The sequence below is a fragment of the Petromyzon marinus genome, chromosome 1 (assembly GCF_048934315.1).
Source record: "Petromyzon marinus isolate PM22_M1 ecotype Great Lakes invasive population chromosome 1, UKy_Petmar_22M1.pri1.0, whole genome shotgun sequence".
In the NCBI taxonomy this organism is placed as follows: Eukaryota; Metazoa; Chordata; class Hyperoartia; order Petromyzontiformes; family Petromyzontidae; genus Petromyzon; species Petromyzon marinus.
The window spans coordinates 13445629-13556440 of NC_133667.1; the positions used below are offsets into that span (position 1 = coordinate 13445629).

Below are 110812 nucleotides of genomic sequence, written 5' to 3' on the forward strand. Positions count from 1 at the left end.
TCGCACAACGAGCCATCGAAAGCACAATATGTATTCAACTACCTCGAACAACAAAGATCCCCTGTGTAGCCTTAACAGACTGTTGGGGCGAGTGCTGTTAGCACCTATAAAGGTCGGCCCTCCCCTAGGCCGAGCCGGCCTAGGGGAGGGCCGGCCTAGGGGAGGCCCAGGACCCGGTTCAGATATAATCGTCACTGGTGCTGGCCGGACGTGGGAATCGAACTCGGGACGCCGAGTTCATAGCGCAGCGCGCTCACCGCTACACCACCGCTCCACTTACACACACACTCCACACTCGCAGCCTACGTAAATTTTTCGTCTCCCCCCTCCTCTTTTCCGAACATAGATGGACTCGTCCATCTAAACAAACTGTCAAATCGCTATCCGTGGTGCTAACGTTTAAAAATAAATAAATACAAACCGCCACTTCTTTCAAATGTTCTTGCCGTTGTTTTTCACACCTGATGATGACTGCTTGTGTTGCAGTCGAAACGTCGTGAGAATTTTATTGTTTTATATATATTTTATTATTTTATTGTTTCCCTTCTACGTGACTTTACCGAAAGAACCAAGAATATGAATCCCTGCTGTCACGAAAGCTTTAAATCAAAACATAACTCCATTGTTTCCACGTTAAAATATTCTTTATTTTATATTTTTAAAAGGCCTTAAAACCGAGCTCCATGACACACCAGACAAACATTTTAATGGCCCTGATGTGAAAGAAAGAGGGGTTCATGAAGGGTCAGCATTAGTTAGTCCAAGGAAGGAAAAACACCACTGGTTGGTAACTGAAAGTTGGCTTCTATGAAAGAAGACAACAAGAGAACGTTTAATTCGGCGAGGGGTGGGGGGAAAGGGCAAACGAGCATGGGTGCGGGTGGAAGCACCACGGGTAAATCGTTGTACCAACTAATTCTAGCAGAAAAAACAGTAATGAATTCTGTCCATTGTAACAGAGGTGTCCATAGAATTTTCTAAGCACATCCCACCATTGGGACCACCAGCCGAATAGAGCCGTTTTGCAAAACCTTGAACGGTTTGGAAAGTGAAACCTCAACAGAGGATGCGCATTAGGGAAGCTGCAAATTATGAATTTTCAGCACAACCAGTGCGATTTATTCACGCCAGTTAAACAAAAATATGGGTCTCCATTGTGTGCCACTGCCTGTAACCCACCAAGAAAAGTTGTGGTTACTTATGACAAATTTGCAGTGCATTTACTTAGCTCAAAATTATTATTCAAAAAAACATGAATTCATCAAATGTACTTCAGACCAAAAAAAATACATATTGCTGCCACAGATGACAAAAGTCAGTCCTATTGAACAATATTTTCTTAAACACATGTACAGTTTTGCTGTTGCAGCAGCAGAAGATTAGATGCTAGTGACATGAGACCACTGTTAGGAGGGGGGGGGGGCATGCTGACAACACACAAACGGACAACGATCACAAACTATGTACAATCCTTTCCACCGCTGGGATTCCCAACGGACTATGTAGTGTCACGGGCCTGAGCCTATGGGGGGAAATGCAGAAGTTGCATTTCCCAGGAAACAACGTCAGGTTTTCTCGCAGACCCAATTAGGGGTGGGTTTGAACACCTTCGGCATAAATAACAAGATGATGCTTTTACATATATACGTGATTTTTTTTTAATGCTGGTAAATGCAGAATGATGCTTAAATGTGTTCCTTTGGTTTAAAACAACTTGGCGAATTCACTGGTCGAGAATTTGGAAACCGGCTCGGCAGAACCTGGAAATTGATCGATGGAAGTGAGAAACGTTGAATCCAAAATCAGCTCAAGATGAGAACGATGCTGTGATCATCATGGTTGACACTTTTGGGGGGAATGGCCCTTTTACATCGCCGAGATAAAGATGGGATGGACATTGCCCAAAACAGACATTTTTTTTAGGGCAGTGTTAATGACGATTCGTGTTGAGCTTTTGTTATTTGCACATCACTGCCAATGCAATAGTAAACATAAAAGATAGAAATTAAGATGCAGAAAATGTAAGTATATATTTTTTAAATTGAAATAAAAATGCCGTCCCTGTTTTCCCTTCAGATATAACAATATGCAAGTTGTAAATGAATAATCTGAGTCTCCTTGCACCACATAATTAATGCAACCCGTGATTCAGAAATTCAGCTACAAAATCAACATTTAAGGCATGTAAAAAATACCATTTCGGGAGAAATAATGGTGCCAAAGTAATGAAAATCTTTGAATGCAGAAGTCAGAATTCCTCACATTCACACATCCTAAATGGAAAAGACAGGTTACATAGAGAAACTATTCTTAAACTTAGAACAAAAATTGACGAGAGAAGAAATGAAATTATTAAATGCTGCAAAAACAAGGACGAAAAACCGTGCACATACGTGGACTCTCTCACACTTTTCCAAAAGCGTTTGTCTCGAGAAAAATTTAGTTTTTCTCACAGAAAGCACGGGCAGGGTTAAGGAAACATCACATAAACTGTTCAGGTCAGCGGGCTTTTTGACCAGGCAATTTCCCTTGGAGAGGAGACACTTTGCTCGATATTCGGGCGTACATAGGCAAGAATAATGAGAGGATGGCAGTGAGGGCAGAGAAAGCACCGGGGAGAGTCTGTACGGAACGGAGACAGGGCGATGAAATCAGCCCCGTTCGCAGGCGCTCAGTCGATCGGTCGCTGCATTTGCAGAACCGGGAGAGATTACAGCAATTTAGATCTGAAGTTTTCGTGAATGCAGGGGATCCATAGTCTTTGGTTCTTTGGGTAAAGTCACGTGGGTTGAAAATAAAATAGATTAAATCACGACGTTTAGGGCACAGCACAAGCGGCCCGTCATCAGGTGGGACAACCAACAGGAAGAAACAAACTGCTGAAGTGGGCGAATCGGAGTTGCAGAGAGTTCCGCTTCAGCAATTTGTTTCTTGCTGTGGTTGTCCCAACACGATGACGGACCGCTTGCGTTGCGCCCGAAACGTCGTGATTTAATTCGTTTTATACCTACGTGACTTTACCGAAAGATTACAGCAACTTGGGAAGGCCTTCGTTGCAGCAGTGGACAGATCAGGGCTGAAGACACACACACACAAAACACATACAACGCACAAATTAGTAAATATAATGTAGTACACAATAAATGCACGCGCGCAAACGTCACGCGAGTAATTAAATAAATACAGTAAAACCTTGGATTGCGAGTAACTTGGTCTGCGAGTGTTTTGCAAGACGAGCACATTTTTTAAATAAATATTAATTTGATAAACGAGCGAGGTCTTGCAATACGAGCAGTACGTACACGCTTTGTAATGCCGAGCGTCACGTGATCACAACTGATGTACGAGTGCTTTGATATACGAGTGCTTTGGATTACAAAACACGTTTCCGGAACGAATTATGCTCGCAATCCAAGGTTTTACTGTGTACAGTACATGCATACACATACCTATACAAACGCAAATCAATATACAAAAACAAATGTATACGTACGCAATAGAGTATGCAATAATTAATAAATATATACACAGTATAATATGCACACAAGAGCAGGGGGGAACATAAACACGTAGGGTTTCATGGACGTACATAAAGCAGTGTTTTAGTACTCGATGTTCAACCTTGTTTTCATGCTTGGTCACCAACACTCTCCAATTCATCGCAATTGTATATACGTTTAACTTCTTTTGCATCATACGGAGCCAACCGTGCTAATCGGACGTGCAGAGGATTCCATCCGGTGCCGGGACCCAAAACCGAAACATTAAATTAATTTACTATAGATATAGGGTGGCCCGATCTGTATAACCAAGCGATTTATGGACAGTTACTACATGGCAACATGTGCGATTGCGAGTGACATCAAACAAGCTACAATGACCAACAATGGCAACTCGCACAACGAGCCATCGAAAGCACAATATGTATTCAACTACCTCGAACAACAAAGATCCCCTGTGTAGCCTTAACAGACTGTTGGGGCGAGTGCTGTTAGCACCTATAAAGGTCGGCCCTCCCCTAGGCCGAGCCGGCCTAGGGGAGGCCCAGGACCCGGTTCAGATATAATCGTCACTGGTGTTGGCCGTACGTGGGAATCGAACTCGGGACGCCGAGTTCATAGCGCAGCGCGCTCACCGCTACACCACCGCTCCACTTACACACACACTCCACACTCGCAGCCTACGTTAATTTTTCGTCTCCCCCCTCCTCTTTTCCGAACATAGATGGACTCGTCCATCTAAACAAACTGTCAAATCGCTATCCGTGGTGCTAACGTTTAAAAATAAATAAATACAAACCGCCACTTCTTTCAAATGTTCTTGCCGTTGTTTTTCACACCTGATGATGACTGCTTGTGTTGCAGTCGAAACGTCGTGAGAATTTTATTGTTTTATACATATTTTATTATTTTATTGTTTCCCTTCAACGTGACTTTACCGAAAGAACCAAGAATATGAATCACTGCAGTCACGAAAGCTTTACATGAAAATTTAAGGTGTAAACCGTTTTTGTGGGGTGCGAAGCGTGTCAGTGACCAACTAAGCTTCGGTGGTGGTGGTGGTGAAGGAGTGGATGGTGTTGGTCGTCGCGTGGTGGAGTCATGGATGACGCCGGTCCGGCAGTGCAGCGCTCAGGATTTAGTGCGGAGGGAGTTGGGGGGGGTAAGGGCTGGATGGGGCTGTCCCCTCGCACAGCCCCGGGTTGCCTGCCCGTTCATCACCTTTGCGTTGGTGTTCTCCATCTCAACTTACAGCTGTTTTTATTGTCATGATCAGGGATAATTTTAGATGCGCGATGTGTTGATGATGCACCCAAGGCCACACTCGTCATTCTTCCACTCGCACTATCTGTCTCAGGAAAACAGTATTATTGCATTCCAACACTCCCTGCCCTTTCCAACTTACCCCCCTTGAGTGCTCGTGTATCTGGGTGCACCATCATATTCTATCCGGATTCTCCCGGAGGTGGTCTCGCGTCTAACTCACCCATGTTTTACCACAGGGTCCGGGAGTCAACATCTCACACCGAACTTTGCCAATTCTCTCTCACATGGGAAACCCATGGCCAGGTCACTCGCTCGGTTTGCCGGGATGAAAACCCAGGTGGAGAGGTTCGATTTGTGTGTTCTAGTTGACCTAAGCGCTAGTCGGGGTACGTGCATGGGGTGAATGCATGGTGTGTGTGCATGGAGTGTGTATGTGTGGGCTGTATGTGTGGTGTGTGCATATGGTGTGTGTGTGGGGTGTAGGTGTGCGTGGGGTGTGTGTGTAGTTTGTGCATGGTGTGTGTGTGTGGGGTGTGAGCATGGTGTGTGAGCATGGTGTGTGTATGTGTGGGGTGTATGTGTGCGTGGGGTGTGTGTGTGTGGTGTATGCATGGGGTGTGTGTGTGGGGTGTATGTGTGCGTGGTGTGTGTGTGTGTGGTGTGTGTATATGTGTGGGGTGCATGTGTGCGTGGGGTGCAAGCATGGTTTGTGTGTGTGCGTGGGGTGTGCACGGTGTGTGAATAGTGTGTGTATGCGTGGGGTGTATGTGTGTGTGGTGCAAGCAAGTAAAACAATATTAATAAACGTTCCAACAAAACCATAAATGCCAAGAAACATTGCTACAAATGAACAATTTGTATTTACAAAATACTGAACACGAGTCACGTAGAATGAGAATAAAATAATAAATTGATAAAATAAAATAACACAATAATATTCTCACGACGTTTCGGCCACAACACAAGCGGCCTTCATCAGGTGAAGGGAGCGAGACTGTCTGGTAGGACAGCGCTGGAGTGAGAGAGCCATGTTCAGATCACGGCTTTTAAGCTGTGTGAGAGGAACAAAGAGCCTTGACGAAGGAATTAGCATAAAATTTAGCATTGAAAAGGCTGAATGATTAGCTTGTGACTGGTCACAGAAATAGCTATGTTAAAAGTTAAAGCATACACATCCGCAGAGGCACCCATTGTTAAAAGGAATTAGCATAGAATTTAGCATTGAAATAGCTAAATTAAGGCATTCGTTTGTAACTGCTACAGAAATAGTTACGTTGAAGTCAAAGCATACACATTCACCGAGGCACTTAGTACAAATCAAAACAGGAGAATTTAGCATTGAAATAACTAGGCGAATTTAGCATTGAAATAACTGGGTGGTTTGCTGGTGACTGGTCACAGAAATGACTACAAATCTGAGCTATTCACAGTACTATATAGGGAACCAATAAAAACTAAAATATAAATTACCTTCATGTTATCAATAAACTCTATATTCTCCAATCAGCTAAGCTACCAACCATAAGTCGTTATATATCACAATGCTATATGGCGAAAAAATGGGTGGATTCTTACCCTCAAATTTCCGTACCACGGATAGCTACGGGCCCCGTTCAGACGGACGAGTTCGTCCATGGTCGGAACAGAGGAGGGGGAGAGAGACAGCTGCGAAGCCCTAGTATACTCCATGTTGTAAACCATACCATTAACCGTGGTGTGAGAGGTATTAAGAGGCAATGCTGGCGAAAGAGCTGCGGTCTGAAGGTCATCGTAAAATTACAATTAATTAAGAACAGAAATGATTTAACACATCTTTCCAGTGGTTACTAAGCCTGAATCCATCTTCTCGGTTGAAATTGTCTCTGTGCTTGTATATGTGAATGGCCTCATGAACGAATCTCTCATGGTAGCCAGTTGGTTTGCAAAGAACCTCCGTCTTGGAGAAGTCAATGTCATGTGAGCCCACTGAATTGTAACAGTGATCTGCCACGGCAGAGGAGTTCGTCTTACCGTGTTTCAAGTCTGCTTTATGTTCGCGGATGCGGTCCGAGATATGTCTTTTGGTTTCTCCAATGTAGCTACTACCACAGAGGCACTTTAGTTTGTAAACGCCCGGGTACTGTATGTCTGGAAGAGCATCTTTTACAGATGGAACTAAATCACGGATTTTGTGTACTGTGTTGAATCGGACCTGGATCTTGTGTTTATTCAGGATTTTGGAGATCTTTTTAGTGACCCCTGCAATGTAGGGTAAGGTGATGGTTTTGAGTGGCTCCACAAGAGGATCCTTCTTCATGACTGGAGTGATGGCTTTGCGGATTGTGTAGTCGGAGTAGCCATTAGCCCTGAGAGCCTGGTGTACGTGCTTGAGTTCACTGGTAATGTGTTCCTGGTCGGAAATGCATTGGGCTCTATGGTATAGAGTCTTGATGAGGCAGTTCTTCTGGGATGGATGGTGGTGGGAATCCGGTTTCAAGTAAGCATCTGTATGGGTAGCTTTCCTGTAGACAGAGTGGCTCATTGAACCATCATGTCTCCTTTTAATTAAGACATCCAGAAAGGGTAGTTTGCCATCTTTTTCGACCTCCATGGTAAATCTGATGGCTGGGTGTATGGAATTGATGTGGTCGCGGAATTGGTCTAGAGCAGGCTGGCCATGTGGCCAGATGACAAAGGTGTCATCAACGTACCTCTTCCATAAGGTCGGGCGTAGAGTGGCAGTCTGGATGGCGTCAGTTTCAAATTTTTCCATGAATACGTTGGCTACAACCGGAGATAGGGGGGAGCCCATTGGGGTGCCCTCAGTTTGTTTGTAGAAAGTTCCATTCCAGGTGAAGTATGTGTTGGTTAAGCAATGTCTCACCAGGGGGGGTACCTCAGTATGCAGTCCTTGATGAACCAGGTCTTCAATGATAGCGATGGTGTCAGGTACCGGGACTTTGGTGAACAAGGACACCACATCAAAACTGACAAGCAGGTCGTTTGGGGACAGGGAAATGTCTTTGATTGTCGATACCAGGTGAGTAGAATTTAGTACCGCAGAGGTGGTTTTTCCAGTGAAAGGTCGCAGTATATCAGCCAGAAAACGTGCCAGTTTGTAGGTGGGGGAGCTGATAGTAGAGACGATGGGACTAAGTTGCCACCTAGCAACATCAGCAAAGACGAACGTTTTGAATTATCTCAATTAAAAAAGAGGGATGATATTGTCGTTCTCTCAGCCGACAAAGGCAATGCCACTGTCATCATGGACAAAACAGAATATAACAACAAAATTCAAGAACTACTCAACGATGGCAGCTATACAAAAATAAAAAGAGATCCCACCAACAGCCTGGTCACCAAAACGAACAAAATTATCTCTGATTCAACAGCATTAATTGATGAGAACAAACAGTTCTTGTTGAAACCCTCTGCTGCCAGACCACCAAGATTATATGGCCTTCCAAAGATACACAAAGAAGATACACCCCTTCGTCCCAGAGAGATCCCACCAGGCTGTTGGTGGGATCTCTTTTTATTTTTGTATAGCTGCCATCGTTGAGTAGTTCTTGAATTTTGTTGTTATATTCTGTTTTGTCCATGATGACAGTGGCATTGCCTTTGTCGGCTGAGAGAACGACAATATCATCCCTCTTTTTTAATTGAGATAATTCAAAACGTTCGTCTTTGCTGATGTTGCTAGGTGGCAACTTAGTCCCATCGTCTCTACTATCAGCTCCCCCACCTACAAACTGGCACGTTTTCTGGCTGATATACTGCGACCTTTCACTGGAAAAACCACCTCTGCGGTACTAAATTCTACTCACCTGGTATCGACAATCAAAGACATTTCCCTGTCCCCAAACGACCTGCTTGTCAGTTTTGATGTGGTGTCCTTGTTCACCAAAGTCCCGGTACCTGACACCATCGCTATCATTGAAGACCTGGTTCATCAAGGACTGCATACTGAGGTACCCCCCCTGGTGAGACATTGCTTAACCAACACATACTTCACCTGGAATGGAACTTTCTACAAACAAACTGAGGGCACCCCAATGGGCTCCCCCCTATCTCCGGTTGTAGCCAACGTATTCATGGAAAAATTTGAAACTGACGCCATCCAGACTGCCACTCTACGCCCGACCTTATGGAAGAGGTACGTTGATGACACCTTTGTCATCTGGCCACATGGCCAGCCTGCTCTAGACCAATTCCGCGACCACATCAATTCCATACACCCAGCCATCAGATTTACCATGGAGGTCGAAAAAGATGGCAAACTACCCTTTCTGGATGTCTTAATTAAAAGGAGACATGATGGTTCAATGAGCCACTCTGTCTACAGGAAAGCTACCCATACAGATGCTTACTTGAAACCGGATTCCCACCACCATCCATCCCAGAAGAACTGCCTCATCAAGACTCTATACCATAGAGCCCAATGCATTTCCGACCAGGAACACATTACCAGTGAACTCAAGCACGTACACCAGGCTCTCAGGGCTAATGGCTACTCCGACTACACAATCCGCAAAGCCATCACTCCAGTCATGAAGAAGGATCCTCTTGTGGAGCCACTCAAAACCATCACCTTACCCTACATTGCAGGGGTCACTAAAAAGATCTCCAAAATCCTGAATAAACACAAGATCCAGGTCCGATTCAACACAGTACACAAAATCCGTGATTTAGTTCCATCTGTAAAAGATGCTCTTCCAGACATACAGTACCCGGGCGTTTACAAACTAAAGTGCCTCTGTGGTAGTAGCTACATTGGAGAAACCAAAAGACATATCTCGGACCGCATCCGCGAACATAAAGCAGACTTGAAACACGGTAAGACGAACTCCTCTGCCGTGGCAGATCACTGTTACAATTCAGTGGGCTCACATGACATTGACTTCTCCAAGACGGAGGTTCTTTGCAAACCAACTGGCTACCATGAGAGATTCGTTCATGAGGCCATTCACATATACAAGCACAGAGACAATTTCAACCGAGAAGATGGATTCAGGCTTAGTAACCACTGGAAAGATGTGTTAAATCATTTCTGTTCTTAATTAATTGTAATTTTACGATGACCTTCAGACCGCAGCTCTTTCGCCAGCATTGCCTCTTAATACCTCTCACACCACGGTTAATGGTATGGTTTACAACATGGAGTATACTAGGGCTTCGCAGCTGTCTCTCTCCCCCTCCTCTGTTCCGACCATGGACGAACTCGTCCGTCTGAACGGGGCCCGTAGCTATCCGTGGTACGGAAATTTGAGGGTAAGAATCCACCCATTTTTTCGCCATATAGCATTGTGATATATAACGACTTATGGTTGGTAGCTTAGCTGATTGGAGAATATAGAGTTTATTGATAACATGAAGGTAATTTATATTTTAGTTTTTATTGGTTCCCTATATAGTACTGTGAATAGCTCAGATTTGTAGTCATTTCTGTGACCAGTCACCAGCAAACCACCCAGTTATTTCAATGCTAAATTCGCCTAGTTATTTCAATGCTAAATTCTCCTGTTTTGATTTGTACTAAGTGCCTCGGTGAATGTGTATGCTCTGACTTCAACGTAACTATTTCTGTAGCAGTTACAAACGAATGCCTTAATTTAGCTATTTCAATGCTAAATTCTATGCTAATTCCTTTTAACAATGGGTGCCTCTGCGGATGTGTATGCTTTAACTTTTAACATAGCTATTTCTGTGACCAGTCACAAGCTAATCATTCAGCCTTTTCAATGCTAAATTTTATGCTAATTCCTTCGTCAAGGCTCTTTGTTCCTCTCACACAGCTTAAAAGCCGTGATCTGAACATGGCTCTCTCACTCCAGCGCTGTCCTACCAGACAGTCTCGCTCCCTTCACCTGATGAAGGCCGCTTGTGTTGTGGCCGAAACGTCGTGAGAATATTATTGTGTTATTTTATTTTATCAATTTATTATTTTATTCTCATTCTACGTGACTTTACCGAAAGAACCAAAGAAGATGAATCATTGCAGTCACGAAAGCTTTAAATCGAAACTGAACACGAGGCTTGTTTGCAAACTTGCATGAAAGTAAAACGTATTGGACATTTAAATCTTCTGCATTAATACGTTCACGGTGAGACGGCCTTCCTCTAAATTCAATACACGATGAAACTAAACTAATATATATTTACAGTTATTATTATATACGAGTTAAAAACAAACTTGCATGAAAGTACAACGTATTGCACATTTAAATCTTCTGCATTAATACTTTCACGGTGAGACGGCCTTCCTCTAAATTCAATACACGATGAAACTAAACTAATATATTTACAGTTATTATTATATACGAGTTAAAAACAAACTTGCATGAAAGTAAAACGTATTGCACATTTAAATCTTCTGCATTAATACTTTCACGGTGAGACGGCCTTCCTCTAAATTCAATACACAGTAAAACTAAACTAATATATTTACAGTTATTATTATATACGAGTTAAAAAAACATCCTTAGCTATTTCATTAACAGTGAGTCAAGAGAAAGGAGGGGGGGGGGTGTTTGTGTGTGTGGTGTGTTCTTGGTGGGTGATGGCTGGGTGGTGTGTGTGTGCATAGGTGGTGGGTGCGTGATGTGTGTAGGTGGATGGTGTGTGGGTGGGGTGTGTTCATGCGTTGGGTGTGTGTATGTGTGCGGTGTATGTGTGTGAGGTGTGTGTGGTGTGTGTTGTGGGTGGGTGGTGGGTGGGTGGGTTGTGTGGATGGGGTGTGTTCATGCGTTGGGTGTGTTTATGCGTGGGGTGTATGTGTGTGTGGTGTGTGTTGTGGGTGGGTAGTGGGTGGGTGGTCTGTGTGTGGGTGTGTGGGGTATGTCTGTGTGAGGTGTGTGGTGTGGATGGGGTGTGTGTGGGTGGGTGGGGTGTGTGTGTGGGGTGTGTGCAGGTGGGGTGGTGGGGGGTTGCAGGATGTCTTGGGGTCTGGTGTCTCTGCCTCTTCCATTCCAGGTGTCGACATCCCCCGGTGACGTTACCTGTTCCGGGCACAAACCCAGGGGAAGCATTGGGGTCATCAAGGGACAGAGCACTCAAGACACACAGCAGCAGGTCTCCAGTCGTGTCTCAAGATGCTGCATGACATCGTGCGACAAGGGAGTGGAACACCAACGAGAGAAGCAGCCAGCTGGATGCAGTGCAATACAAATTTGGATTTATCTTCTCCATGTAAAATTGGTGGGAAAGATATTTTGCGGTGACGTAATGTTCACATACATTTCCTCGGGATGATCATGTATTTTTAAGCTATGTTAATGAAAGATTCTGATTATTATGAAATAAATAGCTTACACCAAAACAGAACTCTTAGACAAAATAATCCTTTTCTTTTCCAATACAGATCTTTGGTCTTTTCTGAAATTGAACATTTATCTTGTTGATTGTACTTTAGCTGAAAGATTTGCATGCATTACGCGAGAGCTGAGCTTCTGTTAAAGATCTCAAAATAAGAGCTGAGTTATTGTTAACACTTATTATTGAATGTAATCTCTTACATAACATTATTTAATGCTTGCTTTTCAACATTCCGGTTTCCTGGAAAACAAATAAATTGGCATTTTTGCCACGTGACAACATCGTTTGATTGGCTGTCAGTAGAGGGAAAAGCTGAAAATTGTCAGATACCTCGACGATCTGACCCAAAAGTAACAAATAATGAATCTAACATTGGTCGTGAAAGCCGAGATATAATACTTTTTTTACCTTTTAACGTGCACAGTGCTCGCTCACTCTCACAACGCGAGAAACCACAGAACCACAATTATCCAAGCTCTGAGGTCCTCTATACGTCAAGGTGTTATCAGGACAAATAATGAGTGGCTTTAAATGTCGGAGGAAACTGGGGATCCGGAAAATAAAATCCCCATGCATGCGAGGCGAAAACCACTCAATCCCATCCAGACGGAACAGGTGGAGTCCACATTTTTGTTGTGCTGCCTTCTCCTGGCAAGCCAGGATACGGGTGCCCACGGAAAGGGAGCGACCCACCAAACCCTTACCTCCACTGTACTGGAGTGGTGGGGTGCGCCAACGATGGGGCCTTTATTCTTCCGCATTGCAGCAGCAATGCTTCCGGACAAATCTAAGAAATGTCCGGAGTCGCTGCCGCACACGGGCAAATCTCCGCCCAGGCCCCCTCGATGCCTTCGCTCCGGTGTTGGCGACAGCTTCACTGGTCGCTTGATGGCTGCGTTGGTATTCCAGGGCAGTGTAGAAACTGGCGTTCGAGCTGAAAGAGAGTTGCACGGGCCACTGTTATGCCTCTGTCTGCCTTTCTTTATTTGTGCAGAAACTTTCCTACTGCAATACAATTCCATTATTTATCCTACTGCTACTCCCTGGCCCTGCCCCCAGCCACAACCAGGTCTACCCCTATCAGAATATGTTCAGAATCAGAATATTTATTTAGACTATAGGAATATTATGACCTATAAAGCTCTTTTTTTTTACAGATGTCAAGTAGATCACTGCCCCTACACCTATCACTACCCCAAACCCTTCTGAAGATAAGAAAAGCCAAAGCATTTTCACACTCAAACGAGCAAGCAGAGTGGTGGGAATTCCACATTCTCATGGCAGGGGCCAATCTATAAATGAAAACCAATGTTAGAATGATGTCCAGTACTGCTGGACATCATACTGGACATCCGTGAAAAAGAGCTTCATAGCTCATCAAATTCCTCCAGTATAAATAAATATTCTGATTCTTTTCTAGAGTTATAGGCAGAGGAGAAGAGGAAGATCTGGAGCCTAGAGTTGAACAAGAGCATGAAGTCGACAATGAAGATGGCTGGGGAAGGACAGTTCCAGACTGCAGAGGAGAAAGAGCAACGTCTCAAAGAGAGCTGCATGCAGAGAGAAAGCATTGAGCAGGGAGAAACATCAAAGTCACTTCATAAGAACCTAACCAACACAAATATTCTTCAAGATGCAACGTGCACGTGGAGACTCACGATTGGCTCTTGGCTGACACAAAATCTTCATCGAGATCTGACCCAGAATCATTCGTCCATCTCTGCTCGCATTGGCTCACACGATCCACCTCCACGATCTCGTCCATTTTAATCGATGCGTCCACAGCATCCTGTTCATTGTGACTAGCATGGCTTTCGTCCTTGGTGTCGTCCTGAAGCCACCTGTGGTTCAAAGCTTCCTCAGGCGTGAGCCGGCGAGCGGGATCCCACCTGCCAAGATATGAACGGTGAATCGTCAGGGTTCATTTACCGTCTACATTTCTTCTAATAATGGGGTGGAGGTGTGGCACATGCAATTATTTACCTTCATTATGCAAACGAATACAAGAAGGCACAAGACATGAAATATTGCCCTGTTATGACACAAAGCCACTCCCTGTCAGTAAAACATCACTCCTAGTAATGTGCACTCTGTTTACGAGAGTGCTGATGGTGAACACGAAAATAATGATGAATTAAGATCATATGTAGACAGTACAGGTATATCTTACTCAAGGCATCCTTGAACAAAATCGATTAACTCTCTGTTCGTAGTCCGAAGCTTTTCCTTAAGAGAGGTGGTGCTTGGAACGACCTTCCTGCCGTTCACCCTGTGGCACCCTGTCTTGTCTGTGTTGGAGAGAAAATGAGTGAAACGGGTTTCTGAGGATTACGAACAAAGTACATTACGGCAATGCTTGCCTGGATAATTGTGACAACAGAAGTAGCAACCTCCCCTCCACTCACCGGTGTAAATGTCCATGTCGGTCGCAGCATCAATCATGGACCTTGGTGGGAGACCAAAAATCTGTGCACAGGTCACAGTGAAATTAATATACATGGGTTAGGTCATTGGACTTTGTGTATCGTAAACATGCATACAGTAGACTTCCTCAAATGTAAATGTCTCTAAAACTGAAACGTTTATTCACAAGGACTGCACATGCTTTTACAACATTACCATATATTTTAATTATTGGGTACTTAATGAACAAATATTGCCCATTAAAGTTACTTCATGAACCTCAGGGATGAACAATGAACCCGAAGAATGGAAAGGGTAATAGTCTGTCGCTCTGAGTGATGATTATCAACAAGGCCAAATCACATCATACGTGTCCAACTAGTGTCTGGTCACATTAAAGATATGTCTATTCTCTATGTACATACTGGCAGCAGAGCAACATTTGTTCCCATGGAATGAGGCCAAAAGTATAATTGCTCCACAGATTGCAATCCACGGCAGTCTCCTATATGGTTGTTAGCGACTAATGGACCATCACTCGGCGTTAGCATTGTGAGCCGGCTCAGCTAAAACTAAGCCATGGGCTCTGCTGTTGGTTGCAATTCAAATTCATAAATAATGAGATTATATTTTGGCATATTTCAGGTACCGTGATCATTTGGGCAATATAATCTCCTGTGGTCTGTAAGAGAGGGTAGCCAGAAGAGAGCTCAGCAATTACGCAGCCCAGGGACCACATGTCCACTGCGCAGGTGAGTTGGAGGCCCAGGAACATCTCTGGAGCCATGTATTTCCACGTTCCGAAACATCCGAAAACTGCGCACCACACACACATGGACAGCACCGATTGAGCGAGAAGGTCATGCACGTTATTTGTCCACTTAGATTTTTGAGTGCACACAGATTAAAATATTTACATTTTGTAGGATGGTAAAATTGGTCATTCTATCCAGCAGATGAATGTGGACCTTTCTAAAACTGGCTCAGAAATGGAAAAGTGTGAGCGGCACTCCAAGAGACGCTTTGACATTTGGTAAAAACGTTGTTTGCAAACACCTATTAAGGCCTGTATGACCTGATAGGGTCTCTATGGCTGAGAATAATAACTGAGTCACTAAGATTGTAGTGCATTGTAAAGCTGCTCACCATGCCACGTTTCCAAACGCACACACATACGAATAACAGGCGCCATTCGCCACTAAGCAGCAGTGACGTCACCACGGGACCTGTGCCAGGCCAGGTGCACTTTGAGGCCACGTGAAATGTCGAAGCCTCACTGACATATCACGAAAGATATCTAGGTGTCATGGGTTGACGAACTGAGATGACTGGCATATGCACCAACTATGCCCCCTCTGTGCCAACACACATATAAGACAAAGATCCCCCGTATAGCCTTAACAGACTGTTGGGGCAAGTGCTGTTAGCGAGCACTTATGAAGGCCGGCACGGCACACGAGGTGGTGGGGGGCCAGCAGCACGCCAGGCTGTTTTTGTCTCCCTAGTGGCGATGTTTACACACCGCACGAGGCGCTCATTTGGGGCTGAGTCGACCTCGGGGAGTCCCAGGACCGGTTCAGATAATCGTCACTGGTGTCGGCCGTGAGCGGGAATCGAACTCGGGGCGGCCGGGTGCGTAGCGCTAACCGCTGCACCGCGCTAACCGCTGCACTAGCGCTCCCCACTCGTATATTCACAAAGATTCACAAAGACGCACAGACACACACACCCTCACACGAAAAAACACAAGCAAAACTACTCACTTGGTTTCGTCATTTTGATGCTCGCGCCAAAATCAATGATCCTGATGTTGCCGGTTGCGTGGTCTTTGACCATGATGTTTTCCTAGGAAAAATAACAGGGGATAAAAGTGGTTAAGGTTCAAAAGTGCTCATGGCATGGATGGCCGGCGTGAACTCACCTCTGATTAATCAACACGTATAATTGTGCACTCTGCTAATTGCTACGGAGAGACGGGTACATTTTCGTCATTATATGAGAAGGCAATGATGACTAGGGATAAAACCCCGAGCCCCACGTGCACTGTAGAGTTTACATTAGCTCCAATAATATGTAACTTTTTTTTTATTTAAAGCTTTCGTGACTGCAGTAATTCATATTCTTAGTTTTTTCGGTAAAGTCACGTTGAAGAGAAACAACAAAATAATAAAATATATATAAAATATAATTTTACACGTTGAAGAGAAACAACAAAATAATAAAATATATAATATATTTTTCGTATATTTTATTATTTTGTTGTTTCTCTTCAACGTGACTTTACCGAAAAAACTAAGAATATAATATGTAACTGTTACAATCATATTACTTTAATGTTAATCGAATGACAGGAACTCGGTAATGTTAATTGACGTTTGACTGACTTATTGGTGGTAATGAAGATATTCACAATTAAGATTATGATATCAAAGTTGATTTCTATATTCAAAATACTTGGGTCTAGAAAATTAATAACACTGGTGCTCAATCCCTATTAACAGAGATATTTAGCTGCGGTGTTGTGAGGTGGAGGGTGTGCCTCGTCACTATTGCAGGTGTGAAGATGTTCAATTATTTTTTCCAGTTGTTTTTGTTAATTTTCAGTTTTTGCGCGGGAAATCTAATAATAATAAGATGGCGGCGGCCTCGTGGTTAGTCATTTTATTAACTTGTTTATTTTGATCAATCCAACTCGAATCAATAGATATAACGAATTTAAAGCTTTCGTGACTGCAAGCATTTATCTTTTTTGGGTTCTTTTGGTAAAGTCACGTAGAATGAGAATAAAATAATAAATTGATAAAATAAAATAACACAATAAAATTATCACGACGTTTCAGCCACAACACAAGCGGCCTTCATCAGGTGAAGGGACGAGACTGTCTGGAGGACAGCGCTGGAGCGAACACAGCCAAGCGCAGACCGCGACCTTTAAGCTGTGTGAGAAGAAACAGAGTGCCTTCTATGACCAGTCACAAGCTAATCCCTCAGTTATTTCAATGCTAAATTCTCCTGTTTGATTTGTACTAGGTACCTCTGTGGATGTGTAGGCTTTGACTTTAACATAGCCATTTCTGTGACCAGTCACAAGCTAATCACTCAGCTATTGCAATGCTAAATTCTATGCTAATTCCTTTGTCAAGGCGCTCTGTTTCTTCTCACACAGCTTAAAGGTCGCGGTCTGAGCTTGGCTGTGTTCGCTCCAGCGCTGTCCTCCAGACAGTCTCGTCCCTTCACCTGATGAAGGCCGCTTGTGTTGTGGCCGAAACGTCGTGAGAATTTTATTGTGTTATTTTATTTTATCAATTTATTATTTTATTCTCATTCTACGTGACTTTACCGAAAGAACCAATGAAGATATAACGGAGTTGAAAGATGATTAGAGCGTTTTGGTGATGAAAATAGAAGTAGCTTTTTTGTGAAAGTTGATAACATTTTGGTGTTATTGTACTCGTTGGTTCTATTCAGTAAAGTCACGTAAAAGTATAAAACAACAAAAAATAAAAAAATAACGACGTTTTGGCCACAACACAAGTGGCCTTCATCAGGTGAAGGGACCAGACTGTCTCGAGGACAGCGCTGGTCCCTTCACCTGATGAAGGCCACTTGTGTTGTGGCCGAAACGTCGTGAATTTTTTATTGTTTTAATTATTTTTTGTTGTTTTATACTTTTACGTGACTTTACCGAATAGAACCAAAGAGTATGGATCCTTGCAGTCACGAAAGCTTCAAATCTAGAATTGGTGTTATTGTGTTACATTGTGCGGTTCATTGCGAATGCACAAAATGGCCACGTTGTAGCAGCCATTTAATATTCACTTAATTTGGTGAACAGAATCGGCGTTACTGCAGAGGTTATATTCCTGATTAATAGTTGTTTTTATATGTTTATTGTCAGTAAAATTTGATTTGCCTAATTTGCATGTCAATATAATTCCATATTAAATATGTATTTATTATTAATAACTATATAAGTACACATTGTTTCGTTTATGCAGTGTTATCAGGGACTGTGGGAAGTTTAGGAGGCATTAAAGATGTTTTGGGGCAGATGTTTCTTGTTAAATATTAAAGATGTTTTGGAGCAGATGCTTCTTGTTAAATGTTAAAGAACATAATGTTAAATGTTATTCGACATGATAAGTGGCTGCTACCATAATTGAGATTTGGGAAGACTCCATGCTGAGAGATTGAGCTGTGGTCTTGTGACGTCGAGTCGCTCACTTCTCAGGAGGACGGAACACAGCGCGGATTATCTGTTCGTGTTCTACAAACTGTACTACTTGAATCACTCTCTATTTAGCCGACCTGTCCCCCTCGTTAGGATAAGTTACAGGTGCTTATCTCCTTTTCCTCGTGTCAGAAACTTGTCTAACATTGCCAATTGTAATTATCGCTTTTGAGTGTTGTGATTGTGACCAATGTAAATTAGAATCTCTTCAAATGAACTGCAGAGTGTATTCTCGAGCAAGAAGAGATTAGACAATGTCCTAGATTGAAACAAGTGTCGATTACTTTTTATACATTTAGCAAAACAATAGCATTATTGTTGTGCAATGCGGTATGAGGTGCAGGCTGTTTGGTTTTCAATTTTTTGAGTTACGAGAGAGGTCTTATTTTAGATTTGAAGCTTTCGTGACTGCAAGGATCCATACTCTTTGGTTCTATTCGGTAAAGTCACGTGACTTTACCGACTAGAACCAAAGAGTATAGGTCTTATTTTTCCACAGTTGCCTCAAGGCAACACATATCCATGAATGACGGCAGTATGCTTTTGTATTTACTTACCATCTTCAGGTCGCCATAAATGATGGCCTCCTTCTTAAGTTTTGCAAGGGCCCTCAACATGGATCTTGCATAGAGCCTGATTCTTGACGGTGCAAAGATCGTGAAGTTGTCCTGGAATTGATCAAAGAGGTCGATGCTGCAAGACAAGATATCGTCAATGGTTAGTCCACCTTCGACTATCTTGGTCAATGCTTAGGATCGCTTCATGAACTGGAGGAATTATGCTTTACAATAGATTAGGAGTTTTATCATGTAAAACCAAATTCAAATTTCTCCCAGGGGAATGATGATGAAACATGACCTGCATATTGGGTTTGAGAAATATAATAACATCAACTTATAACATGCACAGTAATCACTTCACTGTAATATGAAGAGAACAATTCTCAGACGTACGAGGAACCACAAACAGCAAGTCAACCAAAGTCATGAGCAGGCGCCAACAGATGCCTAAGCTCTGCGGTCTTGTACATATTAAGGTATTTTATAAAAAAAAAAATTGAGCGTTTACATGTTGGAAGAAACCGGAGCACCCAGACAAAAACCCACACTTGCGAGGGGGCAATACTGTATCCCGTACAGGTGTAACAGGTAGTCTACACTTTTGTTGTACTGCTCTCTACCGACAAGCCAGGGTATGGGCACCTCGACGCCCACGGTAGGGAGTTTCGCAAAATGTGTGTGACCCACCAAACCCTCGCCTCAGCAGTGCTGGATTACAGGCGGGCACCACCATCGCCTAGCTCATAGGGCTCGTTATGAGAATTTGCTGTTGCATCTGGTTTCATGATAAAGGTAATGGATGAGACAGGACGTTGCGGTAGGTAACAATGTTGTTTACAGATAACGAGAAACATCGTTTACTGTATTTGTAATTATTATGAAGTGCTATGTTTTAATGTGCTGTACAATGTAAAATGGTGGTAACCACTCAGCTCATATGTATTAAGTAAGGTGGGAGAGCATCGTTGCATCATAAACAGTTACGTGCCACGTTAAGGAGACACCCGTGTCCCTTTCATATTTTAAAAACTATCAATAAAGCCTTAACATGAAAGGGCTGGTACAATCCGATGGGTGGTGACATGGCCTAATGGCAGCATGATCCCCGCCTTTCGTCGAGGTTCATGGTTCGAATCCAGCAGGCTCCCTGATTAATGCAGCTGTAATAATACCACACACCGCGTCTGTCTCACAGCCGATGTTAAAAATTCGAAAATTACCCGAAAAATTAATTTATTGCCGTTGTACAACTTAGGAATCATCGCCCCCCTACTGGCAATCTAATGCCCCAGGTCACTGTTGAAAATGAGACTCATCCTGGTCTCTTGAGTTCTCACCTGGTCAAACAACATTTTTTTAAATCTGAATTTCATCAAATGTTACCTGCACGTTTTAAAAAAAATGCTTGAGATAAACACGATGTTGGCGCACAGATGTGATTTTTTTTACTTACGTCATGAGCTCCATAACGAAGCCGGGATGCTTTCTGAACATAAGATGTCCGATAAATCTAATAATGTAGTTATTTTCATTGTCCTTGGACTGCAACGCATTCATGATATGCGCCTCCCTTCTGCATTTCTGAAGGTCGTTTCTGTGGAGGGAATGCATCGGTGAGTCTCACCCCACTCTTAAGCCTTGCATATTTTTATGCATTATCACGCACATGGGATGGCGCGGTCAACAGAGCTCCAGAGTCATGGCTGTGAGCGCTTCATCCCGGTCAACGTCAACGTCGTCCCTGCCCGGTCGACGTGATCAGCGGCCAACTGGGGAGGCTGCACCAATCGGTTGGGAAGTTGTCGATGGTCGTTACCCGAAAGGGGTTACCACATCCCATCTCAGTGCGGTGAAAATGTTGCACCACTGGATTGTGATCACTGTGGTTTTTGAGCTATGTTAAGCGAGTAAGGTATAAAGTGTCCTGCTCCTCCAACCGAAACTGTGGACGATGTTGTGAAGCACTGTGGTCTGTGCTCCTTTAATGCGGAATTGCAAAAGTTGAAAAAAAATCTCTCCTGAAGACCCCTCGTGGCTAGCAGACCTCCTTGGCATTGGTATTTAGTGCCTGAACATGTTGCCATATAGAAGAATATAATATAATGGGCAAAAGGGCAGCACTCATCCCCGTTGTTGGTCAGTGGTGTGAACTCCACGTTCACGTGGCAGTAACCTTAAAAAATACATATTGCCTCTTCATGACAAATCAAACATCATTTTGATGGTGTTTGAAGACATTTATGAAATTATAAACTCATACAGAAACAGCTTCTGATGGAGATGGATACATGACCTGGCAGTCGCACGTTCGCCACTCGTTGCAGAGGTTCAAGGTTCGAATCAAGCAGCCGCCCTGATTAATACTGCGGGTGTATAACCATAATAATGCATGCTGTCTGCTTCGATGGATGCTAAAGATACCTGACGTAATTTGCAAGAGTATGCCACTGTGTGCTTGGAACTGGGTACAATGTTTGCCAATATGGAAACCTATACCACAAATTCCTCAATTTGTATTGTGCAATCATTGTCCCCCTACTGGCAGACTAATGCTCCAGGTCACTCTTGCAAATGAGACTAATCCTGGTCTCTTCAGTTCTCACGAGGTTAAACAAAATCAACTTTTAAATTGATTTTTTTTAAAGTTATGGTTCTCTTCACAAATTCATATATATTTTTTTTAACGTGGTTCATGTCTTTGTTCAAACTTACCTAGAAGTGTGCTCTAGCACCTTGATGGCCACTTCTCTTTTCGTCTTGTGGTCCAGGCATCGGAGCACCTGCCCAAAGGACCCCTTCCCAAGTACATTCAGTACTTGGAACCGGTACACCAGGTGTTCACCCGTGATCTAGAACAAGATTACACAAGTGTTCAGTACTCAAGCAGGGCCGTCTCTGAGTGCTCAAACATTACTCAGTCTAAACACACGGCTCATTCAAGTTCTCATTTCTTAGTCACTGGTCTGACATTCCCACACTCATGAACATCTTCTTTGGTTCTTTCGGTAAAGTCACGTAGAATGAGAATAAAATAATAAAATAAAATAACACAATAAAATTCTCACGACGTTTTGGCCACAACACAAGTGGCCTTCTTCAGGTGAAAGGAACAAACCTGTCGGGACGACAGAGCTTCAATGAACGTTGTTAAGATTCGTAGCGTCTTTTAAGCTGGTTTGGAAAAGTGACACCTCACTTATTTTATTACTTTATTCTCATTCTACTTGACTTTACCGAAAGAACCAAAGAAGATGAATCCTTGCAGTCATGAAAGCTTTAAATCGAAACTCATGAACATGTCTGAGCTTTCCCTGATGTCTCTGCCAAATACATCTTTACCTCACACTGGAAACCACTAAATCATTCTATGAAAAGTGTGGGTTATAGAATGTCCTTTATCTGTATTTATGATGACAAAGATAGTCACCACATCTCGCGCTTTGAGTGCACTTCTGCGGCCGTCTGGAATGCTCTTCCTTCCGATATTAGGAAGCCACTGGAGCGATGCACTGTTAAATCTAGATTTAAAACTCAAGATCACAGGTGTCACTTTTACATAGCCATGTTCATTCAATTCCCACATTCCACCCACACAGTGAGTGGCCTCACTCTGTAGGCCCTGCATACTATACTCATAGGCCCATTCTAGGCTATGCCAACCCCACCCACTACTCAGGTAGCCCCACCTTTTGATCGTATCAATAGTTGAGCATTAGGCCAGAAGATTTTAATCGAGATAAAATCCACATTTCTTTTTGTAGTTGCTTTGTGGCACCAGGAGAACCTTTCTGAAAATGTCCAAAACTAGGACGTTGAGTAGCTTAACGTTTTAGTGTTCTTCACACATAAAATCATTAGCAACTTATTAGGTATACACGTGCGTGTAAGGGATGTTGTGGTTTATAGTTGAATGCATTATTTAGTTCCAATGAACATGGCCCATATTGGAGAGTCTTACCGGAATGTAGTGGCCGTCGACGTCATCGTAGCCATCATTGGAAGGGCCATTTCGTTCCGAACGAATCTTGAAATAAAAAACTTCATTGAAACACAATATTTCTTGACGTTCCTGCACTGTCATTCTGTCTTTGAATTTGTCCAAGACTTCTGCACACGCACACATGCCCAGAGACACACATGGTCATTCATGCACATATACATGTGTGCAACAAACGTTATTACGATCACAAATGAATCAAGCACATCATGTTACACTTAACAAAGAGACTCGATTTGGGCCTCTTGTATATGTGCTCTTAACGGATTTGTAAAGCCATTTAGGGATCGGTCTTCTAGATAGATATGATGTGTGTTTGTTATAGAGGAGTGTGGCAGTAATTCATGTGGTGAATGATGCTGAATTAAGTGGAGTAAAAACCTTGTGGTGTGCAGCTCATCCCTGCCACTGGGAAGACGACTTCATCCGATGGAGTTGCCTGTTTTTGTCACACAGATGCGCACAGAGAGGCACGCATGAACATGCCGGAAAGCACACAGACATGGACATGTATACAGACACAGTGGTACACACAGAAACACCCACTGAGAGACTGCTTGTGGAAGGGCCTAAATCGCAGAGAGCTCTCAGAGGATTACCCTAGAGGGTAATTTTTGGCCTGCACTTCCGCGAGAACATGAAACGGTGCCCATATTCCCAGAAGCTAATGGTCAGTTCCATTAAAGATTTAAAACTGCATTTTCCATTGATTTCTTATTTACAAAAATATGACTGAAGGGTCAATTGTTGAAGGTATTTTATTAAACTGGTTACAGGTCACGCACCTGACCGCATTCATGAAGTCCAAGTAGACCATTGTGTGCTGTGTAGTAAGCTTTTGTGTGTTTGTGTCCTGGTAGGTTCACGAGTACTAGACTCCCTTATTGCGAACTGAGCTGATAAGCATTGCCTTGACTGTGTCGTGAGTCTAACGGGTGTATGCGTGTCTGTACCATTAGTTCAAAGCAGCCAGTCATGGTCCTGATTACCGCACCCCCATTTCGAGTGCACCACCGTACTAGTTGTCACAGATGTTTACTAACAGCACTTGCCCCAGTCTATAGAGCTTACACGAGTTGGGGGGGGAAGGATCTTCTTGTGGAGCCACTCAAAACCATCACCTTACCCTACATTGCAGGGGTCACTAAAAAGATCTCCAAAATCCTGAATAAACACAAGATCCAGGTCTGATTCAACACAGTACATAAAATCCGTGATTTAGTTCCATCTGTAAAAGATGCTGTTCCAGACATACAGTACCCGGGCGTTTACAAACTAAAGTGCTTCTGTGGTAGTAGCTACATTGGAGAAACCAAAAGACATATCTCGGACCGCATCCGCGAACATAAAGCAGACTTGAAACACGGTAGGACGAACTCCTCTGCCGTGGCAGATCACTGTTATAATTCAGTGGGCTCACATGACATTGACTTCTCCAAGACGGAGGTTCTTTGCAAACCAACCGGCTACCATGAGAGATTCGTTCATGAGGCCATTCACATATACAAGCACAGAGACAATTTCAACCGAGAAGATGGATTCTGGCTTAGTAACCACTGGAAAGATGTTTTAAATCATTTCTGTTCTTAATTAATTGTATTTTTACGATGACCTTCAGACCGCAGCTCTTTCGCCAGCATTGACTCTTAATACCTCTCACACCACGGTTAATGGTATGGTTTTACAACATGGAGTATAATAGCGCCTCGCAGCTGTCTCTCTCCCCCTCCTTTGTTCCGACCATGGACGAACTCGTCCGTCTGAACGGGGCCCGTAGCTATCCGTGGTGCTAAAGTTGAGGGTAAGAATCCACCCATTTTTTCGCCATATAGCATTGTGATATATAACGACTTATTGTTGGTAGCTTAGCTGATTGGAGAATATAGAGTTTATTGATAACATTAAGGTAATTTATATTTTAGTTTTTTATTGGTTCACTATATAGTACTGTGAATAGCTCAGATGTGTAGGCCTTGACTTCAACATAGTCATTTCTGTGACCAGTCACTAGCTAATCACTCAGTTATTTCAATGCTAAATTCGCCTAGTTATTTCAATGCTAAATTCTCCTGTTTGATTTGTACTAAGTGCCTCGATGAATGTGTATGCTCTGACTTTAACGTAGCTATTTCTGTGAGCAGTTACAAGCTAATCACTCAGCTATTTCAATGCTAAATTCTATGCTAATTCCATTGTCAAGGGGTGTCTCTGCGGATGTGTATGCTTTAACTTAGCTATTTCAATGCTAAATTCTATGCTAATTCCATTGTCAACGGGTGCCTCTGCGGATGTGTATGCTTTAACTTTTAACATAACTATTTCTGTGACCAGTCACAAGCTAATCATTCAGCCATTTCAATGCTAAATTATATGCTAATTCCTTTGTCAAGGCGCTTTGTTCCTCTCACACAGCTTAAAGGCCGTGATCTGAACGTGGCTCTTTCACTCCAGCGCTGTCCTACCAGACAGTCTCGTCCCTTCACCTGATGAAGGCCGCTTGTGTTGTGGTCGAAACGTCGTGAGAATATTATTGTTATTTTATTTGATCAATTTATTCTTTTATTCTCATTCTACGTGACTTTACCGAAAGAACCAAAGAAGATACGTTATATTTTTATTGTTTTATATATATTTTATTATTTTATTGTTTCCCTTCTACGTGACTTTACCGAAAGAGCTAAGAATATGAATTACTGCAGTCACGAAAGCTTTAAATCAAAATTACATGATACGTTGTCTACAATACATGCTTGTATGTGTATGGGGCCGTCCATAAATGACGTCACGCGATTTTGGACGATTTTTGACCCCCCCCCCTCCTCGTCATACGGCGTCACAAAAAGTCAGACCCCCCCTCAAATATGACGTCACAAAGCTCTGCCCCCCCCCCAACCATGTTTCCATTTTGAAAAAAAACATGCTTCAAATCGCTTTAAACTATTGTTATTGTAGTGCGTATTGAATGTAGCGCTGCACTCTGATGTTGTAGGAGAAAACATTTATTAAAACGTCTATTTAATTAAGTAGAACTTGTCTAAATTTATTTAAAGTTGCGCATTTTGATGTGACGTCACAATTCTCACCCCCCCCCCCCTCGTCACATCGTCACAAATGTCTGACCCCCCCCCCCCCCACTAGGTGCGTGACGTCATTTATGGACGGCCCCTATATTATACGTATGCGAGTCCATATTATTATAAATCATATCCTTATATTTCATGCCATTATGAATCTCAATGTTCGTCCTATACAAAGTCCCATCAAAAGGGAGAAACACAGACAAAAAATATATTTGTTTTGCCCGTATTGATACGACTCTACACCGTATGGACCTGAACACTCAATTTCCCTGTACAAGAATACATGTAAGAAATATGGGTTGACAGGTATGATATATGGATACGTACACATTAAAATTGACCCCTCCGCCCCCGTGATGTCTGCGTGCCGAGTGAGTATTTGGCATCGCGTGACGGCTGTGGCACTGAGAGTGATGCCCACAAAGTTGTAACACCTCGTCCAGGTAGCACTCTTTGTGTTTAACTGTCGGCAATGTGGACGAACTGGCGCTGTAACGTGACATAATGAATCCGTGACAGATTGTATGAAAAATGATGTCAATGCAGAGGGAATTCACTATGACCCGCGATTATTCATTCATTCTGTCGCAGATTCATGATATCATGTTACATCGTTTCTGCGGCCGTCTGATCATTCATTCTGTCGCGGATTCATGATATCATGTTACATTGTTTCTGCGGCCGTCTGGAACGCTCTTCCTTCCGATATTAGGGAGCCGCTGGAACTGTGCACTTTTAAGTGATCTGGATTGAAAACTCATTTCTTTAGAACTGCTTTTTTGTGTTTAGTTTGTTGTCCTTCCCCCGCACCCCCCCCCCCCCACCCCGATTGGCATGGTTGGATACGTACAATGCGAAAGAAGTTCGACAAACATACGTGGTGATGTGCTGAAACTTTATTAAGGGGTTACATGTTATATGCAGAAGAGACTACACCGAGCCCTACAAGGCATCTACTGCAACACCACACATAAACATGGAGCCAAACATGCTGTCTCACACTGAGCTGTGAATAAAGTGACTAAAGCACAAATCCTAACTCACGGGAAAATTCGACAAGAATGGAACCTGCCCTCTGCTTACATACAATCGCAACATTATCTTAACCCATGAGACAAGAGGATTGGTCGATACCAACTGGGGTGGCAAATGCTGAAGGGATGATGGACAGAAACCTAAACACAGCGCCATTGTCAGGCTTTACTCTTTGGTTCTTTCGGTAAAGTCACGTGGGTATAAAATAAAAAAAATAAATCACGACGTTTCGGGCGCAACACAAGCGTCCATCGTCAGGTGGGAAAGCTTGGTTTGAGCTACACCCATTTCAAACCTTTTAAAACAGTCTGCCTCAGCAGCAGACTATCGCTTTCCCACCTGATGATGGACGCTTGCGTTGCACCCGAAACGTCGTGATTTATTTTATTTTATACCCACGTGACTTTACCGAAAGAACCAAACAGCATGGATTCCTGCAGTCACGAAAGCTTCAAATCAAGATTGTCAGTCTTAGTTTCATATGCTGTAGATGTTTCATATCAAGGTCAAGGCGCAGGCCTGAAATTGCTTGCTCACATCACTGGTGGAAGGAGGGCCTTGAATAGAGGGATCTTGGTTCTTTCGGTGAAGTCACGTAGAAGGGAAACAATAAAATAATAAAAACATAAAACAATAAAATGTTCTTGCTGTGGTTTTCACACCTGATGATGATTGCTTGTGTTGCAGTCGAAACGTCGTGATAATTTTATTGTTTTATATTTGTATTATTTATTTGTTTCCCTTCTACGTGACTTTACCGAAAGAACCAAGAATAAGAGGGATCTTAATTAAATAGATGAGCATCTTCGGCCTACTCTTCCACGCAGGTCAGACGTCTTAGAAGAGGTGGAAGTACTCACACTTCACCTCTACGTGAGTTTTTTTTTTATCTCCAAAATGATATTATCATATTCTACAATTTTTCAAACTGTTTTATTAAAAGTTATGTGGTGACCTTACTATTATACATAGTTGTGATCGAGAGATTAAGTAATTACAAAATAATTTTATTCTTGGTTCTTTCGGTAAAGTCACGTAAAAGAAAAATAATAAAAATAAAACAATACAATTCCCACGACGTTTCGATTGCAACACAAGCAATCATCATCAGGTGTGAAAACCACAGCAAGAACATTTGCAGAACAGACTACACCGAGTGGCGTTTTTTTCAAATTTAACATGCTTCAAATCGCTTTAAACTATTGTCATTGTAGTGCGTATTTATTGTGGCGCTGCACACTGATGTTGTAGGAGAAAACATTTATTAAAAGTCTATTTAATTAAGTAGAACGTGTTGTCTATATTTATTTAAAATTGCGCATTTTGATGTGATGTCACATTTCTCAACCCCCCCCCCCCCAGGTGCGTGACGTCATTTATGGACGGTCCCTATAACCTATTAACAGACTTGATTTGAAGCTTTCGTGACTGCAGGAATCCATACTCTTTGGTTCTTTCGGTAAAGTAACGTAGGTTACCGAAATAACCAAAGATTATGAACAGAACTGTTGGGGCAAGTGCTGTTCGCGAGCACCTATGAAGGCTGGCACGGCACACGAGGGGGTGGGTAGCCAGCAGCCACACCCGGTAGTGTTTGTCTCCTCAGTAGCGATGTTTACGCACCACACCAGGTACCCAGTAGATGAGTTGACCCAGGGGAGGCCCCGGGACAGATGTAGATAATCGTCATTGGTGTTGGGCGTGAGCAGGAATCAAAATTGGGTCGCTGGGTTCATAGCGCATTGATCGTAGCACTATTCCTCCCCACTCACGGACAAACAACCGCCACTAATTGGTGGTGGCGTCACCACGACGCTTGTGCCAGGCTACGTGCACGTTCAGGCCACGTGAAGTGTCGAACGCCCACTGGCAGGAGGTCACGGGGCAGACCCAGCAGGTGCCACGGGTCGACTGAGATGCCAAACACACGCACATAGACACCCGCTTTGGATCATCATCGTCATCTTCGTCGGCAAGTACAGTATTTATTCAGTATTTATACGATTTATTGTCTGCGAACGCTTTTGTATCGGGTTTTAATAATCTTATTTCAATTACTTGGTTTTTAGTGTACGAGGCATATAGCACAGTACTTTATTTAAATTGTGACATTGTCTATTATTTGGTTGCCGTGTACCTAACCTCATTATTTATGTAAGGATTAAATATTGACTTTTGCGGTTTTGGCTTGAGTGGCACTTTCCAAGAACGTAACCCCCCCCCCACCCCCGCGATATTCAAGGGTCACCTGTACTGCTATCCTGCACGCCCATTGCAATTTATTGTATGAGGCACACCGTAGTGCCGCCTCTCCACGATCCACGAAGCCCTTCTCCGTGTCACTGGGTTACAGGAACGCATCTTCTGCATCACAACCACTGCACTCAAATGTTCAACTGCGGCTCCTCAATGTTCCTCAAACATTGTCCACACACGCTCACCTAGAAGGGGATTGTGGTGTACGAAGTGGTAAACCAGGATAATAAAGTACCGTGGAGTGGGCATGGGGATCGCCCAGGACGGGAATAAATAGAGAGAGAGGCTAAGGAAGGCAGCCGCCACAATGAATGGGAACAATACCAGGAGGACAAAGTAGAGGGAACACACCTAATATGGGGGTGGCACACAACATTAAGTTCAATCTGCCGGAATGCAACCATGAGAGCAGAACTTGGCGAGGTCAGCCTGTCGATTGCTCAAGAGCTGCAGGATCCGGCCCGAAGTGAAAGGAGTGGCAGCGAGCTGTGGCATGGCTTACATGGCATTGTCCATGATGACCTCTTTGACTTGAACCGCAAGTGTCCTATGAGTGAAGGACACATCAGGGGTTACAACTGTTGTTAATCAGGATGGACACGAGAGTGCTTATTGGCCCCTAGATACGAATCATCACTGGTGCTGAGCCTGTCACTCTTGTTTCGGTGCATCTATGATCTATTGTAACAGCTGTGTGTTGCCTGGTCTGTCTTCCCGTAAAAAAAACACGCATTAATCCCTTCGTTTCTTCATCCATCGGTTCCTGGAGCCGAGGTGGCATTCGGTGGTCACTCCTTGCCATTGGTCAGTAACCGATTTGTTTCACCAAGTAAGAGCCCGTTGGGAAACGCAAGTGTCATTTGAAAGTGAGACCAGGTGTTCATCGAAGACACCGCAACGCCATGCGTTTTCCATAAGCGAAGCTCATCCGTCACCTGTCGGGTGCCGTATTCACAGCAATGCCTTGTTTGTCAACACTGGCCTTAATTAATTCATGATTGGAAACATAACAGTGTGGCCTGTGGCTCGGAGAGAGGCGGCTAGAGTTTAAAACTTGAGTTAGAATATTTGATTAGGGTTAGCATTAAAGGATTCCTTGGGTTAATGCTGGGGTAAGGAATGAGTTATGGCAAGGGCTTTGCTAAGCTAGGGCTCGTATTGTATTGCATTAGGACTAGGTTTTATTATGAAAGGGGTTAGGGATTTGGTTTTGACTTCTTCTTTCGCAAAGCAACAATTGCAATTTCACATTCAGGTGGTCAAGCCAGATATGTTTGAGACGGGGGGATACGTGAAGGATTAGCATTACTGTTACCACAAACGCTCGGTATATGTTTCAGTCAAGGCTTTCTGTTCAAGGTTATTACTTGAGCCAAGATAACGGTTTGAGCTTCGCGCATGGTGTCATATCCAACCCTCGACTCGCCGGCAATTTCCACGTGGCACAATTGTCCCAGCATCAGCGCCACCGCCCCTTACGAGAGCTTGTAGCGTCGGTGGACGTTGAGGTGGCTTTTGAGGCTGCTCAGGTCGAGGAACGCACGGTTGCACTCGGAGCACTGGAAGGGCTTCTCGCCCGTGTGCATGTATTGGTGACGCTTGAGACTGCAGTAGTATGAAAAGTTCTGCCCGCACACGCTGCAGCGGTACGGCCTCTCGCCCGTGTGCGTGCGCTGGTGCGCCTTCAGGTTGCCGCTGTGCGAGAAGCTCTGGCCGCACACCTTGCAGCGGAAGGGCTTCTCGCCCGTGTGCGTGCGCTGGTGCGACTTGAGGTGGGCGCTCTGCGAGAACGCCTGCCCGCACGTCGCGCAGCGGTACGGCCGCTCGCCCGTGTGCGTGCGCAGGTGCGTCTTGAGGTTGCCGCGCTGCGAGAAGCGCTGGGCGCACACGCCGCACCGGAACGGCTTGCCGTCTTCGCCGTCCGCAATCGCCGGCGCAGGAACCGGCGGCACGCGATGCCGCCGCGCCAACTCAAAGGTCGGCACGTGGTTCACGGCGGCGGCAGGAGGTAGAGTGTCGCTCCTGGACGGTGGCTCGTCCTGCCTGCGAATGTGGTCTTCAGCGAGCGGCTTGGGCAGGTACGCGGCACACAGGGGCGGGACTGTGCAGCCAGTGTCGATTTGTATTTTGTCGACCGGCAGCTGTTGTTGTTGTTGCTGCTGCTGTTGAAGCCAGGGATAGGAGTCAACATTGGCAGCATTCGTTAGGTCCAGTCCCATCTCCTGAAGCGAGGTCACTTGTTGGATGACGAAGCCCGAATTACCTTGGGAAAGATAATCAGAGAAGTCACTTTAGACGTCATGTTGTGGATATGTTTTATTTTGTGGCCACGACAGGTGAGTAGGGAAAAATCAATTACTGTGACGATGATCAGACATGTATGTTCTCTAGATTTTGGTGCTTTCGTGACTGCAGGAGATACTCTTTGGTTTTTTCGGTAAAGTCACGTAGAAATAAGACGTAATAAAATAACATACTATACTAATACTATAACATAGTATTATGTTATTTTATTATGTCTTATTTCTACGTGACTTTACTGAAAAAAAACAAAGAGTATGTATGTTCTCTGCCTTCACCAACCCGCACTGACTAGAACAATGAAGTATGGTCAAATAACTCCCATGACCTGACCAACGTGGGGTTGTCTTCATTCAGCAGCGGATTGAAAAAAGGGCAGTACTTGTCCATTAGGCATGCACGGCTGTCTTTGTCTTGAGGGGGAGCAGTGGCGTAGTGGTTAGCGCACTGCAATACCAATCTGGCGACATGGATTTGATTGCCAGCCATGGCGAAAATAAGTATCTAAGGATTCTTGAAATGGTCCTGGGACCCTTCACCCAGGTTGACTTGGCCTTATACGAGTACCTGTTGCAGTGTGATGACGGCACTGGACTGGAGAAACAAAGGCGTGAATATAATTGGAGACAATTTTAACCACGGCAGATTTCGCCGTATACGAATAGCAAAAAGATACATTCCCACACAAACAATTGAGTGCACGTATCTGCGTGAGAATCAACATTAACCGAGTAATGCTTGCATCGTCGCACCTCCACGCGGTAAGACATTTGTTTATTTTCAACTCATCTTTACCTCCGCACGCGTCTCTTTCCATCCTGGGCGGCGTCTGGCTGGGACTGGAGTCTCTCGTGTCCGACGTGGGACTCTGATGATCACCGTCTGAATGGCAGAAGGCAACGGCCGTGTGGATTAACGCAGGCATTTAAATGGCACTGCTGCATCTCAGGATGAGCCAGGGGAAGTTCTTTCTCACAGGTGCCCAGCCCGAAGCTTGGATAATTACAGAAGACTTTACGTAGATCAAGTGAACGATCGTTGTGTAAACGTGAACAAAATAACAGAAGATGGAAATAGCAATCATGGAAAATATAAATATACTGCGCCCCCCCCGCCACCCCCACTTTTTTCCTTTCGTCAGTTGAGATAAGACAGACCCAGAAGAGGAGAGGTTGTCACCCCAACACATAAAGCCGCATGTATGTTATATGATTTATTAGCATGGGTCCATTTCCAAAGCCCCCCCCCATACTCCCCCTAGAATGTTGGTTACTTCCTCCCGGCCCATCTTCCCCCCCCCCCCCCATAAACATAAGCTTCCATTCACCCCCCCACCCCCCCCCCCCGTCAGAAAATCCCCTCAGGGTGTGTAGCGTGCATTCCTTCCCAACACCTATACATGTTCAAGCGCCACAAGTCCCCCCCCCACCCCGCCACCCTCGGTTTTTCTGTACCCCTCCGCAGAAACCATCGACACGTTGTATCGGGCTTGTGCGCTTACCATAATAATAATTTTAAAAAATGCATAAAATGTAAATGGAAAAAAAATGAAAAACAGCAATCGTTCAATATTATTGAGGATGAATTACACTTGCATGTACACGTGGTCCTCCGCACGTGTGTGTTTCTATCCTGGGGAGGCACATGACCACATGTTTACACATGAACAGCCATTTTTGTCAAGCCATTGCTGGACGAGGGCCTCCACATGCTGTGTCCGTCACCATACTTCACCGAGCTGATCAGTGCACGCCGCTGAAGGTTTTGTAATGCGTTCTACCACAGGAGTCTGCAATCAACAATCATTTCCAAAACTGCTTGTTCCATCTTCAAGATTTTTCCTCGTCTTAGTTTGCTATGCATAATCACATCATATTACTCATATCCTCGTCTCCTCAAATCAGCCAATCACAGGGTGCGACGGATAGGACGGGACATTGGACACTTTTATTCATCTTAAAGGACTCACCAGCGCAGTTCACCTCGGTTTTGATCATGTGCGGCGACGGGTTTGGGTGCAGTCTCCTGCCTCTGATGAGGCCCGGGTGTGCCCATCATTTTCTGTGTAGGCCAAAGAGCAAGGCACACAAACATTTGGGGAGGGGGAGAAATGCACAACGGTCAGTGAAGTGAACGTATCCGGCCATGTGGTTCAGCAGTAGAGCAAGCGGATCGCCATCGGGAGTTGGGGAATTTTATATCCTGGTCGGTGGAATTACCTGGCCATCATCCCTCCGGGATCAATCAAATGAGCACGACTTTGTAGGGAAGTTAACAATTGTTGTCCTATAATAGCCTGGCCCCCGCCATAAGAATATGGAATATTCACAAAATTGGATCAGTGCTGTAAAAAGAGATGGAGCACTGCCTCAATGCTTGCTTTGGAAAATATTTGGCAGAAATACGACCACGTAACTAGTTTTTTTAATCAGTTTCAAATGATTCTGCCAAAAGAGCAGGTAAATAGTTGAATCTGGCTCAAAAACTTTTTTATAGACTTGACAAATGAGGTTGAAAAGCGTGGGGGCCACCACGGTGACGACACGTTAAATACCCCGCCTGGTATGCAGGTCGTGGGTTCGATCCCCGACCTCAACGCCTGTACATTTGGACGTTGCGTGTTCTCCCCGTGGTCGAGTGGATTTTTCTCCGGGTCCCTCTGGTTTTTCTCTCAACATTAAGAATCAACGTGCGTTCGGAGTATTTGACTGCATTGCAATTGCACGTGATGATAAGGCCACTTCGTCGAGGTATCACTTGTGGCCAGGTCGCTTCTGAAATGAGAGCTATCTAGCTCAGTGGGCCTTACCTGGTAAAATAAGAATAGTTTAGTTTAGCGTGAATGCATTTTCTCTATCGTCCGTCAATAGCAGAAGGCCACGATAGCTCCTGTGAAGACGATCCAATGTGAGCAAAATTCTAGCACAAATGTCGTGTTGCTACGATTAACTTATCTGTAATAAAATCGACTAAATTTATACAAGGGTAGGTGACAACCAGCACTGAAATTATTCGACCTTGCCTGCTAAGGCGATGTCATTACATTAGACGTCATTTCGCGACGTCACGTGTCATACTCCGCGTGAACACATCTCATTGTACAACTTTAAACGCAAACATATTATTGCTTTGCGAGCCAAATGCGCTTTCACCATCAACATCTTGATCATCCGCATCATCCATTGCTTCTTCCTCAAAAGTTATTTCCTTGCTGTCCGAAATGGAGCGTCCGGCACTGGCCCCAGCACCATCAAAGTCTCCCAGCCTCTGTGCGCAAACCAGCAGCTCTCGGCTCAAGCCGCTGAAAAGCGTGAGCAGCACGTCCACCAGGCCTCCCAGCGTGACGTCGCCCAGAGATGGCGCAGCGTCCCAGCGCGGCGTCCCAGCGTCGTGGGGCTCGCCACCCTGCAGGGCCTTCACCACCTGCCGCAGCACGGCGTAAAAACCGAAGGGCAGGCGGTCGCGCGCCGTGGACAGCAGCTCGGCCCGCACGAGGCCGTCCCCGACGCAGGCGCGCAGGACCCCGTAGTCCCGGATGCCCAGCTCCGAGTCCATGGCCCGGGCCACCTCCGCGTTCACGCCCTGCGCCTCCAGCCACGCCGGGAAGTCCCCGCTAGGCTCAAGCACCGGGGTGGCCACCGCGCACGCCATTCTGGTGGGACGTGCAAACATATCGCGTTAGTTGTGTCATTGATTTGGTTAGCTGTTTGAAAGAGTAACTGAGCAGGTTCTCACCTGATGTAAAATCTCCTCTTTATGGGTATCGTGCAAGAAGATAGGCGTGGAGTCTGTGTTGAGGTCACGGTTGTTGCAGGGCTGGGATCAGGGCTGCGGTCAGACACAACCACAGGCAAGAAGATAAATGTGCGAGTCACAACACTGCCAAACGATGCTATTTTGCAATGCTGAAAGCTGGCCATTAACAAAAAGGGCAGCGTGAAATCCCAAAAGCAACCACACAGTTAGCTTTGCGTTGTGTACATCCCTTTTTTGGTCATCCACTGTTGGATTAGCACTTCCCCACGCTGTGCAAGTCGTGTGGTCGATCAGACCATACTTCACCAGGCCGGTGTGGGTTGAAGGCGGGGAGCATAGATGCTAGTTGTTATTACCAGCGAAATGACGTACTCGAATTGTAAATGTGGGTTTACTCTCCAACACACCGGTGTGCTGAACTAGTAACGAATTGGCACGTTTTACTTACGTGACAAACCTTGCTAATTGGCTGTGTCGGGTGGTAGTGGTGGTGGTGGATTTAACGACACATTCATATTTATGCGACCTAACCCAAAAAAAACCTCTATTAGGGATAGAAGTATAGTGCCACCGTTGGTTGTTAAAGCACTGCACTCTAGTGCCCACCACGCAGTCTCGCAATCTGCGACACTCACCCATCCAAGCGTTAGCCACGTTCAAACCTTGCTCAACAATCGAGATCCGGCGCAATTTCAGGTCATTTCAGGTCACCAGCAGGCTAGAGATGAAATGCAATTGTTTTTAAACCACGAGCAAATATTGTGCTACACACAACTTTACGATAGCACGGTCGTAATTGTAGACAACCAAATTCTTACTTCATACATCTGGGACGTCAAATACAGGAGAGAACCTCTCTGTCAAACCATTGCCGGATGAAAGTTTCCCACGCCGCGAGGGTCGTGGTGGTCGTTGACCACGCTTCACCAGGTTGGTGAAAGGGGATGACCAAGTTGTCATGAAGATAAAAAAAATCAACCGTCGGACGTTAGTCCCAGTGTGTATGGAGAGGCCCATTGGGGAGACTTCCGAAAGCATTGACGTGACGTCATCGTTTCTGACACAATGTAGTGCACTTGTTACTGCTGCAAGACTTCACAATTGAGCTCTCTTTAAAAAAAAAGTGGCATTTTCCAATAGACTCCCGATTATCCGCGCTAATGACGGGGAGGACAGCCGCGGGTAATTCAAAATCGTGGACAATCCAAAAATATAACCACTTTCCGCGAATATCTATGCCAAAAACCACTAATATTATCGGTACAAATTACCGATCGATGCCCGTTCTCAGTGCCTGCTCCCGCACAGAAGACTCTGCCCACTAGCAGAGCCACGCCAATCAAAATCAATCAAACTCCGCCCACCGTTGTAAAGATATGGCAATTACTGTACTGGAAAGGCAATCACGTGGATTTCGGACATATTTCTTCGGTTTAAGCGCGTGACGCGTAATAAACATTTCCAAGAATAACAATTCGTAACTATTTTTTTTATTTGGGCTTAAGTGAAAAATTCCATTAATTTGTCAAATAAGATAAACCTGTAAGTGGTAGGTTGGGGGAGGTTGGGGGGGGGGGGGGCAGGGTCGAATTAAAATCTATACAATCTTAATCACGCATCCTCCCCTACAAGCACCACCCATGGAAGAGACGGAGAGATAAAATGAGCTCGTGTGCAAGACTGATATGAATGTGTGGTATGGCGGGACAAATCAAGGATGGTGACGGCTTGTGGCCAGATGGGGTGGGGTGTGGGGGAATCCCCTCCATCCCAGCAGTGCCTTGCACATCAACTGGGACGGAGTTAGACAGGGTGGCTAAAAAAAATGTTAACACTTATATGGGACTATAGTTTTAAATGGGAAAAAGAACGGATAAGGGGCCGTCCATAAATGACGTCACGCGATTTTTGACGATTTTTGACCCCCCCCCCCTTCGTCACACGGCCTCACAAAAAGTCAGACCCCCCCCTCAAATATGACGTCACAAAGCTCTCCCCCCCCAAAAAATATAAATAAAACATGCGTCAAATCGCTTTAAACTATTGTCATTGTAGTGCGTATTTAATGTGGCGCTGCACTCTGATGTTGTAGGAGACATTTATTTTAAAAGTCTATTTAATTAAGTAGAACGTATTCTTAGTTTTTTCGGTAAAGTCACGTCATCACCTGATGATGACCGTTTGAGTTATGGTCGAAACGTCGTGAGAATTTTTTTATTGTTTTATATATTTTGTTATTTTGTTGTTTCTCTTCAACGTGACTTTACCGAAAAAACTAAGAATATGAATTACTGCAGTCACGAAAGCTTTAAATCAAAATTTAAGTAGAACGTGTTGTCTATATTTATTTAAAGTTGCGCATTTTGACGTGACGTCACATTTCTCAAACCCCCCACCCCCCTCGTCACAAATGTCTGACCCCTCCTCGCCCCCCCCCCTAGGTGCCTGACGTCATTTATGGACTGCCTCTAATACACCTGATGATGATTGCTTGTGTTGCAGTCGAAACGTCGCGATAAATTTCATTGTTTCATATTATTATTTTATTGCTTCCCTATCTACGTGGCGACTTCACCGAAAGAACCGAGAACACGAATCCCTGCAGTCACGAAAGCTTTAAATAAAAAAAATAATTTTTAAAAATGATAACAAAACGTACGTTAAATTTTGCTTATAAAGAGTCTCCCACTTGTCAAAAAATCCCTGGAACCTTCTCCAGGTGGGTCTTCCAGAGTCCGGACGCACATTTCTCGTGGTCATTGTTGCAAACGCTTCAGAAGTGTTCACGTCTTTATTTTATTTATTTTTTCGAATGTAACAAAACGAGATCCCGACAATGCTCCTGCCGGGATCTCGGTGTTTGCCGAGCCAACATCAAATCCGCCCCCCCCCCCAAGACGTGCAACGTTCACAAGGGTTGGAGGTCGCAACACATTGTGTGGGCACGCCACAAATGAGAACACGCGGACACCCCCACCCCCCCCCCACGATACCTTTGCCGATCTCGTCACGTGAGCAGACACCGTCACGCCAACTCCGGGCTCGTCATTGGCTGAGCCATCACGCGCTTCTGCGGCCGTCTGGAACGCTCTCTTTTCCTTCCGACGGGTGGGAAGGCACCTGGGGAGAGCTGCGATGCACTTTTAAATCACCTGAATTGGGAAACTCATTCCCTAGGGAGTGCTTTGTGGGGTTGGTTTAGTTCTGCACCTCTCCCCCCCCGCCCCCGCAGCTGCGGATGGTGCGATGGAAATGGCCGTCTGGAACGCTCTCTCTTCCTTCCGACGGGTGGGAGCCACTTGGGAGCTGCGATGCACTTTTAAATCACCTGAATTGGAAAACTCATTCCCTAGGGAGTGCTTTGTGGGGTTCGTTTAGTTCTGCACCTACCCCGTCCCCCCCACGCCCCCGCAGCTGCGTACGGTGCGATGGAAATTTAACGTACGCACATGTAGCGGGACATCCGCGAAAGATACCGGACATGTGAAAAGAAAAAAAAGAGAGACTTTACAGCGCATCGGATTCCTCCAGTTGTACACGAAGAAGCTTTACAGCTCACGGTGGAGGTGACGGATACAAATAAAGCACTAAAGAGCTTCACAGCGCCTCGGCTTTCCTCCTGGCCGGGACGAAAGGTTCCGATTCTGTTGCGGGGACGCCGCTGGCGGGGAAGCCGGCGCTGGCTGTTTCACCGCCGCGTGCAGATTCATAACCGGCTTAGGGACCGCGGTAATTTGCTTCGGCCACGTACTTTTTTTCTCTCTCTCTCTCCCTATCATCGGTAGTGCTGGAAGTGGATGGGTTGGTGGGGGGGTGGTGAATGTTCGATTTCAGGGCAAACGCGTTTGGATATTGGCAAACGTCGGTGCGTCGTTCTCGTGCTGCGCTGCTTTTATTTAACTCACCGCTGCCTGTTGTTGTTGTCGTTGTATCCTCAAATCTTGTAACTCAATTTTCACCCACTTCCCAATGTGGTATCGACTGCAAACTTGGTATATTTATGTCATATTTACGCTGCTTTGGGCCTCCCAAGATTTTGATGACCCTGTTCATACCTGCCAACGCCCTTATCAGCGGTCGTTCATCCTACAAAGGCCCATCACAAGGTATCAACACAAATAGACAAAATGTGTTTTTATTGCCGGTATTGAAACGGCTGTACGCCGTATGGACCTGAAAAATAAATTTCCCTGTTCAAGAATACGGGGTAAACCATATGGGTTTACAGGTATGGTATAAGGTGGATTGTAGTGTATAGTAGTGTACAGTAGGGTAGCGTTTCGCCTACCTGTCAACCCCTTATCAGTGCCCTACCTGATTACAGACCAATTAAGACCTTGTTGGTCACCCCGTGCCCCTTATAAATCTCAAAGTTCATCCTACAAAATCCCATCACAAGGGAGAAACACAAATAGATACAAATTTTTTTATTGCCGGTATTGAAACGGCTGTACGCCGTATGGACCTGAAAACTCAAAATTTCCATGTACAAGAATATGGCTAAGGGGCCGTCCATAAATGACGTCACGCGATTTTGGACGATTTTTTTACCCCCCCCCCCCCCCCGTCGTCACACGGCGTCACAAAAAGTCAGACCCCCCCTCAAATATGACGACACAAAGCTCTGCCCCCCCAAAAATATATATATAAAACATGCTTCAAATCGCTTTAAACTATTGCCATTGTAGTGAGTATTTAATGTGGCACTGCACTGATGTTGTAGGCGAAAACATTTATATAAAAAAAAGTCTAATTAAGTAGAACGACGTGTTGTCTAAATTTATTTAAAGTTGCGCATTTTGATGTGACGTCACATTTCTCAACCCCCCCCCCCCTCGTCACACATCGTCACAAATGTCTGACCCCCCCCCCACCTAGGTGCGTGACGTCATTTATGGACGGCCCCCAAAAGCGTATGGGTTGACAGGTATGACTTTTACTGGTAGGAACGAAGTTGTAAACTGAGTGTACCAGCCTGCAATAGATTGTGTCCGTCCGTCCGTCTGTCCGTCCCCTTTCAATACTTTAACGAAGTGAAATCTCGTGCTGTTGTGTGGTGTAAAAAAAAATTCCAATGTTCCTACCAGCCCACCCTGCAGGGACCTGTTTGATGAGGTTGGGTAGTTTTACATAGTCCACAATAACGGCATAACCTCCGTCTACAAGTGGGTTCATCTTTGAGCATCTTTACTCGAGTTATAATGGCCCCTTTCGCCACCCCCTGTTGTAGAAAGATGGACAGAGCAAATGCACATACGCTTTGAAACTGTTGGAAAACTTAAAAAAAAAATCTGCTTATACAGTGAAAATGTCAGAATAATAATAAAACACGTTTCTCAATTACAATCTTTAAAAAAAGATTTTTTTTTTTTAAAAACGCAATCCTTTCATTCTATTCCAAACGAAACAAAAACTACACACAGTAGTTTAGGGGTACAGCTTAAATTTTGATTTAAAGCTTTGGTGACTGCAGTGATTCATATTCTTGGTACTTTCAGTATATATAAAACGTCGTGAGAATTTTATTGTTTTATATATTTTTTATTATTTTATTGTTTCCCTTCAACGTGACTTTACCGAAAGAACCAAGAATATGGGTACAGCTTACTGAACAGCTCGCTCATTGGCCCCAAGGAGCATGTGACTGCTCCAATGCTCCTTCACCAGGCATGCATCAGTGAATGTGTGTCATCCACCAACCTCCTCCCTAGATCCCACAACTACATCTAGGATGGGTGGATGGTTAACCTCCAAGGACCAGTCTGCCTCATCATCATGACATCTGGGTGCCACTCCAATGTCTGTCTCAGTAATGTGCCCTCCTCCTCCTCCATCCTCCTCTTCATGATTTGAGCCCCAATTACTTCCCTGCCTCTCGTTCTAAACTTCAAAGTTAATTACCCAATCGTGGTGCGAAATTCCCCAGTATTATCCACGCGCTCCTGTACTGAAAGGCCAAGATATTTAATATTTTCTCGTTGCTTTGTTAGTATCCATGTTGCAACTCACACCACCCCAAACGCAGATACAAGGAATTGTCATAATTCAGTTACAATTTGACTCAACGATAAAAGTCTATTTTTGAATCTCGTTCAGTTTGAATTCTCCATCTCACATGTTCTTTTCCATTGATTGTATCTCATTTGTTCCCAACATTCTGCTAGAGAAAACCTTTTCATGTAATATTACTGCGTAGATTTTCGTGGTCGTCCAGTTGTCAGTTCGCGCCGCGTGTGCTGTTCGACATAGTGAGGGAAAAAAGTATTTCATCCCCTGCTGATTTTGTATGTTTGCCCACTGACAAAGAAATGATCAGTCTATAATTTTAATAGTAGGTTTATTTGAACAGTGAGAGACAGAATAACAAAAAAATCCAGAAAAACGCATGTAAAAAATGTTATTAATTGATTTGCATTTTAATGAAGGAAATAAGTATTTGACCCCCTCTCAATCAGAAAGATTTCTGGCTCCCAGGTGTCTTTTATACAGGTAACGAGCTGAGATTAGGAGCACACTCTTAAAGGGAGTGCTCCTAATCTCAGCTTGTTACCTGTATAAAAGACACCTGTCCACAGAAGCAATCAATCAATCAGATTCCAAACTCTCCACCATGGCCAAGACCAAAGAGCTCTCCAAGGATGTCAGGGACAAGATTGTAGACCTACACAAGGCTGGAATGGGCTACAAGGCTGGAATGGGCTACAAGACCATTGCCAAGCAGCTTGGTGAGAAGGTGACAACAGTTGGTGCGATTATTCGCAAATGGAAGAAACACAAAAGAACTGTCAATCTCCCTCGTCCTGGGGCTCCATGCAAGATCTCACCTCGTGGAGTTGCAATGATCATGAGAACGGTGAGGAATCAGCCCAGAACTACACGGGAGGATCTTGTCAATGATCTCAAGGCAGCTAGGACCATAGTCACCAAGAAAACATTTGGTAACACACTACGCTGTGAAGGACTGAAATCCTGCAGCGCCCGCAAGGTCCCCCTGCTCAAGAAAGCACATATACATGCCCGTCTGAAGTTTGCCAATGAACATCTGAATGATTCAGAGGACAACTGGGTGAAATTGTTGTGGTCAGATGAGACCAAAATGGAGCTCTTTGGCATCAACTCAATTCGCCGTGTTTAGAGGAGGAAGAACGCATTTCCTTCACGAGGAAGCTCCCAGCACGTGGAGAAAACCACGTACGGTAACCCAGAACCTCATCCCCACTTCGGGCAGAACTGTCTTACAAAAATACGAAAGCCGCCATCCTCTAAAGCCGCGCAGCGCGTCACTCGGGTCAGAGCACCCTTTCCCCCAGGTGTGCGTTCTGGTGGCTCATCAGAGCGTTGAAGTCAGCGAAGGTCTGCGGGCACACGACACAGCGGTACAGATGCTCGCCCGCGTGCTTGTGCTGGTGGTGCTTGAATCGGTAGAGGTACGAGAACTCCTGGCCACACACGCCGCAGCGATAGGGCTTCTCGCCCGTGTGTGTGCGCACGTGCACCTTGAGGTTGCCGTTGCGCGAGAAAGACTGGTGGCACAGCTTACACTGGTATGGCTTCTCGCCCGTATGCGTGCTCTGGTGCGCCTTGAGGTGCGACTTCTGCGTGAACGACTGGCCGCACATCTTGCAGCGGTACGGCTTCTCGCCCGTGTGCGTGCGTTGGTGGTCCTTGAGGTGGCAGTTCTGGGAGAAGCTCTTCCTGCACACCATGCACTGGTATGGCCTCTCGCCAGCGCCCGAGCCAGACTGCACGGCCCACTGCCGGCCAACGTGAAACTCCAGGAGGTCGACGTCATGGAGAGGAGGGCACGGCTCAACGTTCAACGGAGACACGTTTAGGCCCGGCGCCTCCTGCTGGAGAGTTTGTCCGTTGACGAGCGGAGCGGGCGTGTAGACGACGCTGAGGGGTAACTCTTCAGCGTCAGCATCACTTCCGTGCGTTTCGCTGCCCGTCTGCCGCTGCTGCTGCTGTGGTTGCCGTGTCCAGGGATGTGCACCGGCCTTGACAGAGTCCGTGAGGTCCAGTCCCACCTCTTGAAGAACGTTTACATCTTGGGCGATGTTGCTTTTTCCTGGATGCAATGAAAAAGAGAAATAATTCACATTCAAGTTTCTCCTTACAAGTTGGCTCTTGGTTGTAAAGGCCATTGATATGTTTCATTCTCACATGACAATTGAAGTGATAACTTTGTCAGTGCTGCAAAATCAAATGTAATTATTTTTTTTTGTTAAAGTTCAGTCTGTGGTGACCAACCGAGGCCATTTAACTCACTCGACTTGAGAACCTAGTTTTATTCACCGATGACTGAAAACTGGATTTTAACCCAGGATCTCAGTTGTTGTCATCTCAGCGTTCTAACCTCTAAAGCTACCCAGCCTCCTCTGAAGTAATTGTGGTTTATTGTTTCAATGACTGAAAAGTTACCTCCATGGGCCTCCGTTTTTATCGCGATTAATGTCTGGTTGAGATCAGGGTCGTCCACTTCTGAAGCCAGTTTCTCTCCACCTTCATCTGATGCGAAGAAAAAAAACACCAACTATATTGTTAAGGTTATTACGGTTAAACACCTCTTATCAGTGGTGACGTGGTTGGAGGTACTGTTCGGGAATATTAATCGTGAATCGAGTTTGTACTCCGATTATTTTTTGTATTGTTATATACCTGTCAACCCCTTATTAGTGCTTACTGTATTAAAGACCAATTCAGACCTTAATGGTCATCCCGTGCCCTTATAAATATCAATGTTCATCCTACAAAGTCCCATAACAAGGGAGAAACACGAACCAATAGACACATTTTTGTTTTTGCCCGTATTGAAACAGCTGTATGCCATATGGGCCTGAAAACTCAAAAACTCCCTGTACAAGAATATGGGTAAACCGTATGGGTTGCTAGGTATGTTTGTTGTTGTAACTTTCCGACCCACCCCTACTGGACATCTGTGATAAAAAGTTTCATAGCTCATCAGATTTCTCCAGGATAAATATTCTGAAAATAAATAATAAAAAGATAGATTCTGATTTGCAGAAAACTCCTGCGACCCGCAAAGTTACCCGCGGATAAATGCGGATGTACACACATGCACGAGTGTGCGTTGACAAAGCACTGATGGATAAGTGCCTCCACATGCCGTGTCGGTGATGGGGGTTATTTGACTATACAGTAAACCTTGGATTGCGAGCATAATTCGTTCCGGAAACGTTTTTGTAATCCAAAGCACTCGTATATCAAAGCACTCGTACATCATTTGTGATCACGTGACGCTCGGCAGACAAAGCGTGTACGTACTACTCGTATTGCAAGACCTCGCTCGTTTATCAAATTAATATTTATTTTAAATGTTTGCTCGTCTTGCAAAACACTCGCAGACCAAGTTACTCGCAATCCAAGGTTTTACTGTAGTTCACCACGATAGTGCGTGTTGATGGAGGGGAGCACGGATGTGATGTCAATAGCAGGATAATAGTCATCGGGAGCCACTAACAGCAACTCCGTTATTACATTTCACATCGCGCTTGCAACCACCTCATTAAAAGAGACAACCCAAGAAAAACAAAGAGCTCTCTGATCTTGTTGATGCAAACCTATGTATATTCTGGAATGTCCAATATGAGATTGAAAGCTTCAATCATAAAATATTTGAAAGTGACTTTCAGCTGTGCCCTAGAGATGCCAACGCACTGGCGTTGTATTAACGAGGGCTGGAAACACCGCAGAGATATCAAGATATGTCTCATTAAAGTCACTCTCTAACGATGTTTCAGTCTCATGTTGGAGAGCTCAGGACATGCAATGCAGTTGTGCAGCTACAAGCTAAGGGATTTCTGTTGTATTGGTTTTGTGTATTTAAATTGGGGGAAGAGCGGTGACACAGTGTTTGTGTATTGTACTCTGAACACAGCAACCTGAGTGTGGTTTCCGGCCAGGGTTACAAACATCAATGGCAGTGTGATATCTGAACCGGTCATGGGTCACCAACCCTCCTCCCACCACCCCGCAATCCCCCCCAGTCCAAGGCCTTGTGATCAGTGTAGGTAAGCATTATCAAATCACCCCCAAGACCAACACAGTGTGGGGAGGCCTTCAGCCAGCAGTGGAATGGCAAAGAGCTGTCCATCAGGTTACTTCCTTTAAATTAAGTCTCCGTTCAGCTGAATGAATTCTAAAGAACTCGCAAACACCTTTTGTGAAAGATCCAACAAAGAAGATCCCTGGCTTTGATCTTCCAAGAAACTCATGGTCCACCCTAAATCGCATCCGCACAAACCATGGCAGATACGGATACCTGATGCACAAATGGAAAATTAAAAACTCTCCAGTGTGCGACTGTGGTCATACAGAACAGACCGTAAAACATATTAACGACACAGTGCCCGATCCACAAACACGAAGAAGATATTACGCTGCTCCTGCAAGGTTGCCTGGCTCTGCGTCTACATCAGCCATATGAAAGAAAGAAGAATAATTAAGTCTCACCTCCACAGGCCTCACTTTTCAGTGTGCACTCAACTTGACTGCAGTTCGACCCGCCTGCTTCTTGGGCCCTGTTCTTCCCTTCTTTCTCATTTGCAACAAGAGGGGAGGGCAGACATTCAAACAAGACATCAGTAAAAAAAAAAATCTAAAAGATGCATACCTGCAATTGCTTGCTGGGAATTGAGGAAGAGACGTCAGCAAAATGACGCATGCCACTGAAAACATTCCCAAGCCCAGTCCTCTCTTACCCTGGCCACACTGTTACGATATATCACCTCAAACAAGGGGTAAGGAAGCTTTACCCAAGGGCCGAATAGGACACCCTCAATATTTTGGACACGAATCCTGTTTTTTTTTTTTAAGCCCGCATTTTTCTCCTGTAAATAAGCTGACATAAATTGAAATTATGCCGATCACGGAACCTTTATATAAACGGTAACCGCAGGAACAGTCGGCTAAGTACCGAGTCAGCAGCAGTTAGTTCTGTAGACTTAACATTAGTACAGCACAGTGGAGCTCCTGTTTATATGTGACTAAGTGGGGGGGCAGGGGGGTGAACTTCACGGATGCTGTCAGTCATCTATCCAGTAACCACTGGGAAACATTCACTAGATAGGACACCCCCAACTTTCAAAGCGTAGCTGTGCCCATCATCAACCGATCTGTGCATAACTTTTAATGCTTTCCCCTCTTATGCATGGACTTTTTACGGATATTTCCATTTACTTCCACACACGAATGCAAGCGCATTCGCTAATCCTCAGCGAGGCTTTCCTGGATAAATAAAGGAGACTTACTGTTGTAATTATAAGTACCTCCACACGCCTCTGCTTTGATCACATGTAATGTCTGGCTGGGGTCGGCGTCTTCTCTGTCCGAGTCTGGGGTCTCTCCAAGATCATCTGAGGAGACTTAAGCCACAGAAGCACAAGGTCATTAGATCTCTGCACTTCCCAAAATCATGAAATTGAGTAAATTTTGGGTCACATCTCGTAAATCAAATATGGATAGCTCTCCAACATACTGGCGTGCTGAAGCAGTAATTAACTGGCGCATTTGTTCAAGTGACAACTTTATTAATTGGCTGTCTCAGGGGGGAGGATGATGGACGACAAACATTTTACTTATGCAATCTTACTCAAAAACATTCATCTTTTGCTCGCTAAAAACCTACACGCTAAAAATATCTCACATTGTTTCATCGTATTCCCAAATGTTATCCTGACTCATCATTGTCACATCATGAGATGAAGAATCAATTCCGGTCTCTTGCAGAGCAGTGCAACCCTTCGTGTAGGAGAAGAGCCGGCGGAACCGGATACTACAGAGACACCTCTTGAGAGGCCTTCCAGTGAGGTAGGGGGCAGAACTTTCCCAGCCACTTTGCCACTGAGAGTAAAGTTCATTGCATGGCAGTCAAAAAGATAAATGTAATACAGTACTCAAAACAGGAATGTCCAAATTTGTTTTTTTCTGCAGTCGTTAGTTACCAGGCGTACACCATAAACTTCCAGCACTGAGAACCCAGTTGAATCTAAACTATTTTTAATTTCACCAGATAAAGCCCTCTGAGCTATTTTTTCAGAGGTGACCTGGCCACACATGACAGCTCATTGAAGTGGCTATAATCATATGTGGGAATTTATAGTCAACAAATATTTTAAATGCATGTTTCTAAATGTGTAGGGAAAAAATAGAGGACCCGGAGGAAAATCCATGCGACCACAGGGAGAACTTACAAACTCCTAATATACAGGCGTCAATGTTGGGATCGAACCCACGATCTCCTGCGTATCAGGCAAGGGAGATAACATTACGCCACCGTGAGCTGGCTGCCTACATTAGAATCCAAGAATTGGATCTGGGCAGCAAGTCTGATTGAATCTCAACAGCATTCACTGCTTCATCAGCTCCTGGAAAGACTGTACCTTTACCATTCATTGTGTATTCATCCATTTCATGCATCGTGTTCTCCTCAGGTGTGACCACTCTTGTGGCTGAAGTAGAAACCCCAGTACATGTTCCTTGGTTGTCCATGGCTCCCAACCTCCGCACGGACAGCAGCAGCTCCCGGCTCAAGCCGCTGAACAGCGCGAGCAGCACCTCCACCAGGCCTCCCAGGGTCACGTCGCCGGGAAAGGAAGCGGCGGCGTCCCAGCGCGGAATCCCAGAGCCATCGTGGTGCTCGGCGCCCCGCAGGGCCTTCACCACCTGCCGCAGCACGGCGTAGAAGCCGAAGGGCAGGCGGTCGCGCGCCGCGGCCAGCAGCTCGGCCCGCACGAGGCCGTCCCCGACGCAGGCGCGCAGGACCCCGTAGTCCCGGATGCCCAGCTCCGAGTCCATGGCCCGGGCCACCTCCGCGTTCACGCCCTGCGCCTCCAGCCACGCCGGGAAGTCCCCGCTCGGCTCCAGCACCGAGGTGGCCACTGCACACGCCATCCTGATGGGATGTGCAGAGGGCGAGAGCGTGTAGGGTCAAAAAGGTTAAAAGTTATAAGATTCACATCAAAGCCTCAAGATGCAGTGTCCTTCAAGCATTAACAAATGCTAATCTTAATTTTTAACGTAGAATTATCAAATGTACAAGCTTTTTTGCCCGTCCAAGGATGGGTGTATTTTGCAGTAAATCTTAAATATTCAATAGAAAAATTGTTCAGCTCATGATTATTCATTGGGTCTTTTGTTAAAGTCACGTAGATAGGTTCAAATAAAATAACAAAAAATAAAAAAACTACCACGTTTCGATCGCAACACAAGCGTTCGTCATCAGGAAGAAAAAAGAGGGCTCATGATTGTTAATGGGGGGGGGGGGTTGCCCCATGTGGAGTGACGTCACCCGCTAATGGTTATTGGGGAGGGGTGCGGCATGTGGAGTGACGTCACCCTCTCATGATTATTAATGAGGGGAGGGGTACGACCATGTGCAGTGTATTAATGAGGGTGGGGGGCCTCTTTTGCAGTGACGTCACGCACGGATGTAGCACTGTGCTGCGTAGATTTATTTTTTACCGTCACTTTCTGTAAATAAACGTCATATTTGAAGCGACTTTGCGTAATGATTTAATTCAGCTCGACCTTTCTCTGCGTTAGTGTAAAAATCCACCCACTCATGAATATTAATGAGGGGGGTGGGCCTCATGCGGAGTGACGCCACGTGCGGGACGGATGACATTTCTGGGTGATGGGTAATTTCAACCAAATAAAACAAAAAAACTGTACAATTCCCAAATTCTCTTGATTCTAAGATGCTCCAAAATGTGAGAAGCACTTCAAACCTTGGAATTATTTTGAAATAAAAAGTGTTCGTCATAATTTTGAAGGCCACCTTCCGAAAGATGAGATATGCCTTCTGAAAGATTACTCTGAATGGCCGGCGGTGGTCTTGTCCTATGGGTGGTCATGTGTCGCGATGGAGAACCATCTTTTGGTTGTATTCTGAACGAATAAAAAATGCCTTCTGGAAGAAGTGCCCAATTAGAAACACAAAAAATCGACAAAACATTTTTTTCCCCGTATTGAAACGGCTGTACGCCGTATTTACTGAAAACTAAATTTCCCTGTACAAAAATACGGGTAAACCGTATGGGTTGACAGGTATGGTATTACTACTATAACAGCCCAGAAATGTGTCACGTGCGTGACGTCACTCCATATGCCCCCCCCCCTGTCCCGTCATTAAAAATAATATAATCATGAGCGGGTGGATTTTTAGACTCACGCGGAAGAAGGTCCAGTGGAAAGATTTTTTTTCGCAAAGTCGCTTCAAATATGATGTTTCTTTACAGAAAGTGACGTCAAAATAAATCTACGCAACACAGTGCTACATCCGTACGTGACGTCACTGCAAAAGAGCCCCCCCCTCATTAATAATCATGAGCAGGTGGATTTTTACACTCCCGCAGGTCGAGCGGAAATACCAATTTGTACACAAATTTTCTTTAAATTTGACGTTTCTTTATTGAAAGTTAATAAAAAAAATAATTATACGCAGCAACAAAGTGTATTTGGTGTATATTTCTTAGGCACTGGAAACAAAATGGTAAGCCTTGCTTCGAAATGATTATAAAATATTTACATTTCTCCGTGATTTTCTAGACATTGTATCGAATTCAAATTGATTACAACCCGATCAGAGCAGTGATTCCGAACGAATTGAAGGTCAGTTATATACAGTGCTAGTCACATGAGGTGACGTGTTTTATGACATCGTTGTGTGCAAGATTCACTGCCATTAATACAGTGCTACAGTGAAATTCAGTGAATTGTTTGATGACATTATTTTGTGCAAGATTCACCGCCATTAAATTTACACAATTTTACTCTGCTCATTGTTTTCGTAAATATTACAGCTTCATTAAGTCATTAATATCGTTACAACTTCTATAAGATCAATAATGCTTATCACGCACGTGCTGTCAGAAAATAACGTGTGACCACAACACGGCTACAAAACACTTCATTTGATTGCTAAGTTTTTTTCTTTCTCACTTTATTGTTACTTCGTAAATATTTAGCTAGGAATTTAAAGTAAAATTAGCAATGATAATATTAACGAAATTATGTTATTCACCAGGTACAGCCCACTGAGCAATGAGCTCCTCTTCAGAGGTGACCTGGCCACACACAGCTCATTGAAGTAGCTTATATCGATCTTGATTTGAAGCTTTCGTGAGTGCAGGAATCCATACTCTGTGGTTCTTTCGGTAAAGTCACGTAGGTAGAAATACAATATCAATGAAACAAAAAAGAATCTATTTTAATACAGTATAATTTTTGTTTTATTTTATTTAAATAATAAAAAAATGTTTTATTTATTTCATTCAGGAATTTTTTTATATTTATTTTATTTTATTACAATGTAATTAAACATTTTTTTTTTATATACCTACATGACTTTACCGAAAGAACCAAAGAGTATGGATTCCTGCAGTCGCGAAAGCTTCAAATCAAGATAGTGTAGTGTATAGTAGTGCATAGTGTAGTGTATAGTAGTGTATAGTAATGTAGTGTATAGTGTAGTGTATCGTAGTGTATAGTCTAGTGTATAGTAGTGTAGTGTATAGTAGTGTATAGTGTATAGTAGTGTATAGTCTAGTGTATAGTAGTGTAGTGTATAGTCGTGTAGTGCTGTATAGTAGTGTATAGTAATGTTGTGTATAGTAGTGTATAGTGTAGTGTATAGTCGTGTAGTGGTGTATAGTAGTGTATAGTAATGTAGTGTATAGTGTAGTGTATAGTCGTATATTAGTGTATAGTAGTGTATCATAGTGTATAGTCTAGTATATAGTAGTGTAGTGTATAGTCGTATAGTGGTGTATAGTAGTATAGTGTAGTGTATAGTAGTGTAGTGTATAGTGTAGTGTATAGTAGTGTAGTGTATAGTAGTGGTGTATAGTAATGTAGTGTATAGTAGTGCAGTGTATAATAGTGTAGTGTATAGTGTAGTGTATAGTAATGTAGTGTATAGTAGTGGTGTATAGTAGTGTATAGTGTAGTGTATAGTAGTGTAGTGTATAGTAATGTAGTGTATAGTAGTGTCTAGTAGTAGTGTATAGTAGTGTAGTGTATAGTAATGTAGTGTATAGTAGTGTGTAGTGTATAGTAGTGTATAGTAATGTAGTGTATAGTGTAGTAGTGCATAGCATAGGTATGGGAATGGTCAAACGACCGACCACGGCCTTCATTCAGCAAGTGGATTGACAACGAACCCCGTTATTTATTATTATTACATCGGCCGAGAATGTCCCCCTCCGAACTTGCCTTTACGTAGGTAGGGCGATAATATGTCGGTTCTTTAAGCGCGATTAAACGTCGCAAACAGACACATTTAGAGAAACAACAACAACAAAAATAAAATAAACGCGTAACGTCAGACGAGAGACGCTAAGTTGACGATCGGTGAAGTTGCAAGCAGCGCGCTTCGCCTCTCCGTTCACAAGCGGCCGATTCGCCCCGTCAAGGGACGGCGGCGATTTTGCGATCGGTTTTGAACGCTTTCGCGACCCATGTGTTTTTTATAAAGGGGCCGTCCATAAATGACGTCACGCACCGCAGGAGCGCAAGAGGGAGGGGGTGTCGGCGTCAGACATTTGTGACGATGTGTGACGAGAGGGGGGGGGGGGTGAGAAATGTGACGTCACATCAAAATGCGCAACTTTAAATAAATATAGACAACACGTTCTACTTAATTAAATATATTTATTTTTTTATATATAAAATGTTTTCTCCTACAACATCAGAGTGCAGCGCTACATTTAATACACACTACAATGACGATAGTTTAAAGCGATTTGAAGCATGTTTTATATTTTTTTGGGGGGGGGGGGGCAGAGCTTTGTGACGTCATATTTGAGGGGGGGTCTGACTTTTTGTGACGCCGTGTGACGAAGGGAGGGGGTCAAAAATCGTCAAAAATCGCGTGACGTCATTTATGGACGGCCCCTAGGGCTACCTTTACAGTCACATTAACACAACACTAAAATAATATTACTGCTTGTGTGTCTGTCTGTGTGTCCGCGTGTCTGCGTTTTGTCTCTCTCTCAAATTTAGCGATCTTTGGAAGAACGTTAATCAACCAGGTAGGGTGTTGACTGTTGTGTTAGCCGACTCTCCGTGTTGTATTGCGTTGTATTTCTAAGTTTACTAGGTTTATTTTCTACCTGATGACGATTGCTTGTGTTGCAATCGAAAGTCGTACTCTATTATTTAATGTATTTTATTTCTACTTGACTTCACGGAAAGAACCAAAGAGTAACGCATAAACAGTTTAACACGTACGCTTTAGCGAACAATGTTATCCGTAAGAGGTTTTTTGGGGGGTTAGATCGTGTAAATATAAATGTGCCGTTAAACGCGCCACCGCCCGACACAGCCGATTAGTGAAGGTTTTTTCGCGTGAACTGAACGTGGCCAATTCGTTCCTGGTTCAGCACACCGGTTGTGTGTTGGAGAGTAAACCCACCACAGCATTTACAATTTCTCTATCATGGATGACCAAAAGATCACCGCTGTAAACCAGGTTCTCTCCCCACTTGGTTAACATGTTTATACAACTCGTGGCGGAGAAAATTTTCGTGAATTTCCGATCCAAAATGCGTTTCCCTTCCTGCAATTTAATTCTACTTCAACGCACGTTTTATGAACCAAGACGTACACTTTTTGCGGTGACTGGTGGCAGCGCGTTCGCCTCTTGATGCAAAGACGCACGGTTCGGAATCGAGCGGCCGCCCTAGTTATTATACTGCGGCTGCATTAACCGTAAAAAAAAACTAAAATACCCGCCGCCAGGGCCGGATTAAGGTTCATGTAGGCCCTATGCACTTCTTTTTCGTAGGTCCTTCGATGATACCTTTGTACAGTTGGCACTGCTACTGCCCGCCATGTTACTACCGCCGCTTGTTTCATGCGTTACTTCGTCCAGCCGCTGGACAGATGTCGTTACCGCTGACACGTTCATTATTTAGTCTGTGCCTTACTTCAGTGGAAGAACGCTGTCTGCAGTGGATACGCAGATTTAATTTGAAATTACCGAAGAGAAGAGAAAACAAACAAGACAAGCCAAAAAATATTCTTCGCGAAAATGTCTTCAACTATTTTTTGTTTACTATAATTATCATATCGGATGACGCAGCTTTAAAAGGATGCCGTTCATTTTCGTCGATAACAAATTAAATGTTCTGACAGGACGAGCGCATGTCGTTTAAGCTTCAATATTTGTTTGACGTTATTTTAGGTGTAATACGCGTCGCTTGCAACGAGTCAACGACTTGTTAACACTGCAAAGAAATTCCAACGATCAGCCATATAAATATATTCATTCAAGATGGTATCGTAGTTGAAATATTTTTTTATCATACATACAAACATTAGAAAATTACATGGTCAACTTTTTTTTTCGTAGGCTCTATGGCAACAGTGCCTTATGGGGCCTATTGGATAACATGGCCCGGCCCGTCGCCTGCTTCACAGGTAAATCGCAAAAGTAGGCTACCATATGACGGCCTCATAGTCCTTGCCAAATTTGTAAAAGAAAATACCCGCAAATTGACTCAATTGGAATACAATTATGCGTGGCAAATCACCATTCCAACTGCAAAAACTCGGCAGCCTTGGCAGGGCCCTCTTGAAAAAGTCATGAGAGTCGGTGAGGCTTTCCTCGGCAAACAAGCATAATAACAATAAATCATATGCTTTGGTTCTATTCGGTAAAGTCACGTAAAAGTATAAAACAACAAAAATAAGAATTCTGTTACATCCAGAATGTAACAGAGCTTGCCATAATTCAGGATTGAACCTGGATAGTACTTGAATGGGTGACCACGATGCATAACAGGTGTTATGAATTTGAATTTTCGTTGTTGTTGCAGTACCGCTCTGCTGACAACATAGCCCTTTTTAACACGTAGGCTTTCGCGACCAATATCATCCATAATCGAGTTTTTTTGGGGTTAGAACACGTAAATATATAAATGTCTCGTTAAAACCCGCCACCACCCGACACAGCCAACTAGTAAGGATTGTCACGTAAACAACTTGCTAGTTCGTCACTGGTACAGCACACCGGTGTGTAGGAGAGCCAAGCCACAACATTTACAATCTGAGTACGACGTTTCGCCAGTAATTACAACTAGCTTCATCAGGCGACAGCCAGATTTGTGGAGAAGTCTAACTGTTTAATTTGGGTAGTGTTAGTTTTGTTAAATACATTATCGGCTGATTGCTGTGTAATTGTGTCGATTATATTCCAGTGATCTGTAGAGACACTGTTACTCATTTCTGCATGTAAGGACATAAGTGATTTAGAAGTGTGACTTACTTAGTACACTTCTATTGTGCTGTATTATCTCTTTTAGCAACAATTCGCTAGCTTTATGTAGTATTTTATTAGCTTTAAGTGACTTAATGTCAGCAGTTGCAGAACACGCGTGCTAACAAGGACACTCAATTGGTTTTGATAGTGTTGAAGTGTGCAAAACTAGCTACTACTGGCCAAGACTAATTAGAGAATATATCGAAATTGAAAGAAGTAAAATAACTTTAACCGTTCGGATAGCTACCGCCTTAGTGCTGCGTGGAAGCGAATCATCAAATAATACATTATTCAATTGCATGCCTACAAAGGGAAGCGTACTTCAATAGGGATTACCTTTGGTGCGGCTATTTAAATACACACATTCGTCAGGAAGGACAAGTTCAAAGGGCTCGCATAATGCACATGCATAATGTACAATGCCTCGGTAATCCCCCCCCCCCCACGTGGCGCAAGAGCGCAGAAGCGTGGTCACCACATCTACGCCTCTATATGAGGAACAAAACATTTTGAACTTAAAACTTTCGTGATTGCAGGAATTCATATTCTTTGGTTCTTTCGGTAAAGTCACGTCGATAGAAAAGCAATAACAAAAATTTAAGTGAATAAAAAATAAAAATAAACACGAATGTAGACTGTAGCCTGGTTCTTAATCGGAGTGAGTGTACTAACAGTCTATAATGTAGACTGTAACCTGGTTATTAAGTTTGGTGAGTGTACTGGCTGTCTGTAATGTAGACTGTAGCAGTGATTATTAAACTGAGTGAGAACCAGGCTACAGTCTACATTAGTGTTTTTTTGTTTTTTTTACTTGTATTTTTAAAAAAAATTGATAACGTGACTTTACTGAAAGAACCAAATTGACACTAAACAGTTTGACTTCTCCACAAATCTGGCTGTCGCCTGATGAAGCTAGTTGTAATTACTGGCGAAACGTCGTACTCAGATTGTATATATTGTGGCTTGGCTCTCCAACACACCGTTGTGATGCACTAGTGACGAACTGGCCACGTTCTGTGTATGTGACAACCCTTACTAGTTGGCTGTGTCGGGTGGTGGCGGCTTTTAACGACACATTTATATATGTACGTGATCTAACTAAAAAAAACCTATAATAATAGCTCTTCCACCCAAATACACACCTATTTTATGCACCGTGGTCACCCACATCCAAGCACTATCCCAGGCTCAAACCTTCTTAGCATCTGAGATCGGACAAGATTGAGCGAATTCCTGGTGATTTGATCAACATCATTTTTATAATTTCACAAGTCAGGCCATTGCGACTCGTTCAAAAGTCCAGTCAAACTCATTTTAGACATTACTATTTTATTCACATATAAAATGTCTTTGCAATTTTTACATACCATAGTCATTCATGAGCACAAAGGAATTGAAATAAAGTACAGTAAAACCTTGGATTGCGAGTAACTTGATCTGCGAGTGTTTTGCAAGACGATAATTTTTTTTAAAATAAATATTAATTTGATAAACGAGCGAGGTCTTGCAATACGAGTAGTACGTATACGCTTTGTCTGCTGAGCATCACGTGATCACAACTGATATACGAGTGCTTTCGATTACAAACACGTTTCCGGAACGAATTATGCTCGTAATCCAAGGTTTTACTGTATTGTAAATAAACTTTTAATAACTCTGTAACCTAAGTCAGTACAATGTGGGTGATTTATATTTTTTAAAAAGCTGGAATGAATGGGGCATGGATTATAAGGTCCTGCGGAAAGATGCAGCCATGTGTTAATATACATGCAGTGACGCAGATCGGAGACAGTAAAATACTTGGAGACACCTCTTTATTCTTTACTCACAATGGGGACTATACACCCTCTACGGGGGTGCACACTATTATCTAAATCTGTACACACACAACTGTCTATTGTCGGCGGCACTATCTAACTAAACAGTTGGCAGGCTGCCTAGCACGTGGCACCCAGTGATGGTGAAGACGGCGGCGATGGTGGTGACGAACAGCAGCTCGGCCAGGGGGTCCACTTGCAGCAACAGCCCCGAGCTCTCGCTCAGGGCCTCCTCTTATCCTCCGGGTGTGGCCATGCTCCGCCCTCACCACGCCCCCCTTCTGGAACCTACCAGCAGGTTCCCGGGGCTTCCAGATGGCCCCATCCATGAACTTTGCCTAGATGTTTTATCCCCCATATAAACTGTCGTCTCTCGACCTGTGTACTGCTGTATCTTGTAGTTACACTTTGTAGACAGCAGCCAGCGCTATTCCACTACATACGTATACAATCGTGATTCATCATACACAAACCTACTGGATTATTAAACACGCCCCAAAGCTTTGCTTTAAGATACAGGGAAAATATGTCTTATAATTCAGAGAAAATGACAGCGGGAAGTATCAAGTGACCAAAAACGTCGATGCCCGAGCACAACTGCACATTGAAGTAACAAGATGTTGGTTGTTTTGTTCCTCTGAAGGAGTATACGACAAAGTAGCCACATAGATGTCACTGCTTGGATCGTGAGGACCTTTACAAATGACTGAAATGGATTCAATCACATAATAATAGGGTTTTCCCCCTTTTTTCTGGCAACAAAACTGAAACCTTTTAACAAAGATTCATGTCTGCATTAACCACAATACCTGCAGTCAAAATGCAAACAAAAAAACATACTGTGATAATATATGCATTGTCCTTGAAACTGATTGGTCCACACCAAGGGACGGCTTTCTTTTGAGCCTCGACCCAATTGGTGCTCGACCAGATGATGCCATCTGTGTGGACCAATCAGTTTCAAGGACAATGCATATATTATCATAGTATGCTTTTTTGTTTGCATTTTGACTGCAGGTATTGCGGTTAATGCAGACATGAATCCTTGTACAAAGGTTTCAGTTTTGTTGCCAGAAAAAAGGGGAAAAACCCTATTATTATATTTTGGTACTGGCAAATGACGTCTAATGATGATGGATTAAATCATGTTTATGATTGTGGAGAAGAGTGGCAGGGCAGATGATATTCTTGGTTATTTCGGTAAAGTCACGTAGAAGATAAACAATAAAATAATAAATATATATAACAATAAAATTCTCACGACATTTCGACTGCAAAACAAGCAATCATCAGGTATGAAAACCACAGCAAGAAAATTTTAAAAATTTATTTTTATATATATTTCTTATTATTTAATTGTTCCCTTCTTCTACGTGACTTTACCGAAAGAACCAAGAATATGAATCTCTGCAGTCACGAAAGCTTTAAATCAAAATTTTAGGGCAGATGTTTCAATTCTGGCCAATGTTCATTTTGAAAGGTTTATTAAGAATAACATGCAAGTGCTGTTGCCCATACAGCTTCATTCTTCAATGAATGTCACGTGTCTTTCCACCCTCAAAGGCCAATGCATTAAGAATCAGTTACCACCCTCCTCATGTGCAGCTGTACAAGGGCACTGCTATTCGCATGTATTACATCTGAAATATATTGCACATGATGACCAGGGTCATGCCCCATTCACTCCGATATTCTTAGGGCAACCCAGACATTTACTACTCTGATGAGCCAAGAATGTCTGTGTGTCCCGCGCAAGAGGTCACTCCACGTCGGCCAGCCCCCCTCATTAATAATCATGAGCGGGTGACGTCACTCCACATGGAGCACCCCCCCCTCATTAATAATCATGAGCAGGTGAACTCACTCCACATCGAACAGCCCCCCTCATTAACAATCATGAACAGGTGACATCCTCCAAATGGACACCCCCCCCCCTATTAATAATTAGCTGGTGACGTCACCCCACATGGGGGGGCGAGGCACCTCCTCCCCCCTCCTCAGTGTCAACTTCCAACCCTCACTACAAAGGCAGAACCCTCACGTCACACGATCTCCGTAACGCTATTGAGACATAGAAGTAAAAAGGACATGATGAAAAAGGGATTATAACTTTTAAAATGAAATAAGTCTGTGTCACCGTGGCCTTACACATTGCACACGCATTGATGCAATGAATATCACGTCACGTCGCAGTCTGCTTTTCGGTTCCAAGTTTCAGATTTACAGAAATACACCCGTCCTTGGATGGGCAAAAGGCTAGTGGTTAATATTAACACAAAATAATCATTACAAAATAACTAAGTCTTTTTCCTTATTGAAATGGCTTTGCACTTGATAAAAACTAACACGACATGCAGGACTTAACATCTCGATCGATATTTTCCAGAACGCTGCTAGGTTGGCTTGCAGTAGTGATCATCAGTGTAAGGCACTACCACTAGAGAACAAGATATGCCTCTCAATAACAATCTCATATTATCGGACCCTATAATCAAATAAGGAAGTTACATTTACGTTATATCTGTAAGCACATCTGGTTAACCTAAAACACTATTCAAGCACATTTTTGCACACCACCGCACACACCACCGCAGTATCATGAACAAAAAAGGTGAGATGTAATATGGGGCGAGCCAAAATTATTCCTGGAAAACGGCGATCCCGATTTTTTTTGGCCGAAATTAAGCACTTGACTTCATTATGTGGCTTTTCATCCCATGTGAGTGTACTGGTGAGTTTTTAAATGATGACTGCGCGAGAATCTCCGATAACATATCTTGCACTGGTACGGCCTCTCCCCTGTGTGTGTGCGAACGTGAGTCTTTAAGTTGGAGGCTTGCACGAACGACTGGCTGCACATCTTGCAGCGGAAGGGCTTCTCTCCCGTGTGTATACGCTGGTGGCACTTTAAGTAGGAAAGCTTCGCAAAGCTCCTTTTGCACACGGGGCACTGGTAGGGCTTCTCCACTACGGGTTTGTTCACTTTTGGGGAGCTCGAAATTAGAGACCCTTTTCTACAAAGCTGCTGTTCTTCAAGATCGTGGTCATCAAGAATGTAATCGTGTTCCTTGTTCGACAGACCTTCGTTCCCGATCATTATCGCCTGCTCCTCGGGAATGTGCAGCGTCTTTGCTGGCATTGGTGGGTACGCAACACGCAGAGATCTCTCTTCAGTTTCGGAGTTGCGTTGCATTTTACCTCCCATGTGCTGCTGCTTATGTGAAGATGTGCCAACTTTGGAAGCGTTCGCACGGTCCAATGCCATGCCTTTGAGTGAGACCACATCTTTCACGATGAAGTCTGAATGCCTGTCCACGTCGTTAATATCTATGTGAAAAAATAAAAGAAAAAGATTAGTGATCCAGCAGGCATCGATTTTTCAGTTGTTACGATACAGGCATGATATTTCTAATCGTCTAGTTCAGGGGTCTGCAACCTGCGGCTCTTTAAGGATTGCTTCGTGACATTATTTATTAAGGACCACCGTCTCACATTAACATGCACTGCGACTATTGAAATATTCAGTTTTTTATTGAATTCGAAAAAAATGGCTCTTCTTGTTTTTTGGTGGCCGACCCCTGGCCTAGTTTATCTTTATCAGTGTCATACAATTTATCTACGAATTTGTGGATCTCCCAGCCATTGCGCATCATGGATACAAACTATTTTAAAAAAACGATTAAACTATTTTACCAGCTAAGGCCCACTCAATTATGTAGCTCCTTTCCAGAAGCGACCAGGCCACAAACGATAGCGCAACAAAGTGTGCTTATCGTGATGTTGAAATTCATAGCAGCCAAATACTCTTAAACACATTCATTTATTCATCACACATAGTAAGCGAAGGATCTGATATCACTGTTATAGTTTGGTTGATAAGGTTAAGTGTTGAAATGTGCTCGATAATCCTCATGTACCTTCCAGGGCCTCTGTCTTTATTGCATGCAATGTTTCCTTGGGGCTGTCGTCTCCACTGCTTCCAAAGTCCTTCCCAACTTTTTCTGCTTAAACGAACAAGCACCACATCAGGTTTACACTCTAAATATCACACTGCTATGAAAGCTAAATATTGTAACATTCAGTGTTGATAAAGACCTTGTGGATTTCTTGTTGAATCCACAATAGTAAAACGGTACTTGTCAATCTGCTTAAAAAATATCGGACGCTTTGAAACAAGCTCAGCGAAAAGAATCAAACTTTACCGTTCACTGCATTATCATCGATGTCAAGTATCACGTTGTTTTCAAGAGTGGCTAAAGTGGAGTCCCCAGCGCACGCTCTAGAACCATCCAGCCTCTGCACGGACAACAGCAGCTCCCGGCTCAAGCCGCTGAACAGCGCGAGCAGCACCTCCACCAGGCCTCCCAGCGTCACGTCGCCGGGAAAGGAAGCTGCGTCGTCCCAGCGCGGAATCCCAGCATCGTGGGGCTCGGCACCCCGCAGGGCCTTCACCACCTGCCGCAGCACGGCGTAGAAGCCGAAGGGCAGGCGGTCGCGCGCCGTGGCCAGCAGCTCGGCCCGCACGAGGCCATCCCCGACGCAGGCGCGCAGAACCCCGTAGTCCCGGATGCCCAGCTCCGAGTCCATGGCCCGGGCCACCTCCGCGTTCACGCCCTGCGCCTCCAGCCACGCCGGGAAGTCCCCGCTAGGCTCCAGCACCGGGGTGGCCACCGCGCACGCCATCTTGATGGGATAAATAGAAAGCTCATTGAACAAATTTCGAGTTAGAATATATAAAAGTAAATTGTATATTTTGTGTTTGATGTCATCCGTTCATCAATTGCTACATCAGGAAATGTCTCACTGCAAAAAAGAGTAATGTTTGGTTTCAGTAGGGCCGGGACAATTGGTCAATTAGGTCGATCCGTTTATTATAAATTAGAACCAATGACTTTTTGTGGTCGATTATCCTGGTCCCTTGAAAATGTTGGTCGCCCTCAACATCCTGTCTCCCAAAGGTGGGAAACCCCCAACAAAGCGAGGTTCAGCATGACACAGCTGATTATGCCAATGACATCACCAAGCACCCCATTACCTCCTATCCTTTACATGACCAAGCTGAAGCGTGTAGAAAATTCTTTGGCACATGTCGTGACAGGTACTGCAAGATCCGACCATGTCCATTCAATGCTCGCCGAGCTGCGCTGGCTTTCGGTTGCCGAGCTAATACATCATAAGGTCGCACTCATTACACACAAAACGCTTGCCACGAATGATCTTGTCAAGGAGCATGAACCATCACGCGAACTCTCACGGCCATCCTCTCAGTGGCTTTTGGCTTAACCATCGAACAAAGATGGTCAACGCATCACATGCTTTCAGGTGCGCTTCTGCGACTGTCTGGAATGATATTAGGAAACCGCTGGAGCTATGCACGTTTAAACCTAAATTGAAAACTCATTTATTTAGAACTGATTTTTGTGTTTAGTTTGTTGTCCTTCCTCCGAAACCTCCGATAAGCTCGGTTGGCTACATGCGGTGCGAAAGAAGTTCAACGTACATCCACTGGCGCACATTGAAACAGAAGTTTTACTTCCCCCCCCCCCCCAACTGTTTTTGTGTCATCCATTTAGTCGAGTAATCGAACCGATACTCGGTAGAGTAATTAATCACTTAAATAACTGGACCGACCAGCTCTTCAGTCTCTTACATCTCTTAAGAGCTGCTTCCTTTCCCGTCCACAACAGCTGAATTAAGGTGATCCCCCAGGTCAACCACCCGGCAGACGGTGACCAAAAATCGAAGACATCAAGTTGAGTGACCCGAATGTTGAGTGAAATTAATGCCACGTGAAGTGCAGTTGAAGGACATTAAAGCGATGTGCAATGTGCGAGACTGGTCGCACAAGCAAAAGCACGAAACGACACTACAGCATTAAAAAAAAATCATCGCAACATACAGTTTAGACAGCTATTTTGATATCACAACAATCGCCATATCGTGGATATTTATATCATGTAGGTGAACATGATTACGATATTAAACGATATTAATAAGTATACGGCACTTTCTCGCTGCTCTCCGGATTATAAGACGCACCCAACCCAGCACGGCCCCTGCATTCTAAAGAAGTTGGGGAAGGGGTTGCGTCTTATAATCCGGTAGATGGGCGGGTGTGTCATCATCTGTGTAAATTGAACTGTGACCCTAGGCACAACTTACATGAGGTGCGTCTTACTTTCCGGAACGTCTTATAATCCAGAAAAATAATGTGATAATAAATAGGGGCTACTTTTGCCTTCAACACAGACCCTAATTTTAAACAAAACAGCCAATGGCCGTGTAGAAGACCCTGATGCGTTGAACTTCTTTCACACCGCACGTAGCCAACTGCTGCTAATCGAAGGTAATGCTATTATGTTGCTGTTTCTACTGCTGCTGTTGGTTTGTTGCTGACACTGCTGGTGTTGCTGCTGTTGCTGCTGTTGTTCCTGTTGTTGCTGCGGGTTTTCTGCTGTTGTTACTGACACTGCTGCTGTTGCTACTGACACTGCTGCTGTTCCTGTTGCTGCTGTTACTGCTGCCGTTGTTTATGTTGCTGCTGTTTCTTGTTTCTGCTGCGGTTGCTGCTGCTGCTGTTGCTACTGCTGCTACTGCTGCTGTTACTGTTGCTACTGTTGCTGCTGCTACTGCTGCTGTTGCTACTGCTACTGTTGCTGTTGCTACTGCTGCTGTTGCTACTGCTGCTGTTGCTGCTGTTGCTACTGTTGCTGCTACTGCTGCTGTTGCTGCTGCTACTGCTGCTGTTGCTGCTGCTACTGTTGCTACTGCTACTGTTGCTGCTACTGCTGCTGTTGCTACTGCTGCTGTTGCTGCTGCTACTGCTGTTGCTGCTGCTACTACTGCTGCTACTGCTGCTGTTACTGCTGCTGCTGTTGCTACTGTTGCTGTTGCTACTGCTGCTGCTATGTTGTTACTGCTGTTGCTGCTGTTGTTGCTGCTATTGCTGCTGTTGCTGTTGCTGCTGCTGCTGTTGCTACTGCTGCTGTTGCTACTGCTGTTGCTGCTACTGCTGCTGTTGCTGCTGCTGTTGTTGCTGCTGTTGTTGCTGCTACTGTTGCTGCTACTACTGCTGCTGCTGCTACTGTTGCTGCTGCTACTGCTGCTGTTGCTGCTACTACTGCTGTTGCTGCTGCTGTTGCTGCTACTGTTGCTACTACTACTGTTGCTGTTGCTGCTGCTACTACTGTTGCTACTACTACTGTTGCTGCTGCTGTCAGAGAGGAACAGCGCCAGAGAAACGCGTGGTCCCTGTCACCAGCCGCCGATTGTCAGAGTTAGGGACCGCGGCAAATTTACGGCACGGGGGGAATCTATCCTGGGGCAGGGATATACGGGCAAACCCCCACTTTACGTCGGGGATGCGTTCCGGAGAAAATGTGCGGCAACGGATATCGAAACGGCGCGAGTGGGAAGCGGTTTACAGGGTAGGCGGTGGTGGAGGCGAAGGCTGGGGACGCGACGGATAACGAGAATGTACGACGATGCTGCCAACGACGTAAAAGTGAGGAGACGTAAATAGGAGGTATTACTGGACACTTGAACCCCTCTTAACGGCCACCCCGATTAACGACTAATCGCGAAACGACAGGCCTCCATAGAGCCCAATGTGGTGTGTATGGTGTAGTGTATGGTAGTGGAAAAAAAATGTAACTTTCGATGCAATCGGAACAAATTAAGCCTTGAACGTGCATTTCCTATACTCGCTTAACGACCAGATCACTTAGCGACCGGTTTTGTGGAACCATTTACCGCCGTTAAGGAGGGATTTTTACCGTTTCTTTTGGGTTCTGCCACGTGCTAATTTTTTTGCCTTGCCATGAGACCTCCACCACCAAGCAAGATTGTCATGTTTACAAAGAAATTATATTATCCGTGCCGACGTTTTGATCAAATTCTGACCGATAAAGCTCCGACTGGACCGGTCGCGAGCGGGGTGCCGCGGTGGCTAGGAGATGTTGACTACCTCGCCTGATATGCAGGAGGTCGTGGGTTCGATCACGACCCTGACGATGCCTGCTGCTGCTGTATATTTGAAGTTTGCGTGTTCCTCTCTCCCCGTGGTCGCGTAGTTTTTTTTTCCTCCAGGTTCTTCAGTTTTTCCCCTCCACATTTAGAAGCATGCGTTTAGAGTACTTGGCTTATGTAAATGTCGACGTGATGAGCCATTTCGTTGAGCTATCATTTGTGGCGAAGTCACTCCTGAAAAATAACTAAATAGCTCAGTGGGCATTATCTGGTAAAATATAAAAGATTTAAATTTCGATTTAAAGCTTTCGTGACTGCAAGGATTCATCTTCTTTGGTTCTTTCGGTAAAGTCACATAGAATGAGAATAAAATAATAAATTAATAAAATAACACAATAAAATTCTCAAGTGGCCCAGGCCACTTGTGTTGTGGCCGAAACGTCGTGGGAATTAAATTGTTATTTTATTAATTTATTATTTTATTCTCATTCTACGTGACTTTACCGAAAGAACCAAAGAAGATCAAAGATTTAGTATATATTTTTATATGGACTGTTATATAATATACGACGTTGCGCTCAAACTGCTTTGAGCTTCAGCTAAAAGGAGCTGGTAAATCGAGACTGCTTCGTCAGCTGACTTGTACCTTAAGTACCCGTCGTGAACTTACCAATTTCCGAAGAATGTGTCATTCCCAGTTCTTTGTAATGTGGGCCTGGATACTTTTTTTAAAATGTTAATCGTCTCAAAACAATTTCGAAGAAATAATAATACTCATGTAAATCTTGACTTAAAGCTTTCGCGACTTCGGGAATTAAGATTCTTTGGGTCTTTCGGTAAAGTCACATAGATAGGTTCAAAGAAAAAAATCTATATATAATACTCATGTAGTCTTGTAGTAAAGGCGCCAACCCACACAGTATTCACTCGCCGTCGAAGGCAGAACTCCTCAAGACGAGGCAGCAGCTGCCACGCGGTGAGCCAAGTGCTACAGCTGCATGCAAAGTTCGCTGTACACCTGAGCTGATGAGTGACAATTTTGTCCTTAAACCGGTGCTAATAGTTGTTTCACTGTGTGGACGGTGCCGATCCTAACCCCGATGTTTTTGTCGAGGATTATAGCGATTCAACCAGTGGTGCCTGTATTAAAGGGTAGTTTTTTAACTTCAAGTGGTTTAGAGATATCAGTTTTGCTCCGTTTTGCCTAGAGCGGTGGTTCTCAAATTGTGGTCCCCGGTAACCATCACGTTGTCCGCGGTGACTCCGATGCAAACGCAGGTCGATCTGGACAATAATGAATATGTTTATACCTTTCGTTTCGGACAAGACTCAATATTTTACTCATTTATTTTGAAAACGAAGTTTGGTAAACTACCCTGATGAAACTTCCCTAATTCTAAGAGCTAAAACAAATACTCAAAAGCTGCATAAACAAAAAAATATTCCATTAATGTTTGTAACTTTGTATTACCGGTATTGAGAGATAAGTGAATGCGTTTCCTCACCAGAGGTGGGCTGGCTGGGTGGCCCACGGAAATGTTCGCATCGGTTGAATGATCCGTGGACCAAAACAAGTTTGAGAAACACCGCTCCAGAGACTCTCTCAATCTGTCATTGGCTGTATCTATTATCTTGCCGCTTGCTGAAAGTGTTGCGTTTCCACCTCTAAAGTGTTCAGTAGCGGACACTGCTGTGACTCGTTTTGGTGCCGAAGCGTCTTGATGGGAGATTACGTTTGTTGTGGATCGTGATGCATGCGACTTCTCGCGTAGGAAACCCACGTTTTAAGTGTATAGACCTAAAAAAAAACAAGGTATTTGGACAAGCTACAGATTAAGCGTGTGATCAACAATAGTCGCAAACGGAGGGACCGTGAGGACAACCCGGAACGTTTGGGCCAATGTTGGGGCCGACGTCGGTCTAACGCAGCAGGGGGTCGGCAAACCAAAATAACAGCAGCAATTTTTGTTCGAATTCAGTACAAAACTCAATATTTCAAGAGCCCCGCAATGCATGTGAATATATACATGCATGTGAATATATACATACATAACGTCACGAAGCAGTTGTTAAAGAGCCCACTGCGTGTGGGTCCAGAGCCACAGGTTGCAGACCTGCTGGTCTAACGGTTCTATCCACATGCCAACGTCGGACATTTGGCTGGCAACATATTTACGCAAGGACGTATATATGCAGCCAGCTCTCAGGGGCCTGGGGGCCCGGGGAAGAAAAAAAAACCTGGCCCCCACTCTCTGTTCGTCTCTGGTTCCGGACGACAAGAGTGACGCCAAGCCCGGAAACCCCAGGGGAATCTCGTAACGCCTTATAACATCCTGCGCATTACACTATTGACGTGGAACATGGACGGGATTTTCTGTTTGCACATGCACAAAGTCACTTTAAGATGGTTTCTTGTTCATGTTTTTGGTTTTTTGTTTGTTGTGGTTGCGCCCGATTCAAGAGCCGAAATGGCTCACAGAGCTATACCAAATAAATGAAACTATGAACTATGAAAACTATGACTCAAGGTATTGGGTGAAGGTGAGGGGGTAAGTAGAATAATTCCGCACGGGGCAAAATACAGAAAATGTCGATAAGTACAAATAAGGGTGGAAAATGCCGAACATAGATTATTACGAAGGAGTGAGCAAGAGTACAGCGTATGATGTAATTATGTTATTAGCAAGTATCATGTGCTTGTCGCAGTAAATTACTGTAAATACATTTTGTAGGGGTATTATAGTCCTTTACGTGATATAATTTCAAATACATTTTTGTAAATTTAAGGAGGGAATATGAAAGTATCTGGTCTTTAAAGGAAACCTACGTACAGTGTCAGTAAAGATAGTAAATGTAAAGGGAAGAGTAATGACAAAATACTTGCATTTTATATAGCGTCATTCATGCTAACAGCATCCCACAACGCTGTACATTAACTACATACAAGTAACAAATCCCATATACAGCCACGACCAATCAAATGAAACCCCTACTACCAAGCAAAATCAAATGTGAGCAAACAATTTAAGAAATGGCACCACAACAAAAAGCACAAACAACAATGTACATTTGTGTGGGGACGCAACGAGACGTACGGGAGACTTCGTGGACTGAACGGGGTCATTATGCGAGGCTGTTACCAGAGCCATTCGAGTCTACCCTGGGCCGACAAGGTCACTTGGGCGTACCGAGGCCATGCGCAGATATTTCAGACCACGTTGTTGCAAACCTCGCGGTGTGTCCGTTATAAGCGTCGTAGATTGCAATGATTAGTGAACTGCGTTTGAAGAACGTTTCAGAAGAAATATTTATTAGTACTCGACGAAACGGCAGAGCACATTAAAAACAATGCAATAAAAACGCGTGAAATACGATGCAAACGTCTGGGGAAAACTTACAGCACGATAACTGTCATATCGTGATATTTTATGTTGTATAATGAAACATTACATCGTGGCAACTCTACTTCTAATGAAGAACACACTAATGAATACAAATAACCCACATCGTGGAGATTTATTGCGCCTGTCATCATCACCAGATTCCTTACTTGGGTTGCTGTGATATGCAAACAACTATGTTATAAGATCCACAATCACATTGACTGTTTTTCACCATTGTCGAAAGGTGGACGAACGTCTCTCGGTGGAAAGATGTTGTCTCCCTTGTCTCGTATGCAGAAGGTCGTGGGTTTGATCCGGACCCTGACGATGCCTGTGTTAGTTTAGTTTATCGGTTGTCTATAGTCTATTCAGAGTTTGCGTGATATCTCTCCCCGTCGATTTTTGTCCGGGCTCCTCCAGTTTTGCCCTCCACATTTAGAAACATGCTTTTAGATTATTTGTCGACTATAAATTCTCACGTGTGATGATATGAGCTACACTCTTTGGTTATTTCGGTAAATTCACGAAAGGTAGAAAAATTAAACATATATCACGACGTTTCGATCGCAACACAAGCGGTCGTCCTCAGGCGGAAAAAAATATCCACAAGTTGTTACAAGTTGTAACAAGTTGTAACAACTTGTTGTTACAGTTGTAACAAGTTGTAACAACTTGTCACAGCTCTCTCGCTGGTTCAGAAGTTCCACTGCTGGATTATTTTTTCCGCCTGAGGACGACCGCTTGTGTTGCGATCGAAACGTCGCGATATTTTATTTTTTGTTTTATTTTATTTCTCCGCCTACGTGACTTTACCGAAAGAACCACAGAGTGTGGATTCCTGCAGGCACGAAAGCTTCAAATCAAGATCGATATAAGCTACTTCAATGAGCTGTGTGGCCAGGTCACCTCTGAAGAGGAGCTTATTGCTCAGTGGGCTGTACCTGGTGAATAAAATAATTTCGTTTATATTATGATTATCATTGCTAACATCATTAGACCTCCTTTGCCAGTACCAAGATGTAATAATAGGGTTTTCCCCTTTTTTTTCTGGCAACAAAACTGAAACCTTTTTACGAGGATTCATGTCTGCATTAACTACAATACCTGCAGTCAAAATGCAAACAAAAAACATACTATAATATATGCATTGTCCTTGAAACTGATTGGTCCACACCAAGGGACGGCTTTCTTTTGAGCCTCGACCCAAAAGAAAGCCGTCCCTTGGTGTGGACCAATCAGTTTCAAGGACAATACATATATTACCATAGTATGTTTTTTGTTTGCATTTTGACTGCAGGTATTGTGGTTAATGCAGTGACATGAATCCTTGTAAAACGGTTTCAGTTTTGTTGCCAGAAAAAGGGGGAAAACCCCTATTATTATCATTGCTAATTTTACTTTAAATTCCTAGCAAAATATTTACGAAGTAACAATAAAGTGAGAAAGAAAAAACTTAGCAATCAAATGAAGTGTTTTGTAGCCGTGTTGTGGTCACACGTCATTTTCTGACAGCACGTGCGTGATAAGCATTATAGATCTTATAGAAGTTGTAACGATATTAATGACTTATGGCAGGCTTATGTTGAGTGAACTGCAGTTGAATAACTTTTTAAGGAATCTATATACCTACTTGTAGTACATCGAGACACAAAAACAATGTCAAAGGGAAAATGAAAATTCCAAATATTCGTCACATCATAAAATGTACAATTGTATCATGGCATATGTCACGGCAACCCTACTGCTCGCCCACAATTAAAACCAAGTTTAATTCTCAAACATGACAAAGCCGCGTTAGCCACAGTCATTACGCATCCCGCTCACCAGCCTACCTCTTCCTTTCTATATTAAGGCTGCAGGTGCAGCAACACAGTATCCACAAAGTACGTTTTTTGACTCTCACTCTATCCAATCTACCACACATTCAGATGCTCACAAAACCAAGCAAGCTAAACGACAATGAATTATATTCAAATACAAACACACGCAATTTTTTTTATTGGTTTCCAGTTAAATACAATTTACAATGCCTTAAATTCTCCTTCTTCCTCGGGGGCACCTGGAGACATGGCCAGGAAAGCGCTGTAATGGAATTAACCAAGATCAAGTTGTCCATCATGGCCAAAGCTGTTGGTGCCACCACAGACCTCCAACGCGTTCTACCCTCTGCCAGATCTCGCAGCTGCTGTACGGTAAACATGCGACCATCAAGATATGTCCTAACAAATTCCCAGCATCCGCTCTCCCACCATGACAAAGGCGTTTTGGGTTAGATCGCTTAAATATAAACGTTGTGCCGTTAAACCCGCCACCGCCCGACCCAGCCAATTAGTAATGTTTGTCACGTAAACAGAACGTGCCAACTATTGACTACTTCAGCACACCGGTGTGTTGAAGAATAAACCCAAACAACTTTACAATGTTAGTGTTTCGCGGGTGATTAAAAGCAGCTTCATCAGGCGGTTAGCCAGCCTACGTGTTAATCTGCCTTTTGGTTTACCTTGGTTGCTGGACTCATGGATACCACTCCAATGCCTGTTTCGGTCTAATGGACATCTGTCAAAAAAAGAGCTTTAAAGCTCATCGGATTCCTCCAGCATAAATATTCTGATTCTGCTCAGTCTTGCCCACCTACATTATACACATGTCCCAACCCCAAAAAGTTTTTTTTCCAATCTTGATTTGAAGCTTTCTCTCCCACCTGAAGGCGATTGCTTTGTGTGGCGATCGAAACGATCTATTATTTTTTCTACCTACGTGACTTTACCGAAAGAACCAAAGTGGATAGTAATTTTTTCCCCCGCTAGTCATATCCACAATTACCTGCCTCATTCTCTTCTGGACTTCTGCATTGCTTATCCAATTTTACCATGACATTCCGAGCATCCGTCTCCCGACACCTGTGCTCAAATTACAACTTCTTTTGAAGTTATTTTCGTTTAGGTGCCAGCTCTCTGACCCATACGCTAATAGAGAGAGCTCTCACGCCTCCAGTGAGCCTTTTCAAATACAGTAACTTACGACTTCTCTGCCCATGGTGATATGAAATTGATGCGCTTGTAAACACGACTTGGTCACAAGCTTAAAAAAAACGTCCCAACGTTATGTACGTTACACGTGCGGTCCTTTTTCTCATCCACTACTGGATGAGGGCCTGCCATATGTTGTCTATGTCCTGGGGGGGGGGGGGGTTTGTCCATTCTCCACCATGCTGGTCAGTGCAGGTTGGTGAAGCAAGGGGAGTATAGAAGTGCTGGATCTGCAGCATTCATCTAGCGAGGAATAAGCAGGAAAGCGAGTGTGGAACAACGTGACGGATGGCAATGATGGGATTTAACTGCTCTGCCCTCTGTTGCAACGCAACCTCAAACACTTGTTTGGATTACTGCAATGCCTTGTTTGCTGGCGTTTCTAAAAGTGTTTTAAATAGACTACAATATAATATTTAAAAAAACTCTGCTGCCCAGGTTTTAACGAGATCTAAATCGGGTGACCATATTACTCCATTTCTTTCCTCCCTGCACTGGCTACCTGTAAGGAACAAAATCGACTTTAAGATTCCTCCACTGACATTCAAGGCCTCGGAATGATTTGCTCCTACATATCTCAAATATCTGCTCAAGTGTTATTATTCTACTCCAAAAACTAAGATTTGCTGATTCTGGCCTAAAGTCTATTCTATATTATTTAGGATTTATATATAATTTGAGTGTTTCCCCTTTATAGGGCGCGATATGAAAAACATAAATCAAGTTTTTTTCCAAAGAGAGGACTGCGTTGTTCTATGGGAGACAGAGCTTTTTGCAGCGAGGCACCGCGATTGTGGAATTCTCTTCCTCGGTCCATTAGGGAATATTGCGTCCGTTATTTTTTTTTAAATCACAACTTTGAGCTCTCCTGTTTTTTTTACGACAGGCTCTCTCAATAGTGTAAGGTTTACGTAAAGTGTTTAGCGGCCTTGTGCAAATTCCGCGATAGAACCAAGTTTATTCATTATTTTGTATGGTGGTCAACCATCCAAGCACTATCCAAGTTCAAACTTGCTTGGCTTCCCCAGATCTGATGAGATTGGGTTGTATTCCAGGTGACTTGGCCACATGCTTGTAATTGCCCAACGGGTTGTTGTAATTTTCAAGATTTCAGACCGCTACCCCTATGAACCATTAGCCAATCAAAGTGGCCTTTTCTGTGAGTTGGTGGAACCCAAGTACCACCCCTACCCAGGTGTACACTGTGACATTACAACTCCACGCACGTGGGCCATTCCCTATCATCGTCTTTACCGATTATGGTATAAATGTATGAAGGCTTCTACAAGGCTTGTGGATGCCCAACTGAACCAAGCAATGTGGACAGTAACCAGTGCCTTAAAATCAATGCCTACCCAACTGCTTCCCGTGCTGTCTCACACCATGTCCGCAGGGAGCCTCAAAGCCTCAACTGGGCACGCACGGATGATCGTGAAGCCCGAGCTGCCGACAGTACAAGCGAATATTCTTAGTTTTTTCGGTAAAGTCACGTTGAAGAGAAACAACAACGTGACTTTACCGTGACTTTACCGAAAAAACTAAGAATATGAATTACTGCAGTCACGAAAGCTTTAAATCAAAAGTACAAGCGAAGTCGCAGAACCCGTCAAGAGCTCACCTAAATCCCGGAAACAATTTTTGGTCGCGAGCGAAGGCTCGTGAAATCGCCGCGTTCAACGACCCCCGTGGAATGTTGACGAGCAGATCGCGTCCGAAATGGGCACCTACAAAAGGAAACGAATCGTTTCCGACACCACGCGCAAAAAAAACCGCCTCCTCAATGCACCGCACTCAAGCGCGTTGAGTACGTCACATGGGCACTGGCGCCCACCTCGCGCACAAATGGTAAACGAAGACGAGCCCCCAATTACGACCGTGGCTCCACGCCGCACCGCATACCATGAACCGTATGCTATATCGCTACCCCCACGCCGTGAAGGTACTCCACATTCTACTCCAGGCAATAGGCCAATCGTGTCCAGAAACCGTTACTGGGCGTCTACGTTCAGCCTGGAAAAATAAATACCGCACGGACGGCTAGGTTATACAACGGTTGCCGCTTATCATTTACTTGCGCGTGAAGATACGAGCGTGTCGCTACCTAGCCGCCAGTCATCTTAGTTCGATAACACTTGTCTGTCCTCTGACCTCCTGCCAGTGAGCCTTCAACACTTAAAGATACTTTAATAATACGCCCATAATGTAACGTAGCCTTAGTCTCGTCATTTGGTCATTTTCTGCGTCTAATTGACTCAAAGTCAACTATTTAGTCCACCCTTGGCTATTAAATGTTAATGTGGGGGGTGCCCAATTCAAAATCAGTTAACCGAGTAAATATTTTTAGTATACATCACCAAGTATAATTTTTGGTCTCTGCAATAACACTAACATATCTTATAGTCTGCATCTTCTTGCTTTGGTATTTGGTGGGTGGTCGTAGCCATTGTTACACTTGATGTTTGTTCATAGTCAACGTTAACCCAAAATAAATTTTAAAAATTGACAAATATTTCCATCACTAATTTCACTGACACAATCGAAAGGGGGCTGTGGCCTAACACATTCATCTCACCGTAGTAGTAATAATAATAATAATAAAAATCCCTGTTTTGAAGGTGTTCTTGAAAAGTCAATGGCACGAGGGTAGCCTAGTGGTCAGGAGAGCCTTGCAAGGGGGTCAAAGGCTCCATTTCTGCTGTAGCAGCTGGGTAGCTTGTCAAGGGAATTGACAAATCGCTTTCTCCGCTGTGATGGAGACAGGTGATAACCGCTCACTCATGTGTCCTATTGAAGCATCCGTAACACATCTCCCTTATGTTCCACTCCTCTGTCAAGTCAATGTTTTCAGTCTTTCTTTAAACCCTAAAGCATTGAGACCAATAAGGAACTTTTCCGCCTTATCAGTTCCCATCTTTGAAATCGAATTTCCGCACCTCCTGAAACAGTACAACGCGAAGCAGTCACCTGGGACTATAATCACAGTGGTTTGCATTCCATTCCCATAGAGATTGTATCTGATTTCTCTGGCTACTCTTCTCTCCATTAGTTGGCTGCTGCATTGTGTCTGTGTCAATATCATTAGGCCACAAATACTTTGCACCCAGCAAATCAAATGTGTCACTGGCCCCAATTCAGTTTGGGGGGGGGGAGGGGGAACCAACCTGCATCGATCCATCTTTCTCAATGTGTCTACCAGCCATGAGGCACTGGTCCCTCCATCCACTATATAACGTGCCATGTCAATTAAACCTATTTTTATTCCTTTGGTGTCAAGCCCTCTTCCCTCATGTGGGTTTTCCAGTGCTTCTTCAGTGAGTTGTCTTGCGCAAAGGCTTTGTCGCACATGCTGCACTGGTACGGCCTCTCGCCCGTGTGTATGCGGTTGTGCCGCGTCAGCGTCGCCGCGTGCGAGAACGCCTTGCCGCACACCTCACACCTGTACGGCTTCTCGCCCGTGTGCACCAGCTGGTGACGCTTCAAGTTGGGTGCGCGTGAGAAGGCCTGGTCGCACATGTTGCACTGGAACGGCTTCTCGCCCGTGTGCACGCGCCGGTGGTTCTTGAGGTGATCGGCCCGCAAGAAGGCCTGGCCGCACAACTCGCACTGGTGCAGCTTCTCGCCCGTGTGCAACCGCTCGTGATCCTTCAGCTGAGCGGCGCTCCAGTAGGATCTGCTGCACATGCCGCACTGGTAGGGCTTCTGCCTTGCGTGAACGAGCGCGTGAAACTTCTGCAGGTGCGGGGACTGCTGCAATACGGATTCGCCCGCGTGCACCTTCGAGCGGTGCCCAATGCCTCCGTAGCCTCGCACCGCGTAGCTGTACGCGTAGTAACCATGCGGGTTACCCCCCGCGTGCATGCGCTGGTGGCGCTTGAGAGTGCTGCTCTGCGAGAAGCCAAGTCCGCACTGCTCGCATCGATGTGGCATCTCCGCATTCTCCAAGCCGTGTGTGCTGTTCTGCTGCCCGTCGCTCCAACTCACAGCACTTTGATGGACTGATGCGTCTTCCGGCAGTGGCAGGGTTGCGTGCTCCATAACGGAAACAATAGCTGCTTTCTTTCTCTTCGCTTCGATGGATGCCTCGTGCTGCAGCAGCGGTGAGGACAGGCCAGCCTCGGCTTCATTCGTGAGGTTTGCTTGCTCGGCATGCTGCAGTGGGAAAACGGCTTGAACATCCATTCCAAATGCTTCCTCCGGGGCCCTGTTATCTACTGGACACAAAGTGGAAACTGTGAAGTTGTCATCTCTGTATCAGCTGCTCACTATAATTTACTTTCAATTAAAGTAGGCATTACGAGTTCTGTGTATTCAAAATTTAGTTTAGCAGCTGTCCACTGTTATACATCTCCTCTTCCTTCAATGTGTATTTTTCAGGGTCAGATGTGTTCTCTGTATGCTTTTTAACTTTCTTCTCATGTATGAATCGTGTGGTCTTTTTACCCCAGAGGATCCTGGCTAAGTTTTCACCGTAGGCAGCGACAATTGTGACGTGTTTCCCAAGTAAGTTATAAGAGTAAAAATTTTTTTAAAGGAAATTTGGACCATGACACCAGCTCACGATGCCCTGCTCCTTTCCGAATTGCATCACGGCATCTTTAGATTGAAAACTAATTTCTTTAGAACTCCTTTTTATGTTTAGTTTGTTGTCTTTCCCCCGCACCTCCGATTAGCGCGGTTGACTAGATACGGTGCGAAAGCAGTTCAACATACGTCAACTGTGCTGAAAAAGGGATGTATGTTATGCATCATCCACCCGCAGTAATGAACCAGGGTGGCCTGTCGCATTCAAACCGCGAACCTCTGCAACAAAAGGTTGTTGTTGCCGGGCTATGTCGCGCCTAAATATAAAGTGATGACAGAAAGAATCCTCATTACTACGAAAGAAAAATACACCACCGGGTCTCACCATCAACTTCCTCCTGCCAGATAGTTTCCATAACTCCGTCTCTCCAACTATTCGCAAGCTTGCTAAGAGTATAGAGGAAACGATCCAAAAGTCCTCCTGAAATTTCCAGCTGTCATCTACTCCCTAACAATAAAAAAATGCGAACACTGCAGCCTCTTCCTGCGATAAACCCGACCTGATTTTTCTCCCCTGCTCCAGAAGCACATGACAGTAATCATTTGTACAGAGGCCATTCGACCCGTGGTGTAAATTCCACAATTCTATAGTGGACTTTATATGTACGTTGAACTTCTTTTGCACCGTACGCAGCCAACTGTGCTAATCGGAGGTGCGGGGGACTTTTCATAAAGGGAACTTGAAAATGTAGTGAATATTCAAACAGGGAAAAGATATTACCACAGGTTTTCGTGGTTATACGTTATAGCTCTCCAATGTATTTTTGGGTGGTACCATGTGTTGTTCAGCATGTCTGGCGTTTCGTTTCAGGCGCTTCTAAAGCTCTCAGCATAGCGGAATGTGGGACATAATGCCGATTACGCAGTACAAATACGAAAAACATCAGAGAACTAGAGAATTTAATATTTTAATATTAGTTATTTAAACAAACAGCCATACCGTCAAATGATTCCACTTTAATGCTATGATTCATCTGGCCAGAGATGAAGCTGGACTCCGTGGGACGAGCATCTGATAAAAAGACAATCACAAACACAACACATCGGTAATTATTAACTCATGAATTAGGGGCAATGTGATTGCCAAGTGCGTTTGTATGTTAGATAATTATACCGCATTCTGAGAGATGTTCCTCTTCAGCTTTCATCGTAGCCTCAGGACCGTCCTCAGTGACAGGTAGAGTTGGGTCACCAGAGTAAATCCCAGTGTCGTCAATGCCTCCAAGCCTCCGCACAGAAAGCAGCAGTTCCCGGCTCAAGCCGCTGAACAGCGCGAGCAGCACGTCCACCAGGCCTCCCAGCGTCACGTCGCCAGGGGAGGAGGTGGCGCCGTCGTCCCAGCACGGCGTCCCAGCGTCTTGGTGCTCGGCGCCCCGCAGGGCCTTCACCACCTGCCGCAGCACGGCGTAGAAGCCGAAGGGCAGGCGGTCGCGCGCCGTGGCCAGCAGCTCGGCCCGCACGAGGCCGTCCCCGACGCAGGCGCGCAGGACCCCGTAGTCCCGGATGCCCAGCTCCGAGTCCATGGCCCGGGCCACCTCCGCGTTCACGCCCTGCGCCTCCAGCCACGCCGGGAAGTCCCCGCTTTGCTCCAGCACCGGGGTGGCCACCGCGCACGCCATGCTGATGGTACAGGATTCAAGCAGAGCGTGCACAGTACCAGACACAAAAACAGGGACAAGCATTGATTTGATGCTTCCTTGCCTGGAGAAATGCCACAAATTAGCATTTTTGACCAAGATATCAATAATGGGTTTCGTGCTATCCAGCTGTTGAATGTGTTTTCGAGTTGTATCGCGTGTTCAGCATGTTTTTCTCCATTTTTACTCCTCTTGATGAACAGAACAATTCAACACGTGGTACAACCCGAAGCCGCATCTAAGACCGGTATAGGACAAGCGTGAAAACCTACGCAGTAGGAAATCATACTTTCTAGTTTGATGCATTTTTCCCAACCCAAATACATTGTCCTACTCCCTGAACTGCCCTTATATTGTGATAAGTTCAAATTGAGTCGAGTTTATACCTTGAAAGCCACATGGTAGCACATCTCAAGCCACTGGAAATTTTCCAGAGCGCCGGTGAGACCGGAGTCGCTACATAAATCGTAGCCACAACGAAATAAAAAAAAACAGGTACTGTATATTCTTGGTTCTTTAGGTAAAGTCACGTAGAAGGGAAACAATAAAATAAAAAATATAAAACAATAAAATCCTCACGACGTTTCGACTGCAACACAGGCAATCGTCATCATCATCAGGTGTGAAAACCACAGCAAGAAAATTTGACATTTTTTTTCTTCAAATTTTCTTTTCTTTTCTGTATTATCGCGAAACTAAATCTGGCCTGGGGCTTGTCGTACGAGTGTATGAGCTGCCAAGAGCAAAACATAAAATCATATACCACAGAAACAAAAACGATTCTCACGTGAAGATGGAGTTCCAGATGTCACACGTCCGATGTCAATGTTCTTCGCAGCCGGGAACCAGCTAAAATGTTCACGCAGAAAGGAAACGTCTTTTTTTGTTTGTGTTTGTTAAAAAACAACAACAAAGTGTGATCGATACATCGTTCTTCGATTTAAAAATCATTGAAAGTCGGTGACACGCGTCCACACAGGCGCCTCGTGAAGAGCACGCGGAGCCCAATGAGAGGGGCCGGATGACACCTCGGTCCGAGACAAGTTATGGTTTGCCAAAAAGGTGATTTTTGTGTGTGTGTGTGTGTCCTAGCATCAATCGCGACCCATAGAAATCCCACGTCAAAGATTCGCGGAATGTTACCATCATCATTGTTATTATCAAGCTGCCGTGTGCATTTTCTGCAGAAGACGTAAACGGATCTTATTCGGTGTAAGCCGACGCAGTCAGCAGACCCAAGCTAACCCCCCCCAACCCCACCTCTCTCTCTCTCAAAATGCAGAAAGACGAGAGGGTGGTTGTGGATGTGGTGGTGATTGTGGCGGATTAATCAAGCTCCTGCTCGAGTGAACTCACCGTACCGTTACATATGTTCATATATATAAAAAAGAGTACACAGAAATTATCAAAGCTATTTTTTGTTTTGTTTCCAAGAGACGGATAAACGCGGTATATCGTCTGCGATTGCTAACGCAAAATTAACGTTGAAAAATAAAACACAAACACGTGTGTGGGTGTTACTTTAACGAGACACACAAAAAAACACGGAACAGCCAAAAAAGCGAGACTTCGAATTGCTCTTTCGGTAATTGAATTAAAAGCAACTTGGTTTCGAAACGGGTGGTTTTGTTTTTCTTAAACATTTATTTCATTGTAACATTTTTAATGTTTAAGGCCGACTGTGACACGGGGTGCTTGGGGAGCGGTGGCCACGAACGCCGATGGACGCGGCTTCTCCGCTTAACCAGCGCCGCCGATTCGCACGGTTGAGGGACCGTGGTCATTTGTCGCAGATTTCTTTTGCGTTTTCTCAAATCGAATACTGGTTACGGGTCCTGGCAGGGGACTAAACAAATACATTATCATCATGTCATACCTGTGAACACCCCCCTCCCCCCTATATGAGTGCCCTACCTTATCACGGACCAATTCAAACCTTATTGGTTACCCCGTGCCCTTATACATCTCAACGTTCATCCTATACACTACACTATACATTATACACTACACTATAAACTACACTATATCATATTTGCCAAGCCCCTTATATCAGTGCCCTACCTTATGACAGACCAATTCCGACCTTATTGGTGACCCGTGCCCTTATAAATCTCAACATTCATCCTAGAAAAGTCTCATTACTAGGGAGAAATACAAACAAATAAACACCTTTATTGCCGTATTGAAACGGATGTTCGCCGTATGGACCTGAAAACTACATTATCCTGTACAAGACTACGGGTAAACCGTATGGGTTGACAGGTATATCATGTTGATACAGTATATTATGTATTACAATTATTATTGCCATCATAAAATGAGCACCGTTTATTTATTCATAATATTACAAACATTTATTTAGTCTTAATAATGGCTATTTCTTTGGGTCTTTCGGTAAAGCCACGTGGATAGAAAAATAATTTAAAAAAATATCACGATGTTTCGATCGCAACACAAGCAATCGTCATCAGATGGAAAAAAATTATAGTGGGAGAGCTGCTGAGGCAGGATGTTATGTAGGTTTGAGATGGGTGTAGCCCAAGGGTAAGTGGGCGGGGCTAGAGATGAAATTTGCATGTCAATGTAAAATCGGAGAGCTGATATACCTCCACGATGACGAGGCTGTGGAGGTGGCAATTGCATTGTGAGAGATTAGCATGTCAATATAAGCGAACCACCGCAACGGTGGCTGTGCTAGTGAGACATTTAGCGGGTATGTAACTCAGAGAGTCGGAAATAACTGCTAACATCGGTAGGTAGGATGGAAACATCACAGCCAGTTATGACTCAAACTGGTTAATAACGTCTTTCCAATTATTGCTCAGTTTGTACCCATCTTCTCGGTTGAAATTGTGTCTGTGTTTATATATTTGGATGGCTTCATGAACAAATCCTTGTTGATAGCCAGTGGGTTTGCAGAGTACCTTCGTCTTGAAAAAATCTACTTCGTGTGTGCCCACAGCGTTGAAACAATGATCAGCCATGGCTGAGGTATTGGTCCTACCGTGTTTCAGATCTGCCTTATGTTCACGAACATGGTCCGAGACATGTCGCTTAGTTTCCCAAATGTAGCTACTGCTGCAGACACAGCTTAGTTTTTAGACACCGGAGTATTGCATGTCAGGGATCACATCCTCCATAGATGGGATCACATCACGAATGTTATGCACTGTGTTGAATCGAACCAGGATATTGTGTTTGCTCATGATTTTGAAAATATTTTTGGTAACCCCTGCTATGTATGGCAAGATGATGGTTTTGATTTGGTCCTCAGATGGTTCTTTCCCAACGGTTGGGTTGATGGCTTTACGGATTGTGTAGTCCGAATATCCATTCATCTTGAGGGCTTGGTGTACATGCTCCAGTTCACTAGCTAGGTGGTGATGGTCAGAAATACAATTAACTCTATGGTGTAGAGTTTTGATGAGGGAATTCTTCTGGGATGATGGTGGGAGTGAGGTTTTAGGTAGGCATCTGTATGGGTGGCTTTCCTGTAGACAGAGTGTCCCATTGAGCCATCTGGTCTCTTTTCAATTAACACATCCAAGAATGGTAACTTGCCATCTTTTTCCACCTCCATGGTGAATTTAATGGCTGGGTGTATGGAATTGATGTGGTTGAAGAATTGGCCCAGCGCTGGTAGGCCATGTGGCCAGATGACAAACGTGTCATCTACGTATCTCTTCCACAAGGAAGGACGTAGGGTGGATGCCTGGATGGCATCTGTCTCAAAATTTTCCATGAAAACATTGGCTACAACTGGGGATAAGGGTGAACCCATTGGGGTACCTTCAACCTGTTTGTAGAGTGTTCCATTCCAGGTGAAGTGTTGGTGAGGCAGGGTCTAACCAGGGCCGGTACATCAGCATTCAGTCCTTGTTGGACCAAATCTTCAATGATTGCAATGGTGTCAGGCACAGGAACTTTGGTAAACAAAGATACTACATCGAAACTGACAAGCAAATCACCTGGAGAGAGTGAGATGTCCTTACTTAGGGATACCAAGTGAGCTGAGTACAGCTGAGGTGGTCTTACCAGTGAATGGGTGTAGGGTCTCAGACAGAAATCGGGACAGTTTGTAGGTGGGTGAGTCAATGGTGGAGATGATAGGACGAAGGGGTATCCCTTCTTTATGGATTTTTGGTAAGCCATAAAATCTCGGTGGTCTAGCAGCAGGTTTTAAGGAAAGCCGCTTGGTTGGTTCGATAAAAGATGTCGAATCAGTGATGATATTTCATTAGACCTCCTTTGCCAGTACCAAAATGTAATAATAGGGTTTTTCCCCTTTTTTCTGGCAACAAAGCTGAAACCTTTTTACAAGGATTCATGTCTGCATTAACCACAATACCTGCAGTCAAAATGCAAACAAAAAACATACTATGATAATATATGCATTGTCCTTGAAACTGATTGGTCCACACCAAGGAACGGCTTTCTTTTAAGCCTTGACCCAATTGGTGCTCGACGCCTTTTGGCGTCATCTGGTCGAGCACCAATTGGGTCGAGGCTCAAAAGAAAGCCGTCCCTTGGTGTGGACCAATCAGTTTCAAGGACAATGCATATATTATCATAGTATTTTTTTGTTTGCATTTTGACTGCAGGTATTGTGGTTAATGCAGACATGAATCCTTGTAAAAAGGTTTCAGCTTTGTTGCCAGAAAAAAGGGGAAAAACCCTATTATTATAGTGATGATATTGTTGGTTTTCGTAACCAGGCAGTTGGTGGGATCTCTATTGATTTTGGTATAGCTGCCATCATTAGGTAGGTCCTGAATTTTGTTATTGTATGTGAGTTTGTTCATGATGACAGTGACATTGCCCTTTTCGGCTGAGAGGATGACTATGTCATCTCTCTTTTTTAGTTGAGAAAGCTCAACATCCTGTTTTAGCAGCTCTCCCGCTATGTTTTTGTTTCAACTGATGACGATTGCTTGTGTTGCGATCGAAACGTCGTGATATTTTTCTTATCTATCTACGTGGCTTTACCGAAAGACCCAAAGAATATGAATTCCTGTAGTCATGAAAGCTTTAAGTCAAGATTTAATCATGGCTGTTGATGTAGAGCAACTGTCACATTAAATTTATTTATTGAATAATTTTAGACGTGTTCTGCTCAAGCCCACTTACTTTCCGCACATCAATATACGATGCATCTAAACTTGCCTCTGTATTCTGATGCACGTGTACCTGATGAAAGGCATGCGGCGGTGGCGAGATGTTAACTACCTCACCTGGTGTATAGCAGATCGTGGGTTTGTTCCCAACCCTGATGCCTGTATATTTGGAGTTTGCGGTCTCTCTCTCTCTCCCCGTGTCCACGTGGATTTTTCTCTGGGTCTTCCGGTTTTCACCCTCCATGTAAATTTCCACATAAGCAACTTCGTCAGAGCTATCATTTGTGGTCAGGTCGCTTCTGAAAATAGAGCTACACAGCTCAGTGGGCCTTACCTGATCAAATAAAATAAAAAGCTTAGTTTTAAGTCGTATTGCAAGACGCCTCTGCAATGAAAAAAATATGGTAATATTCTTTACACGTTTGGGACAGGTACCAAACACTGACTTACCATCTGTCCTTCGTCAGGAGCTGAGACCCTTTGAATTCATGGCCAGAAGATAGTGCTTTATTATACATTATGTTTTGCAGCCATGTCAACGGGAGGGCTTCATGTGATCCACAAAAGCAGGTCATTGGTTGGTTCCAACACGAATGGTTTAAGTAAGGAAGCCATGTAGTTATGAATGTGTCTTATGCGTGAGGGGATCAGTGTAAGTACAGGGACTGCTTCACTTATGAACATTCGACTGAGAGATACGAATAAACCCGATCGGTATGTCCAGTTACCCGTTCGGACCGAGAGTCGTAAGTTCAACCGCCGCACAATAAATGGCGGTGGTTGCATCTACATCTGCAGAATATGTAGAACCAGTGGCATCTACATCTACAGGACATTAAACAACTTTTAAAGTCATTCTCCGTGTTTAGTGTACATGCCGTACATTTTTGGAATCGACGGGAATAAAGTTGGACTTACGAGCAAATCAACTTACAGACCTCTGGATCCTAACTCGTTCGTAAGTAGAGCAGTCCCTGTATGCATGTTGAACTTTGTGCTATCCCATGTGTTGCACTGGTTTCTTCAGGAACCCCGGTTTTCTCTCCAATGCAGATTATAAGTAACCATTATAAAACTGATACGAAACTTCTAACGCAGGATACTCCTTCAAAAGGGACTTGTATGTACGTTGAACTTCTTTCGCACCGCACGTAGCCAACCGTGCTAATTGGAGGTGTGGGGGAAGGAAACGAAACTAAACACAAAACGTTCTAAAGAAATTAGTTCTCAATCTAGATTTTAAAGTACAAAACTCCAGTGGCCTCCGAATATCGGACGGAAGAGCATTCCAGACGGCCACAGAAGCGCACTTGAAAGCACACGATGCAGCAACCGTCTTTGTTCCGGGGGTGCCTGGAGGCTGAGGGCAATTAGAAAACATTGTTACAGTATTTTCTTGGCCTCAAAATCATGTGATGCGTATCGTGTGGTTGTGAGGTATCTTTTTGTGTTAAGTTAAAAAGGTGTTGGAACTGCTCGGAGTTTGAAAACGTGCATGTTGTTGGAAATTCAAAGTATTTTTTTATTTATATAGGCTGGAAATGTGTGGGTCGTTGTCTTCGCTACGCGTGGTCTCTAATTGTCTCTGTGATTAGCACCGTTGGCTACGTACGGTGTGAAACAAGTTCAACATTATACAAGAAACGTGTTTTTGAGAGCAATATTGCGCATCGTGTGTGTCTGTGGTGGTGGAGTGTCTGTCTGTGGTTGGTGGTGGTTGTGGTGATAATGTATGGTGGCTGGTGAAATGGGTGGGAATTATGGAGTTATGTTGTTGGCCCATATTTTGGAATATTTGTGACACGTTTGGGGATGTTCAGATTGTGAACTGTTGTGGAAAACATTAAAAAAAAACCTGGAAAATATTGACGCTGATGCATCTTTTTGCCCACACCTCAAGTTCCTGTCTATTTATACCAGCGTATGTGTATTGAATATTTACAGTATTTACAAAGCAACTCACATTTCTCAGAGGCAATACACATGCGCCAATTCATCAAGATATTAACTTTAATCACAATATAGCACTCTCTATTGTCCACTTATATCCCAGCACAGTATCTAATATATTTGCATTGGTACCTGAGGTTTTATTTTATCAGACATTTCCTTACAACACTAATTCAATACGTAGATATTGGTAGCCAATACAGTACTACGATGCATAATGTTTTGGGGTTAGCCAACGTACATAATGATCTAACCAAATGTGCATCATTAAGAACCCTCCACCACCAGACATAGCAATTTTGCTGTGACGGTTTCCACGTGAAGACGGAAGCTTGTGTTGCCTCCGAAACGTCGTGATTTAATTTAGTTTTCATTTATTTTATTTTACCTACGTGACTTTACCGGAAAAAACAAAGAGTATGAATCCTTGCAGTCACGAAAGCTTCAAATCTAGAATAGCCTAACAAAGCAACTGTCACGTGTACAGGGGCGGGGGGGGGGTTGATGCGCCAATTATTGTTTCAGCTCACACCGGGTAAGTTGAAGAACAATCCTCACGAACAAAAAAAACTACAGAAATTGCAGTAAAACCTACGCTCGATCCGCGCGGGTTACGCTCTTGAAAACGCTCGCGAATGCAGAATTCGCAAATGCAGGAAACCTGGTTCCAATGGGAAAAACGGGGTTACGTTCCTGGTAAGAGCGAACATGGGGGAGGAAATGGTAAATGTTTAATAACAATTACTACAATAAATAATACCTTCTTAAGAACAATATATTTGTATTATTACTTTTGACGATGATGATTTGATGACGATGGAGGTGGTGGTGAGAAATTTAGGATGATGACTCCACGGGTGATGCAGCTAATTTTTTTATTTTAGCACTCGGGGGAGCATAAGCCGCGGCACTTTCCCCGCTTGCATTCGCGTTCTTTTGAATGGACCTCACGGTACACTCGTTTACACACCAAAATGTATAAACGAGTCGACTGTAAGTACGTATAAAGAAGTAACAAAAAACTAAATGCACAACAGCGAGTTTAGAACAGGATTTACTTAGAGACGGAGAGCAAAGCGGGCAGCCGAGGGGGCATGCCAAATCTTCTCGGACAGTTTCAAATGTTAATTTGTGCGCGCACCTCCTCGGTGTAGGTGGCCTAGCACTACGTACACCCGCTAATGCATTTAGCAACCCGCGAATATGCGACTATTGCGAACCCAGAATTCGCTATGCAACAACCCGCGAATATGCGAATGTTGCAAATCCAGAATTCGCGCATAGCGAGGTTTTTTTGTGTGTATATGTGTGTATATATATACACACACACACACACGACGTTTCATTCAAGACTCCGTCAAACATGATCAGGGTTCGCTATGTACGGTGCGAAAGAAGTTAAATGTAAATACGTACAAACAACATCAGGATAACATCCAGGAAGTCAGGAGTAACAATCAGGGAAGTCAGAACCGCTGACCGTATCACCTGGGTGTCATGACCTCACACGAACAACCAATCTGATTCATAATAGTTATTAGGTCAATATCTGATTTAAATAGTTACAAGATTAATGTTAGAAACTTGGTGGAAACATTGACCCAAAACCCAAGCGGATCTCATCTTAAAGACAAGTGTCCATATTTGTATTCCCTGGTGCTCCGATGCAAGTTTGTGGCTTCCTTCACGAGGAACGTTACGGTTGAGCAGATCAATATAGAACTCCAGTGATATCACTGCAACTTCACTACCACACACGTTAATTAATAAGTAAAATTCATTGATGTCATGAAAGCAATGTGAATATGCACTTGACCTCAAAGCCTTAGGACTGATTCTTCATATTCAGGTAAAACAGCCCCAGAAATATTAGACCTCCGTCCATCCCTCCAGCCATCAAAACTTTGTTTCAATAGTATAGTATAAAAAGTACTCATCGTGGAACACAGTCCCCCCCCCCCCTCTTCTCACAGAGGCCCTTAAAGAATGAGGTTGAGCAAAGGCTTTGTTACACACAGCACACTGGTATTTCTCCTCCATAACGCAAGAAGCGGTGAGCCTTGAGATCGCTGATATCTGAGAAGGCTTCATCACAGACGCTGCACTGGTACGGCCTCCCACCCGTGTGTACGCGCTTGCATTGAATTAGCCGTCGCCGTGTGCGACAAGGCATTTAACCCTTCCCCGTTCCCAGATTTCTGCAAGTTGCAGGGTGGGTGCCCCGTTGACCTCCGAATCTCGGGACACGCAACCGGTTCAGCGTTAATTCTATTTAGAGAGGCATAGCGCCGTTGTTTTAAAGACACTGTAGATACTGCAGAAAACCGTAGCGACACGACTACACTCTATGATAGCTGGCACCAAACTGTGCTACACACCCTCCCGCATGGCCTTGTGGGAGCCTCGGTACCAATAAATACAATTTTACTTTACTTTTCTTCTGGTTTTGTTTTGACGATATACAAGTTCGTCATCGGAACAGAATAGGAAGGAAAAACTGATGATGGACACGCATGTGATCGGAACGGGAAAGGGTTAAGGATAACGCGCAGTTGAGGACAAAGAGAAAATGGGCAGGACTCGGTGACTGCCCAACGACCTCTGACCCCCCACCCCCTCTTCTCTTTCAGATCTCACTGCTTCGCTTTGAAATGCTGGCCCTGGTGCCGCTGGCAGTTGGTGCGCTGGGAGAACGCTTTGCCGCACACCTCGCACTTGTACGGCTTCTCTCCCGTGTGCACCATCTGGTGACGTTTGAGTGTGGTGGCGCGCGAAAAGGCCTGGCCGCACATCATGCACTCGTACAACCTCTCGGCCATGTGCACGCGTCGGTGGTCTTTCAGGTGATCGGCCCGTGAGAAGGCTTGCTCACAAACGTCGCACTGGTGCAGATTCTCGCCCTTTCGTATGCACTCATGATCCTCCAACTGAAAGGCACTCGTGTAGACTCTGCTGCAAATCCCGCACTGATAGGGCCTCCCCCTCTCGTGATCAAACACGTGACAATTCCGCTGGGGATCCTGCAAGACGGACTTGTCCAATTGACGTAGGCACTGCTTGTCGGTCATGCGCATCTTCGAGTGGTGCTCGATGTCTCTGTAGCCCCGCGTCATTTGACACTGGTGGCGCTTCAGAGTGCCGCTATGTGAAAAGCTGCATCCGCATTGATCACAGAGATGCAGCATTTTTCCAGGCTCCGAACCATGTTTGCTGTTTGGCTGCTGCTCCATATTCAAGCTCACAGCACTCTGACAGGTTGATCTTCCATCGTGCAGCGGCAGGGGTGTGCAATCGGTACCAGTAACGGAATCTGCACTTTCTCTCTTCACTTTGGCAGTCGCCTCATGCTGCAGCGATGAAGATGCGTCAGGCTCGGCAGCCGTGGCGAGGCTTACTTGCTCGGGCTCCGGCGAGGTCACACTTTGAATGGCGATTTCAAAAACCTCCTCAGGAACTCCGCTACTTGCTGAACAGAAACAAAGCAAACATTGTAAAGCTCCACTACCCATATTGAATGCGTATTAATTATATGGGGTACCTGCTAATTAAGGTGAATACAGGGATAATGCACGCAAATCTCATGTGCAAATGTGTGCTACTTTTCAGTTTAAAAGCATAACTTTTTTTTAAATGACAAAGCCAAATCTAAATTTTATTTTGTACTTATTTGATCCCACCTAAAACCATAAAATCCCCCTTCATCAATTTCACAGTCCTTGATTCCATCGATCAATCTCAACTGGTGTAATCTCCAATTCACTTGTTTGGCAACACTAAACCTTGTCATATCCAACTTATACATGTCGTGATTGTGTAGGGAGGTCAACGGATAATGCTATCTTGGAATACCATGTTAATCCTCACCATCACGGGCCTCCACTTTAATCCTCCGACTCATCTGGGTGGAGCCGAAGGTGGATTCTGTGGAAGGAGTATCTGAAAGAAATAAAAAATTCAGACACATCTAACACACACGTAAGAGATCATGTTAATAGCAACTACATTAAGTGTGTTCACTTTTTTTTTACCACATTCTGAGACGTGTTCCTGCTCCACTTTCATCGCAATCTCAGGACTTCCATCATTGGCCGTTTGATTGAGGCCCTCAATGCAGGTCCCGGCAGCATCCATGACTCCCAGCCTCTGCACGGACAGCAGCAGCTCCCGGCTCAAGCCGCTCAACAGCGCGAGAAGCACCTCCACCAGGCCTCCCAGGGTCACGTCGCCAGGGGAGGAAGCGGCGGCGGCGTCCCAGCACGGCGTCCCAGCGTCGTGGTGCTCGGCGCCCCGCAGGGCCTTCACCACCTGCCGCAGCACGGCGTAGAAGCCGAAGGGCAGGCGGTCGCGCGCCGCGGCCAGCAGCTCGGCCCGCACGAGGCCGTCCCCGACGCAGGCGCGCAGGACCCCGTAGTCCCGGATGCCCAGCTCGGAGTCCATGGCCCGGGCCACCTCCGCGTTCACGCCCTGCGCCTCCAGCCATGCCGGGAAGTCTCCACTCGGCTCCAGCACCGGGGTGGCCACCGCGCACGCCATATCCTGGTGGGGTGTGGAGGACATTCGATAGACACAGCGCTCAGTGTTGTACACAACAGTTGATTCTAAAGCTGTCAGTTGGCTATGTATGGTGCGAAAGAAGTTCAACATTCATACATACACTTCCTCTTCGAAGAATTAAGGCCTCGAAATTCGGTTAAAGGTGCGGTCCTTAAATTTTCTCTTCAAGCCACTGCTAGCAGAAGGGCCTCCACTAGAGACAGCTCTGGGGAGCCACTCCAGAGGATGTTTGGTCTACTCCAATGGCCAGATGTCTTGGAAGAGATGGCAGTAACCACCCACACTGTGCCCCACCGCACGCGACCTACAGCATTTATAGAATAGCGGTGAACCCATTATATAAACGAAACGATTTTTTTTGACCGAATTCGCGAGCACAAATCAGATTTGAAACACGGCAGAACGAATTATTCTGCCGTAGTGATCACGATATAGTGTTCTCCGATACCAAGGTCCTTTGCAAACCCACAGGTTATCATCAGAGATTTGTCCACGAGGAAATTCAGATTTACAAACACAGACACAATTTCAACCGAGAAGATGGTTTCAAATTAAGCAATCATTGGAAACATGTGCTAAATCATACCAAACATTAAACTAATTTTCAATGGTACAGTATATTTATCCAAGTAGTGATATACCAAACTTTCACGGCAGCTTATTTCCCTTCAAAACAACGTTTGCATTGTCAAATTCCCCCCCCCCCCCCGTGTTAAGTGTTCTATCAGCACTTTAAGTGTTCTATCAGCACTTTATGCTAACTCCTTTATCAAAGCGTTTGGTTTCCTCCCACACAGCTTAAAGGACGCGACCTGGCTTGACTTTCTTAATTCCAACGCTGTCTTCGTGACAGCACAGTCCCTTCACCTGATGAAGGCCACTTGTGTTGTGGCCGAAACGTCGTGATTTTTGTTGTTTTATTTTTTACCTACGTGACTTTACCGAATAGAACCAAAGAGTAAAGAAACGATTTTTTTATTACCAGATAAGCCCCACTGAGCTGTATGGCTCTTTTTCAGAAGCGACCTGGCCACAAATGATAGCTCAACGTAGTGGCTTATCATCGTGTGGAAATGTGTATCGTGGCCGAAAACTCCAAAAAATCCACGCGACCACGGGGAAAAGAGAGAGAGACACGCAAACTTCAAATATACAACAGGCGTCGGGGTCGGCGATCGAACCCACGACCAACTGCTTACCAATTGAGGTAGTTAACATCCGGCCACCGTGGCACACAACAGAGACACACACACACAACACAGACACACACACAACAGAGACACACACACAACACAAAAACACACAACAGAGACACACACAACACACACATACACAACACAGACACACACAGACACAACAGAGACACACACACAGACAGACACACACCACACACACAACAGAGACACACAGACACACACCACACACACAACAGAGACACACACACAACAGAGACACACACACAGACACACACCTCACACATAACAGAGACACACACACAACAGAGACACACACACACACAACAGAGACACACACACACAGACACACACACACAACAGAGACACACAACAGAGACACACACACACAACAGAGACACACACACACAACATAGACACACAGACACACACCACACACACAACACAGACACACAGACAGACACACACACACAACAGAGACACACACCAGAGACACACACACAACAGACACACACCACACACACAACAGAGACACACACACACACAACAGAGACACACACAACAGAGACACACACAACAGAGACACACACACACACAACAGAGACACACACATCAGACACACACACAACAGAGACACACACAACAGACACACACAACACACACACACCAGAGACACACAACAGAGACACACACACAACACACACAACAAAGACACACACACAACACAGACACACACAACAGAGACACACACACACCAGAGACACGCAACACAGACACACACAACAGAGACACACAACACACACCAGAGACACACAACACAGACACACACAACAGAGACACACACACCACACAATAGAGACACACACAACACACAACAGACACACACACAACAGAGACACACACAACACACAACAGAGACACACACACAACAGAGACACACACACAGACACACAACACACAACAGAGACACACACAACAGAGACACACACAACAGAGACACACACACAACACACACCAGAGACACACAACACAGACACACACAACAGAGACAAACACACCACACAACAGAGACACACACAACACACAACAGAGACACACACACAACAGAGACACACACACAACAGACACACACAACAGAGACACACACAACACACAACAGAGACACACACACCAGAGACACACACACACCAGAGACACACAGACACACACAACAGAGACACACACACACCACACAACAGAGACACACACACAACACACAAAAGATACACACACACAGACACACACACATGCTCGCCTTCTAGAGGAGTCTCCTTCAAGACAACATCGTTGCCGTGTGCCACCTACGGCCCGGCGATGTTCGAACCACAGCGAGCGAGGTGGTGGAGGTGATGGTGGTGGTGGTGGGGGGGTCTCCCACACGGAGAATTTACGAGAATCAAAGTGAAGGAACGAAAGAACGTCGCCGATTGTCACTCTCCGGCTAAAGCCGTCAGTGTAGGAAGAAGAAGAAGACTACGCGGGGCTAGGGGAGGTAGCAGCGGCGGGGAGCAGGGACTGCGGCGATTTTGCAAGATGAGACGTTGTTTATTTATTTTACCACGTGGGGATGTGGCTTGCGCACCGAGTCAGAGCTGTTAATCCATTTGTATCGGTGCCATTACCTTGTTACAGAGCAATTCAGACCTTATTGGTCACCCGGTGCCCCTCATGAATGTCAACGTTCATCCTATACAATACACTATACACTACATTATACACTACACTATACACTACACTATACCATACCTGTCAACCCACTCGTCAGGGCCCTATCTTATTACAGATCAATTCAGACCTCATTGGTCACCCGGTGCCCCTTATAAATGTCAACGTTCATCCTATACAATACACTATACACTACATTATACACTACACTATACACTACACTATACCATACCTGTCAACCCACTCGTCAGGGCCCTATCTTATTACAGAGCAATTCAGACCTTATTGATCACCCCGTGCCCCTTCTAAATCTCAACGTTCATCCTATACACTGCACTATAAACTACACTATACACTACGCGACATTATACACTACACTATACCTGTCAACCCACGTATCAGTGCCTACCTTATTACAGACTGTATTGGTCACCCCATGCCCCTTCTAAATCTCAACGTTCACCCTCCAAAGTCCCATCACAAGGGAGAAACACAAACAAATAGACAAAACACGTTTGCCGTAGTGAAACGACTGTACACTAAAACTCAATTTCCCTGTACAAAGAATACGGGATAAACCGTATGGGTTTACAGGTATGCTGAGTTATTAATTTAAGTGTAAAATCCGTGTTATATCTACGGGAAACTTTGTTTGGCAGTATCACAAATTACGGGGGTAAATTCTGACTTTGCACTTTCTAAGCAATAAAACGGGTGTTTGAGATGTTCAAACACCTAATGGATACCTATGGCATGGCGTCAAGTCTGCATTAACTTGTGGCGATTTGTAAGCTGAGATATTAATTATTCTTTTATCACGGGCAAGACCCCGTGGCTCCAAAGTCAGAGGCACTGAAGTTGGGACCGTCATTTATGCACACTAAGTTATTCATTTAAGTATATCCTTGTTTTACGTATCGGATTTTTTTGCCAGTGTCAAAAATTAGGTGGACGTGGAAATAGGAATTCGAATTTACATTAAGGAATAAAACAGGTGTTTAAGATGTTCAAACAATAAATAGATACCTATTGCATGGCGTCAAGTTTACATTATGATGAACCACACATACAGTGAGGGAAAAAAGTATTTGATCCCCTGCTGATTTTGTACGTTTTCCCACTGACAAAGAAATGATCAGTCTATAATTTTAATGATAGGTTTATTTGAACAGTGAGAGACAGAATAACAACAAAATCTAAAGAAACGCATGTAAAAGATGTTATAAAATGATTTGCATTTTAATTATGGAAATAAGTATTTGACCCCCTCTCAAGTAGAAAGATTTCTGGCTCCCAGGTGTCTTTTATACAGGTAACAAGCTGAGATTAGGAGCACACTCTGAAAGGGAGTGCTCCTAATCTCAGCTTGTTACCTGTATAAAGGACACCTGTACACAGAAGCAATCAATCAATCAGATTCCAAACTCTCCACCATGGCCAAGACCAAAGAGCTCTCCAAGGATGTCAGGGACAAGATTGTAGACCTACACAAGGCTGGAATGGGCTACAAGATCATTGCCAAGCAGCTTGGTGAGGTGACAGCAGTTGGTGCGATTATTCGCAAATGGAAGAAACACAAAATAACTGTCAATCTCCCTCGGCCTGGGGCTCCAGGCAAGATCTCACCTCGTGGAGTTGCAATGATCATGAGAACGGTGAGGAATCAGCCCAGAACTACACGGGAGGATCTTGTCAATGATCTCAAGGCAGCTGGGACCATAGTCACCAAGAAAACAATTGGTAACACACTACGCCGTGAAGAACTGAAATCCTGCAGCGCCCGCAAGGTCCCCCTGCTCAAGAAAGCACATATACATGCCCGTCTGAAATTTGCCAATGAACATCTGAATGATTCAGAGGACAACTGGGTGACAGTGTTGTGGTCAGATGAGACCAAAATGGAGCTCTTTGGAATCAACTCAACTCGCCCCGTTTGGAGGAGCAGGAATGCTGCCTATGACCCCAAGAACACCATCCCCACCGTCAAACATGGAGGTGGAAACATTATGCTTTGGGGGTGTTTTTTTCCGTTAAGGGGACAGGACAATTTCACCGCATCAAAGGGACGATGGACGGGGCCATGTACCGTAAAATCTTGGGTGAAAACCTCCTTCCCTCAGCCAGGGCATTGAAAATGGGTCGTGGATGGGTATTCCAGCATGACAATGCCCCAAAACACACGGCCAAGGCAACAAAGGAGTGGCTCAAGAAGAAGCACATTAAGGTCCTGGAGTGGCCTAGCCAGTCTCCAGACCTTAATCCCATAGAAAATCTGTTGCGGGAGCTGAAGGTTCGAGTTGCCAAACGTCAGTCTCGAAACCTTAATGACTTGGAGATCTGCAAAGAGGAGTGGGACAAAATCCCTCCTGAGATGTGTGCAAACCTGGTGGCCAACTACAAGAAACGTCTGACCTCTGTGATTGGCAACAAGGGTTTTGCCACCAAGTACTAAGTCATGTTTTGCAGAGGGGTCAAATACTTATTTCCCTCATTAAAATGCAAATCAATTTATAACATTTTTGACATGCGTTTTTATGGTTTTTTCTTGTTATTCTGTCTCTCACTGTTCAAATAAACCTACCATTAAAATTATAGACTGATCATTTCTTTGTCAGTGGGCAAACGTACAAAATCAGCAGGGGATCAAATACTTTTTTCCCTCACTGTACATACGTGTGGCAAAACATAGATGCTCTGATAATATAATCCATTTAAAACAAAACCTTTGTCAATCCACTGACGAATCTGGGTCTCCGCCACGTCAGTCGTGGGGGTTGTTTGACCATACTTCGCCCTTCTGGTCAGTGCGGCTGGTGAAGGGGTGTTCACCATTGCCGGCAATCGAAGCTTGGGTTGCGGGTTCCACGGTGCAGTGCGCTAACCACTGTGCCACTGCTCCTTTGTCTTGCGCTTGTCACATTTTTTTCTCATCATGGGAACCTGCTGGTGTGATCGGGTGAGATGCAGTCCATGGTGCCGGAGGGGGCACAACCGATGCATCTGCCAGTCATCTCAAGTCAGCCAACTCATGTAGAGAGAGTGAGACGTCTACTAGTGGGGGGAGCCAGGTAGAAGGAGGGTAAGTAGAGAGAGTGAGACGTCTACTAGTGGGGGGAGCCAGGTAGAAGGAGGGTAAGTAGAGAGAGTGAGACGTCTACTAGTGGGGGGAGCCAGGTAGAAGGAGGGTAAGTAGAGAGAGTGAGACGTCTACTAGTGGGGGGAGCCAGGTAGGAGGGTAAATAGAGAGAGTGAGACGTCTACTTGTGGTTGGGGAGCCAGGTAGGAGGAGGGTAAGGAGACTGAGTGAGACGTCTACTAGTGGGGGGGGAGCCAGGTAGAAGGAGGGTAAGTAGAGAGAGTGAGACGTCTACTAGTGGGGGGGAGCCAGGTAGAAGGGGGGTAAGTAGAGAGAGTGAGACGTCTACTAGTGGGGGGAGCCAGGTAGAGGGTAAGTAGAGAGAGTGAGACGTCTACTAGTGGGGGGAACCAGGTAGAAGGAGGCTGAGTAGAGAGAGTGAGACGTCTACTAGTGGGGGGAGCCAGGTAGGAGGAGGGTAAGTAGAGAGAGTGAAACGTCTACTAGTGGGGGGAACCAGGTAGGAGGCTAAGTAGAGAGAGTGAGACGTCTACTAGTGGGGGGAGGCAGGTAGAGGGTAAGTAGAGAGAGTGAGACGTCTACTAGTGGGGGGAACCAGGTAGAAGGAGGCTGAGTAGAGAGAGTGAGACGTCTACTAGCGGGGGGAGCCAGGTAGGAGGAGGGTAAGTAGAGAGAGTGAAACGTCTACTAGTGGGGGGAACCAGGTAGGAGGGTAAGTAGAGAGAGTGAGATGTCTACTAGTGGGGGGAGCCAGGTAGAAGGGGGGTAAGTAGAGAGAGTGAAACGTCTACTAGTGGGGGGAACCAGGTAGGAGGCTAAGTAGAGAGAGTGAGACGTCTACTAGTGGGGGGAGCCAGGTAGAAGGAGGGTAAGTAGAGAGAGTGAAACGTCTACTAGTGGGGGGAGCCAGGTAGGAGGAGGGTAAGTAGAGAGAGTGAGACGTCTACTAGTGGGGGGGAGCCAGGTAGAAGGGGGTAAGTAGAGAGAGTGAGATGTCTACTAGTGGGGGGAGGCAGGTAGAAGGAGGGTAAGTAGAGAGAGTGAGACGTCTACTAGTGGGGGGGGGGGGCAGGTAGAGGGTAAGTAGAGAGAATGAGACGTCTACTAGTGGGGGGAGCCAGGTAGAAGGAGGGTAAGTAGAGAGAGTGAGACGTCTACTAGTAGGGGGAGCCAGGTAGAAGGAGGGTAAGTAGAGAGAGTGAGACGTCTACTAGTGGGGGGGAGCCAGGTAGGAGGGGGGTAAGTAGAGATAGTGAGACGTCTACTAGTGGGGCGAGCCAGGTAGAAGGAGGAAAGCCAGGTAAAAGGGAGAGGCCCGGGCTAAGGGGATAAAAGGTGAACCTGGATGGAAGGGGAGGGGTCAGCAAGAAAGGGGAGTGAGAGAGAGGAGCCAGGGAGCAGGGAGAAGGGCTCCTGGGACAGAGAGACAAAGGAGGCTACGGGTGGATGAGTACGGGGTAGCCTGGACGAAGGTCGAGGGAGTCGGGAGAGAGGGCTAAGAGACAGGGAGTAGTGGGTACTCGCGACGGAACGAAGAGTGTTTGATGTTGGTGTGAATAAACGGCAAGCAGCCCTGAATATTCGACCTGGTCTCCGTCTGAGTCTGCAATCCCACCGGGCATTTTGAAGCACGACTCTACACGTGGATTGGATAGTTACAGTATTCATTAAGCAAGCAACTCGCGTTACTCAGAGGCAATACACATCAAGCGGTTAATCCAGACATTAACTTTAATCACAGTACAGTACTCCCTGCTCAAAAGTACAACATGTATTTTTTCATGTTTTCACATTTTATTGCCCAATTACATCCCTGGCCCATGTCTCTCTTTCAAGACACTGCACGGCAACACCAAGAGAAACATAAACTTGATGGTAACAGTAACCCCAAACCCAATACACCACCACTGCGTCACTTCCCCGTCCACCCTCACTGTTTTCTGTCTTCATATGAAAATTTATTTGCTCAGTGTGGGAGGAAAACAATTGGAATGTGACATTTTGTCCCGAGAACGAAAACTCATGTGGGGTTCTCACTCATTATCTGGGAATGCCCCAATCACCTGGAATGCCATCGCTTCCAAAAATGTCTTGGTTACTCTTCCATCACAATCACAATTTGATGCCGAGCTATCGATTCATAACCATACTTGCAGCTACATTCAACATCATTATATCCTTGCCTGCTTTTATGGCAGTACAACAGTCACCCTATCTACGTGTAACGTTTCTGTAACTTAATAGTAATTGCACCACGATCAGTCTAAAACGAATCGATTTTACTCTTGCCTTTGATACGATACACATTGTGGTAGGTAATTGTTGGGCGTTATACGCTGGCCACCACTTTGGTTGAGCTGGTACTCCAGCCAGGGACCACCAGGGGGCAACAGCGAGTCCGGACTTTGACATGCAGGACTCGTGGGTCAGGCATCCCGGGGGTACAGTTGGGAACCAGATGGGGACACCCCAGGGCCCCCGGTGGGGGGGGATTGCGCAACAATCCAGGTCCATAGAGAAGGTTCCAAATGGTGGGCGTGGCCAGGAGCGGGGTGACTCTGGGAGCCCCATAAAAGCCGGACCCCCAGAGCGGCTGAGCTCAGTTCGCCTCAAGCTGAAGAACCCGAAGCCGCCTGAAGATAGGACCCTGGACCCCAAGCCCCGACGTCCTTCTAAGGGCCGGGGTTCAGTGAGGCCAGTGGTCAATAGGCTAGGACCCTGAGGATCCCTCAACCCGACGTCCTTCTATGGGCCGGGTCTGGATGGGCCAGGGTCGGGCCTCATACCTTGGCTGGGTCGAGTCAGCCTCCCCTAGGTCCAGCTAGCCGGAGGTCTAGGATACACTAGCCCAGACATGGGCAAAGTTACGCCCGTTGGGCTTTTTAATCCGGTTCGCCGAACTTGTCCAAATATTATGATTGAATTAATTTTTTCCTTTCTGCTGTAATGCCCCCATTTCCCCATTAGATGGCGCACGTTGACCGGGAGTGAAAGTGATGAAGTGTTGCTGCAGCGAGGTTGGAGCCAAAGCTCGGACACACAGCCTGCGTGGCTGTTCTAACCTGTTAATGTAGATAATAAAGAAGTTCAAGTGAGGTCATTGGTTTAGGCGCAGGCCTCAGATGTTTTCATGATGTTTGATTAGTCACGTTACGACATGTTTTTGTATTGTTCATGTTTGTGCTATTTGTTAAATTGCCTTGCAAATAAATGCTTTGCTACCTGTTAAAGGCCAAATCCTTTCACGTAATGATTTTTAACACGTCATTTTTATTAGTTCACACAAACACTCCATCAATCTGTTCCTGGCCCGGCCCCTCTGTCAAATTTTAGAACCCATTGTGACCCGCGAGTCAAAAAATTTGCCCACCCCTGCGCTAGCCAGAGGGCTTCAAGAGCAGTTAGCCCCAGTGGCTAGGATACGTTAGCCCGGAGGCTGTACCTCCTTATAGGTTGTGGGTGGAAGGGGCCATTACCCCTTCGTGTTAGGGACCTAGAAATTGTGTTATTGTTACGTCGTATAATAAACGTGTTACCTCCTACGAAGACTCCGTCTCCATACAAAGGCAGGTAGGAGGAGGGTAAGTAGAGAGAGTGAGACGTCTACTAGTGGGGGGAGCCAGGTAGAAGTGAGGTATGTAGAGAGAGTGAGACGTCTACTAGTGGGGGGAGCCAAGAAGGAGGAGGGTAAGTAGAGAGAGTGAGACGTCTACTAGTGGGGGGAGCCAGGTAGAGGGTAAGTAGAGAGAGTGAGACGTCTACTAGTGGGGGGAGCCAAGAAGGAGGAGGGTAAGTAGAGAGAGTGAGACGTCTACTAGTGGGGGGAGCCAGGTAGGAGGGGGGTAAGTAGAGAGAGTGAGACGTCTACTAGTGGGGCGAGCCAGGTAGAAGGAGGAAAGCCAGGTAAAAGGGAGAGGCCCGGGCTAAGGGGATAAAAGGTGAACCTGGATGGAAGGGGAGGGGTCAGCAAGAAAGGGGAGTGAGAGAGAGGAGCCAGGGAGCAGGGAGAAGGACCCCTGGGCCAGAGAGACAAAGGAGGCTACGGGTGGATGAGTACGGGGTAGCCTGGACGAAGGTCGAGGGAGTCGGGAGAGAGGGCTAAGAGACAGGGAGTAGTGGGTACTCGCGACGGAACGAAGAGTGTTTGATGTTGGTGTGAATAAACGGCAAGCAGCCCTGAATATTCGACCTGGTCTCCGTCTGAGTCTGCAATCCCACCGGGCATCCTGAAGCACGACTCTACACGTGGATTGGATAGTTACAGTATTCATTAAGCAAGCATCTCGCGTTACTCAGAGGCAATACACATCAAGCGGTTAATCCAGACATTAACTTTAATCACAGTACAGTACTCCCTGCTCAAAAGTACAAAATGTATTTTTTTATGTTTTCACATTTTATTGCCCAATTACATCCCTGGCCCATGTCTCTCTTTCAAAAGACACTGCACGGCAACACCAAGAGGAATATAAACTTGATGGAAACAGTAACCCCAAACCCAATACACCACCACTGCGTCACTTCCCCGTCCACCCTCACTGTTTTCTGCCTTCTAATGAAAATTTGTTATTTGCTCAGTGTGAGAGGAAAACAATTGGAATGGGACATTTTGTCCCGAGAACGAAAACTCACGTGGGGTTCTCACTCATTATCTGGGAATGCCCCAATCACCTGGAATGCCATCGCTTCCAAAAATGTCTTGGTTACTCTCCCATCTCAATCACAATTTGATGCCGAGCTATCGATTCATAACCATACTTGCAGCTACATTCAACATCATTATATCCTTGCCTGCTTTTATGGCAGTACAACAGTCACCCTATATATGTGTAAGGTTTCTGTAACTTAATAGTAATTGCACCACGATCAGTCTAAAACTAATCGATTTTATTCTTGACTTTGATACGATACTTATTGTGGTGGGTAATTGTTGTGCGTTATACGCCGGCCACCACTTTGGTTGAGCTGGTACTCCAGCCAGAGACCACCAGGGGGCAACAGCGAGTCCGGACTGTGACATGCAGGACTCGTGGGTCAGGCATCCCGGGGGGACAGTTGGGAACCAGAGGGGGGCACCCCAGGGCCCCCGGTGGGGGGCGGGGGGATTGCGCAACAATCCAGGTCCCTCGAGGTTCCAAATGATGGGCGTGGCCAGGGGCGGGGTGACTCTGGGAGCCCCATAAAAGCCGGACCCCCAGAGCGGCTGAGCTCAGTTCGCCTCAAGCTGAAGAACCCGAAGCCGCCTGAAGATAGGACCCTGGACCCCAAGCCCTGACGTCCTTCTAAGGGCCGGGGCTCAGTGAGGCCAGTGGTCAATAGGCTAGGACCCTGAGGATCCCTCAACCCGACGTCCTTCTAAGGGCCGGATCTGGATGGGCCAGGGTCGGGCCTCGTACCTTGGCTGGGTCGAGTCAGCCTCCCCTAGGTCCAGCTAGCCGGAGGTCTAGGATACACTAGCCCAGACATGGGCAAAGTACGGCCCATTGGGCTTTTTAATCCGGCCCGCCGAACTTGTCCAAATATTATTAAATTATATTTTTCCTTTCTGCTGTAATGCCCCCATTTCCCCATTAGATGGCGCACTTTGACCGGCAGTGAAAGTGATGAAGTGTTGCTGCAGCGAGGTTTGAGCCAAAGCTCGGACACACAGCCTGCGTGGCTGTTCTAACCTGTTAATGTAGATAATAAAGAAGTTCCAGTGAGGTCATTGGTTTGGGCGCAGGCCTCAGATGTTTTCATGATGTTTGATCAGTCACGTTACGACATGTTTTTTTATTGTTCATGTTCGTGCAATTTGTTAAATTGCCTTGCAAATAAATGCGTAGTTAAAGGCCAAATCCTTTCATGTAATGATTTTTACACGTCATTTATATTAGTTCACACAAACACTCCATCCATTCCTGGCCCGGCCCCTCTGTCAAATTTTAGAACCCATTGTGGCCCGCGAGTCAAAGAATTTGCGCACCCCTACGCTAGCCAGAGGGCTTCAAGAGCAGTTAGCCCCAGTGGCTAGGATACGTTAGCCCGGAGGCTGTACCTCCTTAGGTTGTGGGTGGAAGGGGCCATTACCCCTTCGTGTTAGGGACCTAGAAATTGTGTTATTGTTACGTCGTATAATAAACGTGTTGCCTCCTACGAAGACTCCGTCTCCATACAAACCCACAACACATATTTGCCTCATCAGTGTAACTCTATTTTACTTTCGTGAATTTGGTGACCCAGATCACTTGCAAATTGAAACACCACTGGTCTCGAGTTCTCAAATGGTTAATTAAACAAACTTGACTTAACTCGGTCCAACTTTACCAATTTCCCTACAAGCCCACGAACCTCTGGAGTCCTCGGCCCAATATGTCATGCAGCATCAAATACAATCTTTATTCCTTCGGCCTCATATCCATACCCCCCACGTGCATTTTTTTCCTGTGCTTCCGTAGATAATCAGGTTGAGCGAAGGCTTTGTTACATACGCCGCACTGATACTTCTTCCCCTCCGTATGCAAGAAGCAGTGGGCCTTGAGCGCCGCCGCGAGCGAGAACGCCTTGCCGCACGCCTCGCACCTGTACGGCTTCTCTCCCGTGTGCACCAGCTGGTGACGCTTGAGCGTGGTGGCGCGCGAAAAGGACTGGCCGCACACCTTGCACTCGTGTGGCTTCTCGCCCGTGTGCACGCTTCGGTGGTCCTTTAGGTGGTCGGCACGCAGGAAGGCCTGCTCGCAAACGTTGCATCGGTGAAGATTCTCGCCCGTGTGTATGCGCTTGTGATCCTTTAATTGAAAGGCACTCGTGTAGGCCCTGCTGCAAATGCCGCACTGGAAGGACCTCTCCCTCGCGTGATTAAATGTGTGATGCTTCTGCTGGACATCCTGCGAGATCGATCCGTCATCAGATTCATTCAGCCACCATTGGTCATTCGTGTGCATCTTCGAACGGTGCCCGATGTCTCTGCAGCTGCGTATCGTTTGGCCGTACGCATAGCGGCCACGGGCGTTCACTCCCACGCGCATACGCTGGTGGCGCTTGAGAGTGCCGCTCTGTGAAAAGCTCTGTCCGAATCGATCACAGTGATGCAGCATTGCCCCAAGCTCCGAACTATGTTCGATGTTTGGCTGCTCCACATTCAAGCTCACAGTACTGTGATGTGCTGAGCCTATTACTGACAGTGGCAGGGTTGTACACTCGGTACCAGGAACAGCATCTGCTCCTTTCCTCTTCACTTTGGCTGTTGCCTCATGCTGCAGCAATGAAGACGGGTCAGGCTCAGCAGCTGTGGTGAGGCTCACTTTCTCGGAGTGCAGCGAGGTCACAGTTTGAATGGCGATTCCAAAATCCTCCTCAGAAACTCCTTCCCCTACTGACCAAAAGACATTGTAAAGATACATTACCCATATTAATTGTCCATTCATTACATGGTCACCTGGTAATTAAGGATAATTTATGGAAAATGCACACAAATCGCACTTGTACAAATGTGGTGCATTGAAGTTTAAGAAGCGTCACTGTTTACTCATGACAAAGCAAAAACCCAAATATCACGTTTGACTTATCTGATCTCACCTAAATGTATTACCATCCTCCCCCATTGATTTGCAGCAACTCCTTGATTCCGTGGATCCCTTACATCTGGTTCTATCGACACTGTAACTCACAACAGATAATTCCATCTTGTGACCGACTTTGCGCCTCACTGTCACGGGCCTCCCACTTTAATCCGATGACTCACTTGGGTGGGGATGAAGATGGATTCTGTGGAAGGAGTATCTGAACGAAATAAACAAAAGCACCTTCAGCACACACTTAAGATTCATAATACGGGTTTTTTGGGTTAGATCGCGGAAGTATAAATGTGTCGTAACCCTCCACCACCCAACACAGCCAGTAAGTATTCTTTGGGTCTTTCAGTAAAGTCACTTAGATAGGTTCATAGAAAATAACAAATAACAAAAAACGATCTACGTGACTTTACCGAAAGACCCAAAGAATATGAATTCCTACAGTAACGAAAGCTTTAAGTCAAGATTTACAGCCAGTAAGGCTTGTCACGTAAACAACACGCCAATTAGTTACAGTAAAACCTTGGATTGCGAGTAACTTGGTCTGCGAGTGTTTTGCAAGACGAGCAGAAATTTTAAATAAATATTAATTTGATAAACGAGCGAGGTCTTGCAATACGAGTAGTGTACGTATACGCTTTGTCTGCCGAGCGTCACGTGATCACAACTGATGTACGAGTGCTTTGATATACGAGTGCTTTGGATTACAAACACGTTTCCAGAACGAATTATGCTCGCAATCCAAGGTTTGACTGTACTACTTCAACCCACCGGTGTGTTGGAGAGTAAATCCTAACCAGTGGGCTGAAGTAGTAACTATCTGGCTGTGTCGGGTGGTGGAGGGTTACGACACATTTATACTTACGGGATCTAACCCAAAAATATTTATGAATAATATTGGTCATGAAAGCCTACGTGTTAAACTGACACACATAAGACATCATGTGAATGGCAACTCTATAAGATATGTATTTTTTTTTACCACATTCCGAGAGGTGTTCCTCTTCCACTTTCATCACAATCTCAGGACTGCCTTCATTGGCAGGTGGAATTGAGCCCTCAGTGTACATCCGAGAGCCGTCCATGGCTCCCAGCCTGTCTGCAGACAGCAGCAGCTCCCGGCTCAAGCTCCTGAACAGCATGAGCAGCACGTCCACCAGGCCTCCCAGCATTATGTTGCCAGGGGAGGAAGCGGCGTCGTCCCAGGGTGGTGTCCCAGCGTCGTGGGGCTCGGCGCCCCGCAGGGCCTTCACCACCTGCCGCAGCACGGCGTAGAAGCCGAAGGGTAGGCGGTCGCGCGCCGTGGCCAGCAGCTCGGCCCGCACGAGGCCGTCCCCGACGCAGGCGCGCAGGACCCCGTAGTCCCGGATGCCCAGCTCGGAGTCCATGGCCCGGGCCACCTCCGCGTTCACGCCCTGCGCCTGCAGCCACGCCGGGAAGTTCCCGCTCGGCTCCAGGATTGGGGCGGCCACCACACATGCCATTCTGATGGACATTCAAAGTAGACATAGCCTTCGAAGCAATACAAAAATGCACAAGATACAATTGTGTTGACCTGATGCAAACTTGCCTGGCAAAACCTTAGTGGGCATTATTTTATTTGTTTTATTTGTTCCTGCAACAATAACACAATGGCCAATTCTCGAGCTCTTCTGATGGAAATCCTAGACCCGCAAACCTCGGGGCAAGTGTTAAAGAAGTGGGTTTCTTCTCTATTTTTCAGAAGCAGACATCTCAGGCCAATTGTGGCGCGTATCTCTTTTCCACTGCATAACTCAGGGCCCACTGGGGCCATGTTGAGCCAACTCGGTGCAGCTCAGGGGCCAGATTGTTTTTCCACTGCAGAAGCCGACCCACGCCGCTGTTATCACATGTAATGAATGAGTAGAGATACGTGATCCTTATGACGGTACCCCTGGGTACCAAATAATACAAAATGGCCGAGGCAATTAAATATTTTATTTCCGGGACACTTTTTTTCCAGGGGTGTACTTGACTCCGCGACTGGGGTACCAATCAATCCGCAATCAGTGCTACTCCGCGATGTCGAAACACAGCAAGGACGATTGCGCTGAAACCCTGAACGCTCGCATGCACCATAGTGCATCGTGTACAGGTCGTCGAGATGAGTCAATTGCCGCATCGCCGACCATCACCAGACCAAAAATGACTGCATCACGGAGATTATGCGAGAGCCGGGGTATTATGGTACCCCGGGGTACCGCCATAAGGTTCACGTGTCCATGGCGCAGTGACACTTTGTCTTCACGAATTGAGGTGTCTGGTGAGGCCAGCATATCATGGTTTGGTTTTAGTTTCGCAAAAGCCAGTGGAAAAACCGCCTCCGCTGGTGCAGATTTGCCGGCAGAAAAGGGGTCTAGGAAGACGCGTGGTGACACACCCCTGGCGCTTTGAAGGCAGGATCGATGGATTAGATGGACATCCTGTCGGCTTCCAAATTCTGATCCTATTTTCAAGTTGATGGGAATATTTAGAAGACGTTTACATCTTTATGTCCTGCTTATTTTCAAAACATATTTTATTCGATTCTCTTCCAAGGCGTCTGACCAGCATAGAAGTGTAGGCAAAAGTACCCTCTAGAGGGGTTCCCTGGAGGAGTGTCCACTAAAGCTCCCTCTAGTGGAGGACCTTCCACTAGCAGACAGAGTGAGCAAACCATTTCAATTTTTTCATATACTGCAGAGCACTTTTCGATTTAAAGCTTTCGTGACTGCAGGGATTCATATTCTTGGTTCAACACAATGTCTGTGACTGCATCACAGACATTGTGTTTTTCACACCTGATGATTGCTTGTGTTGCAATCGAAACGTCGTGAGAATTTTACTGTTTATTTGTATTATTTTATTATTTCCCCTTCTACGTGACTTTACCGAAAGAACCAAGAATATGCAGAGCACTTATCCGCAAACGTTTCATGCGAATCCGGAAAACCTATTTGAGTTTACGACCGGTCCAGCTATCACTGGCCCCTGACGCAAGCCGTGGCCAGGAATTCAAATACATTCGGCGGGTTCATACCGTAGTGCCAATCACGTTGTCGCATCTCCCCCATACACTTCCGTCCTTCTGGTGCCATTCCATTGCTGGATGAGAGGCTACCCACGCCGTGCCAGGTTACAGGGCTGTTACTTGACCATACTTCTCCAAGCTGGTCAGTGCGAGTTGGTGAAAACAAAGAGCATAGGCGTGGGAGCACAGCACAATGGATTTTTTTTGCTGTACTGCCCTCCATCCTCTACCCACCGCCTCTATGAGCGGTAGTGATTCGGCCAGCGCGCTGCGCTGCGAACCCGGAGACCCGAGTTCAATTTCCGCTCATGACCAACGCCATTGACGATTATCTGAACCGGTCCTGCGCTTTCCCTAGGTCGACTAAGCTTCAAATGAGTACCCGGTGCGATGTGTAAACATCGCCTCTGGGGGAGACAAAGGCGGCCGGGCGTAGTGCTGGCCACCCCACCCCCTTTTGTGTGCCGTGCTGGCCTTTCATAGGTGCTCGCTAACAGCTCTTGCCCCACCAGTCTATGTGCTCACCCACTCAAGCACGACCCAGGCTAAAACTCTGCTTAGCTTCTGAGATCTGCTGATTTGTGGTCACAGGCGCTTGTAAGCAAGCACGCACAATATAGTTGATGTGCGCGATGGTGGGGGGGGGGTACTATTGTTGATGGTCGTCGTAGCATGATGACATTTGTATATGGACGGTGTAGACCAGGGGTGGGGAACGTCCGGCCCGCGGGCCGTATGAGGCCCACGAAATCATTTGGTGTGACCCTGCCAAGGCAACCGTAGGTGGGACTCGAAATTCAATAAATCTAGGAGAGCAAACCTGGAAAAGCAGTTGCGAGTAGCAACATCATCAATACCAGCTAACATCATCAATACCAGCTAACATCATTTAAAACCAGCTAACATCATCACACACCTCACCAAAGAGAAGCAGTACAAGCCATCGCGTTAGGGGTGAGTTAATTAAATGTTTGACGAAATATAACGGGCGAATTTTTAAGTTGATAATTTTGTAATGGCCCGCGAATGATGTTATAATTATCCAAATGGCCCTTGGCAGAAAAAAGGTTCCCCACCCCTGGCACTGTAGATAATTATGATACAAATGCGCGAAGAATTGGAAAGAATCAAAAGTGCAGCGCCGCAATCGCTTGCTCCGCGCCACTAGCGACAGATATTACCCCAACATTTCGAGGCAGCTCTAGCGCCCTCCTCTCAGGCGGTGTGTTGGCCTACTCTTCCACAGTGCCTACCTTAACACGTTCCTGCGGAGGGGGCTGGTAGGTACGTTGGTTGCTCGGTCAGTGCCCAGGGACAACGGCGGCAGGTGGTGTATTCCGCAAATATGCCCGACTGTGAGGGCGGGCACAAGCCGGCGTGAGTAGGTTAAACATTGAGTTTTATAAGGGCACCACGGGGTGACCAGCCCCTCCCCACCCAGCCCCACCCCACCCAGCCCCTCCCATTTTTGGATGCACGACGGACGAACACAATAATCCCCTGTGGGCTGGTGTAACCAGGAGGTTCCTACCAGTAAGAGGCAGCTCTAGCGCCCTCCTCTCAGGTGGTGTGTTGGCCTACTCTTCCACAGTGCCTACCTTATTAAGAGACCAATTCAGACCTTGTTGGTCACCCCATGTCCCTCATAAATCTCAACGTTCATCCTGCAAAGTCCCATCACAAGGGAGAAGCACAAAATAGACCAAAAATATGCTACTAAACAAAATGGTGTTTATGTACTAATTTTGATCATTGGTGTCAATGATGCTACATATCATGCTACCGTCTGTGATCTTACAGCATGCTGATCCTGCTTGCTTGATATGTGGATGCACATACTTATATTGTAAATATACAACAATAAACACGGAAAACTATGAAGGGTTAAACTACTTTTGTGTTTGGCCGTTTGATTCTTTTTTTTTTCTGCCCGTATTGAAACGGCTGTACGCCCGTATGAACCTGAAAACTCGATTTTCCTGTACAAGAATACGGGGTAAACCGTGTGGGTTAACAGGTATGGTGTTGTGTATAGTGATGTAGTGTATAGTAACGTAGTATATAGTGTAGTGTATAGTTTAACATGTAGGCTTTCGCGACCAATATTATTCATAATAAAGGTTTTTGGGTTAGATCGCGTTTATTTATAAATGTGTCGTAACCCTCCACCACCCGACACGGCCAATCAGCAAACTGTAAATGTGGATTCACTCTTCAACACACCGGTGGGCTAAAGTAGTGAATTGTCTTTTGTCAACGTGACACTTTTTTGCTGATTGGCCGTGTCGGGTGGTGGAGGGTTACGACACATTTATAAATAAACGCGATCTAACCCAAAAAACCTTTATTATGAGTGTAGTGTATAGCATACCTGTGCCTACCCTATTACACACCAATTCAGACCTTGTTGATCACCCCGTGTCCCATAAAAATCTCAACGTTCATCCTACAAAGTCCCATCACAAGGGAGAAACACAAACAAACAAAAAATGTTTGCCCGTATTGAAACGGCTGTACGCCCGCATGGACCTGAACACTCAAATGTCCCCTGGACAAGAATTCGGGTAAAACCTTATAGGGTTGACAGGTATTGCCCGACGTTGACCGGACGTCTCGAAAGCTATGACAGATGTTAAAACGCACTCGCCTTGGGGAGGAATAAAGTCTTCACTTTAAACAAAAAAAAACAGAGGAGCGCTGGGTAGAGGGCGTGAGGCATGGGCCACGTTGGTGAAGCAACAATAACAGCAGCAGCTGTTGTTGTTGATGGAGGCGACCAACGTGCTCCTCGCAGTTCGCCGATTCGAAGGGTTAGGGACCGCGGCGATGTTGAACTCAGCCAGTTGAACGCGAAGTCTACAGTATTAGGGCTTTCTTGACCAACATTATCCAAAGGAGGGGGGTGGGATTTTTTTTCGGGGTTAGATGGCGTAAATGTGTGTCGTAAAAACCAATTAGGAAGGTTTTTTTTGTCACAATTCTCGTAACGTTTTCCACAATCTCTGGCTGTCGCCTGATGAGGCTGGTTGTAAACACCGGTTAAAACGTCGTGCTAGAATGGTAAATGTTGTGGCTTTTGCTCTCCAACACACAACCGACCGGTGTGCTGTAGCAGTAACGAATTGGCACGTTTCGTTTACGTGACAAACCCTGCCTAAATTGTCCGTGTCGGGTGCTTGGCGGCGGGTTTAACGACACATTTGTAACTGCGTGATCTAACCCAAACAAAAAAAACACCACTGTGGATTGAACACCGAGTTGACTTGTTTTTAACGTGTCAAGTCAACAGACCCGGGGGATAAGGAATCCCCAGTTGCAAAGTGTGACCAGAGGCGGTCACCAAAGTTCCAAATACAAAAACAAGTACAGCGATGAAGCAAATATAAATAAGGAGCAAAAGCAATGGTGGTCACGTAAAAAAAGTATTGCACGAATATAAACCTACGTTGAAAACATTGCTGCTATTATTATAGCCAGATCCCCCAAAGTCCGTAAAAATAAAAAAACAGTAGTCACGTAGGTAAAATAAAATAAATTAAAATAAAAGACAATTAAATCACGACGTTTCGGAGGCAACACAAGCTTCCGTCTTCAGGTGGAAGTCACAGCAAGATCGCTGCATCACTTGATGCTGCATCACTTGATGCTGCATCACTTGATGCTGCATCACTTGATGCTGCATCACTTGATGCTGCATCACTTGATGCTGCATCACGTGATTTAATTGTTTTTTTATTTTAATTTATTTTATTTTACCTACGTGACTTTACCGAAAAAACCAAAGAGTATGAATCCTTGCAGTCACGAAAGCTTCAAATCTAGAACCCCAGTAAAACTGTGATTCGCGATGCTGTGTAAGACGAACAGAGTTCGTTATCTGCAATTTACCCCGTTTAAACGTGAAAGAAAAATCACGGATAACACTGGTCTACAGCCAAAATGCCCCCGAAATACATGTTGTGCAACTTTACTAATTCTGGCTCACTGAGAATGAAAATGATGCGTAAAATTGTTGATTGGCTCTAGTTTTTTAAGATATGCTACTGGGTCAGTATATCAAGGCCGTAATTATAATATATTGGGGGGGACACATCCAATATTCAAATATGATCAAAATGTCCCCCCCCCCAATATATTCCAATAAAAAGAATTGCTATGTAAAAATAATTGCTATGTAAAAAAACTATTTACTAAACCTTGGCCACAATATCTGGACTTGTCTTCATATAACAATGCATAGATTTCTGTTTATATGATTGTGGTTATGGTTGTACTTTATTAATCCCTAATGTCTGCCATTACATACAATGAAACAAGAAATGGAAAAAGTAAAAACAGAGCAATGTGATACAATACACTATTAGACATTGTAAAAAATAAATGAAAAGTCCATCCCATGTGTTAGTGATTTCTTTTAATATTTTAGGCAGGAAATTCGTTTAGAATTAAAGCTTTCGTGACTGCATAAATTACTCATTGGTTTTTTCGGTAAAGTCACGTATGTAGAAATACAATAAAATTATATCAAAATAAATCACGACGTTTCGACCGCAACACAAGCGATCATCATCAGGTGTAAAAACAAATAGCGAGGGAGCACATAGGGTGACATCAACGCAACACGTAGAGAACGTTAAACTGCACGGAGGTAAATACAAGAAGATGAGAGACGGGAATCCAACAAACCTAAGAAAAAATGACGTGATGCAAAACCAGTCGGCCAACAACACAGTTAGACACTTTGTTGAAATCTCGTCTCTCATCTTCTTTGTTGTATTTACCTCCGAGCAGTTTAACGTTCTCTATGTGTTGCGTTGATGTCACCCTATGTGCTCCCTCGCTATTTGTGTTTTACACCTGATGATGATCGCTTGTGTTGCGGTCAAAACGTCGTGATTTATTTTAATATAATTTTATTGTATTTCTACATACGTGACTTTACCAAAAAAAACAATGAGGAAATTAGTTTTCAAATTTTGATTTTTTTTCTGGGTTGGGACCCCCAGACACCCTGGAAAATTTGGTCCCCCCCAATGTTGGCTCCATGGCTACGGCCTTGCAGTATATACGACCCTTGACTTGAGAATGGCGGATGATAACTGAGTAATAAAGGGAAGGGATCTCAATTTAAACCAGAAATTACTCAAATACATATTTGACTGGATCTATGAATACATCTATGACTGGGTTTGGACAGTACTTGCTTTTTGAGCAAAACAATGATGCAATCTGAACCTGGTA

The 110812-nt window shown here is 45.0% G+C and overlaps 5 protein-coding genes across 12 annotated transcripts; all 5 read right to left on the reverse strand.

Annotated features, from left to right (window-relative positions):
- Nucleotides 1-11499: 11499 nt before the first annotated feature.
- LOC116943179 (dual specificity tyrosine-phosphorylation-regulated kinase 2-like) lies at nt 11500-21056 on the reverse strand. The gene is made up of 9 exons (XM_076069924.1): nt 20707-21056; nt 19251-19386; nt 16226-16307; nt 15112-15278; nt 14465-14525; nt 14230-14347; nt 13718-13948; nt 12764-12993; nt 11500-11743 (listed from the first exon to the last, which is right to left on the reverse strand). The coding sequence occupies exons 1-8, from the start codon at nt 20862-20864 to the stop codon at nt 12807-12809; spliced, it is 1140 nt and encodes a 379-aa protein (XP_075926039.1). The 5' UTR covers nt 20865-21056; the 3' UTR covers nt 11500-11743; nt 12764-12806.
- Nucleotides 21057-27211: 6155 nt separating this feature from the next.
- On the reverse strand, nt 27212-79256 carry LOC116941577 (uncharacterized). The gene is made up of 11 exons (XM_076069026.1): nt 78163-79256; nt 76853-77358; nt 76679-76750; nt 74415-75368; nt 72776-72881; nt 48080-48591; nt 46949-47062; nt 46152-46232; nt 44100-44186; nt 42977-43746; nt 27212-31525 (listed from the first exon to the last, which is right to left on the reverse strand). The coding sequence occupies exons 2-11, from the start codon at nt 77355-77357 to the stop codon at nt 31097-31099; spliced, it is 3630 nt and encodes a 1209-aa protein (XP_075925141.1). The 5' UTR covers nt 77358; nt 78163-79256; the 3' UTR covers nt 27212-31096.
- LOC116942943 (uncharacterized) lies at nt 56273-64236 on the reverse strand. 2 transcript variants are annotated; one of them, XM_032955432.2, is made up of 4 exons: nt 62940-64236; nt 60980-61460; nt 60695-60781; nt 56273-60104 (listed from the first exon to the last, which is right to left on the reverse strand). In XM_032955432.2, the coding sequence occupies exons 2-4, from the start codon at nt 61458-61460 to the stop codon at nt 59488-59490; spliced, it is 1185 nt and encodes a 394-aa protein (XP_032811323.2). In that variant the 5' UTR covers nt 62940-64236; the 3' UTR covers nt 56273-59487. The 2 variants fall into 2 exon arrangements, with proteins under 2 accessions (XP_032811323.2, XP_032811341.2); XM_032955450.2 differs by having other exon boundaries at nt 60695-60778; nt 62940-64231.
- Nucleotides 79257-84485: 5229 nt separating the features above from the next.
- Nucleotides 84486-92022, reverse strand: LOC116942789 (uncharacterized). Of its 2 annotated transcripts, none has more exons than XM_032955062.2 (4): nt 91531-92022; nt 88468-88975; nt 88304-88375; nt 84486-87905 (listed from the first exon to the last, which is right to left on the reverse strand). In XM_032955062.2, exons 2-4 carry the CDS (start codon nt 88970-88972, stop codon nt 87073-87075), a joined length of 1410 nt encoding a protein of 469 aa, XP_032810953.2. In that variant the 5' UTR covers nt 88973-88975; nt 91531-92022; the 3' UTR covers nt 84486-87072. The 2 variants fall into 2 exon arrangements, with proteins under 2 accessions (XP_032810953.2, XP_032810942.2); XM_032955051.2 differs by having other exon boundaries at nt 91481-92019.
- A 7285-nt stretch (nt 92023-99307) lies between these two features.
- On the reverse strand, nt 99308-109163 carry LOC116942665 (uncharacterized). Of its 6 annotated transcripts, none has more exons than XM_076068076.1 (4): nt 108219-109113; nt 106825-106924; nt 103523-104025; nt 99308-102341 (listed from the first exon to the last, which is right to left on the reverse strand). In XM_076068076.1, exons 3-4 carry the CDS (start codon nt 104022-104024, stop codon nt 101365-101367), a joined length of 1479 nt encoding a protein of 492 aa, XP_075924191.1. In that variant the 5' UTR covers nt 104025; nt 106825-106924; nt 108219-109113; the 3' UTR covers nt 99308-101364. The 6 variants fall into 6 exon arrangements, with proteins under 6 accessions (XP_075924191.1, XP_032810756.2, XP_075924121.1 ...); XM_032954887.2 differs by adding an exon at nt 102711-102748 and having other exon boundaries at nt 102215-102341; nt 103523-106924; nt 108219-109163; XM_032954865.2 differs by having other exon boundaries at nt 99308-102338; nt 103523-106924; nt 108219-109118.
- Nucleotides 109164-110812: the final 1649 nt, after the last annotated feature.

What these genes read in the sequence shown, in the direction of transcription:
- LOC116941577 (XM_076069026.1), bottom strand. Translation starts at nt 77,357, where the DNA reads ATGGCGTGCGCGGTGGCCACCCCGGTGCTGGAGCAAAGCGGGGACTTC. An exon ending in AAATTGTTTCCGGGATTTAG is followed by an intron (nt 48,592 to 72,775) that starts GTGAGCTCTTGA and finishes ACATCCCATCAG; the next exon opens with GATGGCGTGTGCAGTGGCCA. An exon ending in AAAAACGGAGGCCCATGGAG is followed by an intron (nt 43,747 to 44,099) that starts GTAACTTTTCAG and finishes CATTGCATCCAG; the next exon opens with GAAAAAGCAACATCGCCCAA.
- LOC116943179 (XM_076069924.1), bottom strand. Translation starts at nt 20,864, where the DNA reads ATGCATTCCCTCCACAGAAACGACCTTCAGAAATGCAGAAGGGAGGCG. An exon ending in TTTATGGCGACCTGAAGATG is followed by an intron (nt 16,308 to 19,250) that starts GTAAGTAAATAC and finishes TATTTTTCCTAG; the next exon opens with GAAAACATCATGGTCAAAGA. An exon ending in ATATTGCCCAAATGATCACG is followed by an intron (nt 14,526 to 15,111) that starts GTACCTGAAATA and finishes ACCTGTGCACAG; the next exon opens with ATTTTTGGTCTCCCACCAAG.
- LOC116942789 (XM_032955062.2), bottom strand. Translation starts at nt 88,972, where the DNA reads ATGGCGTGCGCGGTGGCCACCCCGGTGCTGGAGCCGAGTGGAGACTTC. An exon ending in GGAACACGTCTCAGAATGTG is followed by an intron (nt 88,376 to 88,467) that starts GTAAAAAAAAAG and finishes TATTTCTTTCAG; the next exon opens with ATACTCCTTCCACAGAATCC. An exon ending in TAAAGTGGAGGCCCGTGATG is followed by an intron (nt 87,906 to 88,303) that starts GTGAGGATTAAC and finishes GTTTCTGTTCAG; the next exon opens with CAAGTAGCGGAGTTCCTGAG.
- LOC116942943 (XM_032955432.2), bottom strand. Translation starts at nt 61,460, where the DNA reads ATGGCGTGCGCGGTGGCCACCCCGGTGCTGGAGCCTAGCGGGGACTTC. An exon ending in CGATGATAATGCAGTGAACG is followed by an intron (nt 60,782 to 60,979) that starts GTAAAGTTTGAT and finishes TGTTCGTTTAAG; the next exon opens with CAGAAAAAGTTGGGAAGGAC. An exon ending in AAAGACAGAGGCCCTGGAAG is followed by an intron (nt 60,105 to 60,694) that starts GTACATGAGGAT and finishes TTTTTCACATAG; the next exon opens with ATATTAACGACGTGGACAGG.
- LOC116942665 (XM_076068006.1), bottom strand. Translation starts at nt 104,036, where the DNA reads ATGTCCATCAGAATGGCATGTGTGGTGGCCGCCCCAATCCTGGAGCCG. An exon ending in GGAACACCTCTCGGAATGTG is followed by an intron (nt 102,342 to 103,522) that starts GTAAAAAAAAAT and finishes TCTTTTGGTCAG; the next exon opens with TAGGGGAAGGAGTTTCTGAG.